Below are 122,700 nucleotides of genomic sequence, written 5' to 3'. Positions count from 1 at the left end.
TACTTAAGTACAAGTAAAAGTACCAGTCTAAAAAATCAACTCAAGTAAAAGTAAAAAGTAGCTCATTTAAAATTTACTCGGAGTAAAAATTACTTAGTTACATTTTAACAGTGGGAGGGAGTCAAAATGGGACAGGCCAAGGGTGTCAAACTCAGTTCCTGGAGGGCCACAGTCCTGCACAGTTTAGATTTAACCCTAATTAAACACACCTGATCCAGCTAATCTAATCATTTAGGTTTATTTGAAAACTACATGATATGTGTGCTGGAGCAGGGTTAGAACTAAACTCTGCAGGGCTACGGCCCTCCAGGAACTGAGTTTGACACCCCTGGGATAGGTATATTAACCTCAAACTAGTTGTTTTTAATTAAAGGAATCAGTTATTTAGAATAATAAAACATTTGGGCTGTTACCAGGCAAATCATTATCAACAAACTCATCTTTTCAATACAGAGGAAATGCAAAAGCTTCATCGGACGTGGCATTTAGATGTATTTACACACTGTTTAGTGCAGGACAAGAATGCATTTAACCTGCAGTTACCAATGCATGAATAATGTTTTGATATGCCAGACATAAAATGTTGAATACTCATTTGAAATTATAAAAACTTAATTATAAAAAAAAAAAAAAATCAAAAGATACTTTAAATGTGAAATTAAAATGGCCAGTATGTGTCAGCAAGTCACTGTTAATAAGTGAGTCATTGCGATTGAACCAAATCATTTAAACGGTTGATTCATTCAGAAACGAAACACTGTCATGTTGCTCAGAGATGCAAAATTTTGCTTTGGTGGCTGTGTTTGGAATAAATTTTTGTTGTAGAAATAGAGCAAAAACCGGCAATATGGTGTCTAAAACGCAAGTCTCTTAGTTTGCTGTCCTGTTGTAAAAAAAAAAAAAATATATATATATATATATAAATATATATATATAAATATAAATATATATTTAATAAATATAAATATAAATATATATATATATATATCATTGGCGGCTGCTGGTCTTTCAAAGAGGGGAAGCTCATTTTCGGCCTACATTATAACCCTCTGATGGTCTTCATTTGTAATGACACTCGGGGTCTTTTTGACCTCAGACAATAACATTTCATTTTGTAATAGTAAAATATTTAAATTTTTTACAAATATAATTTTACTCTGTTCAATTATGTTTTTACTAAACTTTGTACAGTTTTTGGAGGATTTAAATCTTTTACATTTCTATAAATAAATAAATATTTATTTAAATAGGCTTTTTTTTTTTTACAAAAAAAGAAAAAAGCATTTCAGGTAAAATTCACTTCATAAAAGACCCAGATTTCTAACTTTCATACATGGGGATACCATGGATAATTTTATAAGGTTTAATGTAAGATTTTTGCCCATTTTTGGGGAAATTCAGTTTAAAAATGGTAATAAATCACTTTAACCACTAGATGGCTATAGTGTGTGTGTGTGTGTGTGTGTGTGTGTGTGTGTGTGTGTGTGTGTGTGTGTGTGTGTGTGTGTGTGTGTGTGTGTGCGTGCGCGCGCACATTTTCAATCTTAGTTACCAATTCAATTTTGTGGTGGTTCTGCATTTTACAAATATCAAGAAATATTGCCGCAGTTTGTCTTTCGAATACACTTGAGAAATCCGCGATCATGGGACTGAGCGTGAAACAGCTTCACCGACTTCTTATGGTGCAGACCGCTGTCAGTCAAAAGGAGATCGACAGATCCTCCAATCATCACGCGGAAGCCCAGTCTTCATTCACCTCCAGAGACGCTGAGCGTCCGTGGGCGGGACATAATCGCAGCATTTATCCAATGACCGTCTAGCTTCGGAGCACTGAAAAAAACTGTTCAAAGAAAGCCCCATTGAAGTCGCTCGGCTTCTTTAGGGAAATGCACTGTGACGCTGCGGGAATGTATGAGAAGAAAATCGAGTCAGCCGACTTGTAGCTGATTAACACAATACATAATACACAATAGTACATATTTGACCGTTGTTTTTTTTTTTTACATTACGTGGGGTTGATGTCTTGTCGAGATTTTATAAACTGCTAGTTTGGTCTCCCTAGGCAAGCACAGCATACACAGCATAATAGAGTATAAATATGGGCAGGGGTTCACTTCATTTCCTTCAAGTTCAACTTCAGAATATGACGGGGTTTCGTTTTCAGCGGTGTCTGCACCACTAACGCCTGTTTTGTCCGTCTGCATCTGTCTTGTGATTTTAGCGCCAGTTTGCCCTCCTGCCCATTATTTACTGACATAGCTTCCAGGGAGCGATTTTTTTTTTACTCAGTAATTAATGTGTTTTAAAATGTAGCGAAGTACAATACTTCAAACTAAATATACTTAAGTAAAAGTAAAATTACAGATTAAAAAAAATACTTAAAAAAGTAGAAGTACACAAAAAAGCTACTCAATTACAGTAACGCGAGTAAATGTAATTCGTTACTTTCCACCTCTGCTATCTAGTTATTGTCTCTTAATAATAACCCTGGAACTAATAGCAATGTTTGCAGGCCTATATCATATATTTTAACTTTTTTAAGTATTTCCAAATTTTTATGCTCTGTAGATAGGCTATTTTCAACTTCTAGGTCTACTTTTTATTTTGATTGCTTAACAAAATTTAAGGTAGTTAAATTAAAAAAAAAAAAAATATATATATATATATATATATTACTTTAATCAAAGTTCCTACATCAAACAATGTTAAAACCAGTTTGCAAAAATAATTTTTTAAAAATTCTTATTTCTTTTAAATAGGCTAGCCTAACCACATTTCTCATTATCCTACCATGAGATCCCCGTCACTAGAATCGCTAACTCGTGATTAACATTTAATATCTTAATATTGTGAATCACATAATCACACTCTCCATATAAAATCACGCGATGCTCAAAAGGACAGGTGAGTGTGTTTTGAGATTCGATTCATTTGAACGGACAGCCATAATGAATCGGTTCATTAAAATGAATCAGACTTTCCAACACTGGTCTCTCTCTCTCTTTATAACTGACGAAAGACGTCGTAGACGAATTGTGTCTGTATGCGGTGTTGTGCGGCATATGGGTCGTGTAAATGTGAATTACACCACAGTCGTTCGTACATCGCCTCGCTGCATAAGTTGTACACACTGACCGATCTAAATCTGCTTCATGTGATGTACAAATCACCTATACCCACCCCCATCCCGCGAGCAAATATCTGAATCATTGTTTAAAGTGAGCTGTAATAGACAACCATCTATTATCGTGACTGCTCCTGCAGATCTTTTCTATTGAAACCAGAAAACACTGCACAAGTCAATCTGATAAGAAACAAGAACGTCTTGGTAAAGGTTATCGATTAAACCATTGTAAGTAAACTGGTGCAGAGTGCAGCACAGTAGCTTAAACTACTGTAGGTCTTATTTTGATCTGCCTGTTTTTGCTCTTGATGGAATTTAATCATTCAGAAACATGAGTGATCAAGAGATTACTGATATATCCTCACTAAATCACCTTCTAAATCAGGCAAACATTTTCTTTTTAAAGTCTCACAAGCCTACAAACTTTAATCAGTAGACCTTGACACCTTTAATGGAAACCATATAGGCTATTGGTTTTGCTCGTCACTGAGTACCGTAGGTTACAAAGTTGTTGTTTGCAAAACTTCACATCTATAATAATTATTGACAATATATAAACTTAACCTGATACTTCATAATGAATGCTTATTTAGTTAAATAATAGGAGATTAGGCTATTTTCAAATGCAAAGTAAAAGCAAGTGCCTAATAACGTTTCTTCATGTGTTCTTGTCTGTATAAGAGATCATAGGTAGTGTTTACCTTAGAGAGCACCTAACGGCTTCCTTTAGAAAATTTATTGTAGTAATAAGGTGTACAGTCAGTGACTACAACATCCTCATATATGGTCCCTAAGCAAGCCATTTTAGTATATTATATCCTGAGGAGCAATGGAGTGCTGCTTACAACCATGTGCATGAGAGAGACAGAGAAAAAGATGTGTAACAGTGCTGTTGTTTTTGCATTGCAGTGATTATGATGAGACATGTCTGCGAGGGTCAGTTATGCAGAATATTCATGAAGATCAATGGGCACCAGCGTTCACCCACCCTCTGTTCCAGGCAGAGGCGGCTGTTGTGTAACAGGGAAGAAGATGAGAAGTAAAAACCGCCCACAAACAGAAGCTGGAACAAAATATTTCATCCTTAGATCTTTGTTCTTAGCATCTCTTTACACTCTTATAAAGCAATGCTCAATAATGGACATTTGTTAGAGTCTGTACAACACTAAGACTGATCTGTTTGAACTATTTACATCTATTTGACTACAATGCATGTGTATATGGTGGAATAGTAGCAGTTTTGAAAGACATGAAGCATATTGTATTGAAAAAGCAAATAATTTTATTTGAATTCCTTAAAAGTAATAATATCACTTTTTTTGTGTTTCGAATACATTTCCTTATCTGCTAATACTCCTACCTTGTAATAATCACACAAGAATGCTGTGCAATTCACCACAAGCCATGTTGAGTTACAGCAGCCTGAGGGCTTCATGGTTGGCATAATGTTGTTGAGGCAGACAGTCAATCTAACGGAAAACCATGAGATATTGAAACAGAGGCTATGAACTGAAGAGAAGTATTAACTTTTATGCACCACTGGAACTTACCTATGATGCTTATCAGGTCATAAAACCAACATTTGAATTCATAAAACAATCCTTTGAATTACAGTAACGATGTGGGTGGATTTCTTAAACTCACGGTTCAAACTTTTTTTTTTTTTTTTTAGAATTGCATGATATAAATTCACAGTTGCGAGTTAAAAAGTCAGAATTGTGTGATATAAACTCGTAGTTGCGAGAGAACCCCCCCCCCCCCCGAAGAATTGTGAGATATAAACTCGCAAATCTGAGAAATAAAGAACTGCACCATGCAAATGTGCAATTGCAAGAAAAAAAATCAGTGAGATAAAAAGTCGCAATATTTTTTTTTTTCAGTCAGTGGCGAAAATGGGCTTCCATACTAATGCCCAGATATGGTAGACTAAGCAAGACAAGCATTGGTGTACTTCCATAAAATGTTTTAACCAATCCGATTATATGAGAAACTTTTTGTTTTTTAATCAGGTGTAGATTTTTGTATGAATTTGTAAGATGTGATATGAAAATATAAGATTTTTAGGAAAATGTCTGCATGCATATATATATATATATATATATATATATATATATATATATATATACAGTACAGACCAAAAGTTTGGTAACATTACTATTTTTTATGTTTTTGAAAGAAGTTTCTTCTGCTCATCAAGCCTGCATTTATTTGATCAAAAATACAGAAAAAAACTGTAATATTGTGATGTATTATTACAATTTAAAATAATTGTTTTTAAATGTATTATACTTTAAATTATCATTTATTTCTGTGATGCAAAGCTGAGTTTTTAGGATCATTATCACATGATCCTTTAGAAATCATTCTATTATGATGATTCATTATCAAAGTTGGAAAAAGTTCTGCTGCTTAATATTTTTTCAGAACATGTGATACTTTTTTAGGATACTTTGATGAATAAAAAGTAAAAAAAAAAAAAAATGAAGCTATGTTTTTAAAATATAAATATTTTGTAATAACAATATACACTACTGGTCAGTAATTTGGGGTCACTAATTTTTTTCTTTCTTTTTTTAAATAAAATAAATACTTTTATTCAGCAAGGATGTGTTAAATTGATAAAAAGTGATAGTAAAGAAAATATATTAGAATATATATTATTAGATTTTTATTTTTATTTTGAATAAATGCAGTTCTTTTTAATCTTTTATTCATCAAATATATTAGACAGCAGAACTGTTTCCAACACTCATAATAAATCAGAATATTAGAATGATTTCTAAATGATCATGTGATAGACTGGATGTTACATGTGACACTGAAGGCTGGAGTAATGATGCTGAAAATTCAGCTTTGCATCACTGGAATAAATAATTTTTTTAAAAGTATATTCAAATAGAAAACGATTATTTTAAGTTGTAATAATATTTCACAATATTACAGTTTTTTCTGTATTTTTGATCAAATAAATGCAGGCTTGATGAGCAGAAGAAACTTCTTTCAAAAACATTAAAAATAGTAATGTTTCCAAACTTGTGGTCTGTACTATATATATGAACTTATGATTTAAAAAAAAATCTAAGCATGACGGTCCACCCCTAGGCTAGCCATCAGTGTGGCATACAAAGTTGTACGAAAACATACTTGCGAATCAGCCCCCAATTCACCAAAACATAAGGTAGGTATAGACATGAGAGTGTAGTTTCAGCCTTTTGATTTCCACAGTCAATACAGCAAGAATTTGCATTATTGATCATTACCGGAAACAATCATTTTAAAATCTCAAAGGGAGTCAGTGAGCTTTGAATTTTGATTCATACTGACAACAACTGAATCTATATTTAATTTAGGCAGAAATTCAGCCTGTAGACTTGACACTCACCTAATTTTGATGTGGGCCACAGCTGTTTTGTATATCTTGTGCATTGACCCGAGGCTCTGATGTGATGCCACTAGTTGCTGCAATAGCACTGATTGGATTTATTTTTTCTGCTTTACAGAACAAGTGCCCTGCTAATGCTGCCAACACGCTGGTACCGACCATCTGTCCTCTGAGAAACACGGAGAAGGAGGCTACAGAGATGTCAGAGTTGAAGAGCAGTGGGCACTAATGAAACACAATACTTGAGCAATTCATCATGGCATTCTAATGGTAGTACATCTTCTTTGTGCAGATGATACAGAGATATCTCATCACCCTATCTTGCGTTTGATCCCAAGGTCAGTAGGAACATTTAACCAGGTTTTGTGGTTCACCATAAAAGGAAACAGCCTCCAATAGTGGTTTTCAAAACACTCTCCACTATAAAGGCGTCATGAAGCTCTGGGTTTATGAGGCAATAATTAAAAGGGTCATTTCATATAACAGGTCAGTCAGCCAAGCCATTTGCATTCACAGCAGATGAACCCAGCCTGTGCTGCTCTGAAGAAAGCAGATCTCATGACATAATTGCTGGCATACTCAACTACAGTAGCTGCAATAAAGAGATTATGATAGGAGATGTTATCACATGCTCTTCCCTTGGTAAATAATGTCTAAATAATGCACACTTATGCATAGATAACTACTATAGTGAACATACTATTCAATTTAGCAGCTGTTATAATAACATGCACAAAACTTTTATTTTATATTATAACTGGGTGCTTAGCTAGTTGATTTAACCTACAAGTAATGAAAGAAAATCATTTAAACTCATCGCCTACAGTAAAGCACTTACACTGGAAGGCATTCTGGAGAGTTTAAAACAGATACATTAAGGTTATATTTTATTACAGCTCTTATATTAAATCTTTAAAACTATGTGTAGTAAAACATTTGTGTTTGTTTGGGGCACCAATGTATTGTTTTGACTACTGTTCTGGGTGGATGATCGTCTGGTAGTGCACTACAGCTGTAATTCTTTTGGGTAGTGCTTGCTCTGTGTAAACAATACTTTGTAGATAGTTACATCATAATTACACTCGTTCTGAAATCCTTCTGCATATATTGCAAAGTTACCATGTTTACTGGCTTTAAATTACTAACAGGAGCTGAAAGATTGAATATACATATACATAATGTTAACAAGTCTCATATTAGCATGAATAACATTCATGCTAAAATATTTCATAAATAAATATTTCATAATATATTATAAAATTTTGGTAAGTTTGCATAAAATTGCATTTAATTGATCAAAAAGTAAAGATATCTATTTTTAAGTTTTTATCAAAAAATCCTGGAAAATGATTTACAAAAATATTAATCAACACATCGGTTTGTAACACTGATAATAATAATAATAAATGTTTATTGAGCATAAAATAAGCATATTATAATTATTTCTGAAGGATAATGTGACACCAAAGACTGGAGTAATTGCTGCTGAAAATTCAGCCTTGCATCACAGGAATTAATTTCTTTTTAAAATATATGAAATTAGAAAGATATTATTTTAAATAGTAATAATACTTTACAATGTTAATATTTTTACTGTATTTTTTTATCAAATAAATGCAGCCTTTCAAAAGCATTCAAAAATGGTACAGACACCAATCTAGACAGACCGACAGAGACAGATAAATAGATATTTCAGTTGGCAGGTCTTCAAATGAAGCTTCTTCTTTTTTTTTTTTTAAAGAGCTGTCAATTTGCATTTACAAGACATTCCCAGCGGAAAGCACCTCTGACATGGGAACCCTGGCTGCCATGGTAACATGTCACAAAATTAAATATTTACTGCAGTGCTTCTGTCCAGCCAGTGTAATAAACTAGATTTCTTCAGCCGCAGTTTTAACAGACCAGGTGCACAATGACATTAAGCCATTTGTTATGCTTGCTGATTAATTAACAATGACAGGGCTACAAAAAGTTGGCCAGTTTGCTCAAGTGATATAGCTTCTTGACTTTTATAGTCTCAAACTTTCCTTAATATGTCACACAAGGTTAAAAATGTCCAGACTTTGGCACATTATTAAACCAACAAGAAAACTGCAGTCTTTAGCAATGTGAGTCATGTCCGGCACATTAGCAACAGCAGTTTATCATGTGACCAGGAGCTCTTGGTGTGTTTTTCATATCCTTAAGCCAACAAATGTGTAACTTGTACTCAAGTCAAAAGTTAAGTGGCTAAATGTGATTACGCCACATGATAGAGCACATCCGGATAGTGTGACAACAGCTTCATCTCAGAAACGTCTTCTGCCAAGATAATTCTATTACCATGAAGTGAGGATTTCCGTTTACGTCACACAAGGTTGATGTGGTTCATCTTTCTTTATTCAACGAACATGGTCAATATGTGTGGGTCCAGAGTAAGAATTACTGATTAAAACTCACTTGTGGGTCAGCGTTATTTATCATAGTATTTATGAATATTTTGCTCATTTTTTCAGTTTTAGTTAAATAGTTTTTAGTAAACTAAATATTTCTATATAGCTTTGGTGTAATTTTATTTCAGTTAATAGTCATTTTAGAACTTATTTCAATTTAAAGCTTATCATCCGTTCATATTTAATTTAATTTAAACTCTTATTTAATTGAACACTTTATTTACTTATTTTTAAATATTAATTATAGTTTATTATGGTTCACTAGAATGAAAATTAAACCTAAAACCATTAAAAGCATTTTAATTACTTGAGCCATTACTTTAACTAGCTTCATACTTTCAAAGTCACCTCTTGTTTTGCAGATAAAGGGTATTTTTTATTGGTTTTTGTTTAATGTTTCAGAGTGTGTGCGAGTTTAACAGGTGAATAGCTGGAGAAACACAGTCACCCTCCAGTGAAATCAATGTGGGTAAATTATCACTGTATTATTCAAAGCACTTTACTTTCACCTGAATGGCTAAAGCACATCATGCCGCGATCTGGATCCCTCCTTGAGAGTTTCTAAGCATCAGCAAACAAACATGATTTGGATTGCATTGAAATGACACACAGCATTTCCACACCAGAGAAATATCTGCCCATTGCTGAGAAGGAAGGAAATGGCAGTAAAATCTGCGGCTGCACATGTGGGTGAGTGTGAACGACAGATCCAACTCTTTCCCACTCGCATTTGAATAAATTAGGCCATGCAAGTATGCTTTACCATTAGGGTCATATACCATATCTTTATGCCAAATGGGTGAGAGTTCAGATACACACCTCGAAGACAAACTCAACCACCTGACAAGGCAGTGACTATGTCAATAAACACACACAGATATAACCAATGTTTAACCAAAACATATCTGTGCAGTCTGATGGTGACTCAAACAGCTGTTCTTACAGTGATCTGAAGGATCCTTCCATTACATCTAGTTTAGCTGGTGACCTCAATGAAATGAAAAATGAATCGGAAGTGACAGAGTACCACATGCACTGTTGCCAAGGCAACCAAGAAATGACAAATATATGCAAATCAACACCCAAATGCTTATTTCCTTAACCATAGCTAGTCTGTTCCTCAAACGTAAACTGATGAAATGTAAAACCTTCCTCCTTTCCAACTATCCAAAGCAAATTAATTCATTAGTAAAGTAACCTCAGGCTGACCTATGACCTCTATTGATATGGAAGACCTACTGTAGCTGTGCTCCATTGCGTGATGTTATGTTTCATCTGCACGCTGGTTTTGTGTTACATTATCACTGCACGCATCTTGTCAGACCAGTTCAGCTTTGGTTTAATGCAGATAAACAGATACGTTTCCTGCTAAAAGAGGATCATTGGCTTTCAGAATGGGAATCTTGATTTTGAGTCACACATTTATCTATTCAATCTCAAGTCCATAGCAACAAAAGACACACAAACAGAACCGAAAACACACTGCATGTTTATTGCCTGGAGTAAAATACAAAAATACTGGTTATATGCTTCATACCGTTTATATATTGATCAGTTTAAACATACATCATAAGAGCTCCATCCAAAATATGGCAATAAAATAAATGTTTAACCTTATTTTAATACATTGTCTTAGAACCCTTCATGCATTTGAAGTCGCTATAATTTCTATATGCTTTCATTTGATTTTGTTAGCTGTATTTGAAAATTATTTCCAGTAATAATCAATGAGAAACTCTCCCATGCAAAAAGTGCTGTAAACTAGTTATATTAGCATACATTATACGGTGATCTTGTAACAGCTGAACCGTTTAACAGAACCATTTGCAGCCTAATGGAACATACAGTATTACTGATGAAACAAGTATAGATAATTAAAGGGTTTGCATTGACATAAATAGAGATTAAAGGAATACTTCACATAAAAATACAAATTCGCTGAAAATGTCACTAAGGTCATCCAAAGATGTAGACAAGTTTATTTCTTCATCAAAACCAATTTGGAGAAATGTAGCATTACATCACTTGCTCACCAACAGATCCTCTGCAGTGAATGGGTGCCGTCAGAACGAGAGTTCAAACAGCTGATAAAAACATCACGATAATCCATAGTAATCCACAAGTAATCTAGTCCATCAGTTAATGTTTTGTGAAGCAAAAAAGTTTTTGTAAGAAACAAATCCCAAGGCATTAATTGATGGACTGAAGTCATGTTTATTACTTGTGGATTATTGTGATGTTTTTATCAGCTGTTTGGACTCTCATTCTGACGGCAACCATTCACTGCAGATGATCCACTGATGAGCAGGTCATGTAGTGCTAAATTTCTCCAAATCTGTTCCGATGAAGAAAAAAACTCATCAACATGTTGAATGGCCTGATGATGAGTACATTGTGAGCAAATAGTCATTTTTGGGGGACTATTCCTTTAAATACAAAAAAATAAAGCAGTGCAGTAAACTGATATGCCAGGCTACAACCTTACAGTTTCTTTTAGAAAATGCAGCATATTTTTTTTAAAGTCTCTTTCTGACCATGCACTATTATTAATGGATTTAACATTAGATAGTGCATCACATATGAACGGAAAATACAGTTTTAACATAGGAGAGATATGTAGAGGTCTGAATACAATTTTAAAAGGGCATTTTGCTACAGGATAAAAGCAGTTCAGTGTGGTGTCGTATGTGTAATACTACTCAAAGCTGTAAAGCCATGCTATTAGCCTCTAAATAACAGATTTAATACTGCAAACATAAAGCTCAAGGATGCATTCAAAGAGGATTTAGAATTTTGCCAGCTCTAAAAGACAGAGCATTTGTCAGAGGAGCCTTTGTTCTGGACAAAAAATAAATCGAGGCATTCCTTCCATCATGACCTTAAAAAAGCAGTCCTGAAAGAATAACTGAACTCAACCTCTGATGGTTTTAGGCCCTCAGAAATCCCAGCCCTCGGAGACACTGCTTGCAAAAAAAAATAAAAATAAAAAATAAATAAAACCAGACTAAGAAGGTCACAGAGTTCCAACATTCTGTTCAAAAAAGGACATTCTCCCCTAACAGGGCTATTTTTACCCCATAATCTATGCCTGCAAAACACACTTATAATAACCCATAACAACAATCAGAGGCAAACCAATGCCAAAACTCAAGTTTTAAAGCTCAAAAATGTGATTCTGCAATCACGACTTCCAAAAACCGTTGAAAGAAACTGTCTATTCTATGAACGCATGTGCACAGCACCTTTGCTATGGAGTGAAACAGGAATGTCTGTGTTGATTTTGACCAATATATCAAGAACATTTCAAACTGAACTTAGTTTTGAAACTTTTCGATGATAGTCTTATCTATGACATCAGAATCAATACCCGCAACACAGTGATAAGTTATATCCTATTATCAAACACAGTTTAGTTTTCGAGTGGCCTGAGTAAAACCGCAAATTAAAGATTTTAAACAAGTGGTAAGAATAAAAACATGCACAATTCGGTTTAAATATAAGACATACCACAGTATTATAATTATTTATATGAATAGCTCACCCAAAAATTTAAATTCTGTCATCAATCATGTCTTTAATCAAGATATTTTTATTGTTTTTATTCATAAAATGAATGCCAGTGGGGTTCAAAACAACACTGGACCCCACTGACTTTCATTGTATAGACAAAACATAAGAAAGTGAATCAAACACGCTTGGAACAACTTAAGGGGGGTGTAAATGATGGCAGAACGTCTCTTTTGGGTGAACTATCCGTTTAAGCATTTACCAACTAGCTACAAACAGAACGAACGTAAAAACATGAAGGATTTGCGATGGATCCTGAGTAGATGTCTTTAAGGGAGTTTTGCTCTTTGAAAAAGCTGCATTGGTTTCTCCAAATGCCTGTAGAGAAATGAACAGCTTGAATCATGTCGAGCAGGTTGTGAGCGTCTTTGCCATCCACCCACTCAACTTACACTCTCTCTCTCACTCACACACACACACACACACACACACACACACACACACACACACACACACACACACACAGACACACACAGACACACACACACAGACACACACACACACACACACACACAGACACACACACACAGACACACACACACAGAGCTTTCTGATCTGCTGGGTCCACCGGTGGGTGTACAGTGGAACAAGACCAGATGAGAACCAAGAATATAACGACATAAAACATTAACGGAACTGATAAAAAATATAAGTATTTGTTAAATAAACAAGCACAGATTGCAATTTTTTTTTTTAAAGCTGCTTTCGATTGTTGACGCTTAAGTGGGCGGAGGTCCGTCATAGCGGAGCATGATGTTGAAGGAGCGGGCGAAGTTGTTGGACAGTGAACAGCTGGTGCCCTCGTCCATCATGGGCAGCAGGAAGGCCAGCAGCAGCAGGGCCAACAACAGGAGCTGAAGAGGAAGAGCCACGCGACAGACACGGTACAGGAAGCTGAGACCACTCTTACCCTGCAACACACAACCAAAGATGCTGTCACATGTTGTATGGCTCCATAACAAAACCTTGAGTTTCTAGAGGAGCATTCACTCTGGAGCACACTAACACTGCAGGTGTTTCTACTCAACTACAAGTGTCCACTGTTTAAATCACGCAGGTGTCACTGCAGGCACTGCTCAACTCTGCTGCAGCAAACTGCTAAATCCAACTGAAATGAAATTATCACCGTCAGTGTATATTACCCTTAATGCAACAACTTAAACTATAATAAAATAACACAAGTTATGGATATGAAACAAGTCACTGATAAACAGCTTATAATTAGTTAAATCATAAAAAATTTAAAATTAAAATAAATCATTACTACGCTAAAAACAAAATCATACATAAACACTATGTAAATATTTAAAACACTGACACATTGTGCGTGCATTCATATATATTAGTTGTTGTTGAAATATTAACTTAATATATTACGTGAAGAAAATATAAAAAATATTTACAAATATCATGTCAAAGAGGTTTAACTGACAAAAATGTCCGTGAATCCCTGCTTCAGTAGCCCAAAAAATAAAAATGTACAAATTTTGGATGAAACTGTTAATTTTTTTTTTTATTACATGAAAGAATTTTTTACAGATGCTTTTCAGTTATGAATAAAATATCTTGCTAAAGTCAACTTTTTCCTTTCTTGGATAAAAACCTGAGTGTGATTAGGATCACACTCAGGTTCAAGGAAAATTCAAGGATTTTTGAAATAAATTATTTTAAAAAGTCTTTTTGTGCCTATTGTTGTCAAAGTTTCTTCAAGCAACGTCACTTCACTTGGACAATTTGCAATGCCTCCAAGTAGCTCTTTTGGGCAAGCAAGACCAACTCCTGTCCTATCTACTTGTATAGGGAAATCTCTACTGGTCTAACTTACATTTAAATATTAAATAATTTCAAATCAGCAATACAATCTAATATGAACTGGACCATTAATATTGCAGTCCTCAAATAGAACTACGGTAAATGCATACTTTTCAGTTTGGCCCACCCAAAGTAGTGACTCTTTTATTTAGAAGGTGGGATTTATTTCAGAATATAAGGCATTGTCATTTATCACATTCATGGCAATATGAGTGAACTGTCTTGGTATTTCTGAACTATACTGTATGTTGCCATACACCTAAAAATGTTGCCAAGGTAGGTGACTCATTAGATTTATAACTAAAATAATTTGTAAAAACAGTGTAAAAGTTCTTCTTGGAGTTATAAACGTAATTCTAAATGACCAATGAGAAGAACACAAAATCAGATTTGATGCACAAACTCAGTACCCATCTCTCATTTATTAGCATTATACGATAAAATACAATCACTATGATTGAGTCATTTTTCCATGACTCACTGGATGCCGAAAAACAGATTCACACAAAGATGTACACCTGAAAAAATAAGGAAGTTTTTCAAGCTCCTCCAGAACTGTGGGAGTGAATATCCACCCACAGCTGCTCAACAACCGCCATCGCTCTGAGATAGCTGAACCTAATACAACCCTTTCTATTTAACTGTGGCAAAGCTGAGGAACATGGGAACTCTTTCTCTCTGGGTGTTTGAAAGAGAGTGCAGAAGTACGAGAAAGTGAGGAGGAGGAAATGTGGGTGGATGAAAAGCCGAAATTACTTTCCACGCTTTTTGTCAGCCTCTATTCAGGACAATATAATTACATTGAAAAGTAATTACAGCGGCGCTCAGGCCTGGTGTAATACATAGAACGATACACTGTTCTTACAGATATACATAATCCAATCATATCATTCTGGTTTGATAATCATACAATAGGACAATTTACTTGATCACAATAAAAAATTATAGATTCTCTGTGGACAGCCTGTAATTGCGGTTACAAAAAGATTATCTCTACTAAAGTGATACTTCTACTAAAGTCTAGTCTACTAAAGTGTCATCTTCACAATAAGATGACTGCATTTGGTCAGTGACGGAGACAATCGAAGAGTGTGCAGAGTGTATATATTTATACTTCATGATAATGACAGTTCACTAAAACAGCTGAGGATGACGGTTTCCACGACAGAGACAGACATGAGGCTCAGGTGAGCAACATTTCTTTACTTATGGTGCACAAACGAGCACCTTTAAATATGTTTGCAATGGCAAAATACAGCCAAAAGAATGATATGTTCTGGAACAGCCAATTAATAATGACATTCATATAGTACACACACACACATCAAAAATTTAACAAAAAAAATGAATTGTGCAGATTTGGCAGAACTAGCTCAATGAATAGCCGTGATAATTGGATGGTAATGCTGCATGTGCAAAACAACATTTCTATCTCCATCCACTAATATCTGCTAATGTAAATAACGCAGGCAAACTCAGACCAGCCTTTAATATGCAGTCAGCAGGGCACCTGCGTCTCTTCTCAAGAGACAGATGGCCAGAGAGTGAAGGAGTGAGAAGAGAGGTGTTAAAAAAGGTGTGAACACTGAGAAAATTGAGAAATTACTGAGAAAGTTTAACACACTCCCCAGAGAGACGCAGTGGAGCAACTGTCTTGATGTTTCTAAGCAGCCCACGGAGCCAAAAAATAACATTTGACTTTAGTAGCTAAGACAGTGCTTTGGTTCAGGCTTTCAAAATGCTATTTATGAGCCTCTGTTTCAAAGCCCTCCTTCTACGGAAATCCAGCCGAACAGTGTCTCAGTTCACTTGAGAGTGCTTACAAACTCTTTAAGTCAACATGAAACGGCATTCAAAAACCATTTTGCTTCCGTAAAGTGACATATTTCTGGGTAAAACCATATTTAACAAAAAAAGTAGTACGCAGTTGATTCGAACTGATAAATGAGCACCTTCTTTTACAATTATAAATAACATGCCTCTGCTACATCGCAGAAACAAACCCCACCAGCCTCAGTTGTGTGTCAATAAATAAACACTGTTTTCGATTCTGTTCTAGCCCTGAAAAGGGAATACTTTCATTTCAAAAAGACTTCAAACATTCTCCACTGTCAGATCAGAGAGATTTTGAAAACTGCTTTAAACACAAGTCCACTCACAGCATCAAGGCCTACTTTCAAAAAATAAAACCTACCTTTCCAGATCGGACATGCTCCTGTCCCTGTCCATGGACGCTCTGAAACAAACAGAAACATTTGGTTTAGTTAGTTCCATCCAGCTACAAGCTGCTACCCTCTTCTGGTGGACACATGATACTGCATCAAAATCTGCACTGGAAATCATGTAGTAGATATCTAAATGTATAAGTCGTGTAAAAAAAAAATATATGAAAAATAGGTAAGTTGAATTAAACAAAATATATATATATATATTTTTATTATAAATACATAATGTAATCTAATACAATATAACAAGTTATCTGAATTAATAACTTAAGCTTTAAAATAAAAATAATGATCACAGATTTCCTCTTTTTACCTTGTTTTTCAGCAGACCTTTGAGGTCACCTGCCTCTTTAAGTTTGGACTTGTATAACATCCAGCGGTAACGCAGCTCTTCAAGTTCCACGTCCTCCTCTGCTGACTTACTCTGCCGGCTGACAATCAACTTCTGGAACTGACTCTGGCCCCAAGCTACATTGGCACGTAAACCCTTAAAAAAAAGTTTAAACACAATTACTATGAGAGATTCAAGTGGGTGTAGTAGAAATACTACTACACATAATAATTCAGTTATTTAGAATCCAATTAGCCTGTTGCTCAAAAATAAATAAATCAATCAATAAATAAAGCTTTTGCAGTTTTCTATTCTGAGTACAGTACCGTTCAAAAGTTTGGGGTCTGATTTCTTTATTTTTAACGTTTTTGAAAGAAGACTCATATGCTCATCAAGTGTGCTTTTATTTAATATAAAATGAAGTAAATACTGAAGAAACAGTCATTATTACAATTTAAAATAACTGTTTCTATTTGAATACATTTTAAAATGTAATAAATATGTAACAAATCATTCTAATATGGTAATTTGGTGCTCAAGAAACATTTCTTATTATTAGCAATGTTGAAAACTTTTTTTCAGTTGACTAATAGGCAAATCTCATTCACACTCATCAGTTTTAAATTATATTAAAGAGAAATTCAATTTCCTTATAGAAACAAAAAAACAAATTATTCCACAGAAATAATATCCAATAGATTTGTTTAACACTTTATGGCCACATTATACTGACAAATCTATAAACTATTCCTATAAGAAGTTCTGTAAAAATGTTTTAATGGAAAAGGAAGCAGTTTCTGCTAACATTAAGTCAGGTTTCAGTATAGAAGCATCTGGTCAGCTGTAGGGGGATTTAAATAGCTGAAGACAAGCTAAGTGTGGCTTTTCTTCCCACAGAGCACAATACACAAAAGACTGAAGTAGCTTCATGGTATATTCAACAGGAAGACCACCTATGAATTGCTGTTCAAAAGCTTTCTCAAATCAGAGCTGTGGCTGTGAACAAAAAAAAAAAAAGAGTCAATGTGACAGTGGCTGTCATCAGATATGACAGTTTTCAGGTAGTTGTGAAGTCTGAATTTTTCCAGGCCTCGGGTAAAACCTGTGCACAATCCTTTCAAAGCTTCACAAAACTGCAACTACAATTGCACTGATGCAAACACACACGGAACACTACACAGACGTGTAGCTTCACATACTGAAAATGATCCAGCATGTTCTGTGTGACCAAAGTAAAATATCACACTGCGCTTTGTTGAATAAGATATCAAAGCTATCAAAGATTGATATTTTGGACTCCTCATGAAACTTTAATCAAAAACAGATAAAAAGCAAGCAAAAAAAATTTAACAAACACCACCAACCTTGAGTGTATTCTGTCTTATCCTCAGTTCTTTATCACTCAAGGATCTCTGGTAGTTTAGAATTCCTGTGAGATTGTCATTTTCCTTGCGAAGCCACGCTTCAAACTCCCTCCTCTGGGCCTCCATATCAGCATGATGCTGGGGCCCCTGAGAGCCCATCTGCAGCAGAAATGAAAGGAGACATCCCTCTGTCACTTTATGATTATAGCATAGGTACTGCTGGCATAACAGTGGCTTTAGGGCTGGGAGATCTAGCTAAAAAATTATCTCTATATTTTCAAGTCTTTTGATGATATCACACATTTCTTTTTATGTACTTGCTCTGAAATAGCACCAGACTCAGAGCATGACTCAACATGTTAAATCATGTAAAGTAATGTAAAAAATCTAGTTTACAATGAAGACGTTTTTCACTAAATGAATAAAAATTATTATTTTCATTTTATCTAAAATGTAAAAGTGTGGTTTCGGAATGTTTTTGTTTTTTACATTTCATTTTAGAAAGTGCTAAATAAAGTGACGTGACATACAGCCAAGTATGGTGACCCATACTCAGAATTTGTGCTATGCATTTAACACATCTAAAGTGCACACATACACACCGTGAACACACACCCAGAGCACTGGGCAGCCATTTATGCTGTGGTGCCCGGGGAGCAGTTGGGGGTTCGGTGCCTTGCTCAAGGGCACCTCAGACATGGTATTGCCGGCCCAAAACTCGAACCCAAAACCCTAGGGTTAGGAGTCAAACTCTCTAACCACTAGGCCACGACTTCCCCCAAAACTATGAAAACGTGCGAGATCGCAAAATATTATAAAGCTTAATGGTCAACCCCTGCATCAAGTAAAAGCACTGGAATAATTACTACGTAATTTAGTTACACTGCAAACAAATCACTGAAAAATGCATATTTTGATATAATACCCAGCCCTAATGGTGACTGTCAAAATAAGAATCACATTTTAATCATCCTAACCTCAATTTCATCAGGGGGGATGTGTGACGACCGCATCCTTTTCTGTGCATCAGAGTCAATCCCACTTAAAAAGCTGTATCTATCTTTTATATCCAGGTCTTCAATCCCAGAACCAGCTTTGTGTTGTTCAACCCATTCTCCAGTCCAACCTCCACTACTGATCATGTCACCTTCGTTAATCCCAGTCCGCTTCCTGTTCACCTTATGGTCACTTCCAGATATGACTGCATCCACCTCATCATCCATGGACTGGTCTTGGTAAGTCCACTCTCTCCAGTCCTCTGAACCTCCTGGTCTTGACTTGCCTTTAGGAAGCACAATTCGAATTCGATCCTGATTTGCTTCCATGTTTCTTTCTGGTTCTGGGTGGCCTGTTGAATCTGATCCATGGCAGGATCTCTGATGCTGGTCCGTTCCTTCTGCCCATCTGTCCAAGAACTCAGTTCTCTGTAATAGGTAATCTTGGTCGCCTGTGGCTGCATGTTCATTCAGAAGCCTAATAAGTTGAGGTGAAAGTAATACATAGGTTGTCAAAAACTCAATTTATATGATATATTCAGTAGTGACCAGATCAGTGATTAATTATTTGTCTATTAAGTATCTTACACAGAAAAATTACATGTATCACCTTTAAAATTCTTTGATCTTTTTCTTCAACTTTTGACTAGTAAACATCATGCACACCACTGATTCACAAAGCAATCAACAATAATTAAAATCAAGATGACCAGATAAACTGGGTGCAGTACTAACAGAATGTGAAATATGTCTTCTGTAATTCCTATGAGGTTTGCTCAACGGGCCTGACAAGATGTCATAATTATGCTCCTTGAGTCACAGTTTCTCGCTATTTAATACCATCAACACCCTGTATTACTGCAAGCATTACTTCTAACCTGTAAAGATTGAGACTAAGCATGTGGAGGGACATCCATGTCTCTCGGAGGCGTTTGAGGTCTTGCTGGATGTGAACTTTGCCTTTATCAGAAGTTCTGGCCAGCACAGTCTGACCCTGAGCCTCTGTCTGATGAAGCTGAAGCTCCTTCTCTGGAAATTCTCCTAGCGCCCTCTAAAGGACAACAACAGTGATACAAGGTGCATCTAAAATACTACAAAGACATGCATGCACAAGCAAACATTTTCTGCTTTTGTGACATGACTTAAGTAGTAAAAGAAGGAATATAGAACAACTATCTGACTTGTTAATTTTCTTTATACAATGGGTTAAAGTGTAGTATTACCATTGTTAATATGTACAATGGAATTCATGTTTTGTGCAGCATCAAACAACACTAATGATGAAAAATTATGAAAATAACTGACAATGCAAATATTTAATTATCATTTGGTTTGGTCTGTATTCTTATATTCAGAAATTAAACCAATTTGTATTACTTTTCTTGAGATTTTCATAATTTCCAGGACTGAAAATAGGCCCAATTCTAATCGGCTGATATTTCCTTTCCAGGTTTTCCATAATAGTGTTTACTCTTCATCAACCATACATTTTTATTTAACCTTTATTTAACCAGCCAAATCAATTAAGAACAGGTTCTTATTTTAATAACAGCCTGCCATTTAAACATTTTGCATTTTAAAATTCATTTTTAACACTCCCTTTTCCCTTGCACACAATGCTAAAAACAGCATATATAGCATAGATCTGTATTTATTTTTAATTGTAAAGTGTTTTGAAGCCTAATACCATGTTTATTTTGTTACTTAAATGTTTGGTTGCTTTATTCAGATTATAAAACAAATAAATCAACTTTTACATTAGGGCTGCACGATATTGGAAAAAAATGACATCGCAATATTTTATTTTTTTGCGATATATATTGTGATATGAAATCTAATCACATTTTTTCTTACAAACAAAAATGGGGTGAGTACACTTATATTCTCATTTTAAATGATTTAAACATCGACACCATCGTGTCAATTGATTAATATGCATGAGGGAGAGAGAGCAAGACAGCGCTCGTGTTGTTTGAAGACGTAGATCATGCGGCCGGGGCTCGCTCTCTCTCTCTCGCGCACTCGCTCTCTCTCTCTCTCGCGCACTCGCTCTCTCTCTCTCTCTCTCGCGCACTCACTCTCTCTCTCTCTCGCACACTCTCTCTCTCGCACACTCGCTCTCTCTCTCTCTCTCTCTCTGTCTCTCGCTCTCTCTCTCTCGCGCACTCGTTCTCTCTCTCTCTCTCTCGCGCTCTATCTCTCTTTGCCCTGTTAAACTGACAGGACTTAAAAACATAATGCATAATGTGTTTGATAAACATGATAAACTTTCACTCCATGATGGTTAAGCTGTGCAATTAATGCCCGAATCACATTTGTCAAGGGGAGCAGCTGGCCCGTACAGTTAATGAATAACGGATCAACAACGACAGCCTACATTGCACATCCTGCGATGTGACTATCGTGGATTCGTACATCGCGATATCGATGCTTAAACGACACATCGTGCAGCACTAATTTACATAATATTCAAATAAAATTCCAAACTATAATAATAATAGTAATATCACGATAAGATTAAAATGGGATGCTTCAAACATTGCAAAAAACTTTCAGAAGATTTTATCTTAATTAACAGTAACATTAACTGTAGTAAATTGCTTATAGATGTACCTCAGCCTCATGTTGGCGGTTATCGATGCTCCATTCTCCATCTGATCCACGAAACGACTCTAGCTTCTGTCTCATGATCATTAACCACTTCTCCATATTCAGAATATTGTCATGGAAACTCTCATGTTCTGCAATGTTCTCCTCACTTTCATTCACCTTTTTCTGGTATGAACAAGAACACATAAAAACATAAACACACACATTATGAACCCTAAAACAGACGTGAGAAGGATTTGAATGCAATAAAAATCTGGTATCTTTTCAGAAAAAAAAAAAAAAACTCTTCTGGCCACAAGTGTGCATTAAAACTGAAATAGGGAGGTTTGATCAAGGCCTTCATAGTCATCTTCTTCTTCATCATCATCATGATCAACACACAGCAGGAGATTTTGAAACCCAGGGTGTGATCACAGCGGTTTCCACAGATCTTCAGAATTAAATCAGAATCACTTGTGAAGTAGGGAATTTTGAAGTGGCTAGTAAAAAGATATGTAGCCTCCCCTAATTATTCAGAATTTCGTATTTCTATCAGTTAACGATAAAAATATTATGATTCTGAGGAATAGTTCAAATTAATAGAAAATTAATTTAATCTGAAAATTTCAGAATTTGAACATTCAGAAAAATTTTTGTATGATGGATGCCTTGGTATGTAATAAGTCATGTTCAAAATATTTGTAAGGGCGATGCAGGAGCATGACACCCTTTTGTATATTCCACAACAAATATTTGATTGTCCCACAGAATCTTTCATTTCCATGAAAAAAAAATCTATTAAAAAAAATCTACTTCCATTAAATGCTGCTCTTTTGAACATTGTATTCATCAAAGAATGCTGCAGAAAATGTATCATGGTTTCCACAAAAATATCAAACAGTAAAATCAGTTTTCAATATTTTTTTAATAATAATAATGAATGTCTCTTGAACGCCATATTAGCACATACAGTATTAGAATGATTTCTGAAGGATCATGTAACACTGACAACTAGTGAAATGATGCTGAAAATGTATAATAAATGGAATAAAATTACATTTTAAAATAATAAAAATAAAAATAAATATCAGTCATTTTAAACTGTAACAATATCTTACACTACCACTGTTTTTATACTATTTTTATTGTATGTGTTGTATTTTTGATCAAATAAATGAAGTTTAGAGAGCAAAAGAGACTTTTAGTCTCTTTTTCTCCTTTTCTCATTTTTCTCACAGATTTCTCATTTTTGGAAGAACTACAATTTGAATTAAATTTGCAACCATAGATAAGAAATTAGAAATATCTTGAGCAGAACAAATCTTACCCGAACCCCCTTATAAAGAACTTTCCAGTCTGCATACAGACGTTCAAATTTTGAACTGTTTGCAGGGTTGGACGACACCAGCGTCTCAAGAGCTATGATCTGGGCTTCACAATCTTCCAAATCCTTTCTAATGACCTGCAGAGAGATGCACACTCATTTTACATTCAGTTTGCCTCTAGAGAGTCTTTCCTGCTCCCACCTGGACAAGCCACTCTGATCAATCAGCGCAAACACATTGAACTCAGCATGACATAACTCCTAGCTCCTTAAATTATTCACATGACTCTTTTAGTGTGTGCCTGAAAGACGATCTAATCAAAAGTCACTGTACGTCTACAGCATACCACATGCAGAGATTAAAACCAAAACATCGGTTTAAAAAAAAAAAAAAAAAAAACTAAAAAAGCTGCATGCAAAGCATAACTTTTTTTAAAGTCGGAAACAGCAATACGTTTGTTTTCTCTGCTGCTCACCCGGAGTTGGTCGGCCTGGGTCTTCTTGGCAAGAATGTCAGGTTGAAGTCCATCCGTCGTGATGAACCGCTCCTTTATGGAGGTTAGTTTTTTGTGTATGGAGTCATAGGCATCTGAAAAGTCCTTCGTCTTTGATATTAAACCCTAAGGACATTCAAAGGATACCACATGGTTTGGGGTGTTGAGATTATTGTATAAGTTTTAAATCAGGGATATAAGCAATATAAGAACACATTTATAACATAAGAATCTGAAAATAAAATAAAACATCAGTGGGCAATTTAAGAATATATTAATATCATGATAATCTGAAGATTAAGAATAAAATATAGTAATAAAATAAAAAATATATCAGTGGGTAATATGAAAACATTTATATCATAATCCGAAAATAAAATATTGGAGGGTTGATACAAGAATAGATTAATATTAAGAAAATTAAAAAAACAAAAACATTTAACAAATAAACTTTTTATGACAAAGTGATATAGAAACTACTGAATAATATTTGAATGAAAAAAGTTTTCTTAATTTATAAAACATCTAAAGTAGAAGTATGCCTACCAATAAATTACATTTAATGAAAATAAAGTATTTATTTATTTTTTGGGAAAATACTTTTAACTGCCTGCATATATCTAGACGAATAAACAGGGCTTCTCTTCTTTTCAGCCTTCTTTTCTTTCACTTTTTTTTTTTTGTTTCGGCTAATGGTGGGGTAAAGAGCGTTGCTGTAGCTCAGGTATTTACAGTCTGTACATACAGCAGTAAAATTTTGAACTGTGGCTGGCGGGGTACCTGCAGGCGGTTCTTGCGCTTTAGGAGCTGGCTGTGGAGTAACTCTCTCTTCCTCACATCCCCGCTGAGCTCTTCCAACAGATCGTCAGCTTTCTCTTGGCCAAAAACTGAGGTGAGCAGATCGCTCTTCACCTGGAGCAAACTCAAGCGCTCCTGGAGCTGCACGCTGTTTTTAAGTAACTTCTACAAAGTATAAAACAAAAGAAGAGAGAGCACACTCAATAACTTCAAAGAGAACAAAGCACTAACACTGAATTATGGTGCCAAGATTAAGGAAAAAAATCACTGCAAATGCTTAAATACAATATGATCATATCCACAACAGATCGTAGCATAAACTTGATATATAACCTTTATTTTCTCGAAACAAAGTGTACATCAGATGTCAAAAATACTGAACAGGAAAACATCACAACATTCAGAGTGAAAAAAGGTTGACCTTCAATACAACTCAAATCTCTGCATCAGGGGTTCAGGGCTCAAAAAAGACCCGAAATGAGAGATTCATACCACCGTACCACACAGTAATGTTATTTAGCTGGCTAACATAACATTTTTGGTCTAAATTGGAAGAACTACTTGAGAACCGGGAAATTACCATTTAGACTGGGCTAAAAATTATAAACGGTTTTGCACTGTAAGCCATAATTTTTCATTAAGTGTGTTTATGAATTTATAACTATCACATTACATAACTACCGGTATATAGTTTCCAGCTATTACTGCAAATTAAAAAATATAATAAATTATTTGTTAAATGTTTATTTATTTTTAATCAATTCATTACTACACTGACCACACTAACATTTTTTTTTGGAGTCCTGAAGTTAATATTTGCTCTGAATGATTTGATTCGCATTCAAGTCTAATCACAAATTGGTTATTTCGGTATAATTCATAATTATTTACAAATACTTGTTTTAGATTTAGAAGTTTGTGTTTTGAAACATTTTTGAAAAAAGTCTCTCATGTTCATCAAGGGTGCATTCATTTGATCAAAAGCAAAAGCAATAATATTGTAAAATATTATTACAATTTAAAATGAAAGTTTTCTATCTGAATATATTTAAAAAATTTAATTTATTCTTGTGATGGCAGTCAAAACTCCAGTCTCCAGTGTCACAAGATCCTTCAGAAATCATTCTAAGCGGATTTTGGATTTGGATTTGGATTTTTACAGGATTCTTTGATGAAATAAAAAGGTTAGCATTTATTTGAAACATAAAATTGTGGAATAATTTACCTCTATATGCTGCACGTGCAGAGCAATTTGGGAGAAATCGGTCACCTCGGCGGAGGGCTCCAGGACCTGAGAAACCACCTGACTCCATTGGCTGAAGCCATACAGAGGATCCTGCAGTATCTGCCGGAGAGCCATCTCACTCTCAGAGGACAGCCTGAAAGATCTGCCTTTCACACTGCCACAGGAAACACAAAACAACTCTACTCAGTAGTCCTATACAGTGTGAGCTTACAGAGCTTTCAACAGATGGCTGCCACCAAACAACTGAATAAATAAATGCAGTAAACCCTGTGTGTAATGCACTAATTGTTTGAAGTGCTTACATTAGCACTCTTTTAGGGCTGGATACACATCTGACTAGACTAGGCTGGGCTGACTAGACTTGTGTGACTGACATCACGTTGACAGTAACACAATGAGGACAGAAACCTACATGACGCGCCTCCAATTGTGTCTGCATGACAGATTGTTTACCAACGACATTATCAATAGCTAATGATTAATAAAATATCCATCAAAGTATTTCTCCTTGGCTCATTCCTCCTTTGCATGTGTGGTTGCTGCTCACCTCTGGTACTCTTTTACCACTGCTAGCATCTCATCAGACAGGCTTTTGGAGTCTTGTGGGAATCGGAATAGCTCTTTCAACTGGGATTTCAGCTGTTCCACCCTGGGCTCCTCTGCAGTGAGCTTGTTGCGCACTCCCTGAAACGTGGATGTAGAGAACTAATCAATGAAAGGAGTACACACATAGTGTGTTTGAAGGCATCTCAATCAAGCAGGGCATAAACGCTGAATTTCTCCACATGGGGTCCAGAAGCTTTCATTGATCTAGAAAAGATTTTCATCCTTGTTGGTTTCCCCCACTGCTTGACCACAGCAAACTTGGTCTAATTGGTTTCTTTGATGGATTGAAATAAACACACTTGTGTTTATATGTTCTGAAATGGCTCTTTTTTTTTTTTAATGAAAAAAAAAGAACAAAACAGACATTTCACGATTGTCATGTAATAATAATATATATATAAAATGGAATAAAAATAAGATTTATTTTTGGTGTTTTGCCTTTATTATGATATGACAGTGGAGAACAGACGGGAAGCGAAGTGGAAGAGGGCACGGGATCGGGAAAGTCCTCAAGCCTGGATTCGAACTGTAACACAATGGCGTTATATGTCAGCACATTTGCCGACTAGGTTATTGGCACGGACTCAAGTAGTAATTTTAAACAGCAATATTGTCAACAATTATCTAAAAACCTTTTTTTTACCACATAGGCCTATATTATACCATAATATCGGATTAACTGTACATACAACCTTTGATGCCATTTTTGCTCATGATGTTTAAAATCACAGACACTGCTAAAGCCTCTCAACATCTAATAAGTCGAATTTAGATTGAAAAGTTGGATAGCATATAATGAAGCCCTATACTAATAACATCTACTGCCGTTAGTAATAATAATAATAATACATTTTATTTGTAATGCGCTTTTCTTAGACCCAAAGCGCTACAGTAATAAAGTAATAAATAAAGTAAAACAAAACACCAAAAGCAATACAAAAATTCATTATAGAAAGACAGTCTTGAATAAATGTGACTTAATCAACTTTTTAAAATCATCCAACGTTGGTGCATTTCTGACGTGCAGAGGAAGTACATTCCATAGCTTAGGGGCTTTATATGAAAAGGCTCTTTCCCCCATGGTCTTTAGCTTACATGATGGCTGGTGAAGTGAAAGAGAGTTAGTAGAGCGAAGAGAGCGTGATGGAATATAAGGACTGATGAGATCACAAAGATACTCAGGTGCAGTCCCATGAAGTGCCTTGTATGTTAAAGTAAGAATTTTAAAATCAATTCTCGCATTTACGGGAAGCCAGTGTAATTGTGAAAGAACCGGTGTAATGTGTTCACAAGGAGAAGTACAAGTGAGCACACGAGCGGCAGAATTTTGTATATACTGAAGCTTGCTCAACGATTTAGCTGGAAGGCCAGAGAACAAGGCATTACAATAATCTAACCTAGTTGTTATGAAGGCATGTATAAGCCTTTCTGTGTCTGCAAAAGAGAGAAAAGGTCTAAGTCGAGCTATGTTTCTCAGGTGGAAAAATGCAGTTTTAGAGATGTGTTTTATGTGTGCTTCAAATGATAATTGTGAATCAAAAATGACACCAAGATTTCGCACCTGTGAAGTGGGGATTACCGTGCAGGAATCAACAATCAAACTGATCTGCTCGGCCTTACGTGTGGCTGCCACTGTACCAATCCGCATCAGTTCAGTTTTGGAGCCATTCAGCTTCAGGAAGTTGTTATGCATCCAGTTACTGATCTCTGCTAAACAACCACGTAAAGCTATTAATGAGCAATGGACATCAGGACTAGTGGTGATGTAAATCTGCGTATCATCCGCATAGCAGTGATACCCAAGACCATGTTTCCTAATGATCTGCCCAAGTGGAAGCATATAAATATTAAATAATATTGGACCCAGTACTGAACCCTGAGGAACTCCCTGTCGAACAGGCACGGTATCTGATTTATAGTTACCCAAGCCAACAAACTGGGCACGTTTAGTTAAATAAGACCGAAACCAATTGAGGACAGCTCCAGAAAGACCCAACCAATTTTCCAGCCTGTCAAGCAGAAGAGAGTGACATATAGTGTCAAAAGCAGCACTGAGGTCTAACAAGACCAAAATACTGTATGCACCTGAATCCGCTGTGATAAGAAGATCATTTATGACCCTAATTAAAGCGGTTTCAGTACTATGCCCTCTTCTGAACCCAGATTGAAAAGGTTCAAAGAGACTGTTAAGAGCTAGGTGATTATTTAACTGAACAGCCACAACACGCTCAAGAACTTTAGCCAAGAATGGGAGGTTAGAAATCGGCCTGTAATTGGATAAATCAGATACATCACAACCATTCTTCTTAGGGACTGGTGTAATGGCAGCTATTTTTAGTTCTGGAGGAACAATTCCAGAGGTCAATGACAAGTTCACAATTGAAGTCATAAAAGGGCAGATTGATGCAAGGCAGTTCATGATGACCGAGCAGGGAACCGGATCTAAGGGAACCGGATCTAAAATACTGGTTGTAGAGTTCATGGACTTCACTGTACTTATAATAAAATCATCTCCGACCATTTCAAAGTTTGAAAAGGTAGTAGTTGGGAAGTTTGAAGGCTGGATATTAACTAGCTCAAGAGGAGTGATGGTATTTAAAGTGCTATAAGTGCTATAAGTGAATAAGATTCAGGTCATTTTTACTGAAATACAGCATACAAGGTGTCAAAACTTCATAGTGAACTTGGAGGGATGCCACACTACTACTCTTTCAAAAGCAACTTGTAGAATTAGTTTTACTATGACTCAAATTACTGTCTCACCCCACACAGGAATTTACCTAAGGCATTCCCTAAATCACGGTTGGTATCATGTGCTGTCAAAAAAATATGCTGAGTCTCCAGCTGTATCCTACAAGAAGACATAAGAAGGCTATTTGGGAGTGGTGAGAGAGAGATGAACAGAGTGCTAACCGTGTGCGTCTTCCATTGAGCTACCATATTTTCTTCAGTCCTCTCTCCATCCCTGCTTTCCAGATCACTGCTGAGGTTCTGGACCAAGGTTCGAAGCTGCTCCAGGTCTGCCCACAGCTCCTTACAACGGTTTGAATACTCGCTCTCAGAGTCCAGTGAGCACTGGAGCTCTTCTTGATTCTCCAGCAGTGCTTGGCGTAAGCTCTGCCAGGCCTGCCTCAACTCCTCCATCTCTATTGTGATCTTCTCTGCACCTGCTGGAGACGTGTTGGCCTTCACAGCTTCAGACAGGTTTTCAATGTGGTGGAGAGTGAGCTCTTCTTTTGCTATACTAGCATTCAGTTCCTGACAGAAGTTGGATGGGTAGAAAACAATTAATTATTTATACTTCATTTCACAAATTCCTTCTTATTTATTTGCAACAAGGGCTTCTAATTAGTACGCAGACCAGTAATTAAGAATTACTGCAAATAGAATGCACAATGATTACTAAAACTTCATATACAATCAGTGCTGTATTTGTTAACTAAAGCTAAAACTAAATCTATTAAATATCCATCATGTTTCCATAATGTACTAGATTTCACATAGTACTTGTCATAGTAATCAGATTTTTCATAAGATCTTTTAATACCTGAAGACCCTGAAGTGAAAACGAGGACAGAAATTAGCAAGTACTCAGCTAAACTGGAATGACTTCTCCATAGTTTGACTTCCAAAACAGGAATGATTTTCCCAGTTGACCATTCTGACCTCCCCTCCCCCAAATAAGTAGGTCACTGTACCTGCAGGGCTTTCAGCCTATTTTGTGTCGTATCCTCCATGTCGCTGAAACGGCTGACTTCTTCTGTTTTAGACATCAGCCAGGTTTGAAATTTATCAATGCAACTTTGGTACTGCTGGTGCTCCTCTGTTATTTTCTGTGCCAATGTTAATCTTTCCTGCATAAATTTGTAAAAAAAAAAAGAAAGAAAAGAAATAAAAACAAAAATCACATTTCTGACATTATAATACTAGTTTCCATTTGATGATCTTTATTAATTATGCAGGTAACAGCAATACACGAATGATGCATTAAGAATTATAATACACTTTAAGTTAAATAATAAATGATAAATGATACACTACCATCCCAAAGTAAAAAAATATATATATTATTCAGCAAGCATGCATTAAATTGGTTACAACATGTCGATTTCAAATAAAAGATTTATATTTCAAATAAATTTTGTTTAGTATTAAAAATGCAAACGGTTATTTTAAATGGTAATATTTTTGTTTTACTGTATTTTTGATCAAATAAATGCATAAAAGGCTTTCAAAAAACAATAAAACATCTTTACCTGCCCCAAACTTTTGAAAGGTAGAGTAATTTTCACTAATATCTAGAGTCCCCTAATAATTCATTTTTTCATAATAACTATATAATTATAACAAGCTACAACCTGTCAGTGACAGCAACGGAAAACTGAAAAACAATGCTAACTTATTGAGACTAGACGTTCTGAATTTGAGTGAGTGCATAAAAATTTGATGAAAGAAGATTAAAAGGCTGATTTAACTTATTTAACATGCTGAACAACCTTATAAAACATTAACAATACAATACAGCTTCAAAAGGTTTCCAATCCTTTAAATTCAGCATTTTAATGTAGAACAATGTCTTTACCTTCAAAACTCGAAAACATTCTGAAATGAGTCACCACACAAATTCATTCAGGCTGTTCGGATGTCAGTGATAAGAAAAGAAAACTCAAGGTTTACCTGTGCTTGGTCTCGAATGTGGTCAAAGGCATCTTGAAGACCCTGCTGAGCCTTCTCATCTACACTAGGGTCTTCAGTACGGTTGAAGAGGGTTGCAGCCTCATCCAGAAGTCTCTCCAGAAACTGAGCCTGGCCTTGAATGTCACTGTGAAGGACCCGCAGATGATCCACCTGCCACAGCTTCTCTTGGAGACCTAGCTGCATCTCAAGCAGGGGCTCCAGAGACCTGCGCGTCTTCTCCAGCCACATCCCAAACTCCTCATAGGCCTTCAGGTATTCACTCCAGTGCAGCCACACCCACTCGATACGACTGTCAGATATATATAAATGTATAAATTACATATTTGTATTACACAGATTTTATTTTATAGATAGATAGATGACTGTAGTAATATAACTTTTAATATAGCAATATACTTTTATACATATGATCTATTTATGGACAAAGCCTGTACCTGTGACAATGAATGATGTAGGTTGACGTCTCCTCCCAGAGTGCTTTTATTTCTTTGAGTTTCGAAAGAGTCTGATTCTTCATCTCTTCATCTCCATTTCGAAGCAGAGCTTCAGAAGCCACCAGCACCCTGTCCATCTTTAAATGGCCTTCAGGCTCGGAGTTATGAATTTTCTTTACAACAGATGAACATTTTTAAATTGATGAGTCTTCATATTTCTTTCTTAGGAAACTTTCTCAAAAGCTTTTGATAAATTAAAATAAGAAACTGAGATGGCTCTATTTCGATCAGACCACGGCCCTCAATAGGCCAAGGAAGGTCTCACCTCTGTTTCTCGGAGCCTGACCTCCAGCGCTGATCTGGGTCCTTGGGTGTTATCGTTTTGCTTAAGCCTCTCCTGGACGGCCTGCATCCAGGAAAGGGCTTCTGCCAAACTTTCCCTGAACTCATGCTGCTCTTGCTGGGTCATTAGGTTATGGCTGACCTAATGCAAAAACACATTTTCTAAATTCCAAAACAGCGGTGAAATTAATTTCCAAATTCGAAAACAGCACACATTCATTCTAATAACTTAAAGCAGATTCTTTTATCTAAAGTGTCTCTGGAGGCCAACCAAAGGAAGGGATGTTTACAGGTAACACCCCTGAGCAGCTATTTACAGTCAAACAAGAGCAGCTCTATTTACTTAAAAACACTGAAATCTGGTCAAAATTATGTGTCTATAACATTTAAAATTTGGAATATAGTTTGAATAACAATGGTATCATAAATTGTGTTTGTTTAGCTCTAATAGACCAGCTAATGCACATTCTGGAGAAAACAAACAGGCAATTGCCGCTTTGAACTAAAAGGGGGGACTTTCCATTCTTTCAGCTGCTATTCTGAGCACTGTTATTCCCCCAACAAAAAGCGATAATTAGCTTTACAATTTCTCCTATTTATATATACTACCATTTTAAAAGTTTGGGATCTGTAAGACTTTTTAAGGAAATAAATACTTTTATTATACTCTTTAAAGTTGACAGCAAAAACATTTAAAATCTCACAAAAGATTTTGATTCCAAATAAATGCTGTTCTTTTTAACTTTCTATCAAAAAATCAGAAAATAATGATCACAGTTTTCTAAACATATTAAAAAGCACATCTGTTTTCAACATTGATGATAATTTATAAAGCACTAAAGCACTAAATCAGCATACTGATTTCTAAATGTTCATGTGACACTGAAGTGGAAATATATATTAAATACATTAAAAAAGCCTTGGTGAGCATAATAGAATTAGTCTTTCTAAAAAAATCTTATCCCAAACATTTGAATGGTAGTATATATAAAACATAAATACTGTATCTCCACTCCTTAAAAATGTCTCTAATAGACAATACCAAGTCATAGGTTTGATTTCAAGGAGACACATATACTAAAATATGTATACCCCACTGCCAAAGCAGCAGAATGAACATGACAGGATCTTACCGTGTTGGAAGGAAGTCCCATATAAATATAAAAACTATAGACACATTTATAGTAGTAACAACAAACTGTAGTAATTACGTGATTTTGGCGGGCTTGCTGTGCTCTCAAATGGTGACTGTTAATGAATCACCCCTGGCAGCTGGTTTGAACTAAACACCTTTTGGTTACCAGCCAATTTAAGTAATCACCAAAGCACAAAACCACCCCACCCTACCCTGCAGCACAATGTTCCTGCCAAACCCTAAACACTGGCAATGCTGCTGCATAACTTTTCTTAGGGGGCACGAAACACAATTCCTTGTGGCTACATATATTCTTTCAAAACAAGAGACTGAATAAAAAGCAAATGTGGCCTTTTTTTCTTCTTTACAGAGGGCGCCCCTAAAAAAGGATTTATAAGCCACTTTCCTGCATGAGTCACATCTCCCACAGCATTCCCTTCTCTGGCATTCCTGTAACCCTTTTCATATGAAAATACACAAACAATACATCTGAAAAAACGCTGTAATCCATACTGCCATTGGTTTGGCCTTGAAAGTTATGCATTAGGCACATGAACAAAACACACATTAAAACTTTTATATGACTTAGTACATTATTATATTTTTATGTATAATTATGTGTGTATACACTCTGAATATAGATTATTATGATTAAATCAAGTGAAGCACAATATACATTACAGTCCGAAGAAAACAAAGCTTAAATTGCATGTTATATTAGATTGCAAGATACAAATGCTCCTCAAATTAAATCAGATCCACCTAGCTCTTATCTGTCCAGTTTAACGCTGTTATAAACCAAGTCATAAACCAAAACAACCCCACGCCCTCCTTTACACGATTATACGCGGATTTGCATACATGGAGCAGTTGAAGGTCTGTTCTCTGGCGTAATCTATATACGTTAGCACATAAATGCAACCTTAAAGACACATATAATTTAGTGTAACAACAAAATATAGAGGATTACTGCCTCGAATGAAGCATGCGGACACAGTTAAGTGCATTAAAACCCACCGTGTTGCACTTTATAAGCTGTCAACTTTGTGTTCAGAAAGTAACAGAACAGCAATGCAGCCACACAGAAATGACTGTGTGTACAGATCTCAAACACCCAATAAAGTGGTCGTACTTACAGATATATGTGCATCTGATTCGACTATTTTTGATAAGAAATTACCTTAAGTTGCTCCTCGAGCTACAAAGTTGCAGTAATCCGTCAGGAAGTCAATGCAGGCCTGGCAGTTGCTTGGGCTGGTCGAGGATATTAGCAGGCAAGAGCAGCACATCCGCCGAGTAACCGATGAGCGCACGTGTCAGCGCGCGGGCGGCGCGCCAGAATCATTCAAAAATAGCGCGGGCTTAACTAACCGTTATGCCGGGCGAGAAAAACTGTAAATAACAATAAATAAATGTGATAAAAACGAATTAATTAATTACTACATAACTATCATCCCTCACCATTAAACCTCCCTCAGTACTGGGAGAAAATTGCATAAAAGTTTGAGTATCAAGGGATTATTTTTATTAGCTTTTTTAAAGGGGAGTTTAGCACACCTGATGTGTTTTCTCCAGCATATTACTCAGACACAAAAATTATGAATCAAATATTTATTATAAATATGACATATCTAGTATTAACTCAATTAATGAATTATGGTTTCAAGCCCACTGAACACACCACTATTAAAATAATGTCTTAGTGTTGATAAAATAACCATATTGTAAATATCACATGAATAAATAGCCCTTTTTTGTTTTTATTAACCCATTGAAAATGAGTAAAATAATCTATAAATCCCAAACAACTTGGAAGAAAATGAGCATTTCCGAGACATGGACTCCCTCAGGAATTTCAAATTAGAATAGCCTTTTTAATTTATGAATAAAAAAGGTTTGGGGACAACATTACTAGAACAAGACATGAAAGTCTCTCCATAAGGTAACAGTGAATTAGCCTTCCAGATTTGCCTACAAACTGAAGTCACAACTGCACAGCTCAAAATGATTAATAAAAATCTCACCAGAGTATTTGACCTTGTTGAATGGATGTTCAGGATGAAGGATAACTTTATTATTGACTGATTTTTCATAAATATCCCATGGTGTTGACTAGACTCAGCTGTGAAACCTAAAAGAGATGCTAAAAATAAAAAGAAAATAAAAAAATGTACCGCATTTTAAGAATACAACAAATTTGTAGGTCTATAGCCTATACATTTTAAATTTTAATGTGATGCCTGTATGTGCAATAAAATCATCCCGTCAAAATGAACCATCACCTTCAGTGTTTGATGTTGTTAGCAAGGCAGTTTCAAGATGTATTCAAGGCTATGTTATAAAAACTAACATTTAGCTTGCACTGACTGCCATGTAAGCTTTGCATTGAATTCTTCTGCACCTTCAAGGCAAAGTGAAGGCACCTTCAGGTTGGAGTACACTCCTAATACAAAATGTAATTATAATCAATAAAATAAACATGCATGCAGATGAGCCACAGTAAAGAGAATATTATTTATTTTGCATGAGAAATATAATGGTATCAAATACACTCACATACACACACCACATAAACATACATCCAAATAATTTACATTAACATGAGTGATTGCCTTTGCATTAACAATCTGTCTTGCCTAGACTTAAACGTGCACTAAATAATTATGTTAAATAATTTTTTAAATTATTAAATTTTTTGTCTGTTAACTCTAGGAACATTAGGTTGTGTCTTTAATATTTATGTTGCATTTGACTAGTTTAATCTCTGATTTATTTATTTCGTAGAGCACCCTGAGCACTGCTAAACTGTATAAATATATGCTATATAAATAAAAAAATGTTTTAACTTATTAAATTGCACAACACAGCTAGTCATATGATCTCAACATGGCAACCCACATTATGTATTCACACCTGCATTTACTAAGCCAGCGATATGACTGGATCTGGTGAGTGTGTACCATATTTGTTAAAACAAATCATTTTTGTTAGCTGTATAACAGTTGAAAAATTAATTAGTACACCTTTAAAACAGAAGCTAACACCAGCCTTTCTTGCTCTGTACATACTATATCATTAATAGTTCAATGACAAAAACATGAAGAGAAAACACATAAGCCTGTAAAAAAATCTGATAAGTGTTGTACAGTTCATTTGTCAAACCTGAAAAGTCCTAAACGAAGCGCTTTCTAACCTGCCTTCACTTTGCATTTCGCCAGTCTTTTTGCTTATGAAAAGTGACAACAAAGTTAACTGCAGTTTGGTATCACATGCGCCAATGTTTGATGTGCATCACAAAATCAAGGATGGTTGTATAAAAACGTCCATAAAAACTATAAAAGATGGATGTAGCTGGTGAACGATCAGCAGTATACCGACCAGTAAATAAGGTTGAAAATAATATAGGCTCCAGGGAAGATCATGCGGGAGTATTTATCGATGGCATGCGTGTTCTGCATGATGCGTAAGGCGCGGATGCCCTTTTTCTTAGTGTTGGTAGATTCGCTGCTCACTGACAGATGAACCACCATGTGCTCCTGCTTCTCTGGCACCACTTCATCGGGAACCATGGGAGCTTCTGTGTAGCCAGCCAAGCTGTTGGTGTCAGCCTCGCTGTAGGTCCCATCCAACATCATGGTCCTGGTGTGGGACATACCACAGGTGCAGGGCAATGACTGGAACAGGTTGAGTTGGGCGATCAGGGAGAACAGAGAACAAAGAAAGAGATCATTAACAAGGGTAAATGATCAGCTGGCGGTAATTAGCTGATGGCTGACTAATTACCATTAGTAATGTGATGAGAGAGGGAATGTGTTAATACACAATACAGAATGCAACAGTTGAGTTCTAGAAGTAAAAATTGTTTTCCTTTTTCTCGACAGAACTGGGCCCGTTTCACAAAGCATCTTAAGGCTAAAAGTAGCTCTTAACTCGCTGATTTCAAAACTTTTGGTTTTGGAGGTTACCCCCACTCCACATTTTCCTTGGATTATATTCTAGTTTTCATTAACCAGCTGGGCAAAAAGTAACGGCGGTTCTTGTGTCCAGTTTGGTTTTCTTTTACGTTTACATGTCTTTAGCCATGATAGCTTTTACTGCTATTTAGGAGTGTTAAGTTAATTTTTTTTTGTGAATACGAGCCCTGATTTTTGATAATAATTAATTAACTGTGAGCTACAAGGTTGCTATTCGATTGAAATATGATTCTGTTGAAGCCAACATCTTATATTATTGAAACTCAGTTAATAATTCCCATTGTAGCTGGATGGCTTGGTTCATTTCATATAACTCCTAAACAAAGACCTCTGAAAATTAATATGGGGAAAAATGGCAAAAAAACTTCCATGAACCAAGGCAAGTGATAAATTTGGTGGGCACTGTTGCACTCTATATAGAAGGCATGCTTTTTAACATGAAAATATAATGCCAATAGCCTTTTAACATGATTAGTATAGTTTATAATATTAAGTATGTATATTGTATACAGTTCACTGTAGGCAAAATTTCTATTTGCACAGACATACATTTAAAACGTACACACTGTGTAATGTACAATATCCCACAGTGCAATGTGGTTGACATGATTTTCTATTAATGGATGAGTTGGACAAAATATCAACACAATCTTTTGTGTTGTGATTGAATATTTTATTGAACTCACAAGAGTTATTTATTTGTAAAATGGAATTAAAATTACTCTATTTTTATTTACATTTACATAACGAGGTTACACAGAAAATGTCATGACGTCATGACAAAGTAGTGTTTTACAGTTGGAAAACAATGCATAATGTAAAATGAGTATAAAAATAATTAACTGTGCAATGCACTCGACCTTACATTTCCAGTTTAGTATATAAGATGTGATTTTCAACAGCACTTAAAAATTTCTTTCCAGACACATTATTTGATTAGACTGCTAAAACTGAAGACTTTTTTTTAAAGCAAATTGACATTTATTCCTGAGATCTGATATGACAGAACTAACCAAATTAAATATGCTTTAGGATGAGGTCATGTGACAACAGAAAAACATACTTTACATTGAAATGTTTATATTATTATTAATATTTTAAAAGTTTTCTAGAACAGAAAGACTCTTGATTTTATACACATTTTCCAGCTCATTTTAAGTTGAATATTAGCATACAGATTACCATCAAAGCTAATAAATATGTACTAGTAAGAACAACAAAACCCTCCATTTCATGTCACGAGGGCTTGAAAAAAAACACACACTTTCTATTTTTGGTGTGTACTTATTTCTATTTTTTTTACCTGCTCTCTAACTGCTCGATCTCTGAGCTTACGCTCTCTCCTCTCCTGGACTGTGGTCAGATAGTTGACTGCTGCATACTCCAAGACGGACAGGAACACAAACACAAAACTGACCCACAGGTAAATGTCCACAGCTTTGATGTAGGAGACTCTGGGCATGGAGGCGTTCACCCCAGTGATGATGGTGGACATGGTGAGCACCGTGGTGATACCTTGATAAAATCAGCACATCCTGTTAAAATCTGCAGGTGCGTAACTTAACATTGGAAGCAACAGTGATGCCTGAGGCAAACATGTTGATTTGCGATAATCTTACCTAATGAGACTCTGGCTGGAACAGCCCTGCGATCAATCCAGAATGATACCCATGACAACATAACCATAAGTGTGGCAGGGAAATAAGTCTGCAGCAGGAAGAAGAAAATGTGGCGGCGAAGAGTAAAGTTTATATACAGGCGGTTGTACCACCCTAAAGAGAGAAAGAGATAAAAATACAGATGGAGTCAAATATTAACCCTTTAGCTACACTAGAAATATTGTACTATACATAGTGAAATATTATTACAGTTTTGCACAATTTAAAATAACTGTTTTCTGTTTGAATACATTTTAAAATGTAATTTGTAAATGTGATAGCAAAGCTGAATTATCAGCATCATTACTGCAGTTTTCAGTGTCACGTGATCCTGCAGAAATCACTCTAATATGCTGATTTGATATCATATTATAATATGATATTTTTGTGGAAACCATGATACATTTTTATTTGCATTCTTTGATTAATAGAAAGTACGTCACTTATTTTAAACAGAAATGACTACATTACAACAATCAAAAGTCTTACTGACCCTAAACTTTTGAACAGTATTATATTTTAAACCAAGACAACAAAAACTATATATATATATATATATATATATATATATATATATATATATATATATATATATATATATAAAAGACATTTGTTAGACTGTAAATTCTAAAAATATTTACACACTGTTCAAAATTAGGACACACTGTTGTTGAACACAATCTGATAAACCAGTGGCACCAGTTGATTAAATGTTACTGCAAAACCAGCTCAGAGAATTAAAGAGTAAAGCGTCATATGCTTGCAGTCAGATGCCACTTGCTTTGATATTTAATGTAATACCATTCATAGACTTTTAAGTGTGACTTAAGTGATCAAATCCGTCTTGGGGCCATACTACTTTAAAATAAATCAACTTGACAAATAATCCCCCAATACCTGTGCTGCTGTAGAAAGCCAGTCGAGAGGTGGTGTGAAACTTCTGTATGAGGAACTGAGAGAGAGAGATTTTGTCATCTATACTCAAAGACTCATCTCCACTTTTCCAGTACAGCATCAGATCCTCATCCGTGTAGGCGTCTAGAAAAGAAGGATCCGTTTCAGGAAAAAAACTAACTTGGCAGAGTTAATTGAGCATGTGCCGCACTAAAAATAACACAAATTAATGATTCACTCACAGCTCTCCAACTCCAAAGAGCAGGACTGTGAATCCAGCGGGAAACGGCTGAAGTCCATGTTGCAGGCTGCTGTAACGGTGACCCTGGGCACAAGAACCATGTATAACTTGGATGAAAATACAGAAACCCACCGTCTTAGATCTTTATATTTCATCATATTCCTCACAGACACCTTCTTTATTCACTTTTTGAACCCAGAATCCATGGAATTTTCATATGTGGATTCAAATGAAATTGGTAACTGTTGATAGTTTACCCAAAAATGAAAATTGTGTCATCATTTCCTCACCTTCATGTCCAAACATGTATGATTTACTTGTAGAGCTGGGCAATATGTCCAAAAGTTAACAATATTTTTTACATATCATACATTGTTATTTATCATAAATGTTAATTTACCATTAGTAGAGAATGCTTTCCATATGTTTGTTAAGCTTTAAGAATGAATGTAAAACATTTTTTTTGTTCAAAAACTCCACAGAGTAAGATGCCTTTTAAAATAGGATTCCATGGAAAGAGTTTTTTTTTTTACTACTAAATTTTCCATTCTTCTGGGTACTGTGTTTTATGATTTAAGAAAAATGTATCATTAAAAATGGTGGCTAATAACAGTGCAATCAATCGTTTAAAATGTAACCAAATTAAAATAAAATAATTACTTTTTAATTTTTTTTTTTTGGTCAAATAAGATGCTGCACTACAGAACTGTATAAATTAAAACATGGAATAAAATATGTTGGCTGTATGATATTTCTTTAAAAAATAATATCGGTATTTGTATTACTTTAATAAGTAACTTTTAGCACGCAATAGTAACATATTTCTTCATAATTATTTTCAAATTACACCAAACTTTTATTTTGGAGGGTTTGAGATTGTGTATTTGATGGTAGTTCTCTGAAACTCAAGTAGTTTTCTAGCAGAGTGTCCAAGCTGCTCTTTTCCATACAATGGACATAAAAGAGCAGCTTGGAAATTCTGCTAAACATCTCCTTTTATTTTCCACAAAAAAGACAAAGTCATATGGGCTTGGAATGACAGTAGCTTTGGTAAGAAAGCTCCTGCTAAGAATAAAAATGTAAATGCGATGTAAATGTGCTTAGTAATGCTAGTCAAGGATGGCACACTAGCGCCATTTACTGAACCGACACTAAGGCTGTCTCATTTTTCGCTCTGAATTTCTCTCCTCTGTTCTCTACAGTGGTGTCCATCATTTGTCGGACAACGGAAATAATCTGGGCCAGTCTCATCAATAATGACACTTTCCCTGGAGCCAGAACAGTGTCTGAAATTTGACTTTGAACTCAGCCCTAGCCCTTGATTATAGCCTGCACGCAGGTAGCTTGGCCTAATTTTTAACTCACAGCACAAAAGACACAGCAAAAACATCACAGGCCAGAAGCGTCGTTCTAATTTTAACACCGCAGCAATATGCAAATGCTTAAGCCCGGCGACGTGCTTTTGTTTTCGAACCACATTTAAATGAAACCACAGTTGAGTTGCTTGATGGTGAAATGTAGTAACTGCTGAACAACTGAACAAATATGAACTTTTTCTTACATTGTACAAAATTAACAGGAATTATAGTATAAGTACATTTACAAGTACGTGCATTTAAACTCTATACATATATACATAATTTACAAATAATTGGAATTATAATGGCTCTCTTAAAAGTCTGAAATGCCGGTGTAGATAATCTGCTTTTTTACCTCAGGCTGTAAAGAACGTGACCATCAGGGAACACTCTCAGCATGATATTTTCTGTGGTGGTGTCATGAATAAAAGATCTTTTAGAGTGGACGAAGAAGACGTCAGGAACCCAGATCTTCTTCACCAAGCGCCCATCGAAAGTCATGCTTTTATTTGTGGTGCTGGTGAAAGACAAGCGCTCATCCTTCCAGTAGTGTCTCAGGTATAATGTCATAGTGAAGTCCTACACAGATGAAGAAAAAGAAATTGTGAGAGTTTTCAGTTAAAGCACAATGATTTTTAGAGGAGGCTATACCATTTTTTGTTTTCTGTAGTGTTTAAAAGTTTGGGATGAATTTTTTTTGTTTTGTTTGTTTTTTCAAAGAAATTAGTAATTTTATTCAGCAAGGATGCATTAAATTGATCAAGACAGACAGTGAAGACATTTATAATGTTATAAACATTTCTGTTTCAATAAAATGCTGTTCTTTTAAACAGTATATTTGGGATATTCTCATGGGAATTTGACACATTTGACCCCGAATTAATAGAAGAAAAATTATAAATTATTTTTGACATTAATAAGATAAAGACTTTTTCTGACTATTAAGGTTTTGTGTGATTAGGGCACTATCTTGATGCAAGATAAACATATCTCCCTCAAAGCCTTTAACTGTAAGGTGAAAAATATTTGATTCTTATGCATGTAATGTGAAAGAAAAAGATATGATTTTAAAGGAATAGTTTATCAAAAATAAAATTCCATCATCGTTTACACATGTTGTTTACTCATGTTTTGCTCAGGTCATGCTCACCTTGTACATGCTGTTATTCCAAACCTGTATGACTGTCTTTTTCCTTGGAACACAAAATGAGACATTTGGAGACTGTGCATGTCACAAGAAACTTCAACAACTTCTCTGCCCTTTTTGAAGCACCATAAAAGTGTTTCCCTATCTGTCACTACAAGTTATGTTGTGACGACATAGGGGGTTTACTTGAGAGCCCTAATCCGCTCTGACTTTCAGAGAAAACGCCAATGAATTTCGGCTAGTGGATTAATAGATAAATAGACGACAGGTGAATCCACTCATTCAGATTTTTGCTTCGGAGCTGAGTGGGTGAATGATTTCTTCTTGCCTTTTTGTTCTGACTGGAAGAAAGAAGCTGTTCCTGGTTGGGATGATGGCACAAACAGCCATGTACCCAATGATTCATCAATTCCCCTGGGTGCTTCAACTAAGGGTGCTTTTAAACCTGTAGAATGATTTGTTCCGAAACATGGATTAAAATTATTAGCTTTTTTTTCAATTTAGCTTTTTATTCTTGGTGCAATTTGCTTTCACACGCCAAAGTTTCTAAATGGACCAAATTTATTAATACAAGTCACGTGTGAGTAAACTGTTCTCTCATTGGTCAAAGTTCCATGGTTTATTTTCCTGGATTCCACTTATCTGTTATGTCTGTCATCCGAAAAGTGCTAAGGGGGGAAACGCGCCAGGTTCTGAAACAACAGGCCAGGTGTGAAAGCACCCTGAAAGAGGAGTTTCTCATCACGGATGGCTCACGACATTACCTGACCTCTGTCGATGGCCACCCAACACATTGAAGCTGCGTTCGTGGATGACTCATGCATTCATTGCAAGCATATAAGCATGGCTTCACTGCAATCTCTCCTCTCTCTCCTCACGGGGAACGGAGTGGCACTCTCTGTCTTTACTCATCCCGGTTTCCCTGTCACAAGCAGGGGACCACCGGGTAGAGCCTTGGAGATCTGAGGGTCACAGTGAGAGCTTCTCTGCTGTGCATGTCCCTGCGGACCTCTCCCGTGCAGCTCCCAAGTGATTTTGCTTGCCTGGCTTGTGACAGTCCTGGCATTTCATTCTGTGTGTCGTAACAATTGGGGGATGTGCTATCGCCCTTTGAGGATGAAGAAGGCGATGGCCATGCTTTCCCAGGCAGCCGCGAATGATGATTGGTTTCTCAGCACGGGGCACGGCTCAAAACTGTATGGGGCACCAGTACCTTTTTTTCTTGGAGGTGCATAAGGAGCTGAAGTCGGGAAGAGCCCTTTTTTCAGCTATAAGCCGTTTGTCTCCCTCCTTTGTCCACACTTACCTCGATAAAGGGGCAGCTAGGGGGTACGTAGACATTCCCCAGCGGTTGCGGTGAACTTGTAACCACAAAACGCCACCACTTGGAGGAATCATCATCAGATGCATCCAGCCCCAGGATTGGTTTGCAGCAGTTGACCTGATGGACGAGGGTCAGGCATGGCAGTACAGGGTCCCTCCCTTCGGACTTTCCCTATGCCCCCATGTCTTTACGAAGATCACGGAGGGTGACCTTGCCCCGTTATAGGAAGTGGGCAACAAACTCTTTGTCTGCTACGGAAGTCAGCAAAAAGGGAACGTTGTCTCCAAGCAGAGATTGGTCCCCTTGATAGTGGATGCCATTGCCTTAGTTTACCAAACCCAAGGAGAGATGTGCCCCTTGGGGGTGAGTGCTCACTCCACATGGAGTGTTATTGGGCTAGGTGTCCATATGGCTTGATTCCCTGCGGGTGATCCCATATGTGTATTATAAGTAAGATTTCCCTCTCGATGAACCTGTGTCTTCCCTTTGACAGACCACTCTGTCAGTCTCTGCTGGCACCCGTTTCTCCCTACTCCTAGGTAGAACCTGCCTCAGAGAAACATTTCATATGTAGTAATGCCCCAGGCTAGGGTCAGTCCATATCAGGGTCTCCACATGATGCCTCTCTAAGGGCAGAATGTTGTTTCCGTAGCACCCTTCTCTGAAAGGCTCTCTTCCCCTTCGTTACTACCAAAGATATAAACAACAAACAGGAAAGGCATGAAGCGCCTTTCACAAAGGTCGCAATCCCTTCTCTTAATAAAAAAAAATGTCATAGGAACAGCGGTTTGGCTATCTCCAGTAGCAATGTACTCACATTTTGGTCCCTGTGGGTTTCAAGGTCAGCGAATTTGCTCTGGGGCAATGGGAAGGTTATGACCTTTGCATAGCATTTGTCTGACACGCAGCTGCTTTTGCTTTTACATTGCAGGGTTGTGACAGGGTTCAGGTTGCGGCGCTTTCCATGGACCCTTTATGTCGTCCCAACAAAATACGTAGTGTTAGATAGACGTTATGTCACCATGCCACAACCTTGAACCATCGCTGGTTGCCAGGGACACGTTATAGGCTCCTCAGCATAAGACCTGATGAGTGGATGCACCGGTCTCCTATTTATACCCATATCCACGGAGAGTGGCTCAGGTCCACTAAAATCCACTAGCCAAAATTTACTGGCATTTTCTCTGAAAGTCAGAGCAGATTGGGGCTCTGAAGTAAACCCCCTATGTGGTCACGACATAACGTCTCCGTTCCCTCCATAAGGGAATGAGGGTTACGTACTTAACTGAGACCAAAAGGCCTCTGAAGACATAAGAACATAGAGCACAAGTCACAGGAACCACTTTAATGGGACTTTGGTATCCTTTTGAAGCTTGACAGCTTTTGTGATCCAAGGAAGGAACTCTTTGTGTTTGCAACAACATAAATTATGAAAGTGAAGTGACATTCAGCCAAGTATGGTGACCCATACTCAGAATTTGTGCTCTGCATTTAACCCATCCGAAATGCACACACACAGAGCAGTGAACACACACACACACTGTGAGCACACACCCGGAGCAGTGGGCAGCCATTTATGCTGCGGCGCCCGGGGAGCAGTTGGGGGTTCGATGCCTTGCTCAAGGGCACCTAAGTCGTGGTATTGTAGGTGGAGAGAGAACTGTACATGCACTCCTCCCACCCACAATTCCTGCCGGCCCGGGACTCGAACTCACAACCTTTCGATTGGGAGTCCGACTCTCTAACCATTAGGCCACGACTTCCCCATATTCCCCAATGAAAATAATGCCCTAATGCCCTTATTTCCTAAGCAAAATCTTTTTCTTTTGATTTCAGGGTGAAATGAGCTAGACATGTTCTTTAAAGGTTATGTGACAATACTGGCAATGTACACACTACAAAGTTTTCGAAGTGGCAACTGTTTTATTGCTGCAGTAAGTGCAAGGCCAATTTCACATTTTACATCAATTCCTTACAAGCTTGTTATAAATAGAAAGTCGATGTAACTCTCAATCCTCCATATGATGCCTCTCTAAATCGCTCAAGCAGATCATCCCTTCTCTATGCTTTCTTTTGTATAAACATTTCAAATGGCCAGCAATTATATATGGTCAATAAAAGCACCACACAGTTTCTTTGTTGCATCGCACAAAGGCTTCTACCAAGAGGGAAACCCAAAACATGAGAACAGAATGGCAGATTGGGTGTCATTCTCTGTTAAAACAAAAGTAAAAAGAAGATCCATGATCAAAGTTTCTGACATCAGAGACGCAGCAGTTCTTTTTAAGGAATACCCTTGTGGGACTCAGTAACTGCAAAACAGCCAGTAATAAATGGGCAAAAAGCTAGAGAATTATGAAATTGAGAGTGATTCTTACAAAACTTGTGTAGAACATGTCAAAGCCATTTTTTATCAAAATCAAAAGAAAGAAATTATATATACTATAAGAATTACTATTTTATTATAATAAATGTTTTTATATTTATTATATTAATGGTAGTATTTTACTGTCTTTGTTTTTATTGTATTTAAATAATAAAATTTAATATAATATTTAAATTTAATCAAAAAATTAAAAAAGACACGTGGACGTATTCGAAAATTTGAGGCCGAAATGTACTAAACTGTAGTGAAAATAATGCCACAAATCTTAAAAACAGGCTTCATTTTTGTCAAATTAAAATTAAACCGTTTAATGTGTCCTCATATGTTGTATAATTTAGAGTCAAATAGTTGAGGTTGTTATGTAAAACAACACATGTGAAAAGCAACTGTTTAGGATTACCTACCATGTCTACTTCTGAAATACTGTCCAAGCTTTCCACTTGTACATCCACTCCCACTGGAATAGCAGGACCTGCACACAAAAAATACTTTAATCCATTAATACAACATATACAACTGTGTTTGTCAACTGAATTACACCATATTCTCCATCCCATTGCTATATGACCTCTTTTGTCTATGCCATTCCTTAATTTTTCATAATTCTCATTGTTTACTGGATTCTGAGAGATTCATACCAGTGCAATTAGCAGGGCGTTCGCTTAGACTTCTGTGAGCATCATTAAATACGTCCTCACGGCCAGATCTGGATCTGTTCGCTTTCCACCAGATCTGTTCACAAAAGGCTTAACAGCTGCTTTGACATCTGACGGTTCGTAAGCCGTCAAAGGACGGGCCTTCAACCGGAACTGCAGCTTTGATATAGTATATGGAGTTGCACTTGTAAGGTCTTTTGTTGCAAATCTAAAGCCTTGCTCTTTAGCAGGATTAGTGTAATAGGGCTATCTCTCCCTCAGGAGGTAAGACATTTAGGTAAATGGGCAGTGGGTGGCCTGTACATATGGACGGGGATCATGTAGTAACGACAGACAGATTCAAAACGAGATTTTCAGTGCATCCCATCGGCCACTCCTAGTCCTAGTAATCCGATGAGATTATTGGAAATGGTGGATTAAACTTTGATGCTTAAAATGATACTGACACTGACTGAAACTTGCCATTACGTGTCACTTAATGTATCACTCGTAAAAACCCTTCAGGAAAAGCACAAGCACTACTTTATATGCTGCAGAAAATGCATCCGAGTCCTGTAGATAAATAACCGCCAACTGTGGAGATGACTTTTACAAATTTTCTTATGTAATCCAGATTCTCATAAGTAAACTATTGCCATGCAACACCCACTGGACCATCCTGTCAATTTCCCTGTCATGTACCATCAAGGCTTTTCATATCACACAAATAAGCCTGATTAAGGACACAGCTCCTAGGTAAAATTGATCTGTCCAAACTAATCAACCCCCCTGCTTTCAGTTTGAGTCTGAAACCATTAGAATGACCTTGAGTTCAGCTGTCCTATTTCTCAATTGTAGTTACCACTTGGAGGTGGGTATTTGTGCTTTTCTCATTAAAAACTAATTTTAAATACCTCTGTGATAACAGGATATCATTAAAGGGACAGTTCACCAAAAAAATTTAAAAAAATAAAATGTTTGTTTACACAAATTGTTCCAAATATATATGATTGTTTATCTCTCTTAAAATTAAAAAAAAATATCTCCATTTGTGATCCACGGAAGAAAGTAATTTTGGAACAACATAATGATTATGTTCCTTAAAGGGATTTCATCATAAACAAATAAATAAACTGACATTATTTACACACTCTTATGATGTTCCAAACTCATATTACTGTTTATTCTCTTAAAATTCACTTAAGTAAAACGAAGAAAAAATTATGATTATAATAAAATGATCATTAAAGTTACAAAAGAATAGATGTGAAGTGACAGTTAGTAAAAACATAAATAAACAAAAATAAATAAATAAAGAATTATTATTCATACACTCATGTCTTAAACCCATATGACATTTTATCTTCTTAAAATTCATAAAAAATATCTTCTTTTGTGTTCCACAGAAGAAAGTAAGACATACAGGTTTAGAATGACATAATGATAACAACAAATGTTCATTAAAGGGCTAGTTCATAAAAATAAATAAATAAAATAATTTTCTCTTTCTATTTACAAACTTTTTGTCCAATTAAAACTAATTTAAAAAAATCTAGTTTTGCATTCCACAGGAGAAAAAACGTCATGGAGGTTTAAAACAACAAAATGATGATGAAAAAAGTTCATGAAAGGCATATTTTACCAATAAATAAATAAATAAATAAATATTCAGTTTTTATCTTGTTGTTCTTAACCGTGTCATCAAAATTATTTTTCTTTCTCACAAAAATAAGTCATATAGGTTTGAAATGACATAATGTTGTTTATTTTAAGGTAACTTAAAATGATCAAATCATCCCTTTCCCATTTTTGATTATCAAAAGTTCCTGAGGCTAGGACACTGAGCTGGCGACCGCTGGTTGATGTTTGGCCAGTGGGTGGTCTTTAAACCAGCTGTCATGTGCATGTGCTAATCCACGGGGGTTGGCTGACCGACCGATCAGTACAAACTGCTGCCAGATTAATCTCGTCACCAGCACCATAGCGCCTCAGTCCATAGCAGATCGAGCGATCCTCCAGATGGACCGACCCATCAGAGAGAACCGCTTAAGTCTTTAACGGACGAATAAAAAAAGTGAGAAAGGCAACAAAATGTAACGTGATTACAATAGTCCTCAGTTTCTTATGCATTAAGAAACAGACTAACTGATCCTTTCGCCGAATGTGAGAATTCAGCCCATTTGGGCTGTACGAATAACACATAAAAAGCCGCTGGCTTCGAAACATGTGGCATCTTGGCATGGAGATGTTACTTGATATCTTTTGATCTTTCATTTCATTTCGTCTCTGGTTTTCAGGCGCTGCTTGCCCTGGCCCAAACATTAGTATTGAAAGCAGCATTGCGCATATGCAAATCTGCAGACAGAATTAAACAGGGATGTGTGTTATCTACAACATGATACCAATCTTTAATATGTCTAAACCTTCACATCAAGAAACACATACTGCTCTGCAATGACCCATAAACATGGGGTGAGATCTATATGTTCTATGTACATCAACGATACTCCCTTTGTGTAGTATTAGGCATAAGATTTATGCACCATCAGCTAGCCGTCTCTGGGTTTAAACCAGACTGCAGTCATGCATTATCAATTCTCTTTTGCTTCTGAAGTTAATCTCAATTATGCAGTACACACATACCTGCGCTACCTTTTACTAATCATTGCATAGGATACGGCAATTGGTCGATGAAAAGCATGCTAAAAAGGATTGTTTAATATAACAGGATACAAGGATAGAGGCCAATGTCATTTTTCCTTGATTTTATTCATTTATTAATAATTATTGCATATCGACTGAGCTGCAAAAAGAAATGGTTCAACAAAGCCATGCATATGGAAATACTTTTAATACAGCATTATATTTTTGAGTAACATCTACAAGCAAAACAAACCCCTTGTTCTGAACCAGCCTGTTTAGTAACTGGGTAATTCACAGCCTTTTATATCTTGAGAAGTGTTTCTCAATTATTTTGGTTTTAATACAGTCTGGTCCATCAGGTGTTATACCGTATTTTTGAGCTGCAATGTCAGTAAAGGAATATTTCACAAATGTGCTGTCAATTTTTGATTGGATAGTTCACCCAAAAGTGAATTAATTAATTACTCACCCTCATGTCGTTCCAAAACCGTAAGATCTTCGTTCATCTTCAGGACACAAGTTAAGAATTTTTTCATGAAATCTGAGAACTTTCTGACTCATAAACAGAAATGTTTTTGTTAAAGAAAGACATTGTTAAAATAGACCATGTGACATCAGTGCACACACATGTGCCATGGAAGAGAAGTTGAGTCTTTTTTTTTCATTGCACAAAGAATGTTATTTGCGTAGATTCATACAATTACAGTTGAACCACTGGTGTCACATGGACTATTTTAGCAATGTCTTTACCTTTCTGGGACTTGAATGTGGTAGTTGCATTGCTGTCTATGCAGCAAAAAGCTCTCAGATTTCATCATAAATATCTTAATTTGTGTTCCTAAGATGAACAAATGTCTTATGGGTTGGGAATAGAATGAGGGCGAGTAATTAATGGCAGAATTTTCATTTTTGGGTAAACTATACCTTCAAGCCCAGAATCCTTTGAATGATTTGACATTTACTGAAAAAAACATAACTTAAAACATACTTAATTACCTTAAAATAATAATAATTATTATTATAAAGTATGTTATAATGGCTCATTTCAAAATTCTACATTTTAAAATATTTTTGTAAATGACTAAATATTGACAGAGCAAAAATTTCTGTGATGTTTCTGCCAGATATTTTTGAGAAATGACTACATGCAAAATAGCCTCCTGTTCTGAACCAACCTCTTTATTTAATCAGTGGTATTTTATAACCTTTTCAGTGTTTTAAAAATAGTTTCTCTGTAATTTTGGTTTCAGTACAGTACAGTACAGTTTTCATGGTCAGCTTTTAGAACCTCACTGTAGGAAGCTTTTTACACCCAAAATATCGTTTCGCTTATTTGACATTTACTGAAAAACTGAATTACCTTGTATAAAACAAAAAAACAGACAAATAATAATAATAATAATAATAAAATAAAATTTATTTATATAATACATTTTAAAATGACTGATTGATTGATTGCTATTTTGTGTTTTGGAAGAAAAGCAAATGAAAGTGGCCTTTAATCCCATGGTGAAAATCTATAATACTATGAAATCAATGACACTGGATGACAGTTGTGAACTCATTACATCATGTTTTGAACTAGCAGTGAGGTTTTCACCGTCAAGCAGATGCAACAATGCATCACTGTCAGAGCTGACAGATCTGTGTATATGTCTTAGGGGTTGAATATGTTTGGGCTATTTCCATTCCCTTTGCTGTGACCCCCTGCTGAACAAAGAGTAATTCCCAAACGTACGCAGATTCAGAGCATCCAAATGACTGACTTTTTAGATACTCTATTCAGAGGGGGAACAGCATCAAACACGGGAGTGTTTTTTTCTTTGCCCTATATAGGAACACATTATTTAAAAAAGAATAGGGGGACTATGGACTAGTAGGAGAATTGTCTTTAGTTCTTAGCCTTTACTGCACAAACTTGTGCAAAGTGTTGTACACTTAAAGAGAAGCCTTGAGCTTCCACTTATATCATCCTTTAATACCATTCTAGCCATGGTAGAAAAGTCTCTGGTTTAAAGGAAAAGATCAAAAATTTTAATTCTGTCATAATTTACTCACTTTCATGTCATTCCAAACCCTTATGCTGTTTTTTTGTCCATGGATCACAAACGGAAGAGTTTATGAATCTTTACACCATTGCAGTGACAGTTCATAGTGACCCCAAAAAAAAACAAACAAACATGAAAATAAAAACAATAAAAATAAAAAGTCTTATAATAAGTCTTCTGAAGCCATAAGAAGTCATAAATCCTTAATAATCTTACATTCTTGCACATAAAAAATGGCAGGTTATGTTTGTACACACAAACATTTTTCTTTTGACATGCCATTTTTTAATCTGAACGTGTCTATATCGTATTACTATGACAAAATCACTGATCACTGAACATCTATCACTGATATCACTGAACATATCACAGTATATAGATTATAAATGAAATGCGAGAGAATTAATAATGTCAATTTGCATTTTTTGGGGTAAATTATTCCTATTTTATAATCTCTTCTTCCCAGAGGATCAGTCTGCACACACATATCCAGCAGTTTTTTCAAAGCATGCTGGCTTATTTCTAGAAAAAAAACATCCATTATTATTCCTAACATGAAATAAAAGAGCAATTATATTATCACCATAGCAATTCAAGTGGAATATTTACATGAAAAAAGTTATTTACAGAAAGTAATTGGTTTCTGTCCCTTTGCTTTAATGACAGCAGCTCTTGAATTCCACAAACTCCACATTTGCGTAAAACCTGATGATTATGTTCTCCACTTGTGCTTCAATGGAAGCAAAAACTTATGATTATCTGTACAGTTCAGTTCAGTTCGAGTTTATTTATCCCTTAGGAAATTGGTTTTGCACTGGTGCTGCACATCACAAAAAACACTCACATAGCAAACACTCACATAATGAACACTCATGATTACAGATTATTTAACATTAGAATAGCAGTTGGTATGAATGAGTTCTTAAACCTCCTTGTTCTCCCTCCCATTACTTTATATCTACGTCCTGATGGAAGAATAACAAACTCTTTGTGTAATGGGTGTGTTGGGCAATTGATTATCGCAAAGGCTTTTTTGACAACACGTCCTTTAAAAATGTCCTGGGGCAGTATCTGCTGAACTCCAATCACTTTCGAAGCAGTCTTTATCAGTTTGGTTATTCTGTTTCTGTTGGACAGAGAATCACATGATCAATGACACAAAATGGACTGTCTTTGATTAGTGATCTAGAAATAGTTTTCCGTTTCAGAATCATTAAGCTTTACATTTCTAGTTTAAAAAAAACAAACTGATTTGGTTTCAGACTTTTTCTAAAATTTCCTATTTGATGAATTAAAAATTCTATGTAAATAATTGTTTGGAGAAAATGCTACACAATGCAGGCATTGGCTTCATATGATTTCAAGTTTTTCCTTTCTCTTTGGAGTGTCACAAGCTGTTTGTGAATAGATAAGATCCCTAAAATCGCAAAGACTAAAGTCTCAAACCCAAAGAGATATTCTTAATAAAAGTTTAGACTCGTCCACGTTCTCCTAAAATGCCTCGTTTAAACACGCCCCCACATGTCTACGTCACGATTTGGAAATATTTGCATAATGCCACCCAAATGTTCATGCAAAGAAAGAAGGCGTAACTTTATTGATGCTGCCACTGCCACCGCCATGTTGTGAAGACGCTGTGTGTTTTGTTGTGAAAGAAAAAATACTTTGTTTGGTCTTCCAAAAGAGGCTATGACTAGAAATCAGTGGTTAAGTTTTATTTGCAACACTGTCAAAGAACAGTTCAACCCAAATACACAGATGTGTGCAGCTCATTTTATGGAGGACTGTTTCCTGATCCTGCAACGCAACGCAATGCATAAAAAGACAGTATAAGTCATTATAATCCATAATTATATACCCACTGGATGCTTCATTAATAATGGGTTTTATTATCACAGCATGGTAAGGGGCGTAACATTTCCGTTACACGCTTGAGGTATTCGGCCAATCACAATGCACTGGATAGCAGGCCAATGAGAGCACATCTCGCTTTTCAAAATGATGAACTTTGTACAAAAAAACGACACGTTTCAGAAAGTCAGGGCATAGAGGAGAATCACTAATGTGCAGTATGTGGAAAATAATTTGTTTTTTTAACCTTAAACCGCATAAACACATTTCATTACTCCAAATACCCAAAATAATGTTCTTTTTAGCAACATCATATAACCTCCTTAATATCAAATAATAATGGGGTTTATTCACTTGCCTATAAAAATGCACATTAAACTGTTAACTCCAATTTTCAAAACCATATGAACTCCAGTAAAACTGAAATCCCAGTCTTAATTACAGGCCACAACTGTGCTTAATAGTGAGGCTGTTTACCCCTCTAGAGGGAGCCAATGTAGATTTAAAGACTGCTGGAAAAATAACTGACCTGAATGTTCTCAAACTGTGCATACTAAATATGTGCAATCTGTACATGAGATCAAGACAATGCAACTAAAAAAAATTGTGGCTTAGGTAACTAATGGAGTGAAGACATCATCATAGCACTTTATAACCTTTGTCAACAGGAGTTATTGTCTTTTTTTAGACTCATGCTAAGAACATTTGCCTTATTTTTGACTAATCTTCAGAGGAGGTTAACATTAAACCTTTAACATTATGCATACTATACATGATGTCTTTGAAAAAATAGGCTCGAGAGTGAGGTTGTGGCTTATCAATTCTGGCAAAAAAAAAAGCAATTTACATTTGCAACTAGGGCTGCACAATTAATAAAATTTTTACAATTATGGATGCCACAATTACGTAATCGTTCAAAGCCGCGATTAATCATTCAAAGTCCACTAATGTTATTCTGTGTGCTTAACATGCTTTTTTCCCTATGTTATCTTAAGGGTCTTTCCATTGTTTTAATTTTAGTTTTAGTATAACACTATTGAAATCATTCAATTTAAATTGTGACATTGTAATTAGTATTTGCAATTACAATTTCAAGGGAATAATCGACAATTATGATTTTTGTCATAATCGTGCAGCCCTATTCGCAAAGACAGAAGTATGATGAACTAACCTCCAAACGCGGGCCTCATGGTGAAGTCATGGTCGTCCACTTTCAACAATTGCTCTGTTTTCAGTCGCCGTGATTTTGTCACATCCGGTGGCTTCTTTGCCAGGGAGCTGCGGGTTTCAAAGTCCCAAAAAAACTTAGATCAGCCTCTTATATCACAAATTTAGACAATGTGAACTATTGTTTTGTGGAATCTACCAGTGGTTACATGAAAAATTCAGTATGAACCCTCAAAGTCAATGGCGTTTACATAATTTCTGTGAAAATGCAGCCGCAAAAGTGTAATGATGGATTAAGATCATGCTTGGCACTCGTATCAACAAATTGTAAAGGCAGTGGTGAGCTAGCTGCAGCAGCCGGATCGCTTTCTAATTACAGGAGATCTTATCGACAGATGCTTAGATGAGCACTGAACACTGGATTCATGAACTGTGATGGTTCTAGTCAAACAATGTACATAATTAACTCTTTATGTGACAACATAATCACTGACAGTGACTCAATAAGTATCCAGTTAGAAGTAGACTGCATCGTTCCTCTCAGCTTCTTGCCATTTGTAATTTATTTCCTGTTGTGACTATGAGACAGAAGGCAGCTTGCCATGAATGGCACCCTGTCTGCAGCGCGACTGCTGGATTTCCTCATGTAAATTTGTAATCTAACAACATGTTAATTCTGCAGATTGTTTGTTTGTTTTAATTTTATAGACGCATGGAGCTGTACCCTTGTCAGCTGTTTGTCAGGACAGCTTTGTGCCAACGTACTGTCCTTGGCAGATGGGCGAAATGTGCCTGTGACACGTGGCTGTTTGTCTGAGTAAAAAGCACCAGTTCGAGCACACCAGTGATACATGTTCGGTTCAGTGGCGGTATCATCTGTCTGGGTCACGTTAATTGCGCCCTGGCCCACGGCCTCATTTATGGCACTCTGCTGTCATATAGAAATCAGTCTAATGAAGGTGGTCGAAAAATGAGTCTGCGAAAAACATCAATGAATGAGTTCACACCATCACCTCAGCTCTTATGTGCAGCACTGTCATCTCTGAACACATTTCTCAGATGCATTGGCATCAAATGCTTGTAAAAAATAACAGACCGATATAGAACCGATACAATGAAAATTTAGTTTGAAACAATTTTCACTTAGAAATTGCCACTAAATTTTACAAACAATTACTAAGAAATGCAATTTAATTAAAGATAAAAAAATTAAGTAAAAAGAATGAAATAGTAATATGCTCCAATAATCCTTCTTTTATTTACAACTTTAAAAAATTATTTTTTATGGTGCAAATGATTTTTGACCTTAAGGAGAATTGGCTGATAACTGACCACTTGATCGATTGACAAAACATTGTACATTTGTAATGAATTTCTTGATGTTTTTTGTAATAAGTTTCCATTTAACCCTAAAGACCTTCCAATCCTATTAAGAAAGCATTTTGATTAAATAAAGCATTACAATATATACAAACAAAGATTTTTAACACAAACCGTCAGTCATATAATGTAAGTGGATGGAAATCATGGCTATTTCTCAAATGGACCATTGACACTCTATCTACAATCTCAATTAGTAGTGTCCACTTGAGATATAGGTGGCAGTAATGAACTTATAAGTCTACGATCTGGCGTAAAGCAAGAAGAAGAAGAAGACACCTCACACGCCTGCTGCTGAGAACACACTTAGGAGAGTTCTAACAGTCCGGACACTGCATGAATCAGAGGTAAAAAACAATATAAATACTGTTCAGTTTCTTGAACAGACCGATTGTTTTGTGTCTTTACACATCAATGTATCGTCACAAGCTGCAGGGTTTAATTTGGTTTTGTTTGTATATGTTTTTTTATTCTATGTTTTAGCTGTGATTCCCAGTCACCTCCATTATAAGACTGAGTCTGCAACGGTTTGTGTTAAAAATCTTTGTTTGTGTTCTACTGAAGAAACAAAGCCACCTACATCTTGGATGCCCTGGGGGTAAGCAGATAAACATAAAATATTTATTTTTGGGTGAATTATCCCTTTAATCGAGCCATTCCTGAATTTTCAGATGAAAAGACCACAAGTAAAGCAAAAACTGCCACCCATACACATGCATTCTTGGGTTAATTTCTACAATTTTGTATATCTCAGTTGCTATAAACTGTATAATATCTGCAACTCTGCTCTGTAAATATCTGTATTGTAGACTACCCACTAACCCTTAAGTAGAATTGCTGCCTTATTAGGTCTTTGCATGCAGTGATAAGTTAATCGATAAAAAACATCCAGTTGAAACCTCAGTTTATTAGATGGAAATAAAGATGTTATGTGTAGGCTACTTGTTGACAGACATCTTCAGTCATCTTCAATGTGATAATTGCTATTCATCATCACCACAATAGTCATCAACATCAGCATCTTTTTCATAATCTTTTGTGAATCCACATTATCAGCAGCATGATATGTCAATCCAAGTTCAGCTGTCAAAGACTGAATTGCCACTTACGTCCCATGCTTCTGAGTTTCCACAGCTCCTGTCCACCTCCTCTCTCTCGTGCTGTGTTTACTCCGGCATTCTCCAAACGAGCCCAGGAAGAGCACTAAAATCAGGAACTGTCTCAGATAAGGCATTATGCAGAGCAGGTGAAAAATCTACAGGTGTGTCCCTGAAATCCAGCTCAATCCGTGAACGCGTCGGCTCGGGAAAGTAAGCATCTTTCCGTTCTCAGCGCAGAAACCGCTGCAACTCGCATCTCTGGCATACGCGATGTGTGGATGGTTTAAATATCAGCGCGACGCGACGCCTGCTGCAGCCTCGCGCGGCGTCTTCTGCCTGTTACTGGTTATCAGCTGCACAGCTGCTTTGACCACATGGCATCAGCGGTGGGCATACAAGCGTTTCCCACAGCTGTGTGTACGGTTGGAGGAAAAGACGGATTAGAAAGACACATATGACCTGAAAAAGCTCTGCATCGGAAACTGCATGCTTTCAAATCTAATGCACGAGTGAAATGGATATGCTAAATGCCAAAACATCCTCGACACAATTCCACATAATTCTCGTGGGTTCAATGCAATGCAGTTTGATACAGCTCCGATATTACGGTTAATATTTTTGTGTTTACAGTACTACTATGTATGTATTACCAGTGTTGGGGAGTAACTAGTTACATGTAACGGCGTTACGTAATTTAATTACAAAATTATTGTAACTGTAATTAGTTACAGTTACTACGAACAAATGAGTAATTAAATTACAGTTACTTATGAAATTTTTAACGATTACAAAGGGGATTACATTTGAATGTTTACACGCATCCACATACAGATTTAACTGATTTATTTCCCAAATTGCACTGACTATTCTGAGACATACCGCCCTAATAATTCCCGGGATGCGGAAATACAGTCTGGTTCGTAGAATTCAGTCATAAAAACGAAATGCCTAACGCGGACGGAATATGCCACATTTTGGATAACTAAATCAAAAGTAGGTCAGTACACTTGAATCAAAACCTGACATCGACTAGTGTCTGTGAATATTAAGCCCCAAAAATGCAATATATGACTTCCACATTCTGCGTGTCTGTGGAAATCAGGCGCGGACTGGACACCGGGAGAACCGGGACAATTCCCGGTGGCCTGGCAGCCGATTTTGCCCGCTATTTAATATCATTATTGTATAATTGCCTGCCGAATGTACTAAAGCGATCATTTGCGAATCCGCCATTTGATAATTAAATCTCTAATAAGTCAAGTGTTAGTCATGACTCGCGCGCTCTCCGCGCCTCCGCCAAACGGTTTGGATCAGACTCAGAGTAATCAATGCGAGAGAGAGAGAGAGAGAGTGAGAGAGAGAATAGAGAGAGAGAGAGAGAGAGAGAGAGAGAGAGAGTAGAGTGGAGTGTGGAAGCGCACAGCTGGAGCAGAGAAGCAGAACTACTGTTCAGGGTTTCAGGTCAGTTTCATCTGTAAAGATGCTTTTTTGTCTTTGTTTTTTTATTTATTTAATCAAGCAGCAGCACGTTGCTCATCAGTCATCACTCAAAATACTAGGACATCATTATTATCTGTTGTAATGTTACAGTAGTAATTTAGCTGAAAAAAAATCAGATTTTTTTTTATAGGTTTAGGGGGAGCTACGACAGACAACAACACAACCCTTACGAAAATTAACATTTTAATATTTAACTATAAATCCAGAGAAAATGGTTACTATTGTTTAACTGTGATAACCAAAAATGTAAAATTATTTTACAAATGTATTTATTTAAAAATAAATACAAATCCATTTGCAAAAAAAATAAAAATAAGTAAAAAAAATAAACAAGGTTATTTTACTTTTATATAGGCTAATAAAAGCATGGTTAATTTTTGTAAGGGAAAAATATGACTCGTGTACAGTATTAGGATTTTTCTATAAATATATTGTAGTATTGTAGAGTATTGTATTGTAAAGTATAGTTTTGTTCAATCTTGAGTATTAAAGTCACGAGAGATGGATAACAGGGCAAAATAAAGAGACTGAAGAGAAAAATGGTAGTGAAGGTGCAGTTCAGGAGAGAACTTTTAATTATTTTGCATGTCCCCAAATTAAAGATTTAAAATAGATAAAAAATAGTATGTCCATGAATTTGTTTGTATGAGTTTGATTTTTCCAGTCTGATTTTTTTCCCAGTCCGCCCCTCCTGTAAATTAATGGCAAAGACATGGTTTCATTTACTACATATAGGCCTACTGAAGCTCGCAGTGTTTTCAACCTCTGCTGCCTCAATATAGGAGTACATAAGCACATGAACACAATTTCTAGAACTGCTCTGTGTCACTTCATGTGCATTTGACTTATTTTGAGAAAACTATCATCATCTACAAAGAGACAGCAGTTTAAAAAAAACACCAATGTTTCAGGAGTTTATTACACAGAATACGTCACATGCTTATTAGATATCTGTATTTAAGTTGATGTATATGCTTTTATTTATTATTCTTTAATTTTCACAAATTTAGAAAAGTAATCAAAAAGTACTCAAAAGTAATTGGTTACATTACTTTAATAAAGTAATTGAAAAAGTTACACTACTATTACATTTTAAACAGGGTAACTTGTAATCTGTAACCTATTACATTTCCAAAGTAACCTTCCCAACACTGTGTATTACATACTACGCGTGGCATTTACCAGCCTATTTTACTACCGTAAAACAATAAACCTATGGAAGCCCGTTTGCGCCACTGAAAAAAACTAAAAAAAATAATATAAAAAAAAGGTAATTGTGACTTTTTATCTAAAAATTCTTACTTTCTTTTTTAGTTTATATCACGCAATTCTGACTTTATAACTCGCAATTTTGAGTTCACACTGTAAAAAATGTGGAGTAGGATTTACTTGAAAAAAGCTTGGAAAGGTTTTCACTTAGAAAAGGCTGGTAAATTTACAAACATTTGCCAAGTAAAAGCCTAAACATAATTATTAGTAGGTTTAATTAGACATTCTTAAGCTAAGTTTACTTGGAAATTCCCAATTAATTTTGTTGACTCTTTGTTTGTAAATTTTACATTGTGTAATGCTTATCACTGTAAAAAAAAAAAAAAAGTGTACAAATTTCAAATTTTGCACTCACATATTTTAAGTAAATCTTAACCATTAAATTTAATAAAATCTGTAAGTTCATGCAATTTATTTTAACAAGGTAACACTGGTAAACCACCATGCTATTAAAGCATTTGGTTCACTTCCAAACATGGAAGTAAGCATGTAGACAGGCTGTTATCCTTTTAAGATATGCCCACTCAGTAAAATGAATAGCCAAAAGAACAGAGACCTCAATACTTACACCATACACAATGCCGGTAACAATCAGTGAATAGTGTTTGAGTATGAATGGGTCATTTTGAATAGAAAATAAACTCCAGGTGTCACAAAACAGTATGTTACTAAAACAAACACCAACTAACAACTGAAATAAACAACTAACAACTAAAGCAACCATAAAACCGTATACATTTTTAATTATTCATGCTCAATTGGATGATGGGAAATATGTGATCATAACTTTGATATTTACTTAAAGAATCCTTGTAAACATAACAAACGGTTCTAAGTAAAATATACTTATGAGTTTTAACTTTAATTTCTACCAAGGCAGTTCCATTTGAATTTACTTATGTATTTAAGTAAAATAAATAAAAATGAACTGATGCTATCTTTATTTACAAGTTCAAAGAATCACATTTTTATATAATGCAATTCTGAGAAAAGTCAGAATTGTGAGTTTTTATCTCGTAATTGTGACTTAATATCTCGTAATTCTGACTTTATAACTCACAATTGCAAGTTTATATCTCACAAATCTGTGAAAAAAGTCAAAATTGTGAGATAAAAAGTTTTTTTTGGGGGTGGAAATGGGCTTCGGTTACAGTTATTTTAGCTGCACAAAACAGCTCTTTATGCATACTGGCATTACTTATTATATAATTAAAATGTATTGTCGTATTTCTAAACACACCGGTCTGTAGCGCAAACAGTTTTACTGTTTACTGCACACTTCTTCTAGTAATAGGCCTACTTGTAACAATTAAGGTGGATAAGGATTTATAATTCCCTTTGATAGCTTTAGTCCTTATTTAACAACTTGTTAGCAACTTACATAAAAAGTTTTATCAAGTAATGTTAACCACAGACCTTTTTACTCACAAATCCAAACCACCATTCTAAAAATACCTAAGACAATCCCAAGGGAACCCAAGGCTTGACAAAGCTTAGTCTGTTCCGGATTTTAGGACTATACAAAATAACAGCTATATTGTGCCAAGTTAAATGCACCAAAATGATGAATAGATTTTTATAGCATGCAGAATGACTACACAACTTCTGAAAATCTACTGATATGATATGATATTCAGTCTCTTGGTTGTGATTGCTTAAAAATGTCTTTTGAATATCATAAACATTATATAAACCATTCTATGAATTGTTCTTCTTCCAGTCTTACAAGCATCATAATGACCTATTTATTTAATGATATAAGCTCTGACAGGAACAACCCAGAGAATGAAAAAGATTCAAACAACGGCAGCCATGCAGCGTCTTTTCTCTCTGTTTCTTTCCATTTGTAATTTATTTCCTGTTGAGAGAACATCAGACAGAAGGCAGTTTGCCATGACTGGCACCCTACAGTAATACTGCTGGATTTTCTTTTGTTAATTTGCATGCTTTTTGCATCCGTAACAAGACAAACTGCATCCTCTGAGTAATGGCTGCAATTCCAAATGTTTCGCTATGAATGGTAATGATGCAGTTTAGGAATGACAAATGTTGGTATAACGACATGAAAATAATGTCAATACACCATAGAGTATTTGGTGCGATTATGCAGTACAATAAGGTATTATTTCTTAATGTTACTCGAGCAAGGAGCAATGCATTTGCTATACAGTACTTACATTACAAAGACACAATTGATGGCTTATTTGTGGATTATTGTTTTATCAGCTGTTCTGAGTCTCATTCTGAGTGATGTAATGCTAAATAAATCATCTACTGTAAATCTTGAACAGCCTGAGGGTGAATACATTTTCATCAAATTTTCATTTCTGGGGTGAATTGCTCCTTTAATCAATGCTTAAGAAGTATTTTACTTTAGTAGTTCATGTTAAGGTAGCTCACCAATAACAAATGGAATCTCATTGTAAAGCATTATTTACATATCTCATATCAAACCAAATGGCATCGATATATAACCCATTTCACAAAAAGAACTTGTGATGGAAACGACTTTGACACCAGTTGCTCAAATGTCTGTGCAAAGATGGCATGTAAAATTGAAGTTACTTATGAGAAAAAGTCTATTTTGTTATCTAATGCAACTGAAATCTTTTCAGTCTCATGAAGATTTCACAAACCCCTGGCTTTTTCTTTTTGGGTTGGTGAGAGTGGTGATCTCCATCCAGGGGCTTGCCTGAAAGTCTGCCTTCGTGCCACTGTCGCAGCAGCAGATGGTAAGGCTCTTTTTTTTCAGGCATTTGTCCTCCCACTCACTCGGCTCTGGCTCTACTGCCACTGAAACTCAGCTTATCTGGGATTTCACAGCAATTCTGTGCTGCCACGCCCCAGCTCTGTATCCACTTGATGCCTGCCACTGAGCTGGAGCATCGCCAGTGTGTCACTAAAGGATCCGTTACGTAAAAGTTTGTCAGGCCTCTCATATTAAAGGGATAAATCTGTCCCCTGCGCAGCCAGGGCTTTTGTGTTGCAGTGTTTACAAATCAAAATGGGGAAATTAAATTGGAAATGTAAACAAAGCTGTCCTTGCACCTTTTTGTAATGATGTGACTGATGGCATGTAGGAGGCTTTCCAAACGTGCCGTGTCAACCTCATGATATCTTGCCCTAACTGTGTCCAAATGAGCGCTGCCTCATTGGTTCTGCATTAAAAGCCAAGTGACAAAGATTGGCAATCTGAGTGACTCTGATTGGAGGTTAGCGCTCATGCAGACAGACGAGATCTTTTGAAGTGTGGAGCAAAGCACTGTAGGGCTCTTTTTCATTAAATTTCATCTCCTCCCTTGATGATGGGTGCTTGAATCATTCTCGCCATTCAAACTGCTGGAAACCTCAAATTGCGGACTAATGTTGCATGCATCTCTCTTACAGATTTAGATAATAAAAGGAGAGTGACAACCATGTTGTGTCTTTTTCATCGTATTTTGTTTCATCGTACTTTATACTGATCAACTGCAACTGCAAGACTCAATGGAAACAATGCCATCCGAAATATACATTTAACTGGAGATATGATGAAAGAATAAACATATGTGCAGTAATGAAATTACAGGTGTTAAATCTTTAAATCATAACATAGAGATAATGTACAGCCAAGCGTTATGCCATTTATTAAATGGCTACTTAGCATATTAAAAAAGAAACATGATATAGTGATTTAAATTATTGAGTTTCAAATATTTCATTATGTAAAATTAATGAAAGGGCTATATAGAAAATCATTTTCCTGCATGGGAAAACAGTCAATTATGCAAAAATATTTGAATGCCATGATTTTGCCAGTCAATTATTACAACATTAATTTTGTTAGGATAGCTCATAGCTGAAATACAGTATAATTAAGTAAAATTAAATATGATGTGAGAAAAAAAGACCATAAGGTGACAAGAGATATGGAATTTGCTGTGTAGAAAATCAGTTGCTTTGGACAATTGTCAATTATGAAAAAAACATTTGAATGTCAGGATTGGCCAGTCAGAATCATGTACAGTGCCCTCCACTAATATTGTAACTCTTGTTAAATATGAGTGAAGGCGGCTGTGAAAATAAATCTGCATTGTTTATCTTTTTGATTTTTCATTAAAAAAAATCCACAAAATTCTAACCTATCATTGAAGTAAACCAATTGAAAGTGGGGTGAAATATCATTGTAAAATAAATGCTTTCTCTAGTTCATCTTGGCCACAATTATTGGCACCCAATTATTGCAACATCCTTTTCCCAAGATAACAGATCTGTCTTTTCACCTATAATGCCTGAATAAGTTGAAGAACACCTGCTAAGAGATCAGATACCATTCCTTTACCCAGAATCTCTCCAGATCCATCAGATTCACAGCTCCATGTTGGTGTGTCCCCTCTTCAGTTCACTGAATTCATTATTACATTTCTAACAGAGGCAGTCGGTTTAGATTTTTTATCTGTTGATAGAATCCATGATGCCATGCTTCTGAACAAGATGTCCAGGACCTTCGGCAGCAAAACTGGCCCACAACATTAAAGATCCAGCAGTGTATTTAACAGTGGGCATGGGGTACTTTTTATCCCTGTTTGTACTAAACCCATCTGGTGGGTTTCCTGCCAAAAAGCTCTTTTTTCTTCTTCTTTTTTTGTTTGTTTCATCTGACCATAGGAGCCAGTGCAATTTGACGTTCAAATCATGTCAGGCAACTGAATATACTGGAGTTTGTTTTTGGATGAGTGAGGAGAATTTTTCTCCGAACAACATGTGGTGATGTATGGGCTGTTTGATTTTTCTTAGGCTTTCTAACCCTACGATTGAACTAATCTCTGCAATTTTCTGAAGAGTGTCTTAGGCCACTCAAACTCTCCTCCTCACTGATATAGACACACGTCCTCTTCCAGGCAAATTTGTGACATCTTTAGTTGATTGCAACCTTTTAATTATCGCCCTGATGGTGGAAATGGGAATTTTCAATGCTTTAGCTCTTTTCTTGCTGCCACTTTCTATTTTGTGAAGCTCAATAATTTTGTTCTGCACATCAGAACTTTATTCTTTGGTTTTACCCCTTGTAATGGATGATTAAAAGAATTTGTCCTTTGTGTTGCTCATATTTATAATAATGTTGAACAGGAAGTCATCGCTGGACAATTTCATGCTCCTAGTCACCCTGGTGTGCAAAGAAATGTCAATATGAATGAAAATATACTTCAGAGATATTTTACTCATAAGAATTTAAAGGGGTGCCAATAATTGTTTTAGTTAATGTAAGGTTAGAACTTTTGTGAATTTTTTTTAATTAAAGATCAAAAAGAACAGTGATGCAAATTTATTTTCACAGCCGCCTTTTCTCATATAGTATTTACCAAGGGTGCCAATATAAGTGGTGGGGACTGTATTCCAGAGCCATGTAAGTTATTATAATATACATTTTGCTGTTTTCACAGATTTGAAATAAAGTAGATATAAATAAATTACATGGAAAATTGATTTGAGTTTAAATTATTTTATTATGTAAGAAAAAAAGCCATAGGGTGATCAGAGATATGAAATTTGCTATATAGACAATCAGTTGCCTTGGTCAACAGTCAGTTATGTAAAAATATTTGATTGCCTTCGGCTAATCAGAATCATAAATTCCAGAGCCATGAAAAATTATTGTAATATTCATTTTGCTATGACTTCTCATACTTGAAATACAGTAAATAAATAAGTGACATTAAATATTGATTTGAGGTGAAATTATTTTATGTGGGGAAAAAAGACCTTAAGATAAAAGAGATATGAAAGTATCTCTGTAGAAAATCCGTTGACTGGCACATCAGTCAATTATACAAAAATATTTGAATGTCACGATTCTTATTACATAAAGGGTCCTTGCCTCAAAGATTATTCTAATTACAAATCAAACATTGGAACGATAATAGATATTAAATATGTGGGAAATGACTGCAAGCTCAACATAATCCAATGAAGACCAAAGATATCACAGTTCTGAAACTATTAATGAATACTATGGGTTAATTATCAATTCATGATTACTTCCAAATCAAGCAAACAGTCTGTTTTAAAGTACACTGAAGCCCAGTATATTGAGATTATATATTTATTATGAAAACATTTACGTGAAGGTAATCGAACCAGCAAGCACTGCTTAATTATAGGCAATCTTGGACTTGCTGCTTGCTCAGTTGCATGAATAAATGTAATGTAGAGTGAATAGTGCATTCAAACTATTCAAATGTTTGAAATTCCCAAAATTAATAAAAAATCTGAAATAAAAAAAAATCTATAACTCTACAAAGTGTTTTAGTAAGACCGCTGCTGCAATTCACAGAGCCAAGGACACATATTGTAGGCTTAGAGAACATTTTATGTGCAGAAATCTGGACATACGTTTTTATGTGAGCTTTATAACGTTTGCTAAAAAAAAACAGTTCCAAGGTGATAAACATCAAAAAATTGTTCAGTATTGAAGGTTAAATACAGACAAGCAATCTTTGATAGGATGTGCTATTTGTAACGATTCACAGAAGAAAAGCCCACGTGACATCTGAGCTTGTTGTTTTGTGCCACATGAATGATTACTGATCTGATATTTATTCTGAACTCCAGAAACATGTGACAAGCAGCCTAACTAAAGAGAATAAAAAAGTAAAACATCTGTTGTCATTAACCTTTATATTTAGGCCTGTTGTTATCATTGCCAATACAAGGGAAAATAAAAAATATATAATTTAAAATGTACATAAACCTTTTTTATGAAAGTTTTTTCATCACATTAAAAAATCATTATTGCACTGTTTTTTAGTGCGACATTCACCTCCTTTTTGTAGGATTGCAAACAAATTGTGGCAATTGAAGCTCGAAAATAGGTCACAAAAAATATGATTAAATTGTTAAATTTTAATTTATCATTAAATTGAATGTTTGCCTCGGGTTCCTGAAAAATTGAAATGGTTCTTAAATTTGCTGAATGCTGTTAGCCTAAATTATAAGTTGTCTTTAATGATGCACTTCTGAATTGTCAGTAATAATATTCAGGCTGCATATTCATGTGTCAGCGGGAGGTAAATTCACAAGTCAGATCTGCTGTTTTTCCTCCAACTTTTTCATTCAGTTGGGGAAATAGCGAGGTCAAAGGAACGCAGGCTGGATGCTGGGCTGTCCTCGCTCGTCAAAGAATCTGGGGCTGGTGATCAGGGCCAAAAGTTATGCAACTACAAAGATTACTTTTAAGAGAGGTTCAAACTGAAGAGACTTCTTCTGGACTTCAGATCATCTCTTGAGCCATATCTGCTCTCTCTGACTTTCGCCTAAAATCTGAAACTCAAATCAACTAACAAATAAGTTCGTTAAGATTGTGCAAGTGGTTTTCTAAGAAAGAAATATATATCTAGATAGAGTTGAGGACATTCAAAGTGTTAGGAATATCATTTAATGTTTATTTATATTTTAATTACATATTATTGTTCGATACAATAAAGCCTTATGATTTCCTTGAATGGGGAAATCTAGCATGATGTCAATTGCTCACTAATTGATCCTCTGCAGTGAATGGGTGCCATCAGAATGAGAGTTCAAACATCTGATAAAAATACACAATAATCCAAAAGAAATCCACACGACTCCAGTCCATCAGTTAATGTATTGTGCAGCAAAAAGTCACAAAAGAAACTCAGCATTTAAACTTTTTATTTTTAACCCCTCACTTCTGGTTAAAATAATTCGGTCTATAATTCATTATACCACTTACTCCAGTGAAAAAGTTCAACCCTCATCGTCCTCTCTCATTAAAATCCACCAGCATATTTGTTAAGAAATGTTTTAGACTTCTTTTTGCTTGTAAACAGTGCTTGATCTGTGCGTATTTCTCTCCTGATTAAGACAAGATTACTTTTTCGCTGGAGAAAGCAAGGACTAATATTTTAAACAACAAGTTAAAAATGTCTTAATGTAATTTAAACATGCAACTTTTGACTTCACAAGAAATTATTTGACAGACCGGAGTGGTGTGAATTACTTTTATAACATATTGTAATGTTTTTATCAGCTGTTTAGACTCTCATTCTGACGGCAACCATTCAATGCAAAGGATCCAATGGTTAGCAAGTGACGTAAAGCTACATTTCTCCAAATCTGTTCCGATGAAGAAACAAACTCATCTACATCTTGGATGGTCCGAGGGTGAGTAAATAAAAAAAATTGTGTGACCTGTTCCTTTAACAAATGAACAATTATTGTAAAGTTTTACAAAAAAAAAAATCTTGTTAAAATTACGTTTGCACAATAAAAAGCAACACACAAAGTAAACTAAGCAGCTTAAATATACATTGAAAATCCATCAGTTTTGTATGTGTACTAGGATAAGTGAGAGCAGAAGTATCTGGATAACTTGACATGTGTCTGATGTGTACTTCATGACATCATGAGTTCACATGAAGACTGCTCTCTTTTCACCCAATCAATGAAGACCTTGTGAAGAGCCCATAGCCTTTTCTTAATGTGGAGCGACAGCTTAAGTCATGAAGCAATCTAATCCTGTATGACAGCCTCTGATTGGTTCGTTCACTATAGCAGCTGACTAGTTGTGACTGAGAACTACGGCTGATAGATTTAAATTACACTCAATTTGACATGGCAACAGAATGCTAATAAAAATGCTGCTAGAAAAGATCCATTCCTAAATTCTAATATATCCGCAGTAAGACAGAGGGCTTCAAGTTCAAGTTCTTCACTTTTCGATCATGTGCCTTAACAACACATAAGCACAAAAGGAAAAGCCCTCAGTCACAGATGCGTCCCAGCCCTCGCCGAGTAAATAGTGTTTGACCCGCTGATAGAGATTATAATACTAAACATGAACTGTCTTACGTAACACATTGTAGTTTCACTACAGATGATTTACTGTCCATCCAGAGTGGAGCAGCTCTTGCGTAAGCGGCTCTGACCTCATGAGATTTACCCATCAGCCTTCATTGCCAAAGCAAAGGTATTCCCTGGGATTAGTGCTGGTGATCTAACACTTCCACTGCACACGCATTAAAACCCTGGCAATATCAGCGCTGGGGCGGAGCTGGGACCTTGTACTTCCTGTGATGTCAAGGAAGTTAATTGTTCCTTGCAAGTAAAAGCTAAGTGAGGATGTCCTGGAAAGGGAAAAGTGTTTGTGAGTCAATCAACACTTCATGCATTTGGTTAAATGTGAGAATAAGAATAATTTTGGCAACAACACATAATGAAATCTGAAATATGTTGAATATTAAGTTAGTTAAGTGGTAGTGAAATAAATTCTGTGTGTGATAAAGAAAGATGCTTTTTTTTTAACAAAAGCACTTACATTTTTTAAACAGTATAAATAAATATTCTGCAAAATAGCATACATTTCTATGCATAAAATGTGTACTGTATATGCCAGTGGTTCTCAACCTTTTTGATTTGAAGGCCAACATATTTTTATATACAATATTTTTTCTCCAGTGTTTTTGCTATAATTGTGACAAAGATTGTTTTTAATCTTTTTTTTTTTTTTTTGCAAACAGAAACTATCAATAGTTATTGAGGGGGAAAATAATGAAATGGCATTAGTTGTTTAATTATAATATTAATATTATTTGTAATAATAATTCATTTGAATAATTTTAAGTCTTTTAAGAAGTTTGCTGAGGCCCTCTTATGGGTCCCAGTTCCTTGATTGAGAACCACTGGTTTATGCAAAGCAACCAATCATATGCTTGTATGTTAACTTAATGTTGCAGACACACTTAAATTACATTTTTACGGAAATAAAAAACAAAAATGAGATCAAATAATATCAAAAATCAAATACAGGGATAAATAATCATAATACTTTTTTCATTTTAAGCAATTCTTTTTTTATTTAAAAAATAAATCTTATTTAACAATGTATATAGAAGATAACTGAAATGTTTGTGCTCTAAACGTGACAAACTTTTAGCGGAGATTTTTCAAAGGTAAAAAAATAAAGAAAATAAAAATGCAAACCATTAAAAAATGGACAGCTAAGTTAGTTTGGTGCAAAATATTTAATGTACTGCTGTCAAACAATTAATCACATCCAAAATACAAGTTTTTGTTCTAATAATGTGTGTGTACTGCATATATTTATTATGTATATATATATTTATATATATATATATATATATATATATATATATATATATATATATATATATATATATATATTGTGACGAGTCAGCTGCGGGTGTGGGTGTGTGAGTGGGTGTGTGAGAGGAGGGGCGCTGGACGAGTCAGGGCTGGTGGCACACCTGAAGGAAATGTAGCCTCATCACCGCCGCTGTTTAAAAGCCCAACGCGCCTCTCCTCAGGGGACCGGTCTCTTCCCCGTGCATGCACACTGGTGTCCTCGTGGGTCCAGGAAGGGCGATGAGGGACTCCCGCGCCACCAGAGACGTGAGCTGCCGGACCCGCGAACCGGATGGGAGCCGCACCCGTTTACACGGCCGTCGGTCCAGGATGCCGGGCCGTCCATCCCCTGCCAGCGCCGCGGCCAACGAGAGAGATGCGGCCGCTAGAGGAAGCCGCCGCCCCTCGCGCCCCGGACCGAAGAGGGGATCGCGTGCGGCCGCCGGACTCCGCCCCTTACCGGGACTCTTCCTCCATGAACACTGCCCGACCCACACGAACCCCGCAGCACGACGAGGACACCACATTCCCTGTTTATTTTGGACACTCTTCCCCTTTTGCCACTTTTATCCCCTGTTTTATTTGATTTTCTGTTAATAAAAGCCTCTCCAAGGCCTGACGCCACGCCCACTGCGTCTGTCTTGTGCTCCTCCCGCCACAATATATATATGTAAATACACACAAATACAGTATATATTTTGAAAATATGACATTTACATGTTTTTTTAATTCATATAATTTATATTATATTAATAAATGTTTAATATATAAACATAACACTTTTTTCTTAAATATATACATAAATGTGTGTGCATTTATATACACATTGGCTAATAAAAATAAACAGTACACTCATATATGTTAACAAAAACTTTTATTTTGGATGCGATTAATCCCTGAAAATGTTACTGACAAACTTAAATTACAATTTTAAGTAAATAAAGAAAAAATATGTGAAACTTAAAATCTATTTAACCATAAATGACAAAGCAAAAAAATAAAATAATCATTCTGCAGGGGTAATAAAATAATTATGGAACTAAAGAGGTGATTTTTTTAATTTTAAGCAATTAAAAAAATAAAAATAAAATACTTTTTAGTTCTACAGTGCATTCTGAAGTTAAATGAGATGTTTGTGCCCTACTGTAAAAACGCGACAAAAGTATTGTATGAGCTTGCACTTGTACTTTGGAAATGGCTTTTACCATATATTTTGCCAGAAATTGAAGCACAGTTGATTGATTTTGAGTAAAAAAAATATTATTGAAAATAACAAAAAAGTTGCTTAGGCTACTGTACAACTTTGCATGGACAGCTAAGTTAGCCGTGCAAGATATTTAATGCACAACGGAATCTATATCACCATTTTGGATTGCTGAAGAGCAAGAAATGGCCCTGAAGAAAATTCAAAGCACAAGCAGAGTCTGTGTGAAGCCTTCACCCTGGAGTGACTCTAACAGGCCAGGGAGCTTTTAATGCTCTTCAGTGAGGATGCACCTGAGTCCCGTTTGGCACAGTCTGCCTGCTCCACCTCCTCTGGCTCAGAAGCTTCCGACTCCTCTGCACTTTCAAGCGCACGTCAAACACTTCCTCTATGGCTTTCTTGAAACAGTGGAAATTGTAGTCGATAAGTCCTGTGTGAGCAAAGATAATACTAATTAGCTTGCGGCAGGAAAGTTGTCTGACCCATTCCAAAATCGGATCACTGCATAAATGCACTTTGAATTAAGATTATGACGCACATAACAAGATATGTAATTTAGCTTTAATCCCCCCCCCCCCAAAAAAAAAAAATCTACATAAAACATTTACTAACACCTACATACAGAAAACTAGACGTAAAACATACAGTACTGCTTCAACTGATATAATATTCAATTTAAACAGAAAAAAAGAACCATCTTCCCTAGTGATTTACCTTTTTATAATCGAGTTAAAGTTTTGATAAGTTCAGTTAAATATAGTGTGAAAAATTGACTAAAATATATATTGCTTTATGATGCAGAACATTTATGTCATCCAAGGACCCAGTGCAAATCTACGCCTTTATAAAATGCCTTGTTTTCCCCGCTGACTAACATGATTGCTCATGATACTCTCCCTAACCCCCTTAGTAATTCCTAGCATGAATATTTCAATCTTCATTAGCCTCCCAAGGATTCCACTAATTATCCCATTCTCTCAAGTGAGTGGCGCTTTACACCAGCAGGTTCTTTTCTGACCGATTTAAGATGAATGTAGTTTAGCAGTAATTGCTAAAAACAGCTTGTAGGCAAAAGCTTTAGGTCTTTATTGTATGTGCTGCATGAGGATTACTAATGGGAATCGTTAATAGTTAACATTTTGCATTAAAAAGTATAGTTAATCTTATAGATATCACATTTTTTACTTTTGTAAATATTTATTTTTAATTTTTTCAGCCAATTTCTGTATAGGAACAAATCATATAAAGTGTTGGCTACATAAAGCAATATTTACTCTATTAAACACATGTAGATTTACACTACGGTTTAAAGTATTGGGATTTATGAGCTTCTTCGGGTTTTCCAAGTCACTTATGTTCACCAAAGCTGCATTTATTTGATCAAAAATGCAGAGGAAAAAAGACACAGTATTGTGAAGTAATTTTAATTTTAATTTAGTTTAGAATGCATTTTTATTTCTGATGACAAAGCTGAATTGTCAGCATCATTACTCCTGTCTCCTGTTTCACATGATTCTAATCTGCTGCTCAAGAAATATTCATTATTTATTATTCAGTGTTGAAAACACCAACAGTGATACGTTTTTCTGAATTCTTTGATGACTAGAACGTTCAAAAGAAGAGCATTGATTTGAAATAGTATTTATTTCTGTAACAATGTCTTAACTGCCAGTTTTGATCAAATCAATGCATCCTTACTGAGTAAAAGTATTAATAATAATAAAAAAAACTTTCCAACTCCAAACTTTTGAACAGTGGTATATAAAATATTAAACAAACCGATTTTAAAACTAGATGATGGAAAACTGCTGCTGGAGAAAACAGCTATTTTATAATTGGACTTTAATAATTGACACCAAAATGTTACTGTGATAGCCTTTGAGAAAATGTCCAGAAAGCCTACCTTTCCTCTCAAAACTCTCTTCCCTGATGAAACACACCAAGGCAAGAAATTTGGTGACTTCTTTTAGGTACATGACCGTTGTGTTGTTTAAGTGGATGATGGCCATAGATTCTTTATCATAGGGAGTTCCTGCCTCATCTCCAGTCAACCTATATGAAAAACAACAACTATAAAAACAAAAGACAACCATCTCTCATCACGTCTTCCCTGCTCTCTGCAGTTCCATAGACATCTCATGCTATTTTTTTTTTTGCACTTGTCCTTCAATTTGTATGATGAATGCACATAATAAACATGTCCCTGACGGGCAGCTTCCTCCGAGCAGCGTGAATTACTGCTCCATCAGGAAGACACTTTCCCAATTCAGCTTAAGAACAGACTGCATACAGCTGAAAAATTGTGCAGTGTGGAACAGATGTTGATTCATTTCATAATTATCAAAATGAGCAGATGCCCTGTCATAAGACCCCGCTTTTATAGCAAATTTATGCTTTTATGCATGGATGTTACAAATATATAAATATTTTCACACAAAAAAGAAAGTACGGAAAAGATGATGAACAAATTGAGGCGGCATAATAAAGCATGTAATTTGGAGCTTCCTGAAACGGAGATCACGAATCAATGTCAATATGATGAATAGGGAACAAATAAGCGACTTATTTATTTCAATGAGTTACAAACAAGGCTTGCGGAAATTAATTCCACAGCAGCTCGCCAAATCCAAATAAAAGCCATATACTATGAATTAATGTAAAAGCTGTCAAGCCGAAATGGGTTGAACTGACATGACCATCTTGTGGCTTACAGGACCCGAAAAGGAACATTTTTATGATTATTTACCCCCAAGCCATTTAAGATGTGTATGACTTTCTTTTTTCATCCAAAAAGCAATTAAGGTTTTGGAGGAAAACATTCCAGGATTTTTCTCCGTCTAATGCATGTGAACATGGCTCACTGTAGACTGTAGTAAATCCATATTTAGACAGCAAGTAATCTACTGTACATGAAAAATAAGTGTCTCTAGTAAATTTTCATTCCATTTCTATTTCATTTCTATTTCCATTAAATAAATAAATGAATGAATGAACTACAAATGTTTGTATTTTGTTTTCAGAGGAACCCGCTAAGATTATATCTCAAGCACCCTTCACACTGTAAAAAAAAAAAAAAAGTCAAAATCAACTGTGTCAAACAATTTGGAGGAGAAGAAGAGATGTGGACCATTTTCCATGCTCCAAAATCCATATTCAGGCAGTATTAAAGTAATCCACACAACCGTCAAAAATGGTCTACGACGTTGCACCGTTCACTTAAATTAGATGTAGAAAAATCCTGAAATGCTTTCCTCCAAAACCTTCACTTCTGTTTGGCTGACAAATAGAATTTGTTATAAGTAAATAATCAGGAAATATAAATTTTTGGGTAATCTATTACAATCCTCTCGGTTACAGACTAAGGCTACAATTTCACAGGCTTAACTGTCCTGCCTGCTCTCCTATTCATCAGAAAGTAATGAGGTGTCCCATCTGCTCTTGCAGGCCACTGTGAACTGACATATGTGGGGCCCTGGGTCAGCCCTGCATTCCTGTACCTACCCAGACCACTGTGTCCCGTCAAATTACAGGACAAATTGGGTCAATGGCGCTGGAGGTGCCGCTTTCTGCCCTTCCAATGTTTACAGCCAGTGTTTACATATTCCCGAGTTTTATGCTACTAATCCACAAAAGATTAAATCCCAGCCAACAACGGCTATAGGAAAACAAGGTGGTTGCATGTGGAGTGTTGCATTTTATTGTGCACTTTGTTGGATGTACTGTATGGCACAAAATAATTATAGTGGGAGAAGATGCAAGACTTGCCATTCTGCTTCATGTCTACAGAATAAGACCATGTTCTGTAGCGTAATGTGACTGTGGAGGGATTGTCACTTGGTGTCACTCACCCATAGATGCACGAGATGTCGATAACCACATCTATCATGTCACAGCACAATTCATAGGTCTGCATGTCCACCGGGCTGCTATCGGTTGCTATGTAGATCTTACTGACCACATCAAAGAGAAAAGCCTTTTCAATCCCTGAATTCTGCAATGAGAGCACAGGACAGGGTTAGGGGTCAGCTGTTATTCTTAAGAAATGCAGCGGAACAGGACATCTTATCTAAGAACACTTTGAAGTGGAAATGAGTTGCACAACCACGTAATCAACTGCATTGCAAGTACTGTTGTTAGAAAATGCATCTAATTCTATAAATACTGTTGAAAGACTAGAAAGCATCTTCCCAAGTTATGTGACTCTTTACATGTGAATTTTTCAACTGCTGTTTTTAATACATTAATAAAAGTTTAAAATACAAAGTGTAAAAGTTTTAAATTGCAATTATATTCAATTATATTAGTACTTTTTATAAATTGTTTTAAAATAACATTTATTAATTTAACAGATGTTAAATGATTAAAACAATTTAAACATTTGAATTTATACTTTACTGTACTGTTCAAAAGTTTTTTTAATGGTTTTATTTGATTACAATACAGTAAAAACAACAATATTGTGATATATTATTACAAATTGAATTACTTTTTCTATATATATATATATATATATATATATATATATCTGTTTTCTTTAGATATATATATTTTTTCCTGTGATGGCAAAGCTAAAGCTTTCATTACTCCAGTCTTCAGTGTCACATGATCCCTCAGAAATCATTTAAATAACCTGATTTGGTGATGATGAAAACATTTTCAGGATTCTTTGATTAATAGAAAGTTTATAATAACAGCATTTATTTGTAATGTAATTATTTTGTAAAATTATAAATGTCTTAACTGATCATTGTAATGAATTTAATGCATTTTTATTGCATTTTAATGCAAAATCTAATGCATCAAGTCTTACATTTATCTAAATATATTTACCTTATAGGAACACAGACCAAGTGTAAATCTGAATCGTTCTATGAGATCAGACAATGCATAAAAACAGATTAAATCTGTTTATCACAATGCATTGCATGGGGGATGGTTGAAAGATTTCAATCTTCATTATATCAAATCTATAAATTGCTCAGTTATTGTACTCATGGAGCAGTCTTTTCACCACGTCAATTTACCCTCTGCTGCCACCCGCTGGCTAATGTAAAAAACTTCTGAAGTATTTATGATTCTGCTAAAATTTTACATCTAATTGCTTTCCTGATCAATATAAAACATGAGCACCATAAAATGATATTGTGTCTGAGAGAGATCCTAATAAATAATAATGTGTTTTGTGATCATGATGTTTCTAGGAATATTATTTCCATTATGCCTCACTGCAAACACAAATCACAGGCCAGTGCTAATGTACCTATGGTAATGGCTGAATGTGACCAGATATAAATCTTAACAGGCAAAAAAATGATGCTTTCTGGTTTTGCATGTTTACAAGAAAATCATTACCAAAAAACATCAAATATAACATTCTTTTAACATGTGCTTGCATAATAGTGAAAACTCTTTACAAGTAATTCATTATTACTGTGGCTTTATTTGGTCAGTCATTGAGCAAGAACATAATTAATTCAACACTAAGTACTGATCAGAGATTCACTTTGGTTATCCATGCCCAGAAACCAAGATATAAAGAGGTGCATGGGCCACACAGTGAACTATTACTATTAGTTTTACTCACAGATATGAAAATGTTGAGCAGATTCTCAAGGGTGGGAAGTTGAGGGATGAGTTTCTGCACAACTTTACTGAAGGCCTCAAAGATTGAATGATCATAGATGCTTGTCAAGTAGAAGCTGGAAGAAATAATACATTTCACATCACAAATCCAACATCTGATGTTTTCAAAAATGCCATATAATATCTGATCTGTTATTATGATACCAACCTTAAGTGTATTCTTTCTAATCCAGCATCGGCTAGATCATCATTGGCGCGTTTGTGTATGTCCCTCTGTTTCTCAATTTTGTGGTCATCTGAAAGGCCGTCCACCTTGTGGATGAACACTTCGAAGTTGATGTCAGGATTGACCTTGTAGGCTCTTGTCACTGTGAGGTGAAGCCTACTCAATGCTTCCACATAATCATCCTACACAGTAACATATTTGTAGGTTGTTTTTAGAAAACAGACAGATTGATAGACAGACAGACAGACAGATATTTCACCTGAGAGTCTATGACAAAGATGAGAGCCCCTGTGCCACGAAATATCATCTCATAGTCGAATGTGGGGTCGAAGAAATCAATCTGACCCGGAAAGTCCCAGATTTGGAAGCTGACAAAGGAACTGTTGGAAACGTCCTCCCGACAAATCTTATTAGTGCTCTCCAGGAAGAGAGTCTCGTTGGGTGACATCTTGTGGAATACAACTTTCTGAATGGAAGACTTGCCGCTTCGCCTCAGGCCCATGAGCAGGATCCGAGGTTTCACCTCACTGCTGAACGGATCACTGAAGCCCAGCACTGTATGACACAAAACACAGAAACACTGCCTGAGAATCATAAATCACTATACGCAAGCCATATTTGGTTAATGGTACACCAAACTTAGCATTCAAACTATCTGCTAGTGACAGCTATAATAGAACTTCCACTATTGTTCAAAAGTTTAGAATCAGTTTATATATAATACACACACACTAGTTATGATTCTTTTCAGTCTCCCTGGTTGTCTTGAATGCATGTCACATCTGTCAGGTGGTTAGTAACCACCAGTAACCAGCACATTATGCCCTTGAGAGCGGCATGTCCTGCAGGTACTGACTACAGAGGTACACAATAACACCTGATTAACATGTCGTCATCAGCCAACAAAGGTTATTAATCACTTTAGTCAATGTGCTGCAGATTTGGACAAAACAGTCAGATGTGAGGTCCCACCCTTGAAAAGAAAAAGCATGTATTCAACTGAATAATAACTAGCCAAGTCCAAAATTAAAGTACACCTAATGTTTAATAGAAGGAGAGCTGCATGAGGTCTCTTCTAAATGGAACAGCTCTGATGTTTACTGAAAATAATTGCAGCTGGCTCCAATGTTTACACAAACCTGAAAATGTCAAGTTTTTTTCTTTCATATGAGACAGAACATTTTGACATGAAATAACTCATTAGAATAACTCATTTTTATTTAATTTCAAAGCAGTATCGTTCTACATCATTGCACACACTTTAACATCTAAAAGAGGTATGAACATGCCTCACACTTCCATGTTACAAGTTCATATACTTCCAATTAGACGTGTAGCAAAGTGAAAAGAGAAATGGCATACTAATCCCCTCGGTTTGAATCATATTACCAGAATGACTGCTGGAGAGCATGAGTGTGGAGTTGTGGGCAAAGCCTACACTGGCATTCCACTCCTTCATATCACATGCTGCAGCTGATTTGATGACTGTGACCTTGCTAGCTCTCAGCCGAGGAGTGTCAACTGCATTTGGTGAGACTGAGGGACACTTCTAGTCTCAAAATATAGCCTCAGGAATCCTGCAGTGTTTACCGAAGTGTCCAACCGCGGCACCACAGAGTGAAGGAATATTAGTGTTTGTTCAATTGGAAAACAATGGTAAAAAACGAGTCAAGGAAACCCTGGGCTGACAATCATAGATTGCATCTAAAGATGTGTAGAAACAATGAGCTGTACTATGAAAGTCATTGTAAAAGCCACAAATCCATACAGAGTTATATATCTTTTAGACATTTTTAAAATAAAACCAAGTGAGAAACCAAATGTGTGCACTCTTTTTAATAAACCCCTTGTAAATATTTACCATGGTATATCCACCAAACTTTCAGTTTCCAAAGTACTGTAGTTACTATGGTTTGTTGGTACTTTAAAAACTATAATTGTTTTCAAGTAGCTGTATTTTTATGATCTTGGTGGTTAATGCAGAGTTAGCAAGTTTAACTGTACCATTATTAATAAATCCCTCATAAATATTTACCACAGTTTCCACCAAAACACCTTAGTTCCCAAAGTTATCAGCGTTACTTTCAAAACTGTAATACATTTTATGGGTTCTCAGAATATTTCATTAAATATTTATTTTTATTTATTTATTAATGACACTGGCAGACATCCAGTTACAACAGTTTATTAATAAATCCCTCATGAACATTTAACAGCCAGTTTCCAACCAAAAAACTTAAATTATTGGGGTTACTTTCAAAACCATAATAAATTTATATTGGATCTCAAACTTACAAATCTCAAGCTTTTATTATTTAATGGAATATTTTGTTACACTTTATAGTAAGGTGTCCTGGTTACAGTCTAATTATACATTTAAGTACTGAGTAATATTAATTAACTAGCCTAGATGTAATTATGCATACTTTATTGTTATTATAAGTAACGGTACATGTAACATGTGTAACAAGGACACTTTCATGTAAAATGTTTTTATTTATGACATTGCTGGCTATCAAGTTACCACAGTTTTGTTGATGTAACAAATTATTTTTTTTTTTACAACGGATTTATACTTTGCGTTCGTTCAGAAACATATAAAATACACATAAGCCCTTATTTATGGGTGATAAATTAAAACTACCCCCTAACCTCCTTCATCACAGCCGCAGTCTCCGTCAGTGAATGTGTCGAAAACATCATCATCGTCATAATAATCGAACAACAGCGCTTCGTTTTCTCCGTCCGCTTCATTGTATTTCCGTTCGCTTGTCATTCTCCGAGTTTGAGAAATTTAATATGAGGCGGCAGCCAAACTTTTCCACATTGTCACCTGATATGGCCAAGCCATGGTGAACTTTCACCTCCCCCCTCGCTCTTTAGCTCTGTGACACACACATAGCAGCCCGCCTGCTTGAGGAATCACAGCACACTGTGACTATTCATCACTATCATCACAGAACCAAGAGCTGCGCTGCAGAAGAACTTCGTGAGAGAAGACTGAGAGCAGAAGACGCCTCCCTTCCCTTCACCAAACAAACAGGCTCTGCATGGACTCCAGCGATGGCTGTGGATCTCGGGAGATGTAGTCTTTTGGTCGCATAAGGACACATTAGAGAACGTGTATCTATCTATCTATTTAGTGAAATTATGATAATATCTTGTTGCTAAATTACACCAAATAACAAAATAAAATCTAAATAGTTTATAATAAAAGTATATATATATATATATATATATATATATATATATATATATATATATATATATATATATATATATATAATTTGTATATAATAATATAAATAATTATTAATAATATAATTATTATATATTTATATGTAATATAATAGACATTAAAAGCTCAAATGAACAAAATAGGAATTGATAATGATGATGATAATAATAACACTTTGCTATATATTCTTAATAATATTTTTCTTTAAAAATATAAATATTAATTTAGTATTTAGTCATTTAGCATACACTTTTATTCAAAGCGACTTACAAATAATGACATTAGCAGCAATCAAAATACAATAAAAACAATAGAGCAATAATATGTAAGTGCTGTGACAAGTCTTGGTTAGACTAATGCAGTACACAAAGCAAGTTATATATATAATAGAAAGGAAACAAGTAGACACAATAGAACAATAGAGAATGGTTGTATTAGAGGGTCAATTAAAAAAATAATAGTAGAGCACAATATTTTACTAACACAACCATAATTATAATACTGCAGTAGCCTATATATATGGGGGGGGGGGGTATATATTTATACATATTTATTACATAATATGTAATAAAAATAATAGACATCCAACACTTACAATAATTGACAATAATAATTATAATTGTTTATTATTATTATTATTATTATTATGTAAAAATGAATTAATTTAAAAATGAATAATTATTAAATTATTATCCAAAATGTTTTATGATCTTAAAATATATATTCTATTTAATTCAAATTAAATATATATTTCGTAGCCAAGATGACCTCTTACGTTTGAGTAGAAGCTGAAGGCCTACATCTGTCCGCGCCGCTTGATGGCGCTGTAAGTGCTGTGATCTTAGCACTCGGTAACTATTTACGGTATAGAGAAGAATAAAGCACGATTATGAGAGAGGAGTCTAATTTCTCTTCATGTTCACCGATGCATAGTATAATTCTCTAGTTTAGCTCTAATTCTGTTGAAAGCAAACCTCCAGTCTCAAACTTTATTGTTGTACATACTTTGTACTGATGTTCCAATAGACCTTACAACCAAATAAGGGAGCATCCAATGGATTGCATAATACGGAAATAAAGACAATTGCTTCAGAGAGCTGCACACTCTTACTGATTCATCAGGGTCATAACCAGTCTGTTTATCTTCAAATGATTTTTTCAGCTAATATTCTGAAATATGTTTAAGATCTTCTCATCAGAGAGTTTGTATGCAGGTTTGAAGTTTGAAAAAAATCACGGATGCCTTAAAGGCAAGATAAAGAATAGGTAGAGGTATATAACGTTGTAACATACTGTACAGTGACCCCAGCTTGAACTCCAGCTCATCTTCTCTTGATAGCCTCGTATTGTGGTCTCACAGGATTTGACCTACTGCAATACCTCTGCTTCTGTGCAGCCACATTTGTAATTTAAAAAATGTAAAAAAAATATCATTTTTAAAACATTTTTGTAATGCCCACAATATGTACAGATAAAGTAATCTACATAAATATAAACTATATTGCACGGGTACAGTATATTATACATGGAGTATATTGAAATAAATGATTAAACACAGAGATATTTAATGCAGACCTGCTGTTGCCAGATGCTATTGTTGCTTAGTGACATCCAATTATTGAGTGATTTCAACAGCCTGATTTGAATGTGTTATATTTTGTTTTGTTCTTAGCAGATTGTGGTTCAGTTTAAGCTTCGAGATCAGTTGATTATCCACGAGGCTCGAGTTATAAGCAGAAAGACTGCCATAACTGGAGCTTTACATCTGTACTGATTCTAAATTCCATAATAAACTATAATATACTATAAAAGAACTACAGTATATGCTGAAACAATACATTTACATTGACTTATTAAATGCTGCATTAAAATAATAATAATAATAATATTTTAAAATGACACAAAATGTTGAGTTAAACATTTATTATTATTATTGGAATGTCTGGAGAGCATTTCCTGGTTGTTTTCCTCAGATGAGCACAGATTGTATCTTCTTGGGAATTATTTCATGATACCTAACATGGATCCACCCACCTGGCCTTCAAACACTTCATTTTCGTGTTATCTTAATACATATCTTAATTTCCCTGTGGACGGAGTAATGCAATATTCATGAAACCACATGATGAATGTGGCCATGATAACAAACTGCATAAGCAAAACACACAAATCCAGAAATGCTGTATTTTTGTGACTGCATGCAACATTTCGACCCACTTAAAACTCCCAGAAGTTGCTTTTACATTCTTCATGATGACTTCAAAGGAGATACATTGATAGTAGAAGGTCATTAATACAGCACTGCTGTGTTGAGAGTTGATGTCTTTATTCTAGGATCTGAGAGAAGTTGAAGACATTGATATCTCTGTCTTCTTGACATTCAGACTTAATCTGTTTGTTTTATCGTAAAATATTTGTATTCCCAATTTATGGGTTCTTTTTCGAATGCAATAATATTATATAATCTGCATTACATCATTTGCTCACTCATGGATCCTCTGCAGTAATTAATTTTAATTTGTGAGCTATTTCCAATACTTTTAATATTTAAGAACAAAGGTTTTACAATGCAGCATACCATTTATAATTCATGAATTTGACTAAGGGTTATAAGAACCAAGCATTTCATGAACTGCTGAGCAGCATGCAACAGTAGTATCGCTTTTTCTATTTGACTAGTAAAATAGACACCAGAGCTCTTTTCCATCTGTGCTACTATGTCCCAGCTGTATAGCTTTTAGGACTCACATCTGGGGCATCTTGCTAAACCCATGAGATCAAACTCAGCAACTCTTCAATCTTACTCTCTAGCACATTTGGCCCAGGCTATTAATGTGTCCTTTGTTTAATGCATATTTGTAAGCTGTTTTCACCAATCTCTCTAATGCCTCAATGTTTGCTATATGCATCTAAATAAATCTTCAGCGAGAGAATGAGATCATCACATGCTCTTTTCTGAGAAATACACAAGCCAATGCAATTCAAAGAATCAGTGCTGATTCTTGAGACATGTTACAAAAAGGACCCATTTTCATTTTGAATGTTATTATACATGAATATACCATTTAGCATTTTCAGTTGCTAGTTTTAGTCATTTTATTTTATATATTTAGCTTCTATTTTTGTTTTAAAGTTTTAGTACTTCATGTTATTTCAGTTCTAGTATGTGTGTGTATAATTGTATTTAAGCTTTTCGGTTAACAATCATTTTTAATAGTTTTAGTCAATTTAGTCAATTTTATTTTATTTTTTTCTTATACAATAATAACTGATAACTGATAAGAGATGACCACTATAGATTTATTTTATTGAAGATTTAAATAAAAAAAAACTCATGCAGATTCATATATATTGAGTAAAAATAAGAAATATCAAGTAATCATAATTGCCAGACATTTGTAAAAAATAAAATAATAATTACTATAAAAATAATAAAACTTTTTTTCAGATTTATAAAAATCTGGATAACCTGAGAGTCAGCCTTTTGATGATTAGATTATTAGTCTTAAATCAAATATTTTAAGAAAAGTTAATATATGGAGCTAAAAATCTCTTTATATCCTGTAGTCTCAATTGATTTTTTTATAGGCAAATGCTTGAGTTGCAATTATTTACAATATTTTACATTACTATACACAATATCATCCTGCTGTTTTGACATTAAGTAAAAATACACATTTAGTGGAAAAATGCAAGAAAAGAATGTATATTTTCTCAATTTCTCAATTCCACTTGTTTTGTCCTAATTTAACCATTTAAAGACAGGCAAGAAATGAAAGCAAGAGCTTAAAACACAGAGATCGGATGGGTTTCATTCGTATCCAGAAATATTGCCTCTAATGTTAGACCTAAAGAAAAGACTACATTGAATCTCTCTCTGTTCCTGTGCGAGGGATTACCCACGTGACTCTTTTATTGTCAGTAAAGCCAGCTGGTCATACGCTCTCGGTCTGTAAGTCCCTGCGTGCGGGATTGTGGCGCATTTCTCTTATGTGAGCATGCGTGTCTTGTTTTGCACAGGACAGTTGCTGTGAGTTCACCTATTCTCACATAACAGTCACACAGAGGCAGGGGGTGGACGGCGGCCTGGAAGATGTAAACTCATGGTCTATCTCTTTTACTTTTAATTTCGACCATTACTCTCTTGAGTGAATGATAAGAAGGCTTAAGCCAATATTCTTGAGATTTTTGCTAAGGCCACAATTTGCAATCTTCTAGGAGAGTTTTTAATGTGGCTGATGTATGACCTCTGTTGGCCTTTGAGCTTAGATAGAATATACAGACAAACAGCAGTGCTAATGGATGTGTTTTTGTTTTTTCCAGGGTCATCAGACAGCCCTGCACCGGGCAGCTGTTGTGGGAAACCGTGACGCTATCTCTGCCCTCATCCATGGAGGCTGTGCACTTGATTTACAAGACAAGGTCTGTTTATTTGCATTACAAAAATCCTTATGTTGTTTCCCTAATAATCATTATATATCAGAATTGTTATTATTTATATGAATCAAGATTCCGGAATATTTAAATAAAACTGTCAGATGTAAATATCCAGACTATTGTTCATATCAATGCACAGGGAATGAGTTGATTTTGTTAACTAAAAACTGGTTAAATCAATGCTATAGAATCTGATTATTATTATTATTATTATTTTCATCAGGAAGGAAACACTGCTTTGCATGAGGTATCATGGCATGGGTTCAGTTCATGTGTAAAGTTACTGGTCAAAGCTGGGGCAGATGTCCAAGTGAAGAACAAAGTAAGTAATTTTCATGTGCATTATTTTCCATTTACTTTGAGATTAAAACAGATTTTTTATAAAAAAAAATATATTAAAAACATTTGTTACAAAAGAAGTTTCTTTAAAGACCCCAACCAATATTTTTAAGAGAAAACATTTTCATTTTGAAGCAGGAGATTCAAAAGCTATCAGCTTTGATTTATATTATTATCTAAAAAACAATTTAATGGGCTTTTCATTTAAAAATGTACATGTCCATAGATACACATATAACAGTTTATAGACATTATATGAAAAATAATCGGCACGGGACATGTACACTTTAAATTGGCTTTTTTTTTCAAAGCATTTTCCACGATTTTTTTATTCTTAAAAAATTCATATATCTGCTAAAAGTTTGTCCATTTTTCTATAGATAAACTGAAACTTAGCAGATAACAGATAACAGTAACAGATAACTAAAACCTGTTGAATTTAGAATCTCGGTTTTAGTGAATTCTGATGAATGATCCTTGCAATCAGTTTCTATTCCATTATTTAAACTGTATTATTATTTTATTTTTAAAGGCAGGAAACACACCTCTACATCTAGCGTGTCAGAATGGACATTCCCAGACCGCTCGAGTGCTACTACTAGGTGGAGCGATGCCTGACAGCAAAAACAATGCATGTGCACTTGTCTAAAATCATCACAATCTATTTTAAATGATTATATAAATTGCAAACTGAGAGTAAAAGTTCAATTTTAAATCCTGAAAAAGAAGTGCAATCATTTCTGTCCTTCCAGGCAGGTGACACATGCTTACACATTGCTGCACGCTACAATCACTTGGCCATGATTAAGATCCTCGTGGCTTCTTTCTGCTCCGTGGCTGAGAAAAACCAGGTCAGATCCTCATTCTGATTGTTTTGAATCCAGCACCAGTGTGGTTTACTTTTTGTGTCACTGCTGTGTCCTAGTTTCTAAATTATTTTGTCTACGCAATTATGCTATAAACTGCCAAAAGAAAACAACACTACATAATTAATTATGGCTTGTCTTACACTTCAACAAACCATAATAAAGTGGCACACAATGAAAAATAAACAAATAAACAAATAAACAAAATTAAAATGGTCTTTGTCTGCTTTAAACTGCTAGACTGTGGTTTAGACGACAGCATCTTTTACTGGTAATTGCTTACAATTACACCTTATTGTGGTCATAATCTTGTGGAAAATTGTTATATTTTACAGATAGGAGACACTGCGCTTCATGTCGCTGCTGCCCTAAATCACAAGAAAACTGTCAATCTGTTACTGGAAGCAGGAGCTGACGCAAACATCAAAAACAATGTAAGACATGTAATCTCATGATATACTTAAATCTCTTTATGATTGTATAGTTATTATGAAGGTAAGTTGTATTGAGGGCTGGGGTTGGACGATGCTATGGCTTCACAAATTGGACTGTAAAGAATGACAATTCATTTCCACACTAAATCTATCAACAGACAGGCCACACTGCTCTTGATAAAGCCCGGGACAATAACAACCGAGATTTGGCTATTCTGTTAGCAAAATCCAATCAGGTAAGTAATGTTGTTTATATATATATATATATATATATATATATATATATATATATATATATATATATATATATATAATTCAATTGAAAAATGTTGCTTTGGCATCTAGCTGACATAAAATAAGTTGAAGTTTTTTTTTTTTATATATTTTATTTTATTTCAGTTAACTTTTTTACATAACTATTTAGGTAGTTCGTTAGTTGCATGCATTCTGGTGTAGTTCCAGCATACCAGCAGGTGCTAAATAATATAATAATGTTTATTTTATCAGTAGCATAACTCAGGGTGTATGTCCCTGCTTAGGTGCAGCGGTTTGCTCGTGGAAGAACTGTGAGAAAACGAAGAGATGTCTTGCGGGCCCGGAGGAGAACTCAGTCCCTCCCCAGAGTTCATTCCTCCCGAGAGAAGGTGGAAAATTAAGATAAGATTCACCCATCTAGAACAACATCTGCGCTGTTGCAGATTCATTGTTTGTAATATGATTGGGGTCTAGGGGCCAGTGAGAAGAAAATGTCACATGTCTACTAAGCTTCCATAACCCTAAAAGAGATCAGAGGTCATGTGATTGTTTTCGCCTAAATATCCCTCTCGTGCTAAGCACTCCCTTCATTGTGCAGGACTGTACTGAAGTGGCAGAAGACACAAACAACAGTGATCAAGTACATCAAACTGAACGGAAAACAGCAACTCTGAGCCCCGGCACGAGGAGAAAGATCAGGAGCCCAAGACAGGTAGTGATATTAAATTGATAATACCTATTATAATATTTAATACTGTAATATTATACTATATGCCAACATACCGTGTTAATGTATGTTGATATTTAGAGGGTTTATTTTGCAGTAATGACTGTGCATTATTCAGCTTATTAAATGGCTTACTATCTTATAAATAAATAAGAACTATTGATTTATATACTATTTTAATAATATTGATATTAAAACAATTTACAGATTGTTACAAAAATTTTAGAGAAATATATTAACTTGCATCCATATATAGTGGCAATTTTGTTTAATTATACTCAAAATTATTATATTATTTTACAATACTAAAATGATGACATTGCATTATTCTGCTTCTCATTAGGCTTAATAACGTAAAAAAAACAGTAACTTGTTTTTTTTTTAAATTAATAAAATCTTAATCTTTATAACAAATCTTAATAAATCTTAATTTTACTATTAAAGCAATTTTGTGATCATGCATGTCTTAAACATATTAACAATTTTTTTTAATAATCTGAATTATAATCAGGTAAACTATTTTTGTCTTAAAACAAGTTCATTTAAATGTTAACACAGTTTTAGCTGAGACATTTTACCTGATAATGATGGTCTTTAAAAATTCCTGCTCTAGCATGAACATTTAAAAAAGTACTCTGTCCAGTAATTCTAAATATGTTTTTGTGGTTAATAAAGTTGGAACATGTGTTTCGGAGAGAGTATCAGCTCCATGAAAGAGGATCTCCATCCCAGAGAATAAAACACAGCAGCCCCAGCTCTCAGAAGGAAGAGGAAGCTCCTGGAAGAGTCTATCAGCTTTATACACTATACAGGGATAAAGATGGACAGATAAAGCAGGTAAACTCTACATTAGAGTTAGTGCAATGCATTTGTTTGTTTTAAACCTCTTAACCAGTGTCTGCAAACAGGCCCCTGTGAATGACTGTCGTTGTAAGCCCCTCATTAAAACTCTGGAGAATAAGCTGGAAGCCGCAAAGATGGAGATACGGTCAGAAATTCACACTGTCCAAGAGGAGATCAACTGCAGGCTGGGCAGAATAGAGCACAAAAACAAGCACCAGGTTTGTCGTTTGCTGTGATATTGCAACTTTTTTGTTTAAAATTTCCTTCATGTCTTGCAAAATATCTATCTAACCTCTAGATTTGGAGATGAAACCCATACATTATGGATATTACTTTTTAAAAGTTTGGTAATATTTTTTTACGAATATTTTTATAAAATGTCTCTTAAGCTTACAAGAGCTGCATTTTGATTAAAAAATACAGTAAAATATAGTAATACTGTAAAATATTATTACAATTTAAAATAACTGTATTCTATTTTATTCTATTTTAAAATGTAATGTATTCCTGTGCTGACAAAGCAGAATTTTCAGCAGCCATTAGTCCAGTGTTACGTGATCATTTAGAAATTATTCCAATATGCTGAATTGGAATTTTTTTTTTTTATTATTTTATTTCTTTAAATATTATCAATATTAATAATAGCTGTTGCTTTAATATAATTATGGAAAATGTGATACTTTTTTATGCTTATTTGATTAATAGAAATTATTTGAATTGTTTAATTCATAATAAGACTATTTGAAATATTAATCTTTTGTAACATTGTCTTTACTGTCACTTTTGATCAGTTTTATGCATCCTCGTTGAATGAAAGTATTGTATTGGAGAGAAAAAAAAGGGGGAAAAATCTTAATGACCCTGAACTTTTGAATGGTAGTTTAATATAAATAAAAAATAACTTAAAAAGATTATTAATAAATTGTCATTCTAGGAATTTGAATGAAAAATGTATTTGAAAAATGTATATGAATATAAGTAGTGCCATTAAATAACTTCCAAGAAGAAAGACTTGACTTGGATAAAATAAATTGGAAAATCACTTTCAAAACCAGTGGCAGTGAAAATATGGGGGAGGGGTGTTAGAGACTCGTATCTCAATCTGTTCAGATAAAAGTTCTTGAGAAACTCACACAGGAGCGTGTGACGGCTGAGGGGATGGAGTGTCATTATCGAATAAATCAGAGAGCCACCCTGGAACGCATGGAGGGTGAGAGAAAACAGGTACAACACCATTAGAGAAGAGATGCACGACCACAATCACATCAGACTAGACATGATTGATTGCTCTGTTTTTATCTTACAAGCAGGTAGCTGCTACCAATGCTGTGAAAAGCTGGTGCATGTCTAAGATTCAGGATCTTGAAGTGCGAATGCCTGCAGAGACACCAAACTACAAACTTCTGCGCTCTCCGTCTGTGGATCAGTCTCTGGTGGATTCAGACCCCGAGGGTCTCCCGCTGCTGTCGCTCATCTCTGAGGGGAGCTCCAGCTCGCTGGCCACTTACGTCAATGTGTTACCCAGCCCAGGAGCAGGACCTAACAATGACGGGAAAAGTCTTGAATTTGGGGACCCCCGTGGGAGGAGATACTTTGAGATGAAGCTGAACGGTTCTTCAGGTTTGAAAAATGCCCTGATTTTTTTATTTTATTTCCATATTGTAATTTATATATATATATATATATATATATATATATATAGAGAGAGAGAGAGAGAGTGGTATTTTATTGTTATTTCCAGTAAAAAAATATCTAAACATCCTTAAAACAAGATGTACATTTAGCTAAAAATCATATTATATACATAAGATTTTAATATTAGATTTATTTTTAGAAAATGTATCTTGAATACACAAGTATTTTTATTGTATATATATATATATATATATATATATATATATTATTTTTTTTTCTTCATGAGAAACAAGAACTGAACTGACCTCCCCGACCTATTTGACTGCCATAATGTGGCATATTTCTGTGTAAAATGGGATATTTAAAAAGCTGAATGGCTCTTCAGGTTTGAAAACATGCATTTAAAAAGTATTTTATCAGTATCATTATTTCTAGTAAAAATAAATAAACATCCTTAAAACAGGATGTACATTTAAATAAGAAGCCTGTTTTTAGAAATGTTATCTTAACTGCAATGTTTTTTTATTATATTCATAATATTTTTTTTTATATTTTTTTCACTCATGTTAAGTAAACGTGAACTGATCTCCCCAACCCATTGTACTACCACAATGTGACATATTTCTGAGTAAAACTGTATACTCAAATAATATAAAAACAAAATCATATTTTTTATCACTATTATTCCCAGTATAAATATCTAAAAATGTACTGGTACATTTAACTAAGAAGTAAATTATAAATGTATGTTAAGCTGTTAAGAATTGTTTTTAGAAAATATATATTTGTTTCACTTATGTTAAAGTGAACATGAAGTGGCCTCCCCAACCAATTTTATTGCCATAACGTGACATACTGTATTTCTGAGTGTACCAGGATAGTCAAAATTAAGAATCACTGATTAATTGCTCATAAAGACCAAACAAAATATTTTAAGAAAGTAAATACGTTTTTTTTTCTTTTTTTTCAAATTGACTTTAGAGCACTTTTTTTTTTATCATGTTCACTTTTTTATTATATTAAGTGATTTTTTGTTTTTATTAAGCTCTACTCTAAAATAAGACCTGATTTAAATGAGTAAAATATATTTAATAAGAGTACATAACAGTCAGAAAGATATATAATATATATATATATATATATATATATATATATATATATATATATATATATATATATATATTAATATCTTTCTACATTAATACAGGGGAATATCGTAACCTGACAGCTCCTTCAAAGGTCAAACACAAACCTCTATCACGGAAGCTGGCGACTGCTGACCCCAAGTGGCACCGAGCAGAAGCGCAGGAAGTTGATGTCTCAAAGTGCAGGTCGGACAAATGGGAAGAACTCTGTGACAGCAGTGGCAGCAGCAGCCTGTCCACATCCAGCAAGCGTTTTAACGCCAGCGATACAGAACCAGCACCCGGCCCGGCCTGGAAACACAGCAGGCACCTAAAGGACAGGATTCAAGCACATCACGCACAAACCCTGCAGAGCAACACCATGAAGACCCTGGAGGTCACCTTCACCCAAGAGCGGGCAAACTTGCACGCCATGGAGGTGACACAGTGTTTCTTTGAGACGGTCTCCACACAGCTGGAACGCTGGTACGAGAGGAAGATCCAGGAAGCGCAGAAGGTGGCAGAAGAGAAAGCTCTGCAGGACAGAGCCAGTCTACTGGAGAGGATCAGCATCCTGGAGGAAGAGCTACAGAAGCTTTGCACTAACACTAATATAAACTCTTGACACATATGATGCTACATATGCCTAGATCCCTTGATTCCACCTATTCGTAAGTCATGGCCATATAAATGGGATTGGAGCTTTGTAAAAACTATAGTAAAACACTACAGTAAAGTTTCATTTCGACAATGGCAGCAATTATTATGGGTAGGTTGAGGTTAAGCTAATGTCACAATGATTCTAATGCTATGTTAGCGAACTGAGTATTTCTTTGCTCATTGTTAAGTCAAAGTTCACCCATATTAACATTTCACAATATTAACATTTTCCTCGCAATTTTTTATTTTTTATTTTTTTGTGTTCCAAGGAGGAAAGAAAATCATACAGTTCGGGATGGCAACATAGTGAGTAAAAATGGACAGAATTTGTATATTTGTATAAACTATTACTTTAAATGTGAATAAAATATCTTCACTCCAACAATTTGGAGTTAGTTTTTGTGGATTAAAATATTGTAAATTAGGTGAATTTCAGTCAGTTGATTCTTAATGACTAGGTGAAAGACCTTTCTTTTAATCCTAGATGGAATTACTTTAAGTTACATAGTTCTGTTCTTGAAAAAATCTAATATATTGTTTGGTTTTTCAGTCTGTGTACCTGTATAAAATATAATTAAAATGTATTTAAAAAATTGCAATTATAGTTGCTCAACTTGAGAATGAAGAGAACTGTTTAAAATGCATGCAAGACTGGAGTCTGTTTTGTTGTGATTGATAATACATGAGAATTCATGCCATACATGTGAAATCTATTAAATGTTCGGTGAGTCAAATGTTGTATAACACTCAGTTCATGACCCACCATGATCTCTGCAGCACAGCATTTCTGTTAGTTAGTTGCTCTAACAGGTCAGATGCATCATATACAGTGTCATATTTCATTAGTGAATCTCATCTTTTTATAAACAACTTATATATTTTCCACTAAATGATTAATAATCATGTTCACTACAAAGTTGACGTTGAAAACTATCTTATACTTTGAGACTCAAGCACAAGGCTAAAATAATTAAACTAAAAATTGCAATCCTCAAAGTCTAACATTATTTTTAGATGTTTTCAAGGGAATGCTTTCACGCTCTGTTCTTTACCCCGTTTCACATCCTAAACCTCTTCTCAGTAAATATCCGCGGGCGTGCTGGAATCTCATTATCTCTACAGTCAGATCAGAGCTGCACGAGTCTATATTGATTGAAATGGATCAGAGTGGAGTAATCTATCAGCATGGTGGACATCCATCCCACTGCCTCCATCCATTTTCAAACTCCCACCACAAACAACAAAATGTATCTACTGTACACTACAACACAATAAAAGACTGTTATACATTACTACAGACTGAAATACTTAGATTTTTTTTTAATAGTATTTAAATTGTCAGTAAAACTGAACAAAGAAACAAAAATATATAATTGACTCCATAGGCTAATAGCTAAGCCTAGTAATCTATAAAAACATCCTTTTTAATAAACAAAGCTCTCACTTAATGAAATTGATCTCTTTGTTACGACTTTGTTTATGATGCTAGATTTCACAAAAGTGCAGAATTTAGTTTGAGAGGTGCACTGAATGTAACTCAGGTTTTTCAGCGATGAATCATTTGTACACCTCTGATTGGCCAACCCGTTTATAAACTCAACAGAATAATGCACAGGATTAAATCGCTTGGGGGACAGGGGTCAGGAACCCCCAATCTGAGGGTTGTCCCTCAAAAAATATCGCTACAAACGATAACTGATATAAGGCTAATTGTACACCTAACGTTACCAGTGTGTTGGGTTTTGCTCAATATGATTTTAAGTGGCAGATCAGTGGGCTTGCTGGATTGAATATCTAAATATGAGATGTCCTCATTCCCAAACGAAAATTAAATTGCCTACTGTGTGGAGGACACACAATAATTTAATAGTTATAATATGACAGCATTGTTAACCTATGAACCGAACTCATATTTAAACTAGGTATCGCCCTTGGAATCATGTGTGATTGGTTACAATGCACAAAGTAGCATAAAAATATGATGCAACAAGCCTGTACGGAGTCACTAATACGGATAAATTCTCACAAATTTCAGTAATTTATGGGATTGACAACAGCATTCTAGAACTAACAACCTCATCAATTTTCAGGACTCAGAACCATATTTTCTGTAAAGTCCTGTGGTGTGAATAGAACCATTCTGGGTTGCATTTGCCAAAAGCATCGTAATCCTAAATTGATTGTAGAACCAATTTTCACCAAGGAGCTACGATCAATTTAGGATTACAAAGCTTTTGGGAAACGCAGCCCCAGACAACCATTTGTCTGGCATGTCACACATTGCGAGAGCCACTCCATCACTGTGTGAACAGGAAATTTATATACTCACATCTAATTTAAGAACTGACAGTGTGAACAGCTAATATCAGAGCATTGTGCCTGCTGCTAACAGGTCTTTCACACTATGATAGCTTTATCTCTTGTATAACTTTGCATTGACCTTTTTCTCATATAAGTTAAACTCAAATCAATATTTAATGTAGATTTATTTACTTGGTGAACAGCCACATAAAAAAGTGGATAAATAAACCTTCACAATGGTATAAAAATGACAGGGTTTATTTTGGGATAATGACCATGTAGGTTTCAGCACATGTACTCTATTGTATATGAATGTTTTTGCACTTGAAATATAATTTCCCCTTGTTGCAATGCCCTACGACCTGTTCCTCAGTGCATATTTTGGCCCTAACCAAGGCTATTAGATCAAATGAAACACCGCAGAATAAAGACCAGTAGATGGTTTTCTGCCATTCGCTTGGTACCATATGAACTCATTATGTAATGCGACATCCCTGATGTGACTTTCTGGAATTTGCAGTTCAAGCTTCTGCAAGGGAAAATCAAATCAATCTCTCATTGACTCTGTCAGCATGTGATGGAAAGCTAATTAAAGGCCCTGAGGAAAGGCTGGTCATTTTGTGAAACGTAGTGTGATCGGCGAGATGATCCAGTTGTGCAATGCCTGAAAGGTTCGTGCAGGGACGAATCAGGATAACAAAATCACGTGCATGTGCTGATTGGTGGATCATGGCTTGCCTTGTTCTCCCCGGTTGTTTTAATATAAAATCATGATTTTTTTTTTATTAATTGCTATTGGATTTATAGGGTAAATGCACAATACTGTGCAAATATGCTTTTAATGAGATTTGTGCCACATACAACTAGAAAAAAGAACACGCTAAACAAATCACTGCAGTATTGATGGATTGAGTTTAGGAGGGGGGAGCTGATGCAATCGAGTGCAAGGTCTTTCATTTGACATTGAGTGCTTGCAAACGTAAACAACATGGAAAGCTTCGGCACAAGCTCAAAGTGGAACACAAAGGAAAACGGTGAAATAGAGTTGATAAATTCCACATGCATCGTTTTGTTCTAGGCACAGGGTTAGATAAAAAGATCAGCTTTTGAAAACTCCATTTAACAGACTGGGCTTGAATTGACTAGAATTATAATTACACAAAAGATGAATGGTTAAATAGGATGGACATGCATGCTTACAAAAGTTTGAAACCCATTTTCTTGTTCGAGTCAACATGGTAGTACTGGGTTTGCTTAAATGTGGTTTGCTGGAGTGCAATATCGTGAAATTTTATGTGGTAGAATATTGTATTGACTGCATGAGGGACTTTTGGTTGGTTGGCATTGCGGGCAACTTTTTATGTGTGTGGGGGTGCTGTTTTCAGCAAATTGCTTGATAAGATCTGCCATGGGGCATTGTCCCGTCAGTTTCTGATCAATTTCTACATCCTGTGAACTCACTGCATGCAACAACTGTGGGGAACATTCACTGTAGCCAACATTATGCAGAGAGACTGGCTGCACTTTAATGTGCAAACTCCATGGCTGTAAAATGAAGGAATGATGTTCCTTATCGGGGAAAACATGCTTGTTTATATTCCAAGGAAACTAGACAGCAAATCCCACTGAAATGTAAGTTGATTTTAGTTTGGTTTGTGCTTACATAGGAACTGTTTGTGCATGACTTTCTAAACTTGAAATTCCTCAAACATGCTTTTCTTGTTTGTCGAATGCCTACAAAATGCATGATAACTAATGCATGAATGCAGAAAAAATAAGAATGAACCAACTCAGTAGAATCAAGTCCATTGTACCATGTGCATGACTTTCTAGACTTGGAATTTAAATGTCAAACTTGCTTGTCGAATGCATGCAGAAATTCTTATGCATGACGGCTAATGCATGAATACAGAAATCTAAAGAATAAACCAACTTGAATGTTAGGCTAAACTCCTATTTTTTTTTAAGCACGGACATGTGGCGGTGAAGATGGGGGACTGGAACTTGTTGGGGAGCATTTTAGAGGAGGTTCATATTCACTCCACCATCGTGGGTAAAATCTGGCTGACCATCCTGTTCATATTTCGGATGCTGGTTCTTGGAGTGGCGGCCGAGGATGTTTGGGTGGACGAGCAAAGTGAGTTCGTCTGCAACACGGACCAGCCGGGATGCAAGAACGTTTGCTACGACCAAGCATTCCCGATATCGCTCATTCGCTTTTGGGTACTGCAGATCATTTTTGTTTCCTCGCCTTCGCTGGTATACATGGGACATGCTCTGTACCGACTGAGGGCTTTGGAGAAAGAACGGCACAGGAGGAAAATCCAGCTGAGAGCTGAGCTGGAAGAGACGGAAGGCCTCTTGGAGGAGCACAAGAAGTTGGAGAAGGAACTGAGGAAGCTAGAAGAGCAGAGGAAAATTAGGAAGGCTCCTCTGAGGGGCTCCTTGCTGCGCACATATATAATTCATATCCTTACCAGATCAGTGGTGGAAGTGGCGTTCATTATAGGACAGTATATCTTATATGGGATTGGACTGGATCCTTTGTACAAGTGTGAGAGGGTGCCTTGCCCAAACAGCGTGGACTGTTACGTCTCCAGGCCGACTGAGAAGACCATCTTCATGGTTTTCATGATTGTCATAGGAGGGGTTTCGTTGTTCCTGAACCTCTTGGAAATATCCCACCTGGGGGTTAAAAAAATTAAACAGACTCTAAGCGGTCTCCAGTTCATCGAGGACGACAGTCTTTGCAAAACCAAACACTCGACCATTCAGCAACTGTGCGTAATGACGAATATGTCTCCCCAGAAAAACCCGCAGTTGAAAACTTTTATTCCGCAGGGGCAAACGGACCCTCCGCTGTTCTTAACCAGTGCTTACATCGGCTCGAGCAACAACATGTTGCAGCACAACAGTTTCGCTGCGGCCACCCTCCCGGTGTCCTGCATAACCCAGCAGCCCCGGCAAATGCGCCAGCCTAGCCAGGGAATGATCCATGAACTGCACTCCCAAGGGTCCATGGAGTTACTAGAGGACCGGGAAAACCGCGACAAGCATCTAGAGAGCAGTAACGGCTCAGAGAGGGATGTTAGGCCTTTAAACTCGGGTCATCTGGGTCCTGAGGGTCATATGGAAATACCAGCCTGCCTTCGCAATGCTCTGCACAGGCCCAGCCGTGTGCCAGACCTAGGAGACAACACTGTGGAGTCCTCCGAGAGCGACTTCTGTCCGCCCAACAGGAAAGCCAGTTTCATGGTCCGCATGCCCTCAGACAGTATTTCAGGCAGTCCATCATGTCCCTCCACAAGGAGTTCAGAGTCCGAGCTAGGCTCCCTCAACGACCTGCCCATGAACCCACCACCAGGGGGAGGACGACGGATGTCTATGGCAAGTAGAAGCAAACGACACCCAGCTACTGAGCTGGTCATATAAAAGCTTCCTTTCCAAAATTACTTTTGGGAATTTTATTGTGGATCAGAATTTTATTTCTTTTTCTCAAGATGAGATTATGCCAGCTACATTCAAGAAATTGAATTGGATTGATTATAATAAATTGGAAAAACAATCAATGCTCTGTAATAATATATAAATAATCATAGATTGTTGATTATAATAAATTGGAAAAACAATCAATGATCTGTAATAATATATAAATAATCATTGATTATTGATTATAATAAATTGGAAAAACAATCAATGATCTGTAATAATATATAAATAATCATTGATTATTGATTATAATAAATTGGAAAAACAATCAATGATCTGTAATAATATATAAATAATCATTGATTATTGATTATAATAAATTGGAAAAACAATCAATGATCTGTAATAATATATAAATAATCATAGATTGTTGATTATAATAAATTGGAAAAACAATCAATGATCTGTAATAATATATAAATAATCAGTAATAACATTTTCTATGTTTTTATTTACATATATATTTTATGTTAACATTATGAGTAGTCAATATTGATGGATGTTGATAATTAATATAATTATATTTCATATGTGTGCCTAATTTGTAAACTGATATGAAAAATATCTTCCTTACAGAGCGTATTCTTGGATATCTCTTCCATCATGAAAAAGTGAAAGTAAGAAAGACTGAAGGACAACAGGAATGTAACAGGCCGTTCATGAGCAGAAATGAATGGAGATATCAGTGACAAAGGGTTTCCACTCTGATCTACTCGGCTTGGAAAGCACTGGTCTAACGCGATTTCATTGCGGTACAAGTAGTGCTGTTTTGTACGGTTCATTTTTTTTTATTGTGAGCACCTTAATTTACCAGTAAAGCACAGTATACATTTTTTCCATGTCTAATTATGGAAGCCAAAAGACATCTGTGCATATTTCGAAAAGCTTCAGACCTTCAGACGGCTGGCAAAAAGAACATTTTTAAATCATTTAGCTTACATCCATAAAATGTGATGCAAGCTGATGGACACTTACGTCAAATTATGAAGAAAATAAAAGTTTTCTTATTTCCAACATTGTTTGTGTTTGAATTCAGGGTGAATATGGTTCATGCAAATTTTAAACTCCTCGGAGCAAATGATGCAAAACACGTTCAATCTGCATAAAACATGCTTGGCAATTTATTTAACATCCTAGTAGACAAATCTAACGTGGACACATTCAAGAAATGTAACAAATACAGATTATAAACACGGAGGTCACAACTTTTCAAGATTTGATTAACAAAAGAAAGCAAAACAATCGTTTGCAAATAATCCCACAAATACCTATAAACAGAATATGTACAATACATACAAAATCTACATAAAAGAAACTATTGTAAAACGTTTTTTAAAAAGGTTGTAAACCAGTTCTGCTACAGACCTTGTTCGAGATGAGAGGTATATCGATTTTACAGGTAGATCCGCGAATGTCAAAACTCTCCCTACTACATGTAAACTAATAACCAATATTCATATTTGCCCTTATAACAATATTCATATCACAACTGTGGTGCATCATATAACAATGGCATGATGCCTGATTTATCCAAATCTCTAGTCAAAGCTCATGAGTATAAAAACTCTGAATATGAACAGAATTCTGAATAATCTACTCTGGAAATTTGTAAACATCATGAGGACATATTTGAAGTCTTGACAGTCAATTTTATGAGAGTCATCTTTTATGGGACACAAATTAACCTACATGACTATATGAGATTTTTTGATTGATTTTTCCCAATTTGTTCAACTTTTGGTAAAACAAAATATTAAACATGAAGCTTAATCAAGTCTTACATTTTATTAAAGTCATGCAGTCCACAATAATTTAAAGTAAACAGACTAAATTTATTAACATTAAAACACATAACCCATCTCATCTTTGAACTTAATTACAGTGTCAGTGCAGATACGAGTGGCTCCTACACGCGGTAGCTTAAAGCAACAACGTTAGAAACAAAAATAGAAATGCAGCATTAAGCTTTTCCAACTGTTTTTACCTTAAGGCTTGAATTTTCACCATGCTATTAAAGCACAAATGTAAAAGTGTTATAAGACTAGTGAAAATTACACCAAACTGATTGAGGGAGTGAATTGAGAACTTTAAAGTGAAAATATTAGGACCAGAGTGGACTGTGGGAGTATACAAAACATTTTTACAATAAAACCCCCTCTGCAACCCCCCCACCGAAAATTTTTTTTTTCAACATTTGATTTGATTTCTGACCCCAGTAAAACTCTTATGTGCGTAACGCCCTGAAGAAATCAAATCAGATCTAAGATATCTAAGTGTGAGCTGCCAAAATGAACCAAGTCAGAATAATTTAATTTACTAAAGTTTGCTTGGAGAGTTTTATATACAACAGACATCCCTGATCAATCATTTTAACAGTCTAGAAAAGCGAGCTTCAAAAAAACAACAAAAAAAATTGCTTCCATAACAAATGATGCTTCATCACAAAATGTTTGAGGGACCATTCAGGCAGCTCATCATCATTGCTTCATCATCCATTTTGTAGAAGAGCTCTCCATTGTACTATTCCAGAAAGAGATCAGATGTCGATTTTTCCATGTTGACAACCAGATTGCTTGGCTTCTTGCAAATTCAGGTGAGCAGCTGTTTAGTTCCTCCGTTATTAAATTTTGTAAGGAATGCTTAAATGCACAATAGATACAAAACACTTCCACCACTCAATATCACATTTGCATATGCTGACTGATTTAAAGTTACCAAAAGATTTAATAAAAAATGCAATTCCTGAGATAAATCTGAGAACCAGATACCATATAATGAATATGAAAAAAACTAAAAAGTAATGTTCAAAACTAAATGACTTTAGCATCCTATAAAGCATGTATGAGAACAAATCCATATGCACACACAAACAAAAACACATCAGGTGATGCACCATGGACGAAACAACAAAACAGTCCCCTAAAGCAGTGACAAACTAAACTTAACACTGGCAAAAAAACGTAACACAGGACCAATTGTCATGATAAAAGATATGAATGCAGTTTACCGGACTCAGTTTCTCTCAGGCAGCTCTTCTGTCGTGCACTTCTCGGTCATTTCCAGGCAGAAATCAGTCGTCACACTTGAGCTGCCCACGTGGGAAGGTTCTGACCTCTCAGAGGTGACAGTGTCTTGGGGTGGCACAGCCTCTCTGTCCACTCTGAGATGTGAGTGTGGTGGTTCGACTATGGCCTGGCAGTCATTTGAGCCTGTGGACGACACCACGCTGTTGTGTGAGGTGAGAGTGACATCTATACTGGTGGGATTGGGAGAGATTCGAAGGTCTGGACCGGGTGAAACTGGGTCTGGGTGTAGATTATACAGAGATTGAGACTGTCCTGGACTCCGCTGTTCTTCCCTACAGACCTCCTGAGACAAAAAGGAGAAGTTTTCCCACAGCTCCCCCATGCAGATCTTCAGCTGGCTGCGTTCGGTTAGGAGCTTCTGTCTCTCACAGACCTAGCAGAGGAGAAACACATGGAATAAATGTAGATTCTTGTGAAGCGAGCAAGCAACCGTTCTGATGTTGTTGGTGTTGCCTACCAGTTTGTGAATCTCATGCTCCAGGTTCTGGATGCAGTCCAGCTTTCTTTTCCTGCAGCGCTGAGCTGCGATGCGGTTTTTACTGCGGCGTCTCATGCTGTGGATGAATTCTAGCTGATCTGAGGTCAGCGTATACATCTTTATCATCAGCTGAAAGTCATTGCGTGGAAGCTCTGTGATCTGGTCTATTGAGAAAGGCAGTTTCACCTGCAAGTTGACAGCACATTAGAGTTAAGATGCTTTACTGCAGCAGCATGTAACTTCATATACAGGAAGAAACGTAATATTAACAAACAACAATTATATATGTATATATTCTGCAAATTTCACACAACCTTCGCAGAAAATATGGAACTTCACCACTAGATGACACTGCAATCTAACTTGTATGAAATGTTTTATTTATTTGCATTCAGGCTTAAACTAGGAAAAACTAAACTGCAGAAACTCATCCAATATAAAACAATAAATAAACTTAATTTTCAGTAAAAGACCAAGATTTTTTTTTTGTAATATATAATATATGCATAAATCACACAAATACACACAAACACACACACACACACACACACACACACACACACAGTAGTTAGAGAAGATAGATAGATAGATAGAGAGATAGATAGATAGAGAGATAGATAGATAGAGAGATAGATAGATAGAGAGATAGATAGAGAGATAGATAGATAGATAGATAGATAGATAGATAGATAGATAGATAGATAGATAGATAGATCTTCCACATAAATGCTATGCAATGCTAAAATTATGCAGTATCAGATCAGTCATTCTGTCGAAACGTTTCATCTTACACAGTTTAAGATTGACACAGATTCCATAAAATTCTATATGGTATGATTACTTAAAACCACTGTAAATGTCGATTTTGGGATTTAAAGGTGGGTTGGTATATACTTGTAATAAGCTACAGCAAAAAGCTTCAGTTTACTGTCTTTATATTGTTCGACTAATCATAGCACAGCTCAAGCATGTCATGCAAATGAAGATGAGCACAGGCACATTATGGTTCAGTTACAAATTCTGTTAATAGCCACTGGATTCTCATTTCCATGCAAAGACAAAGATGAAACCTGACTTAACTCTGCTGAGGGAGTTGGTCATAGTGATCACCATGACGAATACTCCCTCTCTCTGCTGTGACCTTGTGCCACTGCTCAGTCTGTGTAAAATGGAGGTCCATATTTAACCGCTCTACTACAGAGAGCTCTGTAATAAGGCTAGAATGACAGATTAGGCTTCCAGCAGCACAGGCACGTTTTCTCCTCTCCTTCTTTCTGAAGTCAGGTTGTTTCTGGGAGAAGGCACTCATACTGTGAAGTAGGGCTCATCTGTTAGCCAGTGAGGTGAAGCGGCCCATCCTCAGATGGGAGCCTGGGGGCCGCTGTCCCACTTCTGTCTGGGGACCTGCAGCTGGGAGCTTTAAACTCAGGCAGAGTGAAGGGCAAAATAAAGACGGCTATAGAAAGATTGTTTCTGAAGAGATTTCTACACTATATTTGGTTCAAATTTAGCTTTTTTTTCATAACCATTTATTTTTCTTAACTTTGTGACAGATAAAATTGCATGGCATTGCCATGGTGCTTTGCACATGTACTATTGTTTTCTTAGACATCTAATTTAAATACCATGGTTCCTTTTTTGCCATCATCACATGATCATGAAATGGTAAACATTTATTGATACTGACAAGCAAACAATTCTTCCAATAAATAATACGGTTTAAACTGCAAAACAAATACTGTGTTCCAGTTAATATCTAAAATACCTGAAATTAGTTCAATGTACGGAACAGATAGTCCATCCAAAAATGAAAATGGTCATGATTTACTTATCCTCATGTTATTCCAAACCTGTATGAGTTTCCATAGTATCAGAATTTTCCCAAAATACTACAATATTTTGTTCCCTCTTATGGAACTTTCTATTCTATTGATGTCAATGGAGACCATAAACATTTTGGAAGAAAGAAATCCATACAGGTTTGTAACAATATGAGGGTGACAGAATTTTCATATTGGGGTGAACTATGAACTTTGGTTTAAGAAGAAATACTCCATAAGATATTAAAAGTTGTTTTCAGAGAATGTATATAGTACATATAATCCTACTTGTAGATGTTTGGTTTCCATTTTCAAGTACAAACAAGTTAAAAGCAAATTTAAAAAATGTGCCACTGCAGTAAGACAAAATATACATTTATACAAGCTGAAACATAGCATTAATATCTTATTGTTAAAAAGTTTATCTTGTTTTATGTATTTTAAGAAAACAAACAAAAAGAGACGAATAAAAAACTAAAAAGTAATTCTGCAGTACATAAGGCTAAGTATAATGTTTACAGTCATCAGGCAATGCAGCAACTTGATACATCAACAGTGATGAACTAATGTTCGATCACAGGTGTGCGTATATCAGCTATTTTACAACAGCTACAACTCATCCAATCAGACTGCAGAATCTAAAGCTATCATTTTCATAATGCTGCTGTGAAATATCTGGCTTTTATGGATCTGCCTTCAAAACATTGTAAGAATCTCACAAAAAAAACAATAACTTTGTAGTCATTTGTATACTGACATCAACAACTCAATTGGGTTATCAAAAAAAAAAAAATCTAATGACTTAATGAGACAGAAAATTATCATACACAGATTTTTGAACAGGCAATGTGTCAGTGTTGTCAAGAGGAGGAACAATTATGTCATTGGGACCTTAGGAAGAAGGACGGCTCAGAGCTTATTGCCATGGCAACCCTCCAGTGTTTGCCAAGTTACTGCAGCTTGATTCTCAATCTCAGAAGCTCGGGAATCAAATGTGGGAATGTTTTGTAATGATAATATTTTTCATAATTATTTATGGGGAATTGGCTTTTTAATGGGATCAAGATTGGATTTGAACTTGTGCCTATGAAAAGCTCAAATGTCGACAAAATGTGTGCCAACCACTGCAAAGGGCCGGACAGTTTGGGGTAACAAATAATAATAATAATTATAATAATATTAAATAAGAAGAGATTTGATAGAAGTGACTGATAAAAATTGTGACTGCTATATAAAGTCTGCATTTTTTGAAAAAAGCTTCAGGGTTGCTGTGCTTGTCTGAAAGGATGCACAATTTGGCAAAAAGTCTGTGATTATATATCTATACAACTATAATAATAAATAATACAATTACAATTAAATTGCAAATTAATCTTATTGTCCGAAAAATACGGTACTTATTAGTATTGTAATATTTTAATGACAAACAAAATAGTATTGAGGAAAAATATAATTTCATTCTACAGTACAACTGTTAAATTACAATACTAATAATAATTTTGCACTTAATTTTAAATAATTCAAACCACTGGGCTTTGATGTTCGGGTAAAGAAAACACAAGTTATTATTTATTATTAAATGAGAGTTATTCTTCAAGTCTGGGAAGATGGTTGGCACGCAGAGGTTGCCAAATGCACATTTAAGCGACCAAATGCAGCTGCTGAAAACACTGGATCATGAACTAATCACATGTAAATGAACACAGGGCCATGCTACACTCTGAAACATGCAGCACTGACATACATATCTATGTAATTAAATCAAAGCCATTGTTTTATGATAGCCATCTTGATTTCAGCTTTGCTTTGATTAATCATGTAACACTGCAAGTGTTAATATCAACTTTTTGTGTAGTGTGCAACCTTCTGCATCCCAAATATTAATGCAACTAATATTTCCAAACATGGACCACAACTAATATTTCCAAACATATACCAACCTCTTGAGTGTGCTCTTTGATGGGAAAAGATTCGCTATCTCCATCTGAAAAAGATCCAGATTCGTCACTGGAATTGGTGTCGTATGACTTTTCGCACTTGATCTTTGGTGGCCCTGACATGCTATGCTCCTGGTGTTCAAGGGCCAGGCATCGTGCCATGGTTGAACAAGGAGAGGTAGAGAGCTCAAACTGGGGCAGGCTGGAAGGAGATCCTCCACTGCCATCCTCAGCATAGGAGTAGGAAGAGCAAGAGCTGGAGGTTCTGATGTGGCTCTCGGCACGAGACGAACGCGGACACATTTTAATGGGCACCGGACAGCTGCTCTTTGGCCGGCGGCGGTAGGCCAATGCTGGCTCTTGAGAGACAGAAGTTGGGGACAGTGCTTGGGAGCAGGGGAACGACTGGCTGGAACCTGCCCATAAGTCATCCGGGGTCTCCTGGCCCAAACAGCTCTCACCCGGATAAGAGTGTGCGGGTGCTGCCAGATGGTAAGGGGCTTGAGAGGAGAAGATGACACTTCTTCTGTCACTCTCACGTTCAGATTCTTGGGAACTGATTCTCTCAAAGGAAAGTGACTTGAGTGACATGTCATCGGTTAATTTCTCAGCCTTCTTTGAGGCTGTCACTCCAAGTCCCCCGACGAAGGCCTGATAGTCTTTTTGGAAGTAATTTGGAGCAACTTGTGGTTCTCGAATGGGAGAGGTTCTGCTGGTGAGTTGCAGATCAGCCGTAAGACAATGATCCGAAGATGTGACTTCGTTTTTAACAAGGGAGCGCAGGCACACTGGTGATCGCTTGCTCACAGGCAATTCGATGGGCGTTGAACTAAGTTGTCTTCCTTCAAACTCCATTTCCATCTCACTCCCTTTACCCCCAACCAGACCGTCCTGCTCAAACTCTGACAAGTCTAGTGGCACACAGTCTTCCCCACTTGCTGGTTCTGCTTTAACCTTGGAAAGATTAAGGCCCTGGGCATCGCTGCTGGTGATGGTATCCTGCAGGGAGCCGTGTAAGCTTGAGGTACTGCTGTGAGAGGAGGTGGTTGCGTTGTGCTCAACAAGAACCTGATGGTACTTTCTATATTTGGGATAACGAGGGATGTCGAAAGTTGGAGGTTGGTCTGATTGATGCAGGTTGTTGGTGACTTTTAATTTCTCAGTTTCAGGGTGCAGCCTTGATCCAGGCAGTGGTGGTTTGGAGTCATTTGGCTGCACATTTGCATCCTCTAATCCATTATCATAATGGTTTTGAACCAGAGTCTGAGGTGATGGTGGATTCTGGCTGGTCTGCATGCCATCAGCCTCACTTTTCATCTGGGCCTGTAGGAAGTGGAAGCAGGAGTCTTCAAGGTTGTGCATTCCCAGGAATTCGGCACAACACATGACATCCTGGATGTTGTCCCTGTTGAGCAGCAGCTTGGCTGTGTAAGCAAACTGCAACAGTGGGGTAAACCCTTTCTCCGTGATCTATAAAAAGAAAACAAAACAAGCTGATATTTCAGGGTCATTAGTGGCAATTTAATCAAATTAAAGTGGCACTTTTGTGATATTTTATTTGTTTCCCCAAAAACCACTTATATTGTTACTCAAGGTTTCCTGCCATCATTTCCATACATTTTCTACCTTCTTTAGTTGAATTAAAAAAGTCAGTGCCAATAGCCTCATGTTAAGTGCGGCGACCTGAGTTTTAAAAAAAATTTTGTGGTCCTTTGCTGATCCCGCTATCCTCTCTCTCCACCCAATGCTTTCCTGTCTACTCTATGTTGTCCTGTCCAAATAAAGGCAAAAAAATGTTCTAAAAGGCAATTCATTCCAGTGATAGCCAAGCTTAATTTTCAGTTGCCTTTACTCCAGTCTTTAGTCTCACATGATCCTTCAGAAATCATTCTAATATGTTGATTTGGCGCTCAAAATAACATTTGTTCTGGTTAATATTTTTGTGGAAACCTTGACCACAAATGACTGAGAATAATCAGCTGATCCTCAAAACACATTTTATAAATCATGCTATAAAAAAACTGCATCTATGCTACAAAGTATCTGAGCTTCCTATTCAATGTCTCAAAAGCTTTACGTCAAGTAATAAAATGAAGTGAACTGCATAGTGTCAAGAACAAAAATAAAACACCCTTCTCATCACTTTCAATCACTCGTTCTCGCAGATATCCATGAATGCTCGGGGCAGCGCAACCACATCAAGAACATCACCTTTAAATTAGAAAGTCATCCTGCTGAAAATACAGCTCCCCCAGACATTCAGTCAGTCCTCCCAGAGCTGCAAATAAATAGAAGAGCTAGGGGGGGGAAATGCTGAGCATTCTGTGGATCTATTTTCAGCTGGCATCAGCAGCTGCCGCCTGCAGAAGCATGTCTTTATGGAAGCCAAGCGCCATATGAGACTCCTTTAATGTTATAACCAGCAATCCTAATGAGGGCAGCAGGCAGGGACGCATGTACACACACACTAACACAAAGCAGAAAGCAGAGACTCCACACTATAAAGCAAGAGGGAAGCAGTACAGCAAGGCTCTGAAGAGAGAATGAGATATGAAGCCAATTTCCCGGTCACTCCAGAATACAATTTGACATTAAGCGTTTTGAAGATGAATGATAATTAATATATAAGCAGAGGCAAATGGGGGCCTTCTGACATATCTGGGATATTGTAATATAACTTTGAGCTTTGAGATCGCAAAGCACCTAAAGTATTACAACATAGAGAATCAGCCATGAATTAATCATACTTCCTCAAGCACAGTGAAGTTCTGAGAGGGAACTTTGGTAACACTTCTGGTAAACAACATAAGCAATTATACCAACTCAAAGCTGCAGATGATGAACTGAGATTTTGATCAAAAATACAGTAAAACAGCAATAGATTGCAACACATAACTATATTGCTGGTTGATATACCAGTTCAAACTGTAAACTGGTTTGGTCTGCAAAGATTGCCAGTGGCCTCAAATTATTTTTGTTTCACATTCACAGTATGTTCTCAAGCTCTCATTCAGCCCGAAATTATTACACAATCCAATTTCATGTATTCTGATTCATATAAAAGCACAGTCAGAAAAAACAAAACAAAACTGTGATGCAGATTTTTGGTCAAACCACCCACCACTACACATAACAGAAATATTATTGAAACATTATTAAAAATGTTAAATTCATCAGCCATTACTCCAGTCTTCGGTGTCACATGATCTTCTAGAAATCATTCTAATATGCTGTTTTGGTGCTAAAGAAACATTTATTATCATTAAGTTGTGCACTGGTTGAGGAAATATACCAGATCCTTTGATGAACAGAAAAAAAAGAAGAAAAACTGTATTTATTTACAATAGATTTGTTTGTTAACATGTCCTTAACATCACTTTTGATCAATTTAATGTGCCCTTCCTAAACAAAATAAAATGTATTATTTATTTCAAAACAATCTTATCTTTATATAATTTCTTCCTTTTATTTATGTTAAAACATTTTAATATTTATAACATAAACTGCTTAATATTTTGTGGACACTGGGATACATGTTTTAATGTATTTTAATGCATGTACACTCTTTTTTGAGCAGTTGAATGTTTCCTTGCTGAATGAAAGTATCCATTTCTTGACAAACACCAAACTTTTGAACAGTAGTGTATATTCAATTTCAAGACATTTTCAGATGATACTCATTTCCATGACTTGAATTTTGTTTTTCATCACTCTACATTCACTCTAAATGCAATAAAAATATTTCAAAAACACTTGAAATTATGTCGTTTAATCTTTCAGACTGGTAAGGTTATCTGCTACAAGTCTTTTGATTAATTTGCTTATTAAAAAGGAAATAATAGTCCTAAAACTGAAAAAATAAAATGAAACAAAGAAATGAAAATAAGGGTGTTTATATGCATTAGATGCATTTTCAGAGATCTCATATGAACAGCTGGGATTTTTGTGAGGTTTTCAGTGCAGGTCATTCAGGTGCATCCTTGCAGGCTGTTAATGTATGCTGAATCTGTACCCCTGCCAAATGAGGACACTCACCTTCTGTGGCAGGTTGATAACCGGCTCATTTTCCGTCTGGCCCCTGAGCAGCAGGGAGAAATACTGGCTACAAGCTGCCAGCACTGCCCTGTGGGCACGGATCTCACTCCCCTCCACCAGCACTGTCACATCACACAGGACGTCCTGCTTCCGCTGTTCATTCAGGCACAGGAGGATGTTGGCACAATGCACTGTCGACTCATAGACATACATGGGAGCTTCAGGCTTCTCCTCCGTAGACATTCCTTGCTCAGAGCCTGTGGACGAAAGTGACATGACTGCTGTACATTATTCAGGTTTCAAAAAATATTTATTGCATATGTGATAGAAAGCTAGCTTAAAGGGGGGGGGGGGTATGCTATTCATCTCAATGGCAATTCTTCAAAAGCAATAATGGACAATTGCAAAATTGGTGATGCGAATCGCACAGATGTCTCAAATTGAGCCGATGGCCAATTAGCAGCATGTATCAGTTTCAAAAGTGGGCTGATAATTAGGACTTTGATATGTGAATTTTCGAAGCGACACTAGTAGAGCTTCCAAGAGACTGTAGTCGCACATAAACAGCAAAAGTTTTAGCAGACAATATTATGGGTAATGGTCTCAAAGAATAAATAGTAAATCAAATAAGCACGCTTAAGCTCATATACCGTCAGGTGAGTACTTTACATGGCAGTTGCTACATAAAAAAAGCAAAAAAATGTGTTGCCAACTGTAAAAAAATGTGAGATTGTATAATAGTATGGGTAGCCATCTCAAAGGAGTCTAATGATGGCTCTGCATGGCCATATAATGGCAAACGAATATGAGCCTATTTTGCAAGACCAGGTTGCAATAGTGGTAGCCTCTGTTGCACTATTCCTGCCGTTCCCATTTTGAAGATGATAATAACCTCTCCAATGCTTGAAAATAAAAAAAAATGATCCAAACATAATTAAGGGAAACCGATTTATGGGAAATTTTGAAATGTAGAGACTAAGTAATAATGCAAAAGACATTAGCATCACTTTATCAACTTAATGCATCTTTGCTGAAAGTGAATTTCTTACAAAAAAATATATATATATAGTGTATACATAATTCTTCTATATTTTACTGTATATAATTTTCAGTATTAATGATTATAGCATTTGATGATGGTCAGAAACCAAACATTTTCAGAAGCAAAAAAATAAAAAGATAAAATTTTAATAATAAATGAGACAAAACATTTAAACAAAGGAAGAATTAGCTAAATAATGTATATATTATCTAAATATCTAAAATAATAGATAGAATTCATTTAAATTGTGACACATGGATGGAGAATTTTTTTCTAAGTGTAAATTAACACAATTAAGATAATAAAATAACTGTAGTGTATATATTACTGAAAATAATTTTCAGTATTGATGATGGTTACTTGTTGAGCATAAACCTTTTTATGATAGTTAGAATCCTAGTTAAATCAAGAAAATGAAAAATGTAAACAAGATATAATACACATAAGACTGTAAGTGGAAGTTAATCAACAAATGAGATAATGCAATAACACCAATGTCCACGGTTATATGATAACTGGGAATATTTACAGTCAGCCAGTCATGACTTTATAACAAACTCCTTAAGGATGACAGAAGACCTGAACAAGATTTATTTTGCGACAATGATCAGTTCACCGTGCATCATCCCTTACATATACTTCTACAACACAAGATGTGTTTTCTGCTCTATTATCACACTATGTTCATTCCTAGAGGCAGTGAGAAGCTGAAAGGAGGAACTAGTAAGGGGATTATTCCAATTATTTTGAACCAGTCTAGTGAAGATGAGCTGTTGAATAGCAATTGCTCACTCAAACACACATCATTTCAGCATCTTGGCTTTGGTAATCTCAGCATCAGCTCGTGAATCATTAACACATCTCCCAATAAAGCACATACAGAGCCACTCACACTGACAAAAAAAATGTCTTATAGCAGCTGTCACTCGCTTGCTCTGCCCACAATAATGAGATAACACCAGCATGTCAATTCATTCAGAGAAGCTGCTCTGAAAAGGAAAAATGCAATGCAAATAAACAGAGGGAATTACAGCATGTTTCATCATCAACACTGATGCATGACTATGTCAGACAACCATGACCATAATGCAGATGAGCATCATTACAATGTCGTTTGAAGCATTGTGTATTGTGAGTGTTGCACATGCAGTACAATGAACTGGGTTATCAAAAGACAAATTACTCTGAGAAATGTGATCCACTGAAAACTCATTCAAGTGCAAAACTAGGATTAACTGTTCGGTCGCTGTGGAAACAAACCTACTACAGAACTAGCCTATTCTGTTTCTGTTCCTCCAGGACTAAATGGAAATATAATTAGAAAGCATCTGTTAAAATGTCCACGATGCTGACCAACCCTGCAGTCTTGCTAATTTATGAAGCCCTTAATTCCCTGACCTAAATCCATTGCCAACACCAATATGGCTTTATATGTACGAGTAATAATTCCTTTGATGGAAAAGAGACTGCGATAAGCATGTACACACTCTAGTAACAAACTGTAATTAGATAAATTGCATTGAACAGATATACAAGGTATAAATCAGGATAATTAAACTTAATTTAGCATAAACAGACATTATACATTTTTTTCAGCACAATTTTTTTTCGATTTCCAATTTTCTAAAGAAAGTGTTAGTGAAAAGGAAAATTTAATATTCTTTATTTAAAAAAATATTTATTTTTTTATACAAAATTATAAATTCTGTTGTCATTTATACACCACCAAGCTGTTCAAAAGCTGTATGAATTTCTTTCTTCTGTTGAACATCAAAAATGGAAAACATGCTATGGAAGTCAATGGGGACCAGAAACTTTGGTTACCCACATTCTTCAAATATTTTCTTGAAATGTTCAACTGAAGAAAAATAACTTCTATCATTTTTGGGTTAAATTAACTATCCCATTAAAGTTAGTTTAAGCTCATAAAAAAAAAAGAAGTCCATTAGATCCCACATGGACAAACATTAAATAATTGATTACACAGCAAAAATGCAATGACCCCATTTCTAATACAATCACCAAGACATTCATTAAAAAGTACATACAATTCAAGGCCTCCTACTTCAGGGTGTAATATGGCCGTTATGACCACCAAGAGAAGCCTGGCCTAATTTCATACTGACCTGATTACAGCAGCTCTTCTTTCAGTTCCAACCACTGAAGAGCTTTCTGAGAATAATAGCATGCTGTATTTTAAAAGAAGCTTAAGTGAGATGGTTTAACATGCTAATAAGGAGAGACTAGAAGTCAACAACCTAAATAAGATGAAAATAAATGGAATTTCCTTGACATTTATAGAGACTGCTATAGTCCAGATATCCATTTGTATTTCAGATAATAATCGTTATGTATCTATATATAATGTAACAGATAGATAGAACTTAAAATAGAATCTTAAATAGATACCAAACCTTTATTGAATTAAAAATTATATTTCTTTCTGTCACTGACCTACAGTACACATGAACTCTATGCCTGCCTGCATGATGCTCTGGTTGTGAGAACAGTTGATGAGCACATCCTTGTAAAATATATAGGCTAACCGCTATCTGCAGATGAGCTCATGGTTTGTGTTGCAGGACTTGGCAGGCTACTGGAGCAGTGATCCAGTGCTGCCAGGTGCTTTTAGCCTGCAGGTCAGGAGAGAAAACCACACACAACCAGACAGAAAGACACAACACACCTTAGATAAGAGCTCATCTTGGGGGGATTTTCCAGCAGGAAACTCGACAATGACATCATTAGTTTCGACAATGAACTATTGTGCTCAAAATAAGGTTAGCTGTCTCTCTTTCAGAGGGTCACTGTCATATTCACAAGCTGGTATAAAGGATGTGAACAAATGGTGTTTGAAAGAATGGATCCCTTTGAAAAATGCAAGCTATTTTTTGGTACTCCGTGGGAAATATCTCACAATGCATTCACGATTGCATTCACATCTAGCTCATTGGACACAAAAATGCCAGTGTAAATTGTGCCAGTTCACTTATTCATATAAATTACAGTTCTACAAATGAGTGGTTTATTTTATTATCAGGTGTTAGCTAAACAGCTGAAATATCACTTCTCAAGTCAATCAGGGCATTCCTAAGCAGCCTTTCTAGTGTAAAGATAGGGGGTGACTCCATGCCAGAGTATTTTGGGCACTGCCTGCTGAAACAGAGCTTGAATGAATCATGGTTTCCCAGAGACTGAAGTGAGAAGTGACTCATAACGGTCTTTAATATGGGCAGAGGCAACCGTGACACAAAAACACAGCAAGCAAGCTATAAATATACAGAGAAGCTCACAGTGAGCTGGATAAACATACTTCAGTACAAGCAGTACATACAATCAGCAGATGGTGAGGCATTAAAAACATAGATCATGGATATTTTAGACTAAATTGACAAGAGACTGTACATTTCATTAATTTGGCATAAATAAGGGGTGTCCACATAGGTACATTAGATTAACTTTGAGATTAAATGTCTTTGCAAATGTTTTCATAAAAAATAAGTATTTTGCTCACCAAAGCTGCATTTATTTGATCAACAGTAAAAACAGAAATATTATGAAATATTATTACATATTATTATTACAATACAAAATAATTGTTTTCTATTTGAATATATTTAAAAATGTTTTCATTCCTGTGATGCAAAGCTGAATTTTCAGCCTTCAGTGTCACATGATCCTTCATAAATAATTTGTATATGTTGATTTGTTGCTCAAGAAACATTTCTTATGTTATCAATGTTAAAGTCAGTTGTGCTGCTTAATATTTTTGTGCAAACTGTGATAAGTTTTGTTTAGGATTAATATTAAAGAACAGCATTTTGACAAAAAATATTGTTTGACATTACAAATGTCTATAACCTTAATTTTGTCTTTGATCCATTTAATTCTAAAAAGTATTATTTTTCTAAATAAATATTTTAATCTTACCATAAACCGTTGATTTTTTGTTTTTGCACAAAAATATAAGCAATCTGATGATGCAAAATTAATAACTGAAGCATTTTATTGAAGGAGATACATATGCAGATTTAATGCAATTACATTAATTTGCTTTGCTATTGAAATTAAAATTGACAACACTACTAAATATCTTGTCTTATAATTCCATACTCACAAGTTGTGACACAGCCCTAGCAAACTAGCAAAATACACAAAAAGACATTAAAATACATTCCAATATTGACACTGTTGCCTCCATTTTTTGCCATCAGCATAGAAGAGTTTTTGAAGTGAAGAGATTAAACAGCTGAACTTTTGTTTTCCTCATTGCCTTTAAAAACATATCTGCACTTGAGTAATGCCTGACAACACAACAAAACTAGAGCACTCCCGATATAATCAACAAAGCTGCCTACATTTTGTGCGCATTGCAGTTTGACTTTATATGGTGCGGTCTATACAGCTTGCTTGATTAAAACTGGAGCACACTAGTTTTGTCACGTCATGTTGCTCGCATGTAGTGTAGATGGGATGTCAGCATGACCAAGGCCTGGACATCCTTCCTAACCAGATGGTAATTGAGGCCAGCATGGGAGGCAGTAACCGTCTGAGGGTGATTGATGGTTCAGCCAGCAGGTTGCACCTGATTTTCTCCCTACAGTAAAATATCATGAATTTCAAATGAATATCACACAAGTACTCTAGGCTCAAATAGCTTGGAAGAAATGATTAACATAATCAACTAGGAAACACTGAAACGCTTTGAAGATTTAATTCTGCTGTGATCTCACAAACCGATTGCAAAACATCAAAAAGAAGGAATGCAAAAAAAAGGTTTGCGTGCTTATAATTTCATCATGCTTTACAAATTTGATGAAGAACATAAACACACATTTGAAGACAGTTTATTACTTTTTATCTATATAAGACAACCTAAGACATGAACGAAGGCATGTCAGCACAACCAACAGTTGAGAAACGCTAAAAAGCATCTATTATTTTGGTGGCAAGACCTCTTTCTGTACTAATGAATGGAATTTGACAGGGAAGAAATGTTTGCAAGAATGATACACCAAACCATGTTAGGTGGTGTCCTAAAAATCTATTCTGATTCTGTTGACTAATTAGGCAAAACTGTTTGATTAATTAAGGCCTTGATTTATGAGAAAGTCCTGGTTGTGGTCTCAATTCTTGACACTAGACATGTGCTGGTAATGCGACATATCACGGTAATGAATATTGTTAACGTGGGCACTTCTAAATACCGTGAATAATTATATATTACAAATTATTCAGAATTTGAAATGCATTTTAAAAATTCTATTCCCATCATGGTCAAAATGCACAACACCACTATATGCTCCTTGAAAGAGCGTGTGCGCTCTGATGTAAACAAGCATGCATGAGAAGCACATGGAGGAACACGTGAGAGACACGCTGAATGAAAGCACATTCACTCTCTGACAGCAGATGGCGCTAAACTGCAGAAAATGCAGCTGTTACCCAGGAAACCCCATAAATAAAGCAGCTGCACTACTTTCTAAAACATATTTAAATAATTTTAAATAGCCGAGTTTTAAATTCGCTGTGGTGTTCATCACAGTGCCAAATACCTAAATATTTAGACTAAATAGGCTATTTATTTTAAACCCTTTTTTTCATTTTGATTTGGACTACAACATGCCCTAAATATTGTTTGAAATGGGTTTTGATTCTTTATTGTTAATTCACACTTAACATTAGGGCTTCATTAGTTAACATAAACTGCCAATGAAAAATTCTTCTGAACATTCTTTAATCTTAGGTATTCCAATATTTAATAATAATGTTGTTAAAATCGAAAGTTGCAGGTGTGCCAATTAGCTAACATGAACTAAGACTTGTATTTTGTAATAAAGATTAATAACTTCTGTAGCAAATGTAGCTATCGCTTGCTGTGAAAGTTAATGCATTAACTAAGATTAACTAATGAAGTATTATTGTAAAGTGATACCCATTGGTCTTTTGCACTTTAATCTGTGCAAAACTTTATATATTTTTCTGTATTGCATTTAAATGTTGTTATTTTTGTTATAAGAAAAAAGTTATTTAACCTGTTATACTGTATTATGACCACTTTTTTAAAAACTGAATTTCAATACCATGATAATACCGTATACCGTGATAAAAGCACGATCAATTAATCGCAACAGCAAAATTTGATACTGGCATATCCCTACTTGACACATTCAATTATTCTCCTTAAACTGCGGAAAGCAATATTACAATGACATTAAGAATCACCGCCCTGAAGTTGAGCTGAAGTTCACTGTTGTCATTTCAATAGATCTTTCCTAAAATAAGCACAGGTATTTCAATCCACTGGGAATGACCTTTCATTTCTATCACCTCATTTTCTAGGAAGTTGTCTACACCTCTCTTATTTCAGCTGATCCACTGACATCACATCTTGCCTGAGGTATGTTCCCTCAGTCTGCAGCGAGAGTATAACTGGACCACTCTTTGAACTCATTCAAAGCAAAATATAGCAACAAAAGAGGTAACAAAATTCAGTGAAATCTAGGATATTCGTGGTCAAATTACACATTATGAAAAGGATAGTTCCAGTCCTGGTTGTTCATTGTTTGATACAGTGGCATTCCCTGCTTAGGCTATCCAAGATGTACAGTAGATGAGTTTGTTTCTTCTTCAGAACAGATTTGAAGAAATTTAGGATCCGTTTCTCAGCAATAGTTCCGTCAGTAAATTGGTGCCGTCAGAATGAGAGCTCAAACTGCTGACAAAAACACACAATAATCCACAAGTAACCCACACCGCTTTAGTCCATCAAATGTCTTGTGAAGAGGAAATCTGCATGTTAGAAATAAACCAATTCAAACCATTGTTTCTGGCTAAAACACAAGTCTTCTATCCATTATATTGCTTTCACTAGTGAAAAAGTCATCTCGTCTGGAACAAGAGAGAAACATGCACAGATCAAGCAATAGAAAACACACAAAAGATTAAAGTTATTATTGTGTTAAATGAGAAAGTATCAAATAGACATTACAAATTGTAGCTTTAGAAAGAAAAATTTTATGTTTCAACAAAAGTTATTACACATAGGCCTAAACATTTAGGCTACAACGGTCTAACATAAACTACAGAACATAAAAGAAGAAAAACCAAAACTTAAATTTTGTTACCAACAGTCTTCAAAAAACGTCTTCTGTTGCGCAAAAGAATTTAAGTCATTCAGGTTTGAAATGACATGAAGGTGAGTAAATGATGGTACTATTTATTTATTGTCAACTATCCCTTTAATGTTTATTTATTATTATTTCTTTATTAAATGAAATGATACTCTTAAACAGGAACTAAAACTCCCAACAGGTGGTGGTAAATGTCTTGATTGGATTCGTTCAAATGGCTAATTCATTCAGGAATTCAGTAAACGGCTCTCTCATATGAATGGGCCTCTGAATCATTAGTTCTCTCGATTCGTTTAAAACGCTGATTCATTCAGAAACTAAACACCCGTGTTGCTCACAGATGCACAACAGTTCTGCTGTCGGCCTATGGCTTTAATATTTTCATTAGCAAAACTGAGCAAAAAAACACAAGTGTGTTTAAAATAAAGCACAATATGAACTTCTTATTTATTGAACTGTTGAATAAATTCACATTTGCACTTGTGCTATTCGTGACAAATACAGCACTCGTGTGATACTGCTATTGCTGCTAATGTGATGTCATTTATCTTGTGATATAAATATGAGACATTTTTTGCCCCAATATCTTGAATTTTAGGGCATAACCGCATTTATGGAGACAAGTTGTTGCCCTGCATCATATTTGTCAACAGTCAACTGGTATGAAATATAAGATGACGTACAGGTCTGGGGGAAGGTCCAGTGCGTTAACAGTGTTAAAATATTTTAACCGCATTCTTTTTTCATAACTAATTCATCATCAAGTTAACATGTCAAACTGACAGCCCTAGTTTAAAGTTAAAATGCCTTAATGATAGAATTGTTCATTACAAAGACGCATGTTTTAACTTCTCAAGATGTTAATTGATGGACTGGAGTCATGTGGATTATTTCTTTATTATTGTGATGTTTTTATCAGCTGTTTGGACTCTCTCTGATGGCACCCATTCACTGCAGAGGATCTATTGGTGAGCAAGTGATGCTAAATTTCTCCATATCTGTTCTGATGAAGAAAACTCATCTATATCTTTGATGGCCTAAGGGTGAGAACAACATCAACAAACTTTCATTTTTGTGTGAAATATTCCTTTAACAATATGCTTTAGCTGTGACTAAATTCACAGTACTGTATCTTGTACATTAACTGAACTACTATGAAAACTAGAAATAACAGCATGAATTGCATATGTCATAGAGAGCGTGACCAAAGAGTTTAGAGGTTAAATGTAACCCAAATGTCATACTGAAACCCTTACGCATTTACTGCTTACTACGCAGCTGGTTTCCTGCATTCATATTCAGCAGGGTTACTTTTACCTAAGTCAGCTGATGACCTACTTCAAACACAGGATAAGAGTCACAGCGCCTCTTTCATCTGTCCGTCAAAGCAGAAGATTCCAGTAAAATACAAAAACCGCTGCGGTAAGCATCATGATACTTTTATATTCAAAGAAATAATACGAGATGGGGGTGTAGCTGGAGATTTGTGCAAGCTACTTCAGTGTGAATGCATCTTGAGGCTATACATTTGGGTTTGCAGACTGAAGCTGCAATGGCTGAGATATGCATAATTTCGTAAAAAAACTCATGGTAACATATAGAACAGTCTTGGGATTTTTTTTTTATCGTCAAACATGCAAAAATGCAAAGTCTTGAAACGTGATTCTAGCAGCTTCTTCCTACACTACTAAAATGTAACTCCTACTATATAAATAAAATATATATAAATATTTATAAACTCCACTATACCATTCAATATTTATAAACTCCACTATACCATTTAAAAAAAAAATATATATATATATATATATTTAAATTCTGCAGATGATCAAACTGCTGTATTTTGTATCAATTAAATTCAAATTTTTCCCATTTATTTTTATTTTTAAAGACAAATGTAGCAAATATTATGATTGTTTTTTTCTACATAACTACTCTCATCCCCCATCCCAAGACTCACTTTAAATGTATGTATGAATGAATAAATATTGTTTTTGTGACAAAATATAACTAATATAATTAAGGACTAAATCTAATTTATTTGTAAATGAAAAAAAAAAAAAGTATTTTCACATTATTGTCAAAGGTGACATTTTGGTGGTTCAGGCCAGTTATTACAGCAACATTTTCTTCATCAGACAGTCCTGTGTAATTTAAATAAAAAAATGTCCTTCACCACTAAGGAAATCTTTTAATGGCCGCATTAGCTGTGTTTGTATTCTCTTGGATTGTGTCAATGTCTCATACTAACTCTACTCTAGCTGTCCAACAGGAAGTGAACCAGTACTCAATGGGTTCATCAAGTCCACATAGTTAATAAATGACAGCTGTGGCCAAGTGAATTCCAGCTCCGTTTCTCTCCCACTTTAGCCCATCTGTGGGTATTAGAGGCATTTGTATCATCATATCATGACCTGGCACTTCATTATTAGTTTTAAACACGATATTTTTGGGAACAGAGGGGGTATAGAAATGGCTTTGCAATATTGTGGTAAAAAAAAAAAAAAATCATACCCACAGTCAGCCAAACTGAAACTAAATGAGCAAAAACAAAACTCTGAACACATCAGTCAGTGATTTGATGGTGCAGAGATTGAATAAAATTGACACGCACATACGCTATGGCAGTGTTTAGGCTTATTAGTGCTTGCAGCAAGCTACACTGTTATTAATGCTCATATTATGGGTTAGAGGTTTGCATAAATGTGAACATTATGCTACAGACATGAATTATAGCTCAAATTATGACTGAGAAAAAGGTTGATATTTTTTTCCAAAGTAACCGAACAAAATGCGCTAAAATGTTCCAAAGACACTGAAGGAAGTCTTTTTGAACTGGGCCAATAACCAAACCTAGCAACGGTACACTAAAAAGAAGTTAAATCAAGTTAAAGCAATAATTTAATTTCCAAAATATGCTGATGTTGATATATATTTAGTGTAGCTCTCACATAGACAAATAATTCAGCTTCCACTGCTCAACATTATATAGTGACTCAAGCACTTCATGACAGAACCAATTCAGTTAGCTTCATCAAACAATTGTATTACAGAAGCAGTTTTCAGCCAATGAAGAAACATCTGTTGTGTTGCAAACACGAGCAGAAGACAAACAACTGTTTCTCAACCAGCGATAAGTGACAAACCCACAACTGCTGACAAAACAGGTGCTTTCATCAGAAGAACAAACCACTGTTACATGACTAAGGAGATGTTTCTGCACAGTCCACAGTGAAGACGAAGCATTGATTAGTCACAGGTCAATGATTTGACCTGCTAAACACTTTTTGGAGATCAAATCAAGATGAACACTAAAGCACAATCCCAAGTCCCAAGCCAAATCTTTTATGGTTAGAAAGATCCTGAGAGCACTGAACACCTGTAATCAGTATGCAGTGCAGTTGAACCTCATTATCACATTCAGACCATGATATTACCACACTAAGGTAACAGCTCTTAATAAAGATGTAATGCAAGATGTTCAAAAGTGTTAAAGAAAGAGCAAATTTAAGTTAAAAGGTAAATGTGAATTTTCTATCCATAATCAATATTAATATTTATAGAAATGAGCACAGGAAATAAGCTTCTCTATAAGCTGCACCACAAAGACCTCTGAACATCTCATCTCACAGGAAGTAAACCACAAACACCTCATCCACCCATTAACCGTATCTTTACCTTCCCTGATTAATCTAAAACACATAAAAAATCTGGGTCTGTGGTGCAACGCAACTGGTTTCATAAACAGTAATAACAGAGAGAGGATAACGATGATATTTCAGAAGAGATTTTGTAGCATAAGTGTTTTTAAACTGGTCCAATTCAAAATATAGTAATAAGAAAACAAAAAAACAAGCTAAACTTGGCAGGGTGACTGTAAAGATTCACAAAGCCACCAACTAATGCCCTCTCGCACTTCTTCTTTCATTAGAACATAGTGCTGCAATTCCTCTACTTTTTTCTTTTTCTTTTTTTAAGTATGTTTCAACATCCCTACTTTGAAACTAATTCCAAATATAAGAAACTTTTAGGAACAAATCAAGTCTATTATTTCTTGATTTATGTTTTCACTGTGCCAGAGGCTTGGTTAGTTGATCTTTGCCAGCTTTACTTCCTCCAAAGTCATCACACCTTAAAGACCTGAGCATTTCTAGATAACTCACGCTTTTATAACATCAGCATTAGCCACTTTAAATCACTGACTAAAATTTCAGTCTATTTTCTATGAATTTATATTTAGTGTATTGATGTCCAAGATGATAGCTAAATATGTACTATACTATTATTGTTTTTTTTATTAATATATTACATTTTCAAAAATATTTATTTTGCTATATATCAAAAATATTTATTTTGAGATTTGTATATATATATATATATATATATATATATATATATATATATATATATATATATATATATTGTCTTTGCTAATTAGAAGACAGATAAATAGATTCAGAGAAATTAACACACATAATTAAACACTGTCTTGCTGAATCACTGTTTCCCATTGTTTTAGAGTGGATCCGGTCCAACCCATAATTGTACCTGCCATCTACAGTACCAGAGACTAAATGCAGCACTAACCTGCAGACCTAAAAATGTACAGTCAGTCAGAGGAGCTGCACTGACATCCAGAAACGTTGACGTAAGCTTTCTGTCTGTGATGAGACATTGCCTCTTCTACAAAGACCACAAACAACTTACACAAACAACAAGACGCTCAAACCAAAACACACATAAACTGTAACGAGCTGCACCTCAGGCGGCTTGGACACTCACCTAAACTTTCAGTCGTTCCCGCGCGAAGATGTTCTGCAAGACGCCTTCACATGGTCTCTTTCTTCGCGCTTCGCTAGCAGCCGGAGGAGCGTGCAGGGTTATTGTTGTCTCTCTGAAGCCGGAGGAACGCTGTGTTCAGTCTCCGTCTATGTTGAGTTACATTCGAGACGGCGTGCACTTGCTTTGCTCTTTGCTGATTGTGGCATTTCCAGCACGCGCCTCCTCTAAATTTCTACATTGTTGACATTGGGGCGATGACGTCATGGCGATGCGCCCATAGTAAAGAGGGAAAAAATAGCACGAGCCATTCAGTGGTTTCACAATTTGTCAGTCTAACGATCTAGCGAACTAACATCTTCACACCTGTAAATGAATCACCTTCTGAAGTGTCCAAGCGGAAATGGGGGGTGGGGGTAATGATTTCATAGATGAAGGGGTTTTGACACCTCATGCAGTATTGACTTAAACCCTCTAAAAAAAAAAAATAATTAATTGTTTATTAAATTATGCATTATAAGTTTAAAGCAATTTTTCTGGTTATTTTAATTATTAATTTAATAAATCAATTTAATTTTATTAGCTGTAATAAAAAAAGTCATTCATTCAAATCCCTTTCTCTTACAGAAAAACTGTAGCAGGTACCTATTGTAAGTATTCATGTATAAATTAATTGAACTCTATACTTTTTTTCAAGAAAGCCAATCTATAGTAGTAACCTATTGCAAATTATAAGTTTAATTGTATTTTTAATAAATTATTCATTACCATTTTTTATTATTTTTATAAAATTTTATTAAAATAAATCTAATAGAATTAATTTTATTAAAACGTAAAAATGTAGCAGGAACCTATATTGTAAGTTGTTCATGTTGCATAAAAATAAATTTAATATTATGATAATTTAAATATTAATAAATTAATATTATGTGTTGGACAACATGCATCCAGTCTGTAACAATGAGTATCTAATCAGGTCTATCTAATAACCTTTATTATTCATTTTTAAGTTCCAAAAACAATTAATATTTTATTTATTTATTTATTTATTTTTAAGTGCAACAGCATAACTGTAGACTATATGGTACAAAAAATTGTGAAAATGCTTTGCAACCACAGTTCAGCATATTCATACATTAAAACTGGATAAATCAGAATAAACCGATCCAATTTTATAGAGGTTGTATGTATATTTAGATTAGAGCTAGGCTAGTGTAAGCATAACATCACTTAATCTCACTGTAACCCAAAGGAGCTGGCAAGCAATTATATGAATTATCGGGTTGTCGCAGACGGCTCTTGCTTCTCCTTTGATTCCAATCCAAACGAGCCATAATTTCACTGTTAGGTTCAAAAATAACTGTGACAGATTCTCAAAGGCACAGAGTGGCACTGACATCAAAGTCCTCTTTA

General features: G+C 35.6%; 6 protein-coding genes across 10 annotated transcripts; 2 read left to right on the top strand and 4 right to left on the bottom strand.

Moving 5' to 3' along the window:
* Window positions 1-13,021: 13,021 nt before the first annotated feature.
* On the bottom strand, window positions 13,022-34,224 carry syne3 (spectrin repeat containing, nuclear envelope family member 3). Of its 3 annotated transcripts, none has more exons than XM_059520074.1 (18): window positions 34,079-34,224; window positions 31,747-31,905; window positions 31,422-31,594; window positions 30,967-31,276; window positions 29,988-30,143; window positions 29,203-29,547; window positions 26,231-26,367; window positions 25,663-25,837; window positions 24,420-24,602; window positions 23,622-23,765; window positions 23,149-23,283; window positions 21,846-22,007; window positions 20,111-20,283; window positions 19,215-19,710; window positions 18,238-18,396; window positions 16,856-17,029; window positions 16,512-16,553; window positions 13,022-13,416 (listed from the first exon to the last, which is right to left on the bottom strand). In XM_059520074.1, the coding sequence occupies exons 2-18, from the start codon at window positions 31,888-31,890 to the stop codon at window positions 13,225-13,227; spliced, it is 3,300 nt and encodes a 1,099-aa protein (XP_059376057.1). In that variant the 5' UTR covers window positions 31,891-31,905; window positions 34,079-34,224; the 3' UTR covers window positions 13,022-13,224. The 3 variants fall into 3 exon arrangements, with proteins under 3 accessions (XP_059376057.1, XP_059376058.1, XP_059376056.1); XM_059520075.1 differs by having other exon boundaries at window positions 34,035-34,159; XM_059520073.1 differs by lacking the exon at window positions 34,079-34,224 and adding an exon at window positions 32,897-32,917.
* A 1,427-nt stretch (window positions 34,225-35,651) lies between these two features.
* gabrr2a (gamma-aminobutyric acid type A receptor subunit rho2a) lies at window positions 35,652-57,325 on the bottom strand. Its single transcript, XM_059520072.1, has 9 exons — window positions 56,714-57,325; window positions 54,229-54,335; window positions 46,285-46,352; window positions 41,379-41,602; window positions 39,667-39,749; window positions 39,428-39,568; window positions 38,492-38,644; window positions 38,176-38,387; window positions 35,652-36,572 (listed from the first exon to the last, which is right to left on the bottom strand). The coding sequence occupies exons 1-9, from the start codon at window positions 56,836-56,838 to the stop codon at window positions 36,261-36,263; spliced, it is 1,425 nt and encodes a 474-aa protein (XP_059376055.1). The 5' UTR covers window positions 56,839-57,325; the 3' UTR covers window positions 35,652-36,260.
* A 13,373-nt stretch (window positions 57,326-70,698) lies between these two features.
* On the bottom strand, window positions 70,699-79,685 carry rragd (ras-related GTP binding D). Its single transcript, XM_059520071.1, has 7 exons — window positions 79,282-79,685; window positions 76,889-77,184; window positions 76,612-76,811; window positions 76,405-76,519; window positions 74,669-74,811; window positions 72,724-72,872; window positions 70,699-71,250 (listed from the first exon to the last, which is right to left on the bottom strand). The coding sequence occupies exons 1-7, from the start codon at window positions 79,403-79,405 to the stop codon at window positions 71,099-71,101; spliced, it is 1,179 nt and encodes a 392-aa protein (XP_059376054.1). The 5' UTR covers window positions 79,406-79,685; the 3' UTR covers window positions 70,699-71,098.
* Window positions 79,686-83,885: 4,200 nt separating this feature from the next.
* On the top strand, window positions 83,886-91,921 carry ankrd6a (ankyrin repeat domain 6a). 2 transcript variants are annotated; one of them, XM_059521004.1, is made up of 14 exons: window positions 83,886-83,973; window positions 84,191-84,289; window positions 84,528-84,626; window positions 85,176-85,278; window positions 85,400-85,494; window positions 85,845-85,943; window positions 86,102-86,179; window positions 86,483-86,587; window positions 86,797-86,913; window positions 87,601-87,762; window positions 87,834-87,986; window positions 88,879-88,992; window positions 89,079-89,388; window positions 90,611-91,921. In XM_059521004.1, the coding sequence occupies exons 1-14, from the start codon at window positions 83,971-83,973 to the stop codon at window positions 91,150-91,152; spliced, it is 2,079 nt and encodes a 692-aa protein (XP_059376987.1). In that variant the 5' UTR covers window positions 83,886-83,970; the 3' UTR covers window positions 91,153-91,921. The 2 variants fall into 2 exon arrangements, with proteins under 2 accessions (XP_059376987.1, XP_059376986.1); XM_059521003.1 differs by having other exon boundaries at window positions 89,076-89,388.
* Window positions 91,922-94,988: 3,067 nt separating this feature from the next.
* On the top strand, window positions 94,989-96,920 carry LOC132113368 (gap junction alpha-10 protein-like). Its single transcript, XM_059521157.1, has 2 exons — window positions 94,989-95,120; window positions 95,457-96,920. Exon 2 carries the CDS (start codon window positions 95,478-95,480, stop codon window positions 96,918-96,920), a length of 1,443 nt encoding a protein of 480 aa, XP_059377140.1. The 5' UTR covers window positions 94,989-95,120; window positions 95,457-95,477.
* Window positions 96,921-98,074: 1,154 nt separating this feature from the next.
* Window positions 98,075-121,631, bottom strand: bach2a (BTB and CNC homology 1, basic leucine zipper transcription factor 2a). 2 transcript variants are annotated; one of them, XM_059520069.1, is made up of 5 exons: window positions 121,291-121,631; window positions 108,334-108,611; window positions 104,302-105,768; window positions 100,521-100,727; window positions 98,075-100,436 (listed from the first exon to the last, which is right to left on the bottom strand). In XM_059520069.1, exons 2-5 carry the CDS (start codon window positions 108,607-108,609, stop codon window positions 99,990-99,992), a joined length of 2,397 nt encoding a protein of 798 aa, XP_059376052.1. In that variant the 5' UTR covers window positions 108,610-108,611; window positions 121,291-121,631; the 3' UTR covers window positions 98,075-99,989. The 2 variants fall into 2 exon arrangements, with proteins under 2 accessions (XP_059376052.1, XP_059376053.1); XM_059520070.1 differs by having other exon boundaries at window positions 108,334-108,590; window positions 121,291-121,629.
* Between the last annotated feature and the right edge of the window lie 1,069 nt (window positions 121,632-122,700).

The sequence above is a fragment of the Carassius carassius genome, chromosome 32 (genome assembly GCF_963082965.1).
Source record: "Carassius carassius chromosome 32, fCarCar2.1, whole genome shotgun sequence".
In the NCBI taxonomy this organism is placed as follows: Eukaryota; Metazoa; Chordata; class Actinopteri; order Cypriniformes; family Cyprinidae; genus Carassius; species Carassius carassius.
The sequence above is the reverse complement of the archived record's forward strand: the minus strand, read 5'-3'. Positions and strand labels throughout refer to the sequence as shown.

Excerpts from the sequence above, each read along its gene's own strand:
- syne3 (XM_059520073.1), bottom strand. The coding sequence starts at position 32,917 with ATGGGACTTCCTTCCAACACG. Across the intron at positions 31,277-31,421 it reads TACATCATTCATTGTCACAG|TCGTATCGAGTGGGTGTGGC; the intron begins GTACAGGCTTTG and ends TATATCTGACAG. Across the intron at positions 16,554-16,855 it reads AAGGTCTGCTGAAAAACAAG|AGCGTCCATGGACAGGGACA; the intron begins GTAAAAAGAGGA and ends TGTTTGTTTCAG.
- gabrr2a (XM_059520072.1), bottom strand. The coding sequence starts at position 56,838 with ATGCCTTATCTGAGACAGTTCCTGATTTTAGTGCTCTTCCTGGGCTCG. Across the intron at positions 39,750-41,378 it reads CACGTTCTTTACAGCCTGAG|GGTCACCGTTACAGCAGCCT; the intron begins GTAAAAAAGCAG and ends TCTTGTGCCCAG. Across the intron at positions 39,569-39,666 it reads CTCTTTGGAGTTGGAGAGCT|ACGCCTACACGGATGAGGAT; the intron begins GTGAGTGAATCA and ends CTTCTTTTCTAG.
- rragd (XM_059520071.1), bottom strand. The coding sequence starts at position 79,405 with ATGACAAGCGAACGGAAATACAATGAAGCGGACGGAGAAAACGAAGCG. Across the intron at positions 77,185-79,281 it reads CTGCGGCTGTGATGAAGGAG|TGCTGGGCTTCAGTGATCCG; the intron begins GTTAGGGGGTAG and ends TGTGTCATACAG. Across the intron at positions 71,251-72,723 it reads AGAGAGTTTTGAGAGGAAAG|GACTTATCGACTACAATTTC; the intron begins GTAGGCTTTCTG and ends TTGCTCACACAG.
- ankrd6a (XM_059521003.1), top strand. Across the intron at positions 84,627-85,175 it reads ATGTCCAAGTGAAGAACAAA|GCAGGAAACACACCTCTACA; the intron begins GTAAGTAATTTT and ends TTATTTTTAAAG. Across the intron at positions 87,763-87,833 it reads AAGATGGACAGATAAAGCAG|GCCCCTGTGAATGACTGTCG; the intron begins GTAAACTCTACA and ends GTCTGCAAACAG.
- LOC132113368 (XM_059521157.1), top strand. The coding sequence starts at position 95,478 with ATGGGGGACTGGAACTTGTTGGGGAGCATTTTAGAGGAGGTTCATATT.
- bach2a (XM_059520069.1), bottom strand. The coding sequence starts at position 108,609 with ATGTCACTTTCGTCCACAGGCTCTGAGCAAGGAATGTCTACGGAGGAG. Across the intron at positions 105,769-108,333 it reads TTATCAACCTGCCACAGAAG|ATCACGGAGAAAGGGTTTAC; the intron begins GTGAGTGTCCTC and ends TTCTTTTTATAG. Across the intron at positions 100,728-104,301 it reads TCAAAGAGCACACTCAAGAG|GTGAAACTGCCTTTCTCAAT; the intron begins GTTGGTATATGT and ends GTCAACTTGCAG.